General features: G+C 39.0%; 1 protein-coding gene across 2 annotated transcripts; it reads right to left on the bottom strand.

Annotated features, from left to right (window-relative positions):
* Positions 1-35,166: 35,166 nt before the first annotated feature.
* Positions 35,167-142,449, bottom strand: RERG (RAS like estrogen regulated growth inhibitor). Of its 2 annotated transcripts, none has more exons than XM_084877925.1 (5): positions 142,202-142,449; positions 137,764-137,919; positions 50,581-50,637; positions 40,049-40,122; positions 35,167-38,485 (listed from the first exon to the last, which is right to left on the bottom strand). In XM_084877925.1, the coding sequence occupies exons 2-5, from the start codon at positions 137,822-137,824 to the stop codon at positions 38,078-38,080; spliced, it is 600 nt and encodes a 199-aa protein (XP_084734051.1). In that variant the 5' UTR covers positions 137,825-137,919; positions 142,202-142,449; the 3' UTR covers positions 35,167-38,077. The 2 variants fall into 2 exon arrangements, with proteins under 2 accessions (XP_084734051.1, XP_084734050.1); XM_084877924.1 differs by having other exon boundaries at positions 137,764-137,927; positions 142,202-142,448.
* Between the last annotated feature and the right edge of the window lie 1,730 nt (positions 142,450-144,179).

Raw genomic sequence — 144,179 nt, 5'->3', positions numbered from 1 at the left:
ACATATCTACTTTGTTGATTTTTTTTTTGAGAGAATCAAATCATCCATAGCTTTAAAAAAAAGTGCTAGGCCCAAAGTAAGAACATAAATTGTTATATAATCACAGGGCTTTATTTTCTCATATATTTCCTACCACTGAAAATTTACTACTATGCAGGATAAACGTAATTGCCAAAAATTCTAAATGAACCTTGAAATCTTTAACATGTTTGCTTATTTTTAAAACTTTGCCCTATTATATCACCCCTTCATGGAATCGTGGTAGTTGTACCTTGCTCTGGATGGACTGTGCCCTTTTAGATGTGTGCTCTACTGGTCCCCAAGACTTGCTGTGAGGGGTCACCTTGCTTCCCCACTTGCTGAGGGAGAAGGGAAAGCAGAGAAGGATTTTCTCCTCTCTCTCACTTCCTGCATCTCCCTTCCACCTCCCCTCCCACCCCGCCACACACAGTCCGTTGGCACTGATTTATCTCCAGGAGAATATAGAAAGAAAACATGAATAAGGACTTTTAGTCTTCTACATTTGAACTTTTGGACTCAACTTTAAACACAGTTGGCATGTGTTGGCCATATGTTTAAATGTCAGCCAAGGAGTTAGATGTCTAATAGTCAATCGTAAGCTGCAAAGTTTAGAATGGCAGTAGAAAATTCTGTTTTTGTTCAGAGCTGGGCTCACCCAGTGGAATTTTATGTTGTATGATTTGAAGAGTACCCGACAACCTTTTCCTCCATCCAAAGAAGATTCCCTTTGGCCTTCTTGTTCTCAATGTCTCTTCCTTGACTAATTATTGGTGGGGGGAATGACAAAGACTTGCCTGCTAAAACGAGTTAGATCACTTTCTGTCCAGGGGGACTAGGAAGCATGAAAACAACCAGTATATTAGAACACTGCAAACACAGAGAGAGAGAGAGAGAGAGAGAGAGAGAGAGAGAGAGAGAGAGAGAGAGAGAGAGAGTTCTGAATTCATATTTGCCCATATAATTCTTTTAAAAATATATTTTATTAATTATTATTATTATTATTATTTATTTATTTATTTATTTTTTTTACAGAGAGGAAAGGAGATGAGAGTTAGAAACATTGATGAGAGAGAAACATCGATCAGCTGCCTCCTGTACACCACCTACTGGGGATGTGCTCACAACCAAGGTACATGGCCTTGACTGAAATCAAACCTGGGACCTTGCAGTCCGCAAGCTGATGCTCTATCTACCGAGCCAAACCTGTTAGGGCCCGTATGATTCTTTTGTTTAGAGTTTCTATTTTCACTTATTTCTAAAATTTGTTAAAGGCAGATTGGTTCAGTCAGGTCTCATGTTATCTAGCAAATAATGATTATCTTTTAAAAAATGAAACCATCAAGTCTAAGAACCAAACAACATTAGCTAGATCCCAGGGCAAGATGTTTCCCTTTGAGAAGTGATCTAACACCTAAAGTCCATGACACTGAAATGAAAAATGGAAAAGAAGGGTAGAGTCGCTACCCACTATTTAAGTTTAAATTATCCCTTTGTTCCTTCAAAAGGGATGCCCTTTGTTTCTCTCCTTGCTGTTGCCAAATAAGCGCAAGTGATATGCAGAATGGTGAGCTGAGGGGTTTCCCCCAGGGTCCTGTCTCCAGACACCGAAGAATGAGCTCCAAAGACCAAAAGATTTAAGCCAAAGTGTGGAAAATTTATTACAAGCAGATTCAGATTCCCCAAATGGGGAGAGGACCCAATAATGAGCTCTCCCCCCCGCCACCGCCCCCCATAAAGCCTTGTAGTCCAGGGGTATACATTTGCTACCAGCCTGTTTCTATATCTATCCGTGTTGTCATCTGATTGATTCCCTCCATTGTTCTTGCCCAGCAATGGTCCTGAACTTTCTCTGTTTCTATGTTTTCCTCCTCTGTTCCTGTGCTGAACTCTCTCTGTTTCTGTGTCAGTTCACCTCATTGTTGCAGGCCCTCCCTTGGTTGTTCATGCCTCCCACGTTGAGTCCAGAAACATTTTGTTATTTCTGCTTGGTTGGTTTCTGTGATGAGGCTGCCCAAACTGCCGTGTCTGCCCCTGCCTATGTTCCACCTGCTTTTGTTTCCCCTGGATCCCTGCCCTGTCTGCCTGCTTTTCAAGTTAACCCTCTCAGAAGGAAATTAACAAAGTATCTGCAAACACCCTGAATGCCCAACTTTTATCCAGCTGTGAGACTTGCCTGACCAAATGTCATTATTCAAAATATTTCATCTCATTTATTCTCACTTGTGCCAACAATTAACAATGGCGACAGACTAACTTTTCTTGTTTCATTTAGCCATTGGAAGTATCCATTAGGCTTATCCCTAACAAGTCTTTTGGGGTCTCAGGACTTTTTATATTTTTATTAATTTTAAGTTTAGACTGTCCTGGTTATAAATATAGGGCAATATACTTACCGTAACATTTTTAAAATTAATTTAAAAGATAGATAGATAGATAGATAGATAGATAGATAGGTAGATAGGTAGATAGATAGATAGACAGATAGATAGATATGAATTTGCTGTTCCACTTATTCACACATTTATTGGTTGCTTGTTCTATGTGCCCTGACTGAGATGGAACCTGCAACTTTGACATATCAGGGTGACCCTTTAACCAACTGAGTTACCTGGTCAGGAACTAGGGAAACTTATTTATTTATTAGAGGCCTGGTGCACAAAATTTATGCACAGGTAGGGTCCCCAGGCCTGGCCAGAGGTCAGGGCCGATCGGGGCATTCCAGCCAGGACCTTTCTTCTGGCTGCTGACTGCTGTTGGGGCCTTCCTTCATTCCGCGCCACCCCCTGGTGGTCAGTGTACATCATAGTAAGCAGTCGAACTCCCAGTCAGTTGAACTCCTGGTTAGTCAAACTCCTAAGGGGGACAATTTGCATATTAGCCTTTTATTATATAGGAATTATTTACTTTTATTTTAAATTTATCTTTATTGTTGAAAATATTTCAGATGCCTCCTTTCCCCCTCCCCCCGCCATTAACCCCCATCCACCCCTCACTCAGCCCTCACTCACCCCTCCCAGGCCTTTACTACACTATTGTCTGTGTCTATGGGCTACGCATATACTATATAATAAAAAGCTAATACGCAAATTGACGGAACGATGGAAAGACCAGCTGCTATGAGAAGAAGTGAACAAGTTTTTCAATGCAATGGATTTGACTAACAGACAAAGGTGAGTGCCGGGCTGTGTCTAATGTTCACACAGAGACACCAGCTCTGAGTCCGCCTGCCAAAGGGAGCTCAGGGCCTGTTCGCAGAGCCTTCTGGTGGTTTCTGTTTCCTGATGAGGCCATCTTCCCTGGGAAGCCTGGGGTTCATGCTCAGCTCCAGCTTAGTGGATCTTCTCCAGAACCATCTCACTGGCCAGCCCCACCTCTGATCAACACCCCTAACCTCTAGGCCCCTCCCCCCTGGCTGGCCTGGCTCAATTGGCCCCAAATTCGTGCACGGGCCTCTACTATGCATATAAGTTCCCCAATTAATCTCACTCCACCCACCCCACCCCCACCTTCCCTTTGAGATTCATCAGTCTGTTTCATGCTTCTATGTCTCTGAATCTATTTTGTTCATCAGCTTACTTCATTCATTAAATTCCACATATGAGTGAGATCATGTGATACTTGTCTTTCTCTGACTGGCTTATTTTGCTTAGCAATACACTCTCCAGGTCCCTCCATGCTGTTTTTAATCCATTCATCTACTGGTGGGTACTTGGGCTATTTCCAGATCTTAGTTGTTGTAAATTGTGCTGCTGTGAACATAGGGGTGCATATATTCTTTTTGAATTGGTGTTTTGGATTTCTTAGGATATATTCCCAGGAGTGGGATTACTAGATCAAATTTTAATTTTTTGAGGAAACTCCATACTGTTTTTCACAGTATACCAGTCTGCATGCCCCAGTATACTCTTTGAATCATTATGTTCATGTAAAGGCAGAAGGGCTTTTTAGGCCTTTGGCTACATGTGATGCTTCAGCCACAGGGAGAAATACTTCTATACATGGTGACTGACTCCATTAGGGCTGGGGAAGCCAAGGTATCATAGGAGGTTGGCTTTACTTTAGGGCTATGAATTCATTATGGAAGGAAATAGGGTAGACTGAAATGCTGTAGATTTAAAACTTAATTCAGTCATGAATGTGGTTAAACAAACAAACAAACAAACAACCAAAAACCCCACACTAAACAATCAGCAAACCATGGGTCCTGACATTTGTTTGACTTAGGTTTAAATCTTGTCTCTGCCATTAGTAGATATGTAACTTTAGGCAAGTTACATAAACTTTGATGCCAGTTTCTCTTCTTTAAATGGGGATATGAAAATGTTCCTCAAGGGCTAGTGCAAAGAGGTGAATAAAATAAATCATGAAAATGTAAGTGGGTTGTAGACCATCAGTAAACAGTAGGTACTAGCATTAAGATTACACATTTCTAAATTTTTCTTAATCCACTTATTACCATCATGATGATGATTCTCTAAGTCCTTGCTTGTTTTTTTACTCAGGCATTTGATTAATTAGATCTCATTATTTTGAAAAATGTAAAGAAAAAGCTTGACTCAAACTATTTTTGTCAGCCTTCTTTTTATGTAAGTTGTGCTATATTGCCAACATAAAGATACTTAATACTCAAATTGAATTGTCCAAAACACTTTGCTCTGTAAAATATTCATTGGAGGTATTGTATCATCAACTTTGGACATCTAACAATTTATCTTATTTTAACTTAATAAGTTGGCTAATATTTCTGTTAGAATCTTTATTAGATAGCTGCTGGTTTCCTAAATTCACAAGATGGCCCATGACATTGGAAAAAAAGGTTGAAGCATCAGTTAGATACATATAAACATAAACAGTGTACCCTTTTGAAAGGCTTGTCATTTGAATTTACTTTAGAAATATTTAGTGTAAGAAAAAAAAAACACAAAAAAACAAAGAAAGGCCAGGGAAGGAGCAGTACCTCAATAATTCCACTCTCCATTTTCAAGTAGATTCTGCCCTCAGCACTGCCTCATATCCTATAAAAATTATTCAATGTGCTTGTCAGTATTGGAATTAAAAAATAAGAGTCTTCATTAAAATAAGATAGATTGAATTGGTTCAAGTGATAAAACTATTTTACAAATTCAGTTTAGACCCTAAGGAGCCAAGTTTGGGAGGCGCTTATTAAAACATCTTTAGGATGGTGTGGGGCTTGTCTCTTGCATTTTAGGGACATAATTGGAGTCCTCGTTAAGGCTCAGAGCTAAATAGAAGTAGCCACTGAATGGACTGTCTGTCTGTTATGAACTATAGATTTAAAACACATATATTTTTTAATATATTTTGATTTTTTAAAAATATATTTTATTAATTTTGTACAGAGAGGAAGGGAGAGAGATAGAGAGAGAAACATCGATGAGAGAGAGTCATCGATCAGCTGCCTCCTGCACACCCCCTACTGGGGATATGCCCGCAACCAAGGTACATGTCCTTGACCGAAATCGAACCCGGGACCTTTCAGTCCCCAAGCCGACGCTCTATCCATTGAGCCAAACCGGTTTCGGCTAAAGCACATATTTTGTAACTTTAAATAATTAAAAATAAATTGTCATTCCTGTTTAGAGAATTTAATATTTTAATTTCTTATACATATGAAACAACTTTAAATTGAGAATAGGTCTGATCTATTGCAATCCTATTTTACCCACATTTTCTTGTTTGGATTATTTTTGTGATTCATTTGGGGTCAGCTTTTCTACTTCAAGGATTTAAATTCTTGATCTGTAGGCTTTTGATATTAGAGACTTTAAGTTTGCTATTTCCCTTGGCAACCAGCTTTAATTGCACCAATAAGAGTTCTTTCTGTGATCATAACTAAAAGGGCTGTTTGTAATTTGCTTTGAAAAATATTCCCTCTCCTCTAAGATCTCTTGTGTTCTTTCATGTTGAAAAGCAGAAATGAGTCAGTGCTATACAGGATGTCCCCCTAATTTGAATCCTGAGTATACCTTCTCTCCCCGCCCCCCTCCCCCCGGTGCAGTGAGGTAGTTTCTGTTATTTGACTCAGTAACAAATTATAACATTTTTATACTGTCTCATTATCTATAAGTCACTTTTGTATTCTCATTTGAACTTTATATATATTAAGCCTACAAAATAATAGACTTACTTGTTGAACCCCTGAACTTAAATATTGACTGAATGAAATGTAAATATTAATATCTTTTTTTAAAATGGGTATTAAAGCATTGCAAAGTTAAAATTATTTTGTGAAGTCACTGGGTAGAATTTGGACTCTTTTTTCATCTTTTCTATTGTAGATCACAGGGCAAGGTTTTTTCCTATTACCTTATATCACACTGAGCATATTTGGGACTTCAGTTTTTGTTATTATTATTGTTAAAGTAAAATTTACATAGAGTGAAATATTCTGTTATTAAGTATACATTTTGAGTTTTGAGAAATGGATTCACATGTATAAAACCAACATGCTAGACAAGGTGTTGAATATTTTTATTTTCCCCAAATTCTCTAGGGACCTTTCCTATAACTCCCACCCCAGACAATTGAAGCTCTGATTTCTTTTCCCACCATAGTTTAGTTTAGCTTGGTTGAAATATCCTTATAAGTAGGATCATATAATAGATAACTACTCACTCTGTCCTACTTCTTTCACCTAGCATAATGTCTAAATAACTTTTTATTGCTGTATGTACCACAGTTTTTTATCCATTCTCCTGTGCATGAGCAGTTAGGTTGTTTATTACTAGTATATTTAGCTACTATAAATCAAACTGCTATATGCATTTGTGTACAAGATTCTTTGTGAATAAAAATTTTCATTTTTGCCAAGAGAGTTGCTAGGTTATCCTATCTAATAAAGAGGTGATATTCAAATTGACAATCACTCCAACACACAAGATGGCCGCCCCCATGTGGACACAAGATGGCCATCAGGGGAGGGCAGTTGTGGGTGATCAGGTCAGCAAGGTAAGGCACTTGGGAGGGACCAGGCCGGCAGAGGAGGGAAGTTGGGGGTGACCAGGCCTGTAGAGGAGGACAGTTTTGGGGGGGAACCCAGGACTGATGGGGAAGGCAGTTGTGGGGCACCACGCTGATAAGGCAGGGCAGTTAGGGATGACCCGGCTGGCAGAGGAGGGCAGTTGGGGGCAATCAGGCCAGCAAAGGAGCAGTTAGGCGTTGATCAGGCTGGCAGTAGAATGGTTAGGGGCAATCAGGGAGGCAGGCAAGCGGTTAAAAGCAAGCAGTCCTTGATTGTGAGAGGGATGTTCCAGATTGGAGAGGGTGCAAGCTGGGCTGAGGGACAACCCCTCAGGCTTCTAGTCTATAATAATAAAAGAGTAATATGCTAATTAGACCAGACAGCCCAATGACTTTCCGGACGTCATTCTGGACGACTTTCTGGAATGACCAGTGGGTAGGGTGGTGGGGCCAGCGAGCCTGCTCTGCCAGGCCAGCCATGGGAGGTCCCAGTGACTCCCCTTCTGCTGAGGCAGCCACAGAGGCAGCGGTGCAGGCCCGGTCACGGTGCCATGCTTCTGCAGAGGTGAGGGGACAGGGAGTGATGCAGTCCTGGAGCCTCTGCAGAGGCTGGATGGGGTGTGATCCTAGTGCCTCAACCTCCCACAGCCCTTCCCCCAGCGGGCCTGGCCCTAGATTATACCCCCCCCACACACACACACCAGTGTGCAGAGGGTAGGGCCTGCACTAAGAAGCAGTGAGCCTGGATTATGGTTGAGCCACACTCTTCCCCCCAACCCCCTCAGCCAAAAGCCGGGCTCACACAACTAGCGAGCACAAAGGAGGTGGCATGAGCCTCTCCCACCTCTACGGCAGGTGGGCAGTAAGAAGCAAGGGGCCCTGGACTGCAAGAGCCCTGGACTGTGAGAGGGATGTTTGAGTTCCAGCTTAGGCCTGATCCCCAGGAGGTCCTGGACTGTGAAAGGGCACAGGCCAGGCTGAGGCCCCACCCCTCCTGTGCATGAATTTCATGCACTGGGCCTCTAGTAGGTTAGATAAAAAGCCAAGGCTTTTCCCAAAGTGGTTGTTCCATTTTATATTTCCATCAATAATGTGTACTTTTCATTCTACCTCCTTGTTGATATTTAGTATTGTCAGTCTTTTAAATTTTAGCCATTGTGATGGGTATGTGGCGTATCTCATTATGGTGTAATTTGCATTTCCTTGGTTAATATTTTGAGCTTTTTTTTCTTGTCATATTATGCAATTCATGTATATTTCTTAGTGTAGTGTTGAAAGCCCCCTCCTCCCCACCAGTTTTAAAATAAGATTGTCTTTTTTTGTCACTGAGTTATAGATATTCTTTATATATTATGGATACATATCTTTTGTCATTGTATTGTGAATATGTTCTCTGAGACGATGCTTGCCTATTTATTTTCTGATGCTGTCCTGATGAATAAAGATCTAACATTTTTTTTGTTATTGTCATTGGTTTCTGCATTCTAAGAAATACTTGCCTCAGCCCAGGTTTCAAAGATATATTTTCTTCTGAATGTTTTATAGATTTGGATTTTACATTTGGGTCTGTAAGTTTAATATTTACATTGTGTCCATTAGTGTGAATTTCTCTGTATGGTGTAATACAGGTGTCCAGATTAATGTTTTCCATGTGTATAGCCAGTTTCAGCAACGTTCGTTGAAAAGATATTTATTTCCTTATTGAATACTTTATCTTCTTTTTAAGTCTGTTGACTGTAAAAGCATAAATGTTCATGGACCACTTTTTTGTTTGATCCTTATGCCAACATTGCAATAGCTTCATTACTGTAGGTTAAGAGCAAGTCTTGAAATGATAATGTTTTCCAATGATTTTGTCCAAATACTTTTGACCTGTGGAGACTCTTTGCATTTCCACTTAAAGTTTAGAAATAGCCTGTTAATTTCAGTGAAATCCTGCTGACATTATAATTAGATTGTATTCCAATTCATAGGCCAAGTTGGGGAGAATTAATAGTTTAACAATACTGAGTGTTTTAATCCATGAACTTACCACATCCCTTCATTTATGTAGGTCCTTGATTTCTCTATGCAGTGCTGTGCAGTTTTCAGTATAAAGACCTTTAGATATCCTGTTAAGTTTATTCCTCAGTATTTTGTTTTGATAGTATTGTGCATAGAATTTTAAAGTTTATTTTTAATAGTGTAGCACAGAATATGAAAATAAATTAATCTTGCATTTTGACTTTGCATAGAGAGCTTCATAACTTCACATAGTTGTTTCATGGATTACTTAGATAGATATCTATACATATAAAAGGTTAAGTGACTGGCTGACTGACCAACTGGCCAGTAGCTATGATGCGCACTGACCACCAGGGGGCAGACACTCCACACAGGAACTGCTGGGTGACAGCAACTTTGCAGTGCCCCCTTGCACTCCAGGTCCCCTCAGGAGATGTTGGACTGCTGGTTTCAGTTGATCCTGCAGGTCGGGCTGAGGGGCCCCACCTGCCAGAGGTATCACTTCCTCTACAGACACCCTTCAAGCCCCAGCACTGTCCAGGTATGGCTGGCTGTGAAGAGACCAAGGGAGTTTGGCTCCAGGGCATGTCCAGCCCTTCTTGCCTAGTCCTAGCCCCACCCTGCCGGCTACTTTCTATCAATAATTAATGTACTTTCAATGTGCGTGAATTCATGCCCTAGGCCTCTAGTTTTTACATAAAAATCATGTTACCTGCAAATAGATAATTTTTCTAATTTTTATATAGTTTACATATTTCTTGACTTTTTGCACTGTATCGCATAATTTAAATAAGCTTAAACTTTTAGGATAATTTTCTTAGTTCTCTGGAGCAATGGTTTTCAAAGTCTTAGATAAACAGCTTCAGTATCATCTAAGGAACTGTTAGAAATAAAAATTGACTGGCCTTCCCCAGCCAGTGTGACTCAGTGGTTGTGTATCACCCTGTGAATCAGGAAGTCACTGTTCCATTTCCTGCCCTGGTTTCAGGCTCCATCCCCACTGAGGGGCATGCAGGAGACAGGTGATCAATGATTCTCTCTCATTGTGGCACCCATCGCCTGGTGGTGAATCAGGAACCAGGGTCGGGTGGTAGGGGATGCTGGTGGTGCTAGGCCAAAGTCCCTACCCTGCTGGTTGCCCCACACACAGAGGGCAACCCTCAGTGGGACTGGGACCTGAAAGCAGGTGGGAATGGCCAATCTCTCAGTTCTAGGCCGTCAGGCTCTGATTGCCTGGTGGCGAATGGGAAACTGGAGATGGGTGGTGGCATGGTGTGGGACCGGCTGCCAGCAGCCAGCATCCGGCAGCCAGAGAAGATGGGCCTGATCACAGACCAGGCCTAGGAACCATACCTGTGCACAAATTTCATGCACTGGGCCTCTAGTATTTAATAAAATGTTCACCATTGCTACAGACATCCTAAGCACCTTTATCGTAACAGCAAACACTGAAAATGTTAGCAGTAAATGCTTGTTTATACTTCAACTTTTAAAATATGAAATCTAACCCATATGAATAAAATGAGAACTTTTACTTTCTCAGGCAAATCGGTTTTCACTATGGCCACAGAAATCGGTCACCATAATGGGCAAGATTATTTGTCTATTCATTCACTTATTAAATTACTGTATAACAATACTCATTTCTATTTCCTGGCCCAGGAACACAATTTGACCTTTCAGTATGAATTGCTAAATAAAATTGAAAATTTGTGTATTCATTGTCCAATTTGAAAAGGATGGTATTTATGTTTCCTTGGTTGTCAAAGTTAATCTTGGGGAAATTGATTGTAGTCAGTCTTGTTAAATGAGCTTTCAAGAGTGGAGTCATAGGTTTGTTGGTGTCAGAAAGTCTCATAAAGATGCCTACAATGGAAACTGAAGTTTCTTTCCTAGGAAAATTATGGAATGTTGATGAGTGTCTGATGCTGGCCTTACTGCCACTCACATATAGGATTTTGTACATTGAAATGAATTTCATCAAGTCAGCTAGAAATAACCACATACATTCTAAATTATTGCAAAAGGAAACCCTCACAAATTAGTCTGAGGTAGGGTTATATCAAATATTTATTTTTGCTCTGATGTTAAAAAAATCTTTATATTAATAATAAAGCTTTTAGAAATGAGATATGTGCAATATTTTCCACATTGTTTAGATTGCTTATAGCTTATACTCTCCTTAAGACTCGATGGAGTTCTGTGAGATTCCTAAAGAAGGGTATTGGAAACCTTTGAGCTTCAGGGGAGGATGCAAAATTAATTCACTAAAATTAGATATACTATAATGTATGGTAATTCTAATAAACACCAAAAGAAGAATTGATTGAAATGATTAAAGCATTCGATTTAGGTGATATTGGCACTGAAAGAAGGGAGGAATACTTGGCCTGATTGCTTTAATTCGTAAGACATTTCTGTGTATGTTAATCTCCCCTTTTGTAAAATGGCTGTATATGTCACTGGAATCTTCTGAACTGAAAATAAAAGGATGAATGAGCAAATGCAGTGCTAAATATTACTGCAAACCACCAATATTTGTAGAACAGTGTTAGTCTAGTGTGTATACGCTGGCTCAAAGATTAGGTTATGGAATGACTCTTAATCAGCATTCCAATGACTGGGACCTGTAGGAATGTCACATGTTCTTTCTGGTCTCAGTTTCCTTCCTTCTAAACTAAGGTTGTTGAACTAGATAATCTGTGTTTCTTTCTGGTATTTAATCTTACATGTTGAATTTCACAGATTAAACTTTTATCTTTCTGGTTACAACTGTGATCATTTGAATTTATATAGGTCTTCATGACAATGGCATCAGAAATTTCAAGAAATTTGAAAAATACCAAGTGGAATTTTCTGTCAGATGTAGTTATTTATAGATATAAATGTAACTAGCCAGCTCCTATTTGTAGTTGGTGATTTTTGCAGTGAAACTTATAAAGGAAATAAAATATCTTAAACTCCAGCAGTGATGTCCAGCCCTTAACTAGAAGTGAAGTGCTTCATCATTCTAAAGTATAAAATGCCTCTCAGTGCTGCCCTTATCCAGTGCCCTTCTGCTATTTATCCATTCTGGCATGTTAACTTTTTTACATGACTAATGAGTAAATTGAGATTGAAATAGGAATGGAAAGGGACTTGTGTTTAAGTCATTGTGAATAAAAATGGCTGGTAGGTTATACCGCTTTTTACTATTTTGAGAAAGTAGTGTTTATCTTCTCCACATTGTTTAGCAATAAAACAACATTCCATCAAATACAGATATACATATGTGATCCTAAAATAAGGTGGTTTGGGACATGAGAAGAGTCTGTGGTTGGTGTGTAGTCCTCTGTTATTGGCCAAGCCCAAATGCAGCAATGTCTAGGTCACGCAGGAAAACTACTCTAACGAAATAAGAGTGCTCTTCCTTTCTTCCATACACTTACAATGTTCAATATTTGTAATAGTTTACTACAATGAGTAGGAATCTTGCATTCTCTTACTTTATGAAAAAGTATAGTTGACAATGTATAACTAGATGAAAGGAATAGTTAGCATAATTTGAGGACAAAAATCTTTATCATGGGTTTTTAAAAGAAGATGGAGTACAGCAAATTTCCAAAGTATCTTGAAGGTATTCTGTTGTAATCATATTATGCTAGTTATGGTTTTCTTAACCAGTATAGACATACATATCTATATCATTTCATGAATAACTATAGTAAGTCTTCACTTCATGTTGTTGATAGGTTTTGTGACTTTAAGTGAGATTATGTATAATGAAACCAATTTTCCCATAGGCTAATTGATATAAGCAAGAGTTAAGTTCTGCTGGCATCTCATCAATGTTATAATGAAATGATGTTATTCAAGGCCTGCTGCATTTATGTTTGACAATGACAAAATTCTATGCCAAAGCAGCTTTGCCTATATGTACCTATTATTTGCTCCCAACTTGTTCAATATGATAGATGGCTTGCCATTCTCATTCTGCATGTTTTTTACATAATCCTTTTTGAAACATTTGCTCTCCTTTTATCTGCATCGCTCTCACACCCATCCTGCTGTGTGGTCTGGTCCTCTATCAACAATGACCTCTATCCCAACACAACATTAAATCAATATCAATTAACTTAAAATTTGTCTTTCTCTGAGGGCAGACATTTGTCTCATTTGTCTTTGTACTGTGGATAGCATTGTGGCCAACAGAACACATAGGAAGAGGTCTAGACTTGTGGTTCTAAACTTTTTCTTAGGATTGTGCCTCAAAAAATCATCTTCTTGGAAGCTATGGAATTATTGAAATAGACTGAGCTGAGCATTTCTGTTATTATTTTGTAGAAAGTTGAGAGCAGTTTGCCCGACCTCTGTGGCATTTTCTCTCTTTCTCCCAACTTCTCCTCCCAGGAGGATTTACTAGTTTATAAGGTCCATAAAGGCAAAGGCAGAGTCTTCTTTATCTGTGTGGACTTTGTGGAGCTCTGGACATGGCAGATAAATATTTTCCTGAGTAAATGCTCACCAGTCATGTCTGATTGAGAGTCCTATTACTACCACAAGCACAGTGTTTTGTTAGCCACCAACTAGACTATGAGGATGCCATTTTTATGGTTATAAGAGGTGAATATGTTAGTATAAACATCAGCACAAATGTGTCCCTTAGAGAAGATTTATCTGTTTACAGGGAAAACAAACAAACACCTTATTCAGGTTTAGAAACTGAAACTCCTGGGCATGGTGGCAAGCAGGAGGATGAGCAACAATTGAGATTGTGGGCTCTGCAAAAGAAGGATAAGAGTGAGGTGATTTGAGTCAGGAGCCGAGAGGGCTGTGGGCTGTGGGGCATAAAGGCAGAGGGAAACCATAAAGACTTGTTAGGTACAGAAAATCCTTTCTATGACTGGAATCTGTTTGCCTTGCTTCAGGATATAACCCTTTTTTCATCACCTTCAAATCTCTAGTTGAGACTGACTGCATTCATGAATAATTTGGGTGAGTGTTTTGTATTTTGTTTTACTTTGATCTTTAGAATTCCAAAAATATTGCTTCACATTGAGACTAAAAGATCAAGGACAAGAGAGATCAGGTGTTGGGAGACAGATGTGGTCACAGGAACAATGCACAAGAATCTTGGGAAGAACAATAGATTTCCACAGGCTATGGGAATTCTGAAATATCTTACCTGGCTGTGATGGCAGGGAGGGTCTCAGTTAATCAATAAGCAATCATAGCATTTACTAAATACCACTTTAAAAATATGTATATTTAAGTATAGTTTTTTTATTTGAGCTTCTCAAGAATAGAATTATATCTCATACCTATTTTGTTTCCTCTTCTCCCATCTCAAAAACACAGACAAGTGACTTACAGAATAAAGTTTACAGTTGGTCAGTTTGAATGAAGAAAATGAATACATTAATGAATTCAGGCCATTTCCTCATCATCTAGAGCCAGTAAATGATCAGACACACACCAATGTCAAAGTACTTTTAATAAAATTGTGAGCAGAGGAGAAATCTTCTAAGTGTTGTTGCCAATAATACAGATTCCAAGAAACAATGAGCTCAGTACCTCTCAGATGTTACTAAGCTTAAGAATTAGCTGGAGGGGTTATGCAAACATATTTGGGGGGTTCTGCACAGAGTTTCTGATTCAGCAGATCTGGGGTGGGGCCCAAGACCTTGGCATTTCCAACAAGTTCCCAGGAGACACTGATGCTGCCAACATAGAAACCACACTTTGTGAACCACTTGATCAAGGTGATACACTGAAACACAGTGTTCTTCACAAGAAAGACAGCAGGAACATTTTGTTCTTGAAATGCCTAAAACATCCTTCACTGTCCTGCAGCACAACAAAGCAGAAGGAACTCATATCATGCTTCCTTAACTCTGCCACCCACCTGGTGTGACCTCAAATTAACCACGAGATCTATTTGTACTTAAGCTTCTTTTCCCAGGGGGTGCATGATAACATTCATATTCTGCAGGCTCTTTCCAGTTTTCCTAGAATGAAAACCCTCTTTCTACAGAATTGAAAGTGCTCTTACGAAGAACGTTAACTAAGCTCTAGTGATTCAGCAATATTTCCCCCCAGAAGCTTTTGTTACAGGATTCTCTCATCAGCCAGACCCTGGAAAAGTAACACACTCATAAAAACAAACACACCAGAAATTGACCTTGATCAGTCTTTTATGCCTTGTCTAGTACAAAGATATTGAATGTGCCTGATTTAGACTGGGGTCTAGTCTCTCCATCAGCATGCACAGGCTACATAGGATAATGGAGCAGTTACCCTCTCTGTCTGTATCCAAGGAGCACCTTAGCTCTCGGGGCCTGTGCTCATTAGTTTGGTTGAATAGTCTTCCAAAATGAAGGAAATAACTTTTCTCTTTCCCAAGGTCTCAAAGCAGAAGCATTTCAAACTCATCTTTTTTTTCTTTTCCCTTTCCTGTGGTAAGACAAGATTTGTGTTTTAAATTCAGCCATATGAGATAAAAATATTACTATTTAAATTGTATTTCTTTCTCAAAAAAGATTCAAATTCCCTAGAACCAGAATGCCTTTTGAGGGCTCTGTCTATGCAGAGGTTTGTTCGTGAATTTACAACAGTCACATAATTTGAAGGCAGAAGCAAAGCCTAAACATTAATTTTGAGCTACTCCGTTTGGTAATATGCATGCAATTTAGTTAATTGTGAGCATTTCAAGTTTATTTTCTCATTAGTCTTGATGTTTGTTCATTTTTGACATTCATTGACGCTATCTAGACAAAATTGATTCTATTTCTTTATTGTTTAGTGTGGGATAGAGCTTTAAAAGGGGATGAGCTCCAAGTTTGGTGCCCAGTGTCTGTGAACTACCGCATGCATTGCTGAAGGAACCAGTGCAGCATTAGGGAGTCACATCTGGCATGGACGGCTCTAATTTTGAATTTTCTGCTCAGCCTCCCTGTAAGTTCTATGCATTGGACTGACATTTGGATTCTGGAAGGCAGGGGAAAATGATGCAAACAGCAACATTTTAATAAAATTTTTCAAAATTTTAATAAAAATCATGATTATGGTACTCTTATAGCAATGATGGACTTTTAAACACAAATTCCCTTGCCTTGATTCTATGACAAAAGTATATTCATGAGTAGGAAGAACACAGGTACCATATTGGTTTATGGTAACTTTCTTGGCAAACATTGATAACTCTGTCTTTTTCTCTGAAGTGTTTCTGTTTGGATGGTATACATGGTCACTTTATTAGCAAGTGCCACCATATTAAAAACAAACAAACCTATATATATATATATATATATATTAAAGGAGTTGTAAACATTTTCTGATTTCTTGTATGCTTGCAATTTCTAAAATGTCTGGGACAGCAACAGGTATTTACTTCTGTACTCAATTGGCCTCTGATTCAAAGAGGGTCCCCATAGACACATCCTATATAATAAAGAACTAATATGCTAATGGTAGTCACACCATCACACCACAATGACTGATCAGCAGGAGGCTGCTTGAGTGGCAGGTGTGAGTGGGTGGGCGGGTGGGGCTGTGTACTGGGCAGGGCGCATGTGGGTGGGTGGAAACTTGATGCTGCGTCTTTCCAGGCAAAGCTGAAGCTGCTGCCTGAGGCTTAGGCAAGCTCTGGATGGCAACTGCCACTGCCCAGGGCTGGCACAAGGCTCAGACAAGCTGACAATGGCAGCTGCCGTTGCCCAGGGTGACCTGAAGCTCAGGCAATCCATGGATGGCAGCTGCCACTGCCCAGGACTCAGGCAAGCCACAGATGATGGCTGCTGCTGCCTATGACCTGAGGCTCAGGCAACGAGGGCCAGGCCATGGCTTAGACAAACTGCAGTGGCTGCAAGGGCCAAGGCTCAGGCAGCCATGTGGCTCCCAGTGGCAGTTACCAGGGTCACCTCCCGCAGAGGGAGGCCAGAGACAGCGGCAAGGAGGTGATGGGGGTGGTGCCTCCCCCTGTTCAGCCATGGGGACTGGGCCTAAGCTGTCAGTAAGACATCCCCTGAGGGCTCCCAAACTGTGAGAGGGGGCAGACTGGGCTGAGGGACCACTCATCCCCCAGTGCACACATTTTCATGCACCTGGCCTCTAGTTGAAGGTATAATTGCCATGAAATGTGAGATGTCGCATTTAGGTGACACCAGTCCAATCAGTAATAATTGGAAATTTATGATCCATTGTTTATATATCTGGGAAAAAAATGACTTGACATCATACTAACTACATTTTAAATTATTAATAGAGCTGTCTGTTGTGTTGAATTATTCAGGAAAAATGAAGGAATTGTAATGGGTGATGTTTACAGATAAAATAGTCTTTTATGTAAGAATGATCAGAAAGTTTCGCAGTGAAAGGGGTCTTCCCTCTGCTGTTCATTACTTATTAATGTTTATTGTTATCTAATTGTGTTCATTATCTACTTAAGTCATATATATTAAGTTATAGTATTGATAAATATTCTAAATTTTTCATAATAATTATATTCTGACCAACATTTTCTGGTTTCAGGTAAATAAAATATTGAGCACCAACTTTATTCTTAGTACTGTTGAAAGCCCTGGAGTATAAAAAGAAATAATTTAAAGTCCAGTAAAGAAACACAAGACAATTATACAAATGCAAATTCACAATAAATAGGATGTATGATTAGGGTACAGAGTGGATGACATAAAATGTTAAAGACTTTAAGAGGAGGCAACTAGAATGTGCCTGCTATCTGGGCCTTCAGAGGATGTACACTGTGCTCAGTGCTGATGTGCCAAATGTCAACCCTGTGGGAGCACTCATGCCAAGTGCCCGAACAAACTGTAGCCAAGTTGGCAGCGCCATTAAACAAATGGCCAATAAAAAGACACCTCTTTTTAACTTATGAGTCTGTAATTCAAATGCAGGGGTCATTTTGCTCTGCTTGGAATGAAGATGCTTTCTGGAAGTTCTGGGCACAGGAACAGAGAGGGGAAAAGAGATTGAGGTCACTGGTGCTCCGAGAACATTAGAGGAAATTGTGATTGATATGACTGACATTAAATAACATCATTTTGAAAAATCCAAATAGCTACCAATTTTATAATTGTCTTTCTGAAGGCTAAATATTTAATTGAGAATGAATAAGTACATTTTGAGAATGTTTAAAGCCCCTTTTCCCAGCAGGAAGACAAACACTGAAGAGCAAGGAACTATTGGAATCTTTGCCCTCCTTGTGCCAGGCGGGATGAAAGTAGGTAAACTCGACCAGGCAGAGCACTTGGCATTATGAGAGTGGCAGCCTCTAGTTTCCTTCCCTCTCTTTCTAAAAGCAGTAATTTTCTTTTTTCATTTACCCAGGCCAGAGGAGCAAGTACCACTTTTCATATGTGCAATTGTCATAAAAAGCTACTAAAATAATGTTTTCTTGATGATTTCAGGATATACTCACTGAGAAAGGGATTTATATTTATAGGATTTTAGGCAAGAAAGGGAAGTAGAAAATTTTTATTTTCTCATTGAAGGAAGCAGCTTTTCTCGTTGTGAAATTCAACATAGGAAATTTTGAGGGTGTATTTAATGTTTAGAATAGCCATATAATAGAAGTCTCTTATGAATGGCTTTTTTTGTTTGTTTGTTTTTGGTCTGAACTCCTAAGAAAAGGTGAGGATGTAACCCTGAAAGAAATGGAGTGCCAGAAAGTTTAGATAGACTAAAGCTCACACAGATGAGAGCAGAGTCGGAACTCAGACTGGGCCCTCAATGCAAACTAGCATACTTTCCTCTACATAAATACCTGCCAGAGCTCAGTCATAGACCCATTCCCAGTATAAATATTTGCATGGAAACTAGATAAAGCCGGTTTCCAGCTATCTGATATGCTAATGTTATCTTACATAACACTCAAATGAACATTTTTTTAAATTTATTTTTTATTTTTATTTTTTATTTTTTTAAACTCTTTTTTTAAAATATATTTTATTAATTTTTTTTACAAAGAGGAAGAGAGAGAGATAGAGAGTTAGAAACATCACTGAGAATCATTGATCAGCTGCCTCTTGCACACCCCCTACTGGAGATGTGCCCGCAACCAAGGAACATGCCCTTGACCAGAATCGAACCTGGCACTTTCAGTCCGCAGGCCGATGCTCTATCCACTGAGCCAAACCAGTTTCAGCTCAAATGAACATTTTGTGAATACACTTGAATTACTGGAGATGATTCTTTCCCATCTGTTAAAACCCTATTAATCTATAAAGAACCAGTCCTGTATTCTCTGAAAACAGAATACATTTACATTAAGACAAACAAACATGAACCTGGTACACAAAACCTGCCCAGACCAATTAAATCTATCTCTGGAAGATGAGGATGAGTTTGGTATAGGGCATGTATATTAGTTGTTTTTAGGACTGGGGCTTCAATAATATAAGTTCATTTTTGCACAGTTCTGGAGTCTAGAAGTCTGAGATCAAGGTGTTTTTAGGCTTGATTTCCCCGGTGGTTTCTCTCCTTGGCTTGCAGATGGCAGCCTTCTTGTATTTTCACACGGTCATCCTTCTGTCAGTCTTGTCTCTCTCCTAATCCCCTCTTCTTGTAAGGACACCCGTCATATTGGATTTGGGACCTGCCCCACCACCAACAAGCTCAGTTCATCTTCATTCCCCTTTAAAGGTCTTACCCCCAAATAGAGTCACATTCTGAGGTATTGTGGTTAATATTTCAACACGTGCATTTGTGGGGTGGAGGTGGGGGGTGGGGACATAATTTAGCTCCTAACAGTATGCACGGGGTAGAGGTTCTATTTCAGAGGATCTCTGGGCTGCTGAAAGGCACTGTACACCTGGGAATGTTTGTAACAAACTTCATGTGGTTCATAATTGTGCTAATAATAGGATGAGTCTTTTTTATGGTGAGTGATTATTTTTTAATTTTGATTTTATTTTCCCCCAATTATAGTTGAAATTCAATTTTATATTAACTTCAGGTATACAGCTATATAATTTTTTAGACATTAATTAATTCACATAATTAATTAATTATATATAATTATAGACATTTATGTAACTTATGAACTGATCCCCCCAGAAGCCTAGTACTCACCTGACACCATACATAGATATTACAATATTATTGACTGTATTCCCTGTGCAGTACTCTACATTCCTGTGATGATTCTGTAACTGCTAATTTGTACTCCTCAAGCCCTTCACCTTTTTCACCCAGCACCCCTCCCCCAACCACCCTCTCATATGGCAACTATCAGCCTGTTCTCTGTATCTATGAGTCTGTTTCATGTGTTTTTTGTTGTTTATTTATTTTGTTCTTTAGATTTCACATATAAGTGAGGTCATATTGTGTTTGTCTTTCTCTGCCTGACTTATTTCACTTAGCATAGGCCCATCCATGTAGTAAGGGGCTGAGTTTTAAAGGCAGTCTCTATTAGAAGTTAAGAGCCCAGAGCCAGGAAGCAGTATGGAATGCTGGGAACATACAGGATTTGTCAGTAGCAAAGGCAGCTCTTTTGACTGGTAGTTACATGAACTTAGGCAAATAATTTAACCATCTCAAGTCTTGCTTTTTTAAATCTGAAAACTAGGGATAATATCTACCTCATAGGTTATTCTGATAGACTAACTATAATAATATGTGAATTGATTAACATAGTAATAGACAGATTGCAAATATTAGTAAAAATATTAGTAACTATTAGTAAAAATAGGATTCTAGTCCTCCCTCTGCCACTTGTTAACTGCATACCTGTTTTCATTTTCTATGGCTGCTCAAACAAATTACTAGAAAGGTAGTGATATATAAAAAAAAAACCACATTAATTTGCCAAAACCAGTTTGGCTCATTGGATAGAGCGTTAGCCTGTGGACTGAAAGGTCCCAGGTTTGATTCTGGTCAAGGGCACGTACCTTGGTTGCAGGCACATCCCCAGTAAGGGGTATGCAACAGGCAGCTGATTGATGATTCTCTCTCATTGATGTTTCTAACTCTCTATCCCTCTCTCTTCCTCTCTGTAAAAATCAATAAAATATATATTTAAAAACAAACAAACACTAATTTATTGGTTCTGGAGATCAGGAGTTTGACATGGCTCTCATTTGGTTAATATCAAGCTTGGTTTCCTTTTTGGAGGTTCTAAGGGAGAATATATGTCCTGTCCTTTCTAGTTGCTAGAGGCTGCATGCATTTCTTGGTTTATGGTTCTTCCCTCCATCTTCAAAGCCAGCACTGGTGGGTCTAGTCAGCATCTCTCTACTCTGTTCGGGTTGTTGTCACATGTCTTTCTCTGACTTGCCAGGGAAGAGCCTCTGCTTTTAAGGGCCCATGTGATTAGATTGGACCCACCTGGACAATCCAGGATAACTTCCCCACCTCAAGGTCCTCTACTTAATTCCATCTGCCCAGTTCCTTTTGCCAAGTAAGGGGATTTTAAAAAGTATTATTATAAGTCATGTTGTATTCACTTTAAAATATTAAGAAGTATAAGTAAGGCATGATAGTTTTGAAATTAGATTTTAGTTCTGAACCTATTCATTTGCTATACAGCAAATGGTAATAAGCTAGGGAGAGAGTGAGGAAACGAAAGAGAGTGAACAAGACACTGAAAGAAAAGAATAATTTGAATAGGGAAACGGAGATGTAAGACAAACTACTTATTTCAGATTTCTGACAGGTTGAACCCTACAATATGAGTTCATTGTATTCATCCTCAACTACTCAGAGTTAGAATTTAAGGTTATATTTCAGGCAAGACAAGACCACAGGTCAATTTGCTAGCCTCAGATTTTTAAATTCTTAACAACTGGGTTATTTTGGGTCCCATGGAAAACAAATAACTGGCTTTACTAACTGGACATTTTGAAGCTGGTGGTTTTGGCTTCATATTACAACTAGAATCGAGGATCAAAACCAAGCTTGATTATAACCGAGTGGATGCAGATGTGTCAAATAAAAAATGACATTTTTATCTTGGACAAAGATCACAGATTATATGCTCTCAAATTTAAAATTTTGGCTTTGACATTGGGCTATACTTCTATTTCTGATACATTGTCCCCCACTTTCCCCCACCCCCTTTTCTGGAAACAATGGTAATTTTCCTTCAGAGATTGAATTTGTCCAGGTAGCTGAAGTCAGATTTCTCTTATTTATGGATTGTTACTGGTTTAATTTTTTAAAAGTTCCTAGCTGCATCCTCAGAACCTAATATAGAAGGTAGAAGTTGTAGTAGCTAAAAATATCAAGAGAACTGAAATTCTTACACTTTCAATTTAATATAATTACTGCAAATGATAGAAAGGTTTTAGAAGACCATGTCTTCTGGGCTATTGAAACCAAAACCAAAACAAGGCATGACACTTACAATCAAATGAAGGATGATGATCTGGTTCATGAGATTTACAAAAACATAAATCACCACAATGCAAGTTAATAAGTGATCTGGGGAGAGATTAAAGGGGAATTTATATGCACATATGCATAACCCATGGATAAAGGCAATAGAGTGCTGAAAGCCTGGGAGGGGTTGGGAAGGGGTGGAGAGGGCCAATGGGGAAAAAAAAATAGACAAAAAAAGGGGACTTCTATAATACTTTCAACAATAAAGATAAATTTAAAAAAAGATTTGAATAAAATAAAGTGATCATTATAAACCAAGTAATCTGTGAAAACAAGGAAGGATAAAAAGAAGTCAGCAAAAATTTCACTGAAAAGGTGATATTTAAGCTGAATCTTTAAGACTAGGTAGTATTTATTTTTAATATTGGTTATAGTGTATTTTCTTACCTTAAAAGTTACACATGTGCAGGTTATTTGCCAGACCTAAACTAGTCCTCCATAATCCAGTAAAAGACAGCAATGTCTTTTGTCTTTTTTCTCTTTATGAACAGTTCTTACATATTTTATATATCTCATGGTTGAGATTTGTATAATTTATATTACACAATTTATAATTTTTAAAAGGTCCTATGCACTTTCCCACCGTTTTAAAAATTTTGTCAATAATATTGCAATGTGTTTGCCTATCCTGTAATTTTAAACAAATCCCTTATAATTGGATATGTAAGTGGATTCCTTTTTTTTTTTTTTTTTCATTTGCTTGCTTTTTTATTTTTTGGATGATCCTTAACCGTACAATTGATATCTTTAGCATTTCCTTTGTTTCATTTTTCTTAAATTTCCTTAAAGTAGTATTGTAGGACTGGACTTTTAAGTGTAAACACTTGAAGGTGTAAAAGGGCACATAGAGAAATAGTGTTCTTGGCTCAGGTAGCAACATAGTCACAGGCAGGCTGTTTCCCCAGATGTGAAAATAACGGCAGAAAATAAGCACCTAGAAAGAGGACTGTGGATGTAGAGATGATTTTCCACATAGGTCCTATGCAACATCTACTTTAATTCCCTGGATCCATCGTGCCTGAAGCCCTGATCCCCGACCTTCCCACTCATGCTTAAGCCAGATTGCATAGTTTCTGTCAGCTATGAATGAAGATATACTGACTAATACAGGCCATGTAGTTCTTATGTGATACCGGAATGTGTTTGTTAAAGATGAGGCAATATTTATGTGGAAGACTCTATATAGTGAAAAGAGAAAGTAAAATGCGGCCTACTCCCCCTTGAGCCAGAGTTCCTGAGAATCCCCAGGATGGAAGAACTTGCTCTGGACAAGTTCAGGGACCTTGAGTAACAAAAACAAGGCTAGACGGTCAACTACACTGATGAGTATTAAGTTCATAAACATCGAGCAAATTAAACATTAAGTAAACAAAATGTTGCTGATTTTTAAAGTAAGCTTTAGTGAGTGTGACCAAGGGGCCCAAGGGAAGTGGGAGCAGCAGGAGAACCTGCAAAATTTTAAAGAGAACAGGGAGGAAGCCAGGCTCCAAGTCGACAGTATGAAGAGAAGTCATTGCGGGAGAAAAGAACAATTTCATGGAGGGTGAAGAGGAAAATGGGCTGACCTCAATGAGAAGAATCTCTTCCCAGAGTACATGGTGACTGGTGGGAGGAAAAGCCAGAAGAATCTCTTCCCAGAGTACATGGTGACTGGTGGGAGGAAAAGCCAGAAGAATCTCTTCCCAGAGTACATGGTGACTGGTGGGAGGAAAAGCCCTTTGAGGAGGATGTGAATTGGAGATATGAAAAGAGAAACCTGGTTTTCAGACTGGATCTGAAAAGTCAGTATGACTGGCTGGCTGAGCTGGATCAGCTCCTCCAGTTCAGGAAAAAGTCAGCCAAGTTTCCGACTTCTATGACTCTGAGGAGCCGATGAGCCCATGCCATGCAGGAGAAAGGGAAAAGAACAGGGTTGGCCAGGGAGTTCTGACAGAGGAAGAGGAAAAGGGTCTTGACAGCTTGGCTGTGATGGATTTGTAACCGCAGAGAACCACTGAGATGCTCAGTGGTAACTGAAGGGGCTGATAGCGGTTGGAGTGAAAGGCACTGTTAAAAAGCATCCCTCAGACCACATCACCTTGAGACACCATTTATTTACCCAAAGGCAGAAAGAAAAATGAATTTACTGGTTATTGAATGTGTGACGCAAGTGGAAATGTCTTAATTTTTGGAAGCCTGCTATTGAAAAGAAGAGTAACAGGATTTGTGGCATACTCTTTCCAGAAAAATGGACATCATGCTTGTGACAATGACTGTCCTATTACCATCCTCGAAAAAAGGTGTTTGTCTCAGTTTGAAATAATAAAAGTTCCACCTGAGGGGAGAAAATAAAAGTAAGCTTTAGTATAGCAAATATCTTTCAATCAATTTCTATATACTATTCTTTGCTTGCTGGAAATATTTAGGCTTATCTCTCCTCTACACTTCCAATAAAGTGGTGATAAATTTGTTTTGCTTTATTGCATACTGAGGAGTATTAAGTCTAAGCCTCCTCCCAAATGATCAACACTTTCTAGATTTTAGGATTTTGAGGCGTTGATGCCTATCTAGACCATGATCCCTTCAGTGATGAAGAATAATCAGATGCTTGAGATAGAAAAAAACTTCAGGTTCTGTTGTAATCATTTCCCATGGCTTTCCCAGCACTCATGTTAAACAATTTTCTCTCATTCCCTTGAGAACTTTAGGCTAGAGCCCAAATCACCATTCTCTCTATACAGGGTTCAGTCTCCACACCTCCTCACAGCTTTTTCTCTTTACAGCACAAATTATCCTGGGTCTTACATCATTGAAGAGGTTTAGCAGTTTATCCACAGGCTATTTGGGATGCTGCCTTAAGGCACCAAAAATTAACATATCTAACTCCTTGCCCCACATCTTAGATGCATTTCTGCTCAAATTAAGCAAGGGTGGTCCATTAAAGGAGCCTGGTAAATTGATGCCAAGGCTTTTTCAAGACATCTGTAATAATAAAAGCATAATATACTAATTAGACCTGATGTCCTTCCAGACATCCTTCCAGATGGCCTTCTGGACAAAGCCAGGGCTCTGAGGGTCCCGGGTTCCAGAGGGAAGCCAGTGTCGGCAGCTAGGGGAAGGAAAGCCTACCCTTGCACAAATTTCATGCATCAGGCCTCTATATATAAAACAGCAAGATGATTACAGAGACACTGGCATTCAGGTACACAATGTTGGCTTAAGTTCTTTATGCCATTTTGGCTAAACAAGTATTATAAAGTTGGACATGAAACACTTCATTAGAAATCCAGTTTCTTCCCTTCTCCAGAAGCAATACGAATGAGCCAGGGGCTTCAGTCAAAGTTCTTATTAAACTCTTAGAAAAACAGAGAACTCAGGCTCCTGCACAGTCATGTGAAGATCTGGCAGATCCATGCATACGGTAGCAGAAACTAACAATTTAGAGATACTTCCCAGCCTACAAAAGATTCATAGATTATTCAGAAAATGTAAACTTGAGATATCTGATATAGTTTTCTTGTTCTGTCTTTTTGACCCAAAAAAGAGGTAGTCATGCTTTGATATATTCAATCATTGCTTAGGGAGCTTGTTAAAATGCATATTTCAGGGCTCTGTTCCCATATATTCTAGTTTCATAAGTCTGGAGTGGGTCCAGGATTTAAATTTTAAATAATTATCCCAGATGACTCCAGTAAGTGTTCCAATGGCCATATTTTGAGAAACATTTCCATAGGGAATAGAGTGCTCAGCTGTGTCAGAGTAGCCTGGGGATTCCTATAGTCCCCAAAGCTGTGGAGAGATTTTGACCAAGATATCCCAAGAGAAAGGGCTATTTATTATGAGTCAGATCCCCACCCCCACCCCCTCTCATGATTTGTCCTTGACTCTTTAGAAAGGACATGATTTGCAACATGGAAGTAACATCCGGGGGGTGGCAGTCCAGAGTGTGTAGCTAACTTTAGGCTCAACAGAATTCAGGTATAGCAGTATGGTTTATCGGCTGGTGCCCAATATTTATAGTTGGTGAGAAGAGTTTCAATCTGTTAATCTGCTTTAATTGCTCATGATGTTTGATGGTCATAATCAGATCATTTATCAGCATCCTACATTTGTCCAGTATAATTTCTGTTCCCTTCTCTGAGTGGTGATTTTAATGGATTTTTTTTCTAGCCAAGATGGTCACTGGAGACAGGATGTTGACTCACTGTTAATTTCAGATGGGAAGGCAACCACAGCTGCATGCCTCTTGCTTGTTTGTTTCTGTCATTGTTCCTGAGAAGCTTGGATGGATAGTGCTTTGCCTGCTTGTACTTACCTATCTTTTTTGCTTTTAAATCTTTATTGTTCAGATTATTACAGATGCTCCTCCCCGCCCCCCATAAGTCCCCTCCAACTGGTTCCCTCCCACATCCAATCCCATACCCTTACCCCCCCACACACACTGTCCTCATCCATAGGTGTATAATTTTTGTCCAGTCTCTTCCCACACACCCCACATCCCTTTCCCCCTGAGGATTGTCAGTCTCTTTCTATGCCCCTGATTTTATTATATTCACTCGATTATTCTGTTTATTTGATTTTTATTCACTTGATTTTTAGATTCACTTGTTGATAGGTGTGTATTTGTTGTTCATAATTTTTATCTTTATCTTCTTCCTCTTCTTCTTCTTCTTCTTCTTCTTCTTCTTCTTCTTCTTCTTCTTCTTCTTCTTCTTCTTCAAGAGTAGCTTTCAGCATTTCATATAATACTGATTTGGTGGTGATGAACTCTAGCTTTTTCTTATGTGTGAAGCTCTTTATCTGACCCTCAATTCTGAATGATAGCTTTGCTGGGTAGAGTAATCTTGGTTGTAAGTTCTTGCTATTCATCACTTTGAATATTTCTTGCCACTTCCATCTGGTCTGCATAGTTTCTGTTGAGAAATCAGTTGACAGTATGAGTGCTCCCTTCTAGGTAATAAACTGTTTTTCTCTTGCTGCTTTTAATATTCTCTCTTTTGCTCTTGGCATTTTAGTTATGATGTGTCTTGGTGTGGTCCTCTTTGGATTCCTTTTGTTTGGGGTTCTGTGTGCTTCCTGGACTTGTCTATTTATTTCACCAGGTGTGGAAAGTTTTGGGGCATTATTTTTTTAAAATAGATTTTCAGTATCTTGTTCTCTCTCTTCTTCTGATACCCCAATAATTTGGGTATTCATATGCTTGAAGTTGTCCCAGAGGCTCCTTACACTATCTTCATATTTTTGGATTCTTTTTTCTTTTTTCTTTTCTGGTTGTGTGATTTTGCTTCTTTGTATTTCAAATTTTTTACTTGATTCTTGCGATCCTCTACTCTGCTGTTGGATCTTTGTATATTATTTTTTTCTTTCAGTCAGTGTATGCTTAATTTCTAGTTGGTCCTTTTTCATATCCTCAAGGGTCTCATTAAATTTATCGACCTTTTCTAGAAAATTCTTGAAAAATCTTATAACCATGATTTTGAACTCTATATCCAGTCTTTTGTTTTTCTCCATTTCTTTCATTTGTGACCTTTTTCTTTGTCTCTGCATTTTGGCTGCTTCCTTGAGTTGATAGAGTGGCTTTGTGTGCTAGGTGTCCTATAGGGCCCAGTGGCTCAGCTTCCCCAGTTACCTGAGGTGGACATTCTTGGTGCACCCATTTGTGGGCTGTATGCATAGTCTTGTTGTAGTTAAACTCTCATTGTTGTTGATGTCACTGACAGGAATTGACCTCCAGGCCAATTGGCTGTGAGGATTAGCTGTGTCTACGATGGGAGAACTGTGCTTGAGACACCCTTATGAGGCAAGACTTGCTTCAGTGAAGCTTTGGTGCTCACTGAGTCTGCCCCCTGAGTGTGTCCCTTATGAATCTGAGAAATTGTAATCTGGAGGATCCTATTCTGATACTGGCTCTTGGATCTCCAAGGAGGTGCAAATTTAGCCTCTGCCTGAGGCCACCCAGCAGGAGCTACAGAGAGATCTGCAGATTTCTCTTCTTTGTTTGGGTTTTGGATGTGCCAGATGAGGCCCATCTGTGAGGCAATGCAGGCTGCTTCCTTTGGATGCTCTGGGTCTCTCTGACTCAGCTATAGTTTGTTAGGTAAGTTTAGAATTTAAGGGACCAGGCCATTCATATGCAAAAGCCTATGCTCACAGCTTGGGTGGGATGGAGTCTCAGGGCAGAGCTAACAGCAATGGTCTCCCATCAGCCCTGTCCTAAGTGGCCCCTGGATCTCAATATCTTGTGGTAATCGCTGCAAGCACCTCTGAAAGAAAGCCACCCTCAAGTTCCACACACTTCTAGACAGTCCATTTTCTCCCTGTATGAGTCTGGGCCCCCAGAGTCTCACCCAGAACTGGAGTTTAGAGCAGTCGGGAGCTTGTGTCTCGCTCTGGCTTGAAAAAGCCAGCCATGTACTCAGTTGCCAGCTCTCTTCACACACATATGTCTCCGTACCTCTGCCTTCCTCACCTCCTCTGAGTCTCAGTGTGCTTTTCTCTTCTCTTATAGTTATAGAATTTCCACTCAGCCAGTATTCCTGTGGTTCTGGATGATGCCCGTTTTGTCTTTTAGTTGTAGTTTTGAAGTTGTTGTGTGAGGTGACAGGTTCAGGTGTTTACCTATGCCGCCATCTTGGTTTCTCCCTGTGCTCACCTATCTTTTGATTGTATTGTATTTCTTTACTCCCAGAAAAGCATTCATTTGGTGTTCTAGTTGACTTGTGCATAATATTTACTATTAACTAGGAATTAGAGTAATAATTAGAGTAATTTTTTTTTTTTTTACAATAAGTCAATATGGATGTGAAATGTATCAATTTTCTATAGAAAAATAGCTTGGAAAAGGTTGTTAGATCATTAAATCTGTTTGCCTATTTCTATTTTCCCTCCAAGGCCCAATAGAATATGCTGGTGAGAAAAATTGGCAAAGTGAATTTTAAAATTCAAGTTGTAATTTATCTGACTTAGGGACAAAAACTAAACAGATAAATGGAACCTGGATGCCCCTTCTCCTGAGAGAATGGAGGACTAGCACTTCACTAATTTGGCTGTGATAGCTAAGTTTATTATATGTTTACACTGCTGACTTAAGTACTTCATACAGAGAATGTGTAGCAAAAGACAAGTGCTGCTCTTTAGCTTGGCACTAAAAGTGGGCAGGTGGCATCACTTTATGTACTAGGTGCAGTCTGGAAAATGTGTTTGCAAAATGAATTTTTATTAAAAAAAACTAGATGCCTGGTGCATGAAATTCATGTACAGGGGTGTGAGTCCCTCAGCCCAGCCTTCACCCTCTCCAATCTAAGACCCCTTGAGGGATGTCCGACTGCCCATGGGATCGGGACTAAATGGGCAGTCAGATCTCCCTCTCACAATCCAGGACTGCTGGCTTGCAACCACTTGCCTGCCTGCCACGCTGATCACTCTAACCATTCCTCTGCCAGCCTAATCAATACCTAACTGCTCCCCTACTGGCCCAATTGCCCCAACAGCCCTCCCCTTCTGGCCTGGTCACCCCCAACTGCCTTCCCCTGCTGGCTATCTTGTGGTGGCCATCTTTGACTACATGAGGGTAGCCATATTGTGTTGGAGTGATGGTCAATTTGCATATCACCTCTTTATTATATAGGATAACACATTAAATTTTCTGTAGGTGACAATTTAAAATAAATGTTCAATTATAGTTTATTTTCAATATTATTTTGTTTTGTTTCAGGTGTATAGCTCAGTGGTTAGACAATCATATACTTTGCATAGTGTTCCCCTCAATATTTACAGTGCACATCTGGCACCATATATAATTATCACAATATGATGGACTATATTCCTTATGCTTTACTTTACATGCCATGCTTATTTTGTAACTACCAATTTGTACTTCTCAATCGCTTCACCTCTTTAACCTACTTCTGTAACTTCTCTCCTCTCTGGCAACTACCAGTTCACTCTGTCTGAGTCTGTTTCAATTTTATTTGTTCATTTATTTTGTTCTCTAGATCTCACATATAAGTGAAATCATACGGTATTTGTCTTTCTCTGATTCACTTATTTCATTTACCACAATACCCTCTAGGTCTATCCATATTGTTGCAAATGGCAAGGTTTTATTCTTTTTTATGGCTAAGTAATATTCCATTGTATATATGTACCACAGCCTTTTTATTTACTTGTCTACTTATGGGAACTTGGGTTGCTTTCATATCTTCGCAATTGTAAATAATGCTATAATAAACATTACAGGTTTTTATATTTATTGTTTATATGTTCTTTCAAATTAGTGTATTGGGTTTCTTTGGATAAATAGGAGGTAGACAAATCTAAACATAAATTCTATAATGATTGTTTTTAAAGGTAAAGCTAGCAATTCATTTTATAAATTCAATCCTAATGTTTTAATTTTAAAGCAAGGTAATACATCACCCTGTATTCCAATCCCATTGACTTTTAATTACTTGGCTACAAATTGAGAGGATTGTATTAAGTGGTGCTTCCTACGAGCACATTCACATCTAAAATTCAGGTCTCTAATTTCAATGTTTTAGTGACTAGTTTTGTTCAAAATAAAGGAGGATTTAGACTCAGATGTTAAAAGATTCTAAATCTGCGTTTTAATAAAGAAGTCACTAGTCGTACATGGTTATTGAGCTCTTGATATATGTTTGCTCTGAATTGAGATGCACTGTAAATTGAAAATACTCATTAAATTACAAAGACTTAGCAAAAAAAGAGAAATATCTCATGAATAAATTATTTTTATATTGACTACATATTGCATTGATAATATCTTAGATATATTGGGCTAAATAAAACATTTTGAAATGAACTGCATGTCTTTTGTTTTTACTATAAATGTATTTTTTTAAATTTCAATAATTTAAATTTGGGCAATTAATAGTCTAATAAATTTAAAATAGAACATTTTAACTTTCACTTATGGCTCATAGGATGTTTTTATTGGGCAGTTCTACTGTAAAAAGATAGCATGTCCTACAAAGGAACCCTCCTGAAGAGGAAAAGTCTCCATCACTGGTGTTAGTCAAGGCAAGCCCTGATGATGTAGAAGAAATTCTTCAAAGATAAGATGAGCACATTATTTTCTAAAATATAGTTCACTGAACACTGGTCTTGCAAGGTGCCTCACCAGGGCCCAGGGAGTTTTTAGGCAACCCTGTGCTACTAAATCCTTATTATTGATGCACAACTTTAATTGCATAATGAAGTCAGTAATGAAACCTGCTTTTTTTTTTTTTTTTGCATTAATCCACTGTTTCCTAAATTCATTTGAAACAGAATCCTTTTTATTTCTTAAACTAGAGGCCTGATGTGCAAAAGTAGGCCTTTTCAGCCCCGGTGGCTGCCTTGATCCCTTGCAACTGTGGAGGCTGCCTCAATACCATGGCTGCAGCCCTGGCTTCATCTGGAAGGCCATCAGGAGGGACGTCCAGATGGCTGTTTGGTCCTTTTGCATATTATGCTTTTACTATTATAGATGGTAAATAGTAGTACTCTCTGGACTCAAAAAAGTTACTCTGGGAAATGCTGGAGTATTAGATAATCACCAGCTCCCTTTTGTCTGTTGTATATTTATGGGAAGTTTATAGGAACTCATCTCCTGTAAATTGTATTTCTGTTGATGCATGTTTCTTTTGTAAAAAAAAAAAATCCTTTCACCAGTCTACATAAAATATTTGTAAAATATATTTTATTGGTTTTTTACAGAGAGGAAGAAGGAGGGATAGAGAGTTAGAAACATTAATGAAAGAGAATCATCGATCAGCTGCCTCTTGCACACCCCCTACTGGCTGACGCTCAACCCACAGGCTGACGCTCTATCCACTGAGCCAAACTGGTTTCGGCTACATAAAATATTTTATTTCACTTTCTAAGCTACTTGAAACACCACTGGTTACACCTGTGTGTGTTGGCAATCATCCTCTTTAAAAATTCAATTTTTCCTGCTCCCTAGAGAAGGTATAGAGTCAAGGGTTTAAGGAACCAGGAGACTGGGGCACCAGCAAGTGTTGAGAGATACAGAAGGAGAGGTGAGAGGATGCTGAAAATAATTTTTAAAAATTTTATGTTTAATGTATTTCTCATGAAGAAAAGTGTTGTTATGGGTTACACAGGTTTTTCTGAACCTGCTAGAGAAACAAAATACTATGATTTATAACTTTGTTTTCCAGTAAAATTTCATTCAGCACTCCCAAAAGCCTATTTACAAGAAACATTAGGAACGTAAATTATAGTTGGACACTACCAATATATAAATAGACTCAGAAGCTCAGGAAATAAAAAGTAATCAATATCTTTATTTGTTTCAATGTATTACCTTGCTTTTCCCAATAAGCCCTTTGTTTTCCCAAGGAGTGAGAAGATGAAGAGGATGACAAAGTAAAATTTTTTACGACAATGTTTATAGAATCCTATGAATCATAAAGGAACATCAAGAAGGCATCATCAACTACTTCCCTAGGTTACTGAACAGTGAGGTTTTTATTCTTAAAAATATTCTTTCATAGGACAAACCAAATTTTCTTCTCATAAAACATGTAAGGAGTACATTGACACATACACACACACACACAAACACACACAAACACACACACAAACACACACACACACACACACACACACACACACTAAAAAAGCCCAAACACTTGTTTATAGTTCCTAAGGAAAAATAAGATGGTTTGGATACAAGGGAACAGAATGATAATTTCACTTGCAATGGGTCTGCATTGACTGGAGGTACTTGAGCAACCAGGGAGCCTGAAATGGTTGTAGGAGCATGAAGAATTTAAGTGGCACTAAGATATTATCATTTTATTAAAAAATAGAAATAATGCAAATTAAAAACCTATTCAGAGATGTTGGACATTGTTTTAAATAGATTTCAGGATGGCTTTCTTGCACTTGCCCTTCCTGTTGAATTACCAAATGATGATGTTTCTTTTACTAATCAGCATTTTTTGAAGTATAATTTACATACAATAAATAAACCAATTTTAATTTTACAAATGGATGAGTTTTAAGAAATGCCTGTAGTCATATCATTACTATAACCATCATGATATATGATATTTTCATTATCCTAGAAGGTTCCCTTGAGCCACTCTGTGGTCTATTCTCATTTGTTATCTTCAGACTCTGGTGACCACTAATCTGCTTTTACTATTGTTTTCCTTTTCTAGAATTCTGTGTGGATGGAAGATTATCATATACAACATCTTCAGTCTGGCTCACTTTAATTAGCATAATGCTTTGAGAATAATCCAATAGTTTGCCTTTTTCTTGTTTAGCAACATTTCGTGGTGGAAATACACCATAATTTGTTTATTTATTCACCTATTGATGGAGACTTGAGTTCTTGACAATTTTGTTTTATAATTATGAATAAAGCTACTATAAATGTTAGTAGACAGGTCTTTATGTGAACATAGATTTTCATTTGTTTGACTTGGGACATAGTTAGGAACAGGATTGCTGAGTGTATGTTAAATATATATTTAACTTTATAATTATCTCCCAGACTGTTTTACAAAATGACTGTACCATTTTGCATTCCCACTGGCAATGTATGAGAGTTCCAGAATGTAGACATCCTCACTGACCTCTATTGTCAATCTTTTTGAGTTGTAGCCATTATATTGGTTGTGTGCTGGTAATACATTGTGGTTTTAACTTGCATTTATCTAATATCTAATGAGTATCTTTTCATGTAATTATTTGTAAATTATATATCATTTCTGGTTGTATTATCTACTCAAAACTTTAACCCTATATTTTAACCACATTATTTATCTTATTGTTGAGTTCTTTATGCATTTTGTATATACATTCTTGGTGAGATATGTATTTTCCACATCATTTTCTCCCAGTCTGGCTTGATGTTGTGTTTTCTTGGTCTTTTAAAAAGACAAATTTTTAACTTTGCTTTTATTTGTGCTTATTGTTTTCTAAGAGATCCTTGCCTAACTCAAGGTCACAAAGATTTTCTCCTGTTGTCTAGTTTGGAAATTTTATAGTTTTGGCTCTCATGTGTAAGTTGATGATCCATTTAGACTTAATTTTGGTATATGATGTAAATTAGGGGTTGCTATTTATTTGGCCGATGGATATGAAATTGTTCCAGAATTATTTGTTGAAAATAATATTCTTTTCCCATTGAATTTTCTTGGTGCTTTTGTAAAAAATCAATCAATCATATGAATGTAGTTCTGTTTCTGGTCTTTCTATTCTCTCTTTTTTTAAAAAAAAATATATTCCATTGACCTCCCACAGAGAGGAAGGGAGAGAAATAGAGAGCCAGAAACATTGATGAGAGAGAAACATCGACCAGCTGCCTCCCGCACACCCCCCACCAGGGATGTGCCCACAACCAATGTACATGCCCTTGACCGGAATCGAACCCGGGACCCTTCAGTCCACAGACCGACGCTCTACCACTGAGCCAAACTGGCTTCAGCTGGTCTTTCTATTCTCTTTCGTGGATCTAAATGTCTACTCTTATACTAATAACATGCTATCTTTTTAGTGTAACTTTATAATAAGCTCTTAAAAGCAGGTAGTTTAATTTAAAAATAGAGCCCTATTTAGGGGAATACAGAACTTGCTAAATGTAGCATTTCAACCTATGGGGGAAAAGATTTATGCCATTTTTTTCCCCTCAGAATCTCCCAATAAGTTATTAGCTCAGGACAACCAAATTCATCTTGACCCTGATTAAATCTGACCCATTGAACTGGCTACTTTTTTATTTTAGTACTCTCAAGGTGGGCATAGGCTGTTTTAATAAGAAAACTTGGTTGGTTTTATACTTAGAATCCAAAATGTTGTTTTTTATTTACAAACTTGTAGGTATAACAGTTTACTGAAAAGGAAGATGCTGAATTATGCTCTTGTTCCCTCAGTGCTGTGAGGCACAATATTTATGAATAAAGCCTTTTGAATCTTAAAAGAAAAGGAAAGCAACTCCAAACAGCAAACATTGGTAGCGGTAATGTGGTGATAACAACCCATCATTATTATTCAAGAACACACAGGTTTCCATCATTAAAATACTATTTTAAAAACCACAACTGTTTATAACCATCATTTGTGGATAAGCCTGCGGCATGAGAGGAATAAGTAATTTATATTTGTGCAATCTCATGCTCTTGTGTTATTACCAGTTGGGACTTAAGCCAGCGGTTCCATGCCTTTTTAACAGGTCTGGATTTGTATGCATGTGTTGAGGGAAGTTGCTGATGTTAGTGACTATAAATTTCACCTCCTTAGTTTTGGCCTAAGATGGCACCGGGATACTTCATTATGTTTCCTTAATAGGAACTGGCTGAACTTCATCTCCAAGTAGAGGCAGGAGAGAATGAAATAGGCTATAATTCTAGAAGATGGCAACATTAAAAAGAGCAATTTTACTCTGCTTTCATTTTTCCTGCCCTATCTAAATGGATATTATTGAGAACTAATCACAGCTAAGTAAGCTACTTGGTCCATTAATATATAGTTATGTAAACTTGCAGTTATGTGAATTTTTGCCTTTTTTTTTTTTTACTTCCAAATCCCTTATTTTTTTTTCTTTCTTTTAAATTTTTCTCTTGTTATCCTTCTCCCTTTATCTGAAATATGATATATGTAGGTCTCACCAACTGCTTTTAATTACACTTACCATCACCTTTCATATTTTAGTTTTAGTTTCCTGTTATTCCTTTTGCCTAGAATATTTTCACACCCCGCTCCCAAATAACTTGTATTTATTCTTCAAGGTTCTGCTCAGACACATCCAATGAACTAACTTGTGTCAAGCTACATGTCCAACTTATATGTCAATATTTGTTCCATGAATGAAAGCATAACTGCAGCAAGTCTTACCATTTTTTCTTCTTTCCATGTCTTCAACTTTACAGCTCAAGAACAAGAGTCATATATCGGTCTATTAATATTTTACAAATGTCAGCATGGGCTCCAGGGTTTGACTTTGCCTCTCTGGATTAAATCCTGCCTCTACCCTCTAAATATGCAAACTTGAGGTTCAGTATCTTCTTCCCTGCAATTGTAATCATAGTACCGTCTCTTGCATAAGATTATTGGGATAATTTGATGAAATATGCACCTGAGCATTTAAAAAATCATATCTATTATTGTGAACTGAAGCTTATTTTTTATATCACATTCACTGATTCATCAACTCTACGATTTGAATGTCCCCTCAAGTGTCTATTAAAAGTTACAACATTTCATGTTATCACAAGAAAGACTGTCCTAATGGGAGAGAATGTGAAAATTATGCTTTTTATTATAGTCACACAAAATAGTTACACCAAGTTGTCCAAATGCATTTGGTGAATTAAAGCCTCCAATTCTTACACATTTTTATACATATATCTATGCATTATAAATACACATATGTAAAAGATACATATTTTCTTCTAAAATAAAGTGCCCAAGTTTTGATATACGGGGGCAAAATAAGGAAAAAAGAATCATAAGGTTTTATCAGTTACAGACTGTGCATTTTCACAATATAAGAACCTGTTTTATACACATTTATTTGGATACAGTGAACATTAATCAGCTGTTCTTTTCTAAATTCTCCTAAGTGAATTAATTTTTCCCAAATATAGGGTGGGGCAAAAGTAGGTTTATAGTTGTGAGTACACAAAACACAGATTATTCTTGTATTATTATTTATTATTTTCCACATGAACAGCAGTAAACCTACTTTTGTCCCAACCTGAATTAGAAGAAGTCATGTAGCCAACATAATTAATCAGAGGCCAATTTTTCTTACTGTGTCTGGCACAGAGCTTGGCTCCCCAACACAAGGGTAGTTCAGCTTCATTCTTAATTTTTCTGCTTTTGGACTGTTGTCTTTCTGCTAAGGTGATAAGCAGAGAGAGAAATCAATCAGACATCTCTAATTCTAAACCCTCTGTTACCATTCAATAAAGTTAGGGTTTGGTGAAAAGATTCCTAGTGTCTTTACTTCACCCCAGGCTTGGTGAGAAAAGGGTCTGAACGGAGGGGTCCTACTGCCTCTGTTATAATGAACTCTTGGAGTTACAGAAGAAGAATTAGGGTGTGATGACCAATAAATGGACCATTGAGAGAACCAATTGAAATGGAATTCTCTATTATACAATGGAAAACCTTGTGAGAACATGTCTGAATTTAAGAACAAAATAAGGGTTCAAGAAAAACAAGATAATATAACATAATTCACAAAAATCTTTGCTTCAAATAGGAACCAGGACACCATTCCATGCCCCAATCTTTCAGCTACTCTTCCTGTGTTTTTACTGTTATTTTCTATTATCTTGAACTTCTAAGGTGATCATTTGTAGACTTTGACGAGAAAAGGAATTTAAAAATGCCTTTGAAAAGATTTCAGCCTACTGAAGCAAAGTGATGATGCCTAAAAATAGCTTAACACGAACCCAGCCATTTCAGAATCTCTGGTGATTACATGTTCAAATTGCAAGGAAGTGTACCTTATTCAAGCAGGGAAGGGAGTAATTGTCAGCACTGAAATTGCATAAAACACTATAACTTCTCAACATACAGGACGCTGGGAACAAGGGGAAGCTCAGATAGTTCCCAGAGTTAGAGTACGGACTGGAGCATTTTCTTTTATGTGGGGGGATAAAAGAGGGAAAAGGACAAGAAAGTGTTTCCAATGACCCGACCCACCTCCATAGGGCCTTCGCAAGAACAGAGCTGCCTAGCTACTGATCTTGGTGAGCATCTTGTTAATGGCTTGCTTGACATGCGTGGTGGAGCTGCGTCTCCTTGTCTTGCCCTGCACCATCCTCCGGCGACGCACCTCTCGACACAGCTCGTAGAATATCTCCGTGATGTTCCCTTCTCCGGTGCAGGCAGAACACTCATAGAAAGCACATGCCAGCTCTGTGGCCAGCTTCTCCCCTTCTTCAGTGCTGACCTGCCTGGAGTGGTCCAAGTCAGCTTTGTTTCCAACCAAGATGAGAGTCACATTCTTGGGCTTTTTGATCTCATCCAGAATATTCTTCAGGGGCAGCATTTCCTCAAAACTTCCTCGGTCAGTGATGTCATAGACCAGCACAAAGCCTTCCCCCCACCGCATGTGTCCTTCCCTCTGGATGGTGTCTTCCTGATGGCAAAAAGAACACAGCAGTGAGGAGACCTGAAGTAATCCCAGTATAGAGATTCTGTTGATGTTAACAGTGATTACTATTAATTACTATTAATTACTTAATTATTATTCATTCTAGTCAGCGTCATTAAAAGTTCTTGACAAGCTTACCCTCTCAAATTGGTTGAGAACAGAAGCATTACTTACGCATAGCAAGGTATGTTAGGAAACTAGAACTTTTCTATCTGCTTAGACCTTAATTTTCTGCTTCTAATTTTTCTTGCTTCATCATTAAGTCTTTAATCACAAGAACTATAAAGAAAGTACCACCTTCGTTAAGCACACTGCCTCTGAGACTTCTCATAACAATTAAGGAATTAGCAAACAGGCAACAAAGTAGACCATACCTCACTCACCCCTTAGAGATCAGAATTAGAGGCATGGCTTAGTGAAATAGTTTTGCTTTTTTTTTTTTGTTTGTTTGTTTATTTCTTTTATCTCCATCCTTCAGATTATGGACAATTAGCCACCAAGGGCAGAAAAACAGTATAATCATATAGAAGAGTCAAACTCAGAGTCTGGGGCTTTTGGCTTTTTTTTTCTCTCCTATTTCAATTCTCCCCAAAATTATATAGTTCCAATAATGATAGAAACTCATTTGAAGTGATTTTCAAAGGGTGTGATCACTCCTTCCTAGGAAGTCAGCATGTGTGATTTGAAAATGCATTGCCTTCATGGGCTCAGTGACTTCTGCAGGCATGTACTTCCCTGCTGCCTCTTTCTAGAATCAGTTCTGGGTGGAAGGTGAGAACATGTATAGGAAACAGATGCTGATGAGAAATCAAAGTATATAGTTACTTGCAAGAACATTTCTTGGATTAAATACTCTCATGCCAGTCTTCTTGGGGTCATAGGTCACTGATAAGCACCATGAAGTCCTTCAGCTTCCTAATTCTCGTCCCTAGTGATCATTCCTAACTTTGGGAACTAAACCTATCGGTGAACTAGTTGGTAATCTCAGAACTGAATGACCTCAAAGCGAATTTATATTAAATAAATTGTTATTGTTTAATGATATGTTTCATATTTTCAATGGGATGTGGTGAGGTCTAGAAAGAATATTAAAGGAGAGATTCCTAAGATAAAAGATTCTGAAAAGAGATTCTGAGGTCAGATAAATTTAGAATATAATATGTACTAAAGTCCTTAATGATTTACTTTACACATAAGCATAATAAATGCTCTGAGAACTTCTGTAAAGAAAGATTTCCATTTAACTTTATCAGATCATTTCAAAACACTTTTAACCATGAAAATCTATTAATATCTTGCAATTTGCTCCTCAAAATATGGGTGGGCAATGTGAATGTTATGGTGTTTTCCAAACCCCTTGAAGTACTTAGTAATTTACGTAAGGATGCATACACAGGCTGTTGCAAATACATTGATATAGAAATATTTAGATAACTAAATTAAAATGTCTTTCTGAATCACTGATTAATTATAGGAAAGTATCTTTTGTTCATATGCACATCTCATTTGAACCAAAAAAAAAATATTTTAACTGAACTGCTTATTCACCTGACCAGCAGTATCTAGTATCTCCATGGTGACAACTTCATCATCGATGGTTGCTTGGTGTCGGTAGGTTGATTCTGAGGGAATGAGGGGAAAAAAAAAAAGAATAAAAAAGTAAATAAGATCATGGTTTGATTTGATTCTTAAAATTACAAATTTGTCACAGGAGTATGCCTGTTTTATGGTGTAAGTGAATGTGCACAGAAGGAAGGAAAAAATGTGCAAGAATGTGTCATCTTCGTAGAGTTCCTGGAAGTAACAGGTAATAGTCTTTCAGGATATAGCACGTTAGAGTCTCTTTGTCTCTTGCTCATTTTAATCTCCTATAAGATCAGCTTGCTGATGCTCTCTGCCTTCTTCCATGAGACCTCCACATCCTAAAATGAGAAAGTTATCCCTACAGAATGTATTCTACCTTGATTCTAAAAGTCCAGTTTTTGGAAATCACTGTTTGTTACTGTTCCAGACAAGATGACATATAAGCAGGAGCTGCTAATTTCTTTCTAGACCTCAACCCTAGAAATGTAATAGGCATTAGAAGAAGGTGATGGTTATCCATGTAAAAATGATCATGTAAAACTATGAGAAGTCCTTGTGGCAGTAGAAGGTGAATGGGCCCTGATGTTTGGGGAATTGGCGAGAAAAGTAGAGGAGGGCTAGACAGTATGGAGGGGAGATGGAACAAAGCAGAGTTTTCTTGCTCTTGTTGCCTCTTCAGGGTAGAAAAACAATGGCAGCTCAGCACCATTGGCAGAGGTGGGGGACATGCAGCATGTGTGCTGTGTAAGGCCTGAAAGCATTTGCTCTGGTCCTGCCAATGCATTAGGGGTGAGTTAATTAAATGTTTGACCAAATATAGCAGGCCAATTTTTAAGCTGATAATTTTGTATGGCCCACAAGTGGCCCTTGGCAGAAAAAGGAGTTTTGGGTGGCTCTGAAGGTGCCCCTTAGCACATGAAATGGAAACCAAAGGTTAAAATAAATATCAATAGTGCTGCTCCATATGAAAATCCAAGAAGATATGAGAAAAGAAGAGAAAAAAGCAGGAAAAAAAGTTAGATAAAGATAGCAAAAACCAAAGCACAGTGCATGAAAAAATGTTTTTAAAAAGAGATAGGCTGAGAGATAAAAATCTGGCAATGCTGTTTAGTAAATTAAGGGAGAAGGTGCAACCATACAAAATTTAACACAAAAAGAGGAAATAGCTACATAGTTCGATGAAATAAAATAAAATAAAATAATATTAGGAACTATCTAACAACTGATTTCAAACCCTAATAAATTCTGGGAGAATACAATGCATAGATTGGAACAATAAGAAATAGAACACTTAGCTAGATTATAGCCAGTAACTACACTTACATGCTAATAGATTTCTCCTAATCATAAAAATCAATTGCGTACAATTGGCTTTACTGGAGATTTCCATTAAACATTAAACAGGTTGTTCTAGAAAATATAAAAAGGTCAGCTAGCCAATTCCTTTTATGGGGCATTATGTTGATTCTCATAAGTATTACAAGACAAACAAGAGAAAAAAAGAAATTGTAGGCTCATAGATTAAAAAATTCTAAATCAAATATTATTCAATTAAATCCAACAGTTGTAATAAGAAAAGTATGTCATGATCAGGTAGAGTTTATTTCAGGACTGAAAAGACTTTAAAATCTATCAATGCAATTTAAAACATTAAGGTACAAAAGGGGGAAAAAATCACATGATTACCTCTATAGGTAGATCTATAGCAAGATAAAATTTACATAAATTTAAAATGTATGCATATATAAAAATATATTTTTCAAAACTATCCTATCTAATAAAAGAACAATATGCAAATTAACCATCATTCTATTATAACCACATGCCTCGCCCACCAGCCAATCAGGAACAAGTATGCAAATTAACTTTGGCCACTGAGCAAGCAGGAGGCTTGGTTTCCTTGTCAATGGAGGAAGCCAAGCTTTCCCCACACCCTGGTGGGCCTAGGCCTCCACTCAAGGCTACAAAGTTTCAATTATAAAAGATAAATAAATCATAGAATACAGGGCTTCTGCTTGGGTTGCTGGAGGGTGTGGCCAGCCTGCAAACTACCACAGGCTCCTCGTCCAGGCTGCCGCATGCCCCAAGGGAACCCCCACCCTGATCTGGAAAACCCTTGGGGCAAACCATCTAGCTCCCATCCATGCACTAGGCCTCTATCCTATCTAATAAAAGAGTAATATGCAAATTGACTATCCCTCCAACACACAAGATGCTGCTCCCATTGGTCAAAGATCCTGCCCCCATGTGGACACAAGATGGCCGCCACGAGGGAGGGCAGTTAGGGATGACCAGGCTGGTAGGGGAGGACAGTTAGGGGTGACTAGGCCTGCAGGGGAGGGCAGTTAGGGGCAAACAGGCTGGCAGGGGAGCAGTTAGGCATAAATCAGGCTGGCAGGGGAGTGGTTAGAGGGTGATCAGGCTGACAGGCAGAAGCAGTTAGGGGTAATCAGAAAGGCAGGCAGGCGAGCAGTTTGGAGCCAGCAGTCCTGCATTATGAGAGGGATGTCTGACTGCTCTTTTAGGCCCGATCCTACCATCAAAGGGGTCCCAGATTGAGATGGTGCAGCCTGGGCTGAGGGCCTCTAGTGTATATATATTAGCTAGCATATACTGTTTACCATTTGACCAAGAATTGTTTTAAATGCTTTACTCATATTAACTCATTTAATTCTCACAAATATCTCATGAAGTATGTGTTACCGTTAGCTCCATTTTACACGAGGAAACTGAGGCACAACAGCACTAACTAACTTGCTATAGGTCACATAGTGGCAAGTGGTAAGTGGATTGGAACCCAGGAAGCTGGCTTTGGAAATTTCAGCTTTTAATCACTATGCTAAGTTTCAACCATGTTGGATTATATACCCGTGGGAAAGAGGAGAGCATTGGGGATGTGGGAAAAGTTAAATAAAGGCTTCACATATATCTGACATGGTACCAGGACCAGAAGGGAATGACTAACTTAAATATTAATTTAATTGCTCAATTATTTGCATCTAACCTACTCAAATCACTAACCAATCAGCAAAGCATACAAACCTAGAAGTTTCTTTCCCACCAGGGTAGCCAGTCAGCCAGTGCTTTTAGTTTTTTCCCTGTTTACCTCATGTTCCTGACTCACTTCTTCATCTCATCAACTATTTTATAGTTCTTTTTTGACCACAGTTTTATGTTACTTTGCTGTAAATCTACTCAAAATGCAAACTACAAGAAGGAGACTTAACCCAGTAGCGTAACTGCCACCAGCCCTGGACAATGATTACTGTCCCGGGTATGGCACATTGCTGACATCTTTTCTGAGAATTAAAATTAAAAAATGAGATTATACTCAATATATTTAAATAAACATTGTTCTCATTTTCCTGGAATATGCAATCCATATGTGGTAAGTCTGATTCTCAATTCTAGACTACTCTACTCCCTTACTCTTTTTAAAATATATATATATATATATATATTTTAATGATTTTTTACAGAGAGGAAGGGAGAGGGATAGAGAGTTAGAAATATTGATCAGCTGCCTTCTGCATACCCCCTACTGGGGATGTACCCACGACCAAGGTACATGCCCTTGACCGGAATCGAACCTGGGACCTTTCAGTCCACTGAGCCAAACTGATTAGGGCCACCCCCTTACTCTTTTAAGTTAAATGGGAGATTATTGTTTTGTGGGATTTAATGCTCTAAAATACCATTTATAGTGACTCATCTCCAAGTGTTCTGTCCTTCATTTCCTCCTTCATCCCCAGAGTCCCAGCTTGGGGCGCAGAGGCCCAGAGAGCAGCGCAGGCGCTGGAACCACTGGGCCTTGTGTCTCCTCCGAGGTCCTGGGTGACCTCCCAGCTGCCCCCCTCTCTAAGGGGCTAGCATCAGCCCATCCCGGAGCCTGGAAAACAGAGTCTGGGCTCTCTTCCATCCCTTTGCACCAAAAGTCTGACAGACAGGGACATTTTTCTCCGCTGCTTCCATGATAAATAGGATATGAATTTCAACCACAGAAGACCGCGGTAGGGGGAAATAGAACATAATGGAAATTGTATGAAGTTGCGTGACTCTTTGGCTGCTAGTGAACCGAAACGAAAACGATGAAATACAGGAAATGAGGGAATGTCTGCCACCGTCATAGGTTAGCTGCGGGTGGCAGCAGTCATTTCATCTAAGCCCAGTGCTGGTTTCATGCCATTTTGAGCAATTTTTTTCGTTGAGTTTCTTTCCTTCAGCACCCCTGACTACATGTAAAACAGTGGAAGTATTGCCCAGAGAGGCAAAAGGCTGTACTATGTGCTAGTTTTTATAAAGATAATTCTTAAAAAAAATGTATTAGGTACTTTTTGAAACCAATTTCTGCTACTCATTTTATTAAAATATTATTCTTGATTTTAGAGAGGAAAGTTAGAAGCATCAATGAGAGAGAAACATTGGTCAGCTGCCTCCTGCACGCCCCCTACTGGGGATTGAGCCCATAATCCAGGCATGTGCCTTGACAGGAATCCAACCTGACCTCCTGGCTCATGGATTAATGCTCAAACACTGAGACACACCAGCTGAGCTCTACTATTCATTTGAGAATATTAAAGAAAATGTGTATGCGTTTGAAGGGTAGAAACACTTTTCATTTTTCTCATACTGACAGAAAATGACATTTTGAGTGTTTTTTAGGAAGTGGAGGGGGATGGTTATTTAAGAGATATTTCTAAAGGAACCAAAATGTTGTATACTTATAAAACCAATATTAGTACAAATATGGAATTAAGAATATTAAAAATTAATATCTGGATTGCACTGCATATAAGACATTCATTCAGTAAATAGTATATTTTTATAAATAGAAGTATATTTTATATACTCGAAGAGAAACTGATGCTCAAAGAGGAACTGTATGGTTGATCCTTTCACTAATTTAGCTCTTGTAGTAAATTTCAACATATTAATATGGACAACTGGCTAAAACAGTAAAACACCAGTTAGTAACATTGATTTGTGCTAGAGTGGAAATTGTACTGACTTGAGTTCTATTGCTGGTCTAACCACAAACTAGTCACATAATTGTGGATACATTTACTTGGTTGGACTCTCATTCTTATTTGTCAAATGCTGATCTCAAAGTTCCTTTCTGTGCCAATATAAAGAACTATTGAGTAGTTCTGTGAGTTGGTTAAGTACTTCTGCTTTAATCTTCGATGGAGAGACTTGTTCTCGGTGTGTCCCTCTCTGTGTATGAGCCTTTCTAAGCAGAAATGCAGGCAAGCAGAACCAACCACAAAATAACATCATCACTGAGTTCATTATGTCTCCCAATTCCTACCTTCATTCTTGTCTGAGTTTTTACTAACCAGATAGACACCATGATCCATTCAAACACAGAGCAGGGTGTCTCTATGGGGCAGAAGTAGTGATCAATACTGAAAGGCAATCTCTCTCAATGCTCCCAACACACCACACACACACACACACACACACACACACACACACACACAATTGCACACCATCTATATGTTTGTCTGTGTTCTCTGACATGTTCAGTATTTTCTGAGGGTAATCTGACTCTCAGAGAGATTCAATTCTCTCCTGGGATCTAATCAGAACATGGATCCTATTGTTTTGCAACCAGAACATTGCTGCTACCATCATCAAGAAGTGTTCCTGATTGACGGTCTAAGTTCCAAATATCACAGACTGCAGTGGTGATTATCAAATGCTGTGCTTGATCAGTGCTGGCCTCTGACAAAGATTTCACTGACCCACAGTGAAATGAGAAAAATTTAGGGGGATTGATAATTGTTCAATGTGAGTAAATGATTGAACATTTTTCTTAGATTATTATATCCTTCAAAACTCCTGAATGCTAAAAAATATTTCTTTTTAATGAAATGTACGTGTCTATTGAGAGAACAAGTTTAGTTCTTCCTTACCCTCTGCCCCTTGCTTACATCCCTCATTGTAATTCCTACAACATCCCCTCTCCATTAAAAAACAAACAGGGGGGAGGAGGAGAAGGAAAAAATGAACCAAAGAACTTATATGCATTTATGTATAACTCATGGACATAGACAATAAGATGGTGAAGGCCTGGGGGAGGGTGGGAACCAGGTGGTGGGGGAAAGGGAGAAAAAGAAGGGGGGACATCTGTAGTACTCTCAACAATAAAAATATTTAAAAACACACATAAACAAATACCAAAACCAAAACACTGTGTCCTGACATCTAAAGAGTTGGGAATCACTTGCTATTATAGTAGCAAACATTTCCTTCATAGAATTATTTCAGAGTAGTAAATATTCCATTTTTTATTAGTAGGTTGAATGGTGTTATTGCCCTTCAGCTTCTCATGGAACAATAATTCTGTTACAGATTGAAAAAAAAAAACAAACAACCTGCTCCATATTTTTAAGGAAGGCACTGAATTCAGAATTCAAGACTATTGTTTTTTGCAAATATCCTACTTTGTTCTTTAAATTTTTATTATTTAATTACAGTTTATATTCAATTTTATTTTATATTAGTTTCCAGGGTACAGCATAGTGGTTAGAAAATTACTTAATTTACAAAGTGATCCCCCTGATAATTCAAGTACCCACATTTGCTTTTTTTTCCATTATTTTTTTTATTAACGTATTATATGTGTACATATCTTTGCTTTTTAACGTAGCCTTCTCTATTGGTGGTGGATTTGAAAAATGCTATGAGAGTAAGAAGTTTAGTTCCAGAAATGCGGATGGCTCTTGGATCAAATGGATTGGGAACTCCTCTAGGCTAGAACTAGAACGTCCGTGACTTCTCACAGGTGCACACTCACAGACACACACCACTTTCCAGCATGAGTCAATGAAAGCCTCACCTGGGAGTGAGTCATACAACAGATATTCCTGAAGTCTGATCAACGCTCTTGTTGCTTAGCAGCTGCAGCCCTTTCAGAACAGTACAGTACAAGGTCACTCGAAACAGTTTCATTATTCTAGTGAGGAAGCCTGCACTACAGATAACTGATGCCGGCAGAATTCTATTTACAACGATTGTTTCTCAGAATCAATAAAACAAAAACAAAAGGAAAATTAGTTCACCTACGGTATTAACAATAGTAATTACTGGAACATATTCAGAGAGAGTTCAATATTTTTATGAGATCATTTTTATAAGCTTCATCTTTTGTTGAGATGTACTGGTATAACTAAATGAAATTAGTATTTTTCTACTGGACTTTTATAAATCATGAAGAGTCTCGGGAACTTTGTAAAGCTTATATAAGTAATAAAAATATAAGAAGAGAGTAAGTACTTACTTAGGTGGAACAAATAATAGAAATGAATGATTTTTTTAAAAACCAAATGTGCCTCAATCGGTTTGGCTCAGTGGATAGAGCTTCAGCCTGTGGACTCAAGGGTCCCAGGTTCAATTATGGTCAAGGGCATGTATACCTTGGTTGTGGGCACATCCCCAGTGGGGAGTGTACAGGAGGCAGCTGATAGATGTTTCTCTCTCATCGGCGTTACTCTCTCTCTTCCTCTCTGTAAAAAGATCAATAAAATATATTAAACAAAAAACCAAAAACCAAATGCATTTTAAAATCCAACTACATCATTTTAAAATTAGGTTGTGATTATATTAAAAACATATTAAAATGATTGATGTTGAAAAACAATTTACCTAAAAAGAAAAACAGAGAAGTAAAGATCTCTTAGATTAAAACATTGACTAACATAAAGATGTGAACCTTCTCAAAGTAATTTATAGTTTTAATGCCCTTCCAATAAAAATTATGTCATATTATGACAGAGTTTTAAAAATTGACCTGGAAGAATAAAGTGGAAATAGCAGCCAAGATAATATTCTAAAATAGTAAAGAAGGAAGACTTTCTGTACTTGGGTATTGTCTTTTAAAGAACACACAATGATCTAGAGTGTGGTACTGGTATAGAATGTGAAAAGCAAATTTAGAACTAATTTCTGGTGTAAATGACCTCATTATACCGGTAAATGATCCAGTATACCTCGGTTTGATGCACAACTGTGCATCAAAAATACTTGGGGGAAAAAAGTTATGTGTTGCTAACATGTACTATATAGCTAGGTCTATTACGGTTGGGTCTGTACTGAACATGTACTAATATTTTTCTTGTAATTATTCCCTAAATCAGTGGTTCTCAACCTTTCTAATGCTGCGACCCATTAATACAGTTCATCATGTTGTGGTGACCCCCCCAACCATAAAATTAGGCTCTATAGCAGTGTCTTTCAACCCACAGGTTGAGAACCGCTATCAGGGTCGCCTAAGACCATCATAAAACACAGATATTTACATTATGATTCATTAACAGTAGCAAAATTACAGTTAATGAGTAGCAACAAAAATAATTTTATGGTTGGGCGTCACCACAACATGAGGAACTGTATTAAAGGGTCAAGGCATTAGAAAGGTTGAGAACCACTGCCCTAAACAATACAGTGTAACAACTGTCCTAGTATTATAAGTAATCTAAAGATAAAGCTTATGGGAGGATGTGTGTAGTTTATATGCTAATCCTATGTAACTTTACATAAGAGATTCCAAAGACAACTGACTGTATAAAAAGCAGCATTAGAAGTAGAGGGGAAATGTGGAGTATTTAATAAATAATAGGGTGATAATTGATAAACTATTTGGAAAAAAATTTTAGGCTTTCACTTATACTTCTCACTAAAATAAGTTCCAAATAGGTTAAAACCTTAAAATGAAATAAACAATAAAGTCTTTCTATCCCCTTACCTGTTCACTTTTCCTTCAGAGTACTTATCACAAGTGACACATTTAGTTGGCTATTGACTCTTCTTTCTTTACTAGTCAATGAGCTCAAAAGAGCAAAGCTTTCTCTTTCTGCCTACTGATTTGTCCTCAGCACCTAGAATAATCTGACACATAGGAGCATTTAACAAATACTTGTGATTGGGTGAGTAAAGCAATGAAAGGAGACCCAGGGGAGAAAAAGTGCCCTTTAAAACTGAACACAGGTGATAGCTACAACAACAGCGATAACAAAACCAGCCCCAGAACAAAAACACCCAGGAATCATCTCTGCCCATTCCACCATCTGAGCCAGGCCAGCGCAGCCTGGGACATGGGCTTGGGAGTGAAATAGTGTATGCCTTTTCTTCTTCCTCTGGGTTTCAATGTTGGTGCCCTTTAGGAAACCAACTAGGGAATGATAAACAAAAGCTCAAAGGCTTCATTCAGAGTAAAATCTGAAATTTAGAGCCTCTGGATTTTTAGCATTATTTATAAGATAACTAAATATCTATATATATAAAACCCTAATGTGCAAATAGAACAGCAGAACAACTGAACAACTGGTCACTATGATGTGCGTTGACCACAAAGAGATGTGCATGGAACATGGTGGGTGTCAGCAGCTGGCAGCACAGCATGGAACATGGCAAGCATCGGCCATGGCTGGATGGTGGAGCAGGTGAGCAGGGGTGCCAGTCACTGTCATGGTTACTGAAAAATCATTTGCTCCCATGTGCCACAGTCCCACCTGGCACTTGCACCTGCTGCTGACACTGGCCCTGATCTCTTAGTGCTCTCAGCAGGTGTAGCAGTGGCTGCTGGCCCCAATTGCCCCTGAGGGCTTCTCTATCCCCTCCACCCTGCTCCTGAGGGGTTATTGGGGCAGCAGCTGTTGCTGGTACCCACTGACAGGGCCAGCCCCGCTTGCACTTGCTGCTGATGCTGGCCCCAATCATTCCGTACTGTCAGGGGGTGCAAGCGGGGCCGGTGCCATCTGTGCATGGGAGCAGTGGCAACAGGAGCGGAGCTGCTAGCAGACAGGGGACCAGGGACCACAGCAGGAGGGGCTGGGCAGGGACCCGGAGGATGGGTCAAGACCTGCCCCGGTGCCCACTGCAGCCTTGCGGCCCACAGTTTCTTTCAAGGTGCACGAATTCATGCACTGGGCTCCTAGTATTTCTAATAAATATACCCTGTTTTGAATGATGAAAAATACATGTGATAAATACTTAATGCATCAACATTATTGCCATTTTCAAGATACATATATCAATTTTTGCATCTTCTTTTGTATTTTTAAAATAGGCTCAAAGCAGTTTCTCTGGGGATAAGAGAGGAAGGAACACAATTTATTTGTACATTTTCCCATTATTGTTACACTCTCCTTAACATGCCATTCTATCTCACATCAAAGTAGCCATGCCCACTGTATCCTCCGTGTGCCATTGCAATGATGCTACATTTCCTAATGGAAGGGCATCATTTGTAACTACTTCCTTCTGTCCCTGATTTGACCTGGTTTTTTCCTCTGGGCATTAAAATCCTGCAGGGTTCTAAGCACAGACAGCATGCAACACCCATCTAACTTCTTAGAGGAAGTCTCTGCATGATTCAATAAAGCACTTCCAAGATATCTGCAAGGTGCTTAAAAATGTTGCAACAGAAAATGTCATTCTCTCCTTAGGGTCATAAACTTTGATTGGAGAGCAGGAGGAAAGAAAACTTGACCTACCGAGGGTGGGATCGTATTCCCAGATGAACCGCTTGGTCAGGAATCGCACTACCAGAGCTGTGGGGAAAAAGAGCAATATTTCAAACACATTTGCTAATTTTCTTATAGTTTTTATCCTTATAAGGAAAGAGAAATAGTCCATCTAATTATATGTGTATTATATTTCCTTGGAATATAAGCCCAATATATTTATTTATGTTAATTCAAGTTCTTTTTAATTTTATACTGTGGCTTAAAAACTGGTGTGCCGTTTTACTGGGATTATTATGCATTGATCAACAGCTTAGATTTGTTCCTTTAGCCACAAGATTAAAAACAAACAAATAAAAAAATCATAATGTGAAAATGCTCACATGTAAAATTTTTAGCCAGACAATGAATTCAGACATGAGCATCACGATACAGGTGTCTAAGCTTTCACTATTGATAATGATTGATACAGGTGTGTTTTAAATGTGATATAATTGTTCCTGCAATGAGAAGGCCACTAGCTGGTTATTTGTGTTATAAAAATATTCCAAATTAAGTATGTTATTAGCAAATCATTAAAGCTCATCAAAAGCAATGCTGCTGAAATACTAGAGACAGGGCAAGGATCTGGAACTGTGCTAGGCACTTCAAGTTCATGATCTCCTCAACCCTCACTTCATCCCTAGGAAGCAGGAACTGGGATTGGTCCCATTTTTCAGATAAGAAAACTGGGATCCTGAGAGTAAACTGGTTTAATTGAGCTCACTTAGCTAGTTAGTAGCTGAGTCTGGTTTTTCACCCAAAGAGTCTCTTTCCAAGCCTGTAATTTGTCCATTATGCGAAAGGGAATTTTAGGCCTAGCCCTAGGCCATCTGGATAATATTTAATTAGAAGATGGGTCAGAGAAAGAGAATTGCTGAGCTATGTGGACTCTATTGTCCTTAAAAGTGTATGAAAAACATGCTGAATTTTTTATACTTGCATTTTAGTTGAAAACAGTGTTTTTTAAGAAAAAATTTAAGAGGGGAGTGTCATAGACCCTATAAAATATAATAAAAGCTTTGGATCCTTTCTCTGGAAAAATATATATACAATTTGGTATATAATGTTAGCAGCTCATGAGCCTTCTGAAGATGGTGGGTCTTCCTGAGATCCTATTGATCACAACTAAAGAATCAATGTCTGTCATATTTTATACTTTAAAATATATTTATTATTTGGGTATTTTTATTTTGAAATGCCCTGTATATAGTAGTTTAAAGATACTCCATAAAGAAATATAACTAGTTCATTGAAAGTTATTGTCAATCTTTTCTTTATCTACTAGAGGCCCAATGCATGGAATTTGTGCACTCAGAGGGGTCCTTCAGCTCAGCCAGTGCCCTCTTACAGTTTGGGAGCCCTCAGGGGATGTCTGACTGCTGGCTTAGGCCTGCTCCACTCGGAAGAGGAGGAGGCTCCCACCACCATTGCTTCACTCACCAGCCGTGAGCCCGGCTTCTGCCTGAGTGGCACTCCCCCTGTGGAAGTGCAATGACCACCAGGGGACAGCTCCTGCATTGAGTGTCTGCTCCCTGTTGGTCAGTGTGCATAATAGTGACTGGTCATTCCTCTGTCATTCCAAAACCAGCTCTCTGACATCTCCTGAGGGGTCCCAGATTGCGAGAGGGCACAGACCAGACTGAGGAACACCATTGGTGCATGATCAGGGCAAGGGAGAGACATGAGAGGTTGGCCAGCTGGGGGAGGGGGGCATGGGAGGGCTCCAACGCATGTCTGGCCCATCTAGCTCAGTCCCAATCGGCCAGACCCCAGCAGCAAGCTAACCTACCGGTTGAAGCATCTGCCCCCTGGTAGTCAGTGCATGTCATAGCGAATGGTTGACCAGTTGACTGTCTGCCCCCTGGTGGTCAGGGTACATCACAGCGAGCAGTTGAGCGGCCTTAGCTTATCATTAGCATATTATACTTTGATTGGTTGAATGGCCGACCGTACGACTGGACACTTAGCACATCAGGCTTTTATTATATAGGATTGCTTATGCTAAAATCAACAGAGAGATCTATACCCACTATCATTGTGTTTTATATGAGAGATCACAGTGCCCATCGCAATGAGAACCTCATAAAACAGACCACAAGCATATGTGGCTTGGCTGGAGACTAAAAGTAGCTATTTGTTTCTAATTACTGAGTGTAAGGCTGGATGTGAGCCAACATTTTTTGCAGTGCCTGAAGTAGCAGGCCACTGACCCTGCAGTACTTCCCACAGGGAGTGACTGTGGTTTTATCTTTAGTTTTCAGTCTGTCGCTCCTCACTCTCTTGAGACTAACAGTCTTTTTATTGGCATGTAAGAAGTTGTAAGCACCAGACAGATATTTTTCTGTTTTTATTTCTTTTCCAACTGGTGAAGAAGAGTTTATTCACATGTTGTTGCTGTTTTAAAGGATGGTGTTGAATATCAAAGAGATATGTCCTTAAGAGTCTGTTGGATACATTTAAAAGAGTAAAATAAACGTCCTTATTTTAAAATGCCAATATTTAGGAGACATCAGAATCTTTACTCTCTTTGTAGTTATTTAAATTCATGGGGGGGAGGGGGAATTGGATATAAAGTAAAAATTGGGCAAGAGGTCACATAGTTTTCCAAAATTGTTTTTAGGGACATGCAAGAAAAAAAAAATTAAAGACTGATTAACTAGTCCGTCCTATTGCTAATTTTTTAAAAAAATTCAATTTACTGGAATGACAAAATCATACAGGCTTCAAGTGTTCAACTCAACAAAACCTCATCTGCATTCCGCATTGTGTGCTCATCGCCCCAAGCACAATCTCCATCCCCATTTTCCTCCCCTTTGCCTACCTCCACCAAGGCCCTGCCCCCTTGCCCTCTGGATATCACCACACTGTTATCTGTGTCTATGTGTTATCCTATATAATAAAAGGCTAATATGCAAATTGTCCCCTTGGGAATTGGACTGACCAGAAGCTCGACCACCCGCTATGATGTGCACTGACCTCCAGGGGGCAGCAAGAAACAAATAAAGACACTGGCTGGCAGCCAGCAGTCGGGGGAAGGAAGGCCCCAATTGGCCCTGATCACGGGTCAGGCCTAGGGACCCTACCCATGCATGAATTTTATGCACTGGGCCTCTAGTGTGTGTATGTGTGTGTGTGTGTGTGTGTGTGCGTGTGTATGTATGTTTATGTAGCTCAGTGGTAGAGTGCTTGCTTCCCATGTATGAAGCCTGGGTTCATTCCCCAGCATCTCCATGAGGGTCCTTTTTAAATCATCAGCAGCAATAAACATAACTGCATGCAGAAGCCAAAGAGTTTCATCTTTTGTTAGAATATGCAGTTTTAACTCTAAAGGTTACAACCTATAAAAAGGCATTTATCTGGCATCTTTAAGCAATGCACTATTAAAATTAATAAGATTTTTTTACATAACATTGGAAGTACCCCAGTTTCAAGACCATTAAAAGTAACCATTTGTCAAAGAAATGCTTCTAAAATGTATTAGACACTCCATCATCTCTCAGCACTGAGAATACTGAACATAATTGAATCATTTTTAAATGTCTGGAACCTTGATTAGTGCCCTGTGCAGCTATGTGGCAATACTTTGAGAAGCTGTAGAGTGGTTGAGGCAAAGCGACTCCAGAGTCCGAGGGCTTTGAGTATTTTTAGTTTTTTAATACATGTATTTTTAATATACACATAAATATAATTTTTTCCTTCCTCAAATACCATGGCTTTCTGCCAGTCACGGAGACTATGTGTAATAGCCTATCTATTCATCTGCTTTGCTACTTTTATTATTCCAGAGTCTGATAAGCCATATTAACAAGCTTGTTAGGATTTTGTCTAATATTAGAGTAAATTAGGGTTTCATTCTGAGGAACTTGTTCTGTTGAACTGGATTCTGGAACACCTTTGGGAAAGGATGTTTGCTGTTGATAAGTGGCTCCTGCTGATGTTGGATTATTGGCTCCGTTTAGACAGCCCCCTTCCAGCAGGGCAGTGCTGCTAGGCTCAACCAACAAAATCAATGGAAACATTTTTTATATTCTTTTTAAAGAGACACACATCATTATCTGATGGTTGCTTTAACAACAGAATCATACATTTGTTTAAAAATCCAATCTACTATTTCGAGTGCATTAAAAAACACAGAAAGCACTTTGAAAAACACTGATGTCTTATGTTTCTTATTTGATGATGTGCAATTGTCTCTCACACAGATTATTCATGGGAAAGACAAACACGTTTTCTATTGTTAGTTTTTCAATAACCTATTAATTTAAATTACTTGTCTAAAGAATGAGGATAATTTTATCTCTGTGGACATGATATCTGTTAAAGGCTCTGCTGTTACTGAAATTGTGATTGAGGTGTGTGGGTGACATTCACGATTTACTGATGTAATTATAAAACAGTATTTTTTAGCTCCTGATTTTATTATAATTTTATTATGGCATACAGTTTCATTGCTTTATTTTAAAAGAGAGTGGAAGGGAGGATGGGAGGGGAGAGAGAGAAATATCGTATTAATCGGTTGCCTCCCCCATATGCCCCAATTGGGCTGGCATCGAACCTACACCCAGGTACCTGTGCCTTTGATTGGGAATCGAACCTGTGACCCTTCAGTGCATAGGCCAATGCTCTAACCTCTCAGCCACACCAGCCAGGGCTATATCACACAATTTTCATTTGTGATATATTCTATCACTTCTCACCCCCTCCACCACTACCACTCTCATCACATGGTTTTACACGTTAACAATAATACTGTTGCTTCCTCAGTGGTTTCCCTACTTCATCTGCACCCCAGAACCCCCTTAAACTACTTTCTATACAGCAGTCAATGATTCAATTAAAACTTATACCAGCTCATGTCACATCTTTTCCCCAAATTCTCCCTGAACTCACCTCATTGGATTAATATTTATTGAAAATGTACTCTGTTCTGTTCTAGGTTTTTGGATTAATCCAACAAGCAAGTCAGATTAAGAACGCTGACTTTATAGAGTTTATATTCTAAGAGGATGATACTACATAAAAAGTAAAAGTGATAGATTACATAGTAGATTAGAGGTGATACATACTGTGGGATAAAAATATAGAACAGGGTAAAGGGGATTCAGCATTGAGAGATGAAGATGGGAGTTGTTATTTAAAATAGAGTGACCAGGCGATCCATGAAAGAGATGAGGGAAGATATCTTGGAAAATAGTGTTCCAGGAAGAGGGACCAGTCAGTGCAAAGGCCTGAAGGCAGAACAGTAAGGAACATTAAGCAGAATGAGCAATGGCCAGTGTAGTAGGATAGGCAGTCATTTCCTGCCAGTCAGGTCTTCCATAAACACACAACCATTACTACTACCACCAACAACGATAATGATACTAATAATCTCTATATATAAAAAACCAGTGACCGGTCGCTATGATGCCCACTGTGGACAGCAAACTGTCAGATCAAGGGATGGAGCCAGCGCCAATCTCCCGTAGCCCCTCTCTCTGGCAAGCCCCACTCCTGATTGGGCCCTGAACAAGGTGGGCCAATGTCCCACCATCTCCATCTCCTCACAAGCCTGGCTGGACCCCACCCATGTCTGAATTCCTGTACTGGACCTCTAGTAGTAATAATAATAAACTGGGATGATTATTTAGTATTATTATTTTACTTGAGTTCTTCTTTATAATGTATATTCCATGAAGGTATTTTATTTGTCACTGTTTTCAACTTTATAGAAGACTATCTGTCTGGCACACAGTAGACTAAAAAATACTTGATAAATAGATAAAAAAGTATATCAATCTAAGTCACAGTTTATTTTCCTTAACATTAAAAATAACCAGACATTGAGAAAATCTGCAGAAAAATTAGCACAATTGAACTCACAGCAGAACTATGCCATCATTTTATAACTTTGTCTTAAAAGGTTACAAAAATATATCATCTGAAATGCCTTGGCTGTTTTATTCTTCTTCTACAAATTATCCTTCTATAGTTTATTAAAATAGTTACTATAAACTTGATCTAATTTTCTTTTGAATACCCTGTCCTCTCCATCCCCACTATTTTGAGCAAGGTTTTCTTATGAAATAAAAACAGTGGTATTGATAACCTCTACTCCCCTGGAAGTCTGATATAAGGTCTTGTCTTTCTAAAAGTTTTAAGGTTTGACATGTTTGATGGGTTACAGTTAAGCATTTGCATTCTGAAAAATCTGACTTTCTTTCCATTGCCTTGAAAACCCATACTTTTTCACTAAAGAAGCCAAACATGTCTAATCTAGAGAAGACCATTTTCTTCATTTTACCTAATTTATAACCTACTTGGATCACTCTTCCTCATATGTGGTTTATTTTTGGTGTTTCTGGCATTGAACTTCATTGGTAACAAAAAGAGCCAATTTCTAAAAAACAGAAAATTCATTAAGTAGAATTTAATCCATGAACCCACCATATTTCTTGTCTTGGTTCCCAGAGGGGAACCACTGCTATTGACCTCTACTATCAGCCCTGAATTTAACTCTGACCCTTCAGTGGATAAAAGGCTTCAGAGAAGTACAAATAATCACACTTGTAAATATAGGGTGGGGCAAAATTAGGTTTACAGCTGTTCATGGAAAATAACACAATAATGAACAAATAATGATACAAAAATAAACTGTTTGCATGCTCACAACTGTAAACCTACTTTAGCCCCACCTTGTATAAAGAGAATTCTACCCAAGATTTTTGGTGATAGTTTGTTGGTTAAATTAATTTTGTGTAATTAAGTATTCATTTCTTAATCACATTAGCTGTTGAATTCAAGTAAATATATTCTTAGGAAATACCATTCGGTATTTTTAAATTCATATAAAAAATACATACATGGAACACTAACTATCAAAAGGGGAGTTGCATTGAATGCTGACTACAAGCTTATTTATTTCTTATAAATACTCTCAAAGTAAGAATTAATATTCCTATTTTATCCATTAAAAACTGAAATTAAAAATAAATAAACTTGTCTATTTTACAGAGCAGTTAAAGACAGACTGGCTGAAACCAGTTTGGCTCAATGGATGGAGTTTTGGTCTTCGGACTGAAAGGTCCCGGGTTCGATTCCAGTCAGGGGCATGTACATTGGTTGAGGGCACATCCCCAGTAGGGGGTGTGCAGGAGGCAGCTGGTTGATGTTTCTCTCTCATCGATGTTTCTAGCTCTCTCTCCCTCTCCCTTCCTCTTATAAAAAAATCAATAAAATATATTTTAAAAAATAAGTAAATAAAGACAGACAGATTGAACCCAGGTTTGTTTACTTTATTTACCATTATATTTTAATATTTCTATGAATATGATTCAATTCTCAATGGCCGAAATTATTTTCCATATGAACATTGATGATCTTACAGAGAGGCAAGTTTTCAAAAGTGCAGTTTTGTTCATGACTAGATTTCTTCATCCTTAATGGGGGGACTATCCATGACCAGAAACCATGGCAACACAGAAAGAGAATACGAATTTCAAGAGCAGGAAGGAAATGTTTATATAAGTAAGATTTTTGCTTTTCTGTTGAAAAGGTCTTCAAAGATGCAACAAATGAGGAAAATAAGAATCTAATGATGCAAACATTATATGATACAGATAAGTAGTATGTAATGAGCAACTGTTTTCTTATTCATCTCCTCGGTCGTAAACAAGTTCATTCTTTCAATAATAAAAAACAGGATGCCAGGAACCATTTTAGGCAACCAGGAAGACAGCAAAGAAAATAAGATACAGTTCCTATGCTTGAACAGTTGAGAGTCTGCATCTTTGCATGTTCGGGGAAAGATAAAAAGATACCTGGGTAATTTAGAATATTATCCTATTCAAGTCCTGTTATGGTGCCTAGCTAAAAGAAGGAAGGCCAGACTGAGGTGAGTCTAACTAACTTTAGTGCCTCAGGGGGGGGGGGGGAAACATGTGTTTTCTGAAAGAGAAAATGTAACAGACAAAATCAGAGTAGTATGTAGTATAAAGTACTTCTGTTGCATCTTAAAGGCAACAAACCAGAGGGTTTACCTAAAACCTAAGAGGAAGGTCAGTTTCACCTTGTTCCCTCCTTTACCTGGACTGCTGTCATTTTCCGCCCAAATCAAGCCTCCAAATGCAATTTCCTTCTTCCCTGACTCCTGTTCCTTCATACCTTATTCCTGGGTCTTCCTTCAAACGTCAATTACTAAGTTCATATTCCTTTTAGCAGTACTCTTTTTCTATGACTAGCCTCCTTCAAGAAACATTGGCCATTGTGTCTCAAACCAAAGAGTGAAGCACGGAGATCTGATCTAGGCCATGTGGGAGCCAGGACAGCTTTTTGAAATTTTGGCTTAACAGCGGTCGATGATTGAGACCAAGAATGTGCCAGTTTGGAATTTCAGGATCCCTAGGAGAAGCCCTTTTTGAATTGAGGAGCTGGACTAAAAGGGGATGGACACAGGCTGGACTGGGAACGAGAGGTCAAAGAACCCAGCAAATTATGTGACTTGAAGTAACAGGTCTCAAGGAGAGGGTCTCAGAGCAAAGATGTGTGTACAGAAATCAGATTTCAGGCAGATAAACTGTTATCTAAATTTAATAATTTTCCAAATGCTTATCCATTTGGCTTTCCCATTAAAGCTTTCTCTCCTCCCTACATTTGTGAGTTTCACACACATTCATTTAATCAATAACTATTCATACAACACTGTGCTAGGCACCAGAAAAAAAGCAAGACACAAAATTTCCTAAATAAGGTATCAGAAATGACTGCAGATTACAGCTACGTTGTGAGCTTAGTCTTCATAAGTGACAGCTCACTCATTAAGGAAAAGTATCTCAAGCAAATAGCATTATGTTCCAAGGCCTAGACATGGGAGAGCTGGGATCAGTGAGGAATCACATGTTGTTCAGGGCAGGTTGAGTGAGGTGGGGGAGCGTTTGTGAGGTTCTTCAGAGCCCAGGCTGTGAAGGAGCTTATCTGTCACACTAAAGAGCTTGGGTTTTACCCTGAAGTCGATAGGCACAGGAAGTTCTGTTTTGGGAGGTGACTCAATTTGATCCGGTCACCTATAAAAATTATTCATTGATTGGATATACAGAGAGTAAGGAAGACAGATTAGCCCATATGGAATAAAGTTGGGGGTGTTATCATTCTCTGAGGTAGAATATAATGAGTTAAAGTCAAACAAGTTTGGACGTGAACCTGTTGAATGAGACATTAATGAAAACATCCAGGTAGAGAAATATCATCAGCCCATCCATCCATCTATTTACCCATGTATCCTCTACCCTTCCCTTCATACATTCATTGCCAGAGTGACACTTTCTAGCAATTGGTAAATGCATTGGGTATGTATAGGATGTTCCATGTGGATAGTTTAAAGCAGTGGTTCTCAACCTTCCTAATGCCAAGACCCTTTAATACAGTTTCTCATGTTGTGGTGACCCCCAACCATAAAATTATTTTCGTTGCTACTTCATAACTGTAATTTTGTTACTGCTATGAATTGTAATGTAAATATCTGATATGCAGGATATCTTAGACGACCCCTGTGAAAGGGTCATTCGACCCCCAAAGGGGTTACGTCCCACAGGTTGAGAACTGCTGGTTTATAATAAGGAAAGTGGAGTTAGCACAGAACTCTAGTTTCAGGCTCATCTCATGGTGTCCTCCTTTGCTTCCCATGTCCTCCCCACCTCAACTCCTCAAAATTTCTAACTGAAGTAAAAAAAAATAATAATAAAAAAAATAAAATCAACACATCAGCTAGGGGACAAAAATTTGTTCTTCTACCTGTAGTTTCTGAAGTAGCTCCATCCCCCACCGCCTACTTCATCTCACCCTTGCTCTATTCTTGTGCTGGTCAAAATAAATTTGCATTAAAAATCCTTAAGCCCTGTAAAAGACAGTGAACAACTTAATGGAAATTTAAAATTAATGTAATATAAAAGTGGATGCTTTATAATGCCAGAAGTTAAAATGAAAGTAAATCAACTCCAGATGGAGGTTTAAGGATTGCCTTTAAATTATTGTGTTTGTTTAAGCCAGAAAATTTTGACTTACCCTGCTTCTGACAAAAATACCACTCTGAGAAAGAGTTACAGAATAAATGTCACCGTTCCTTTGCAAAGAATTTCCTAAAGGGAAATGGTGTAACCTCCAATAATCATTATGAAGTACTCTTGACTCTGAAAACTTAGCCTGATAGTCTAGCTTCAGGGCATTCCAAATTCTGAAAATTGACTTTTTTTTCCCCTATAGAATGGTAAGGTAAAGGTTAATTTTTATATATATGGTGTTTGTGTTGTTTTTCTTTCCTTTTTTTTTTTTTTTCTTTCTGTAAAGGTTAATTTGATAGTGGTAACTGGTCAGGATGACTAATGAAAATGGGAAAACTGCCAGGACCATGACTTGCAATTTCCAACATGTTTGATAGGAAGCAGAAGTATGGGGAATGCTTATAAAGAATGTAAAATTAAAAAAAATAACTTCATTTTTAAATAAAAGAAATCAACTTGTGTGATTGAATGAAAATAAATTCTTGGATTTAAATTTGAAACAGCAGAAATTAAACTTGGAATTTGGTAAACAACTGGCTTGGTTTTGTCTTTTCATTTATATCTTAAAGGTTAATAAATCAAAAGTTATGGATTCTGTGCCCAGTAATTCAAACCAGTTTTGTATAAATTAAAATTTATTATTTTTTTAATTATGAGTGGTGCTTAAGAAATACATCACTAAATTTCCCAAATGAGAGTTTTAAATTTAATAATTTATAATTTAAATTATAAATAATATTTCATACCAAGTGATATTACTTGTATTACATTAACTATTTTTTTAAAACTTTAAGAGATTTGGATATAAAATTTGAACTTTTAATTTTTATTTTGTTATGGAAGAAGAAACAAATATGTTAATATCTTAATTTTTTTCTGTGCTTATATTACCAGAGCACATAACACATTGGAGATTGGGAATATTTGGACTTTGTTGAGGCATAAAAGTGATCCAAAGGAACTACAGTGAGTATCCCAGAGAAGCAGAGAAATATCTTGTATAACTCCACTGGATGCCTTATTTGATAAAGAATCATGGATTTTACAAGTTACTCTGCTTATACATACTCTCTGCTCCACACTCATTTTGCTTCCTGTCTATATAGACATATAGATTTACAGTCTGTGCCAATGACTCTAGACTAGGGATGTGGGGGGTGATCACTAGCAATAGGGTACCTTCATCTGCAGCCGCATCACCACTCCTACTGCTATCTTCAAACAAAAAAACTCTTTAAAAAAATGGAGACTTAAAATGTCATATTGTATATGGAAAACTTGAGCCTGGTAAAATAAGGGAGTGAGAGGCATTGGGGGAGACTGGGCTGGAAAATTCCCACATTCTGAAGAGCTTATAAACCAAGCTATGAAATGTATTATTATGCTTAAAATGACGAGAAGGCATTATAGTATTATGAACACAAGGATGAGATGATCATCGCTTTGTTTAATAAAGGTCATGCTGTTTCTGTGTCAAGATGAATTGGGCAGATGCAGGTAAGGCTGGAGACAGTAAGGGGGCTATTAAAGAGCTATTCCAAAACTACAAAAGAAAAAACAATAAAGTAAGACAGAATGGTTCTTCCTTCACTCCTATCTGTTATTATATGTGGGTGTCGAGTTGTGATTGGAATTATGCAGCATGAGGTCAATTCAGTCTGATGTCTTTCACTTAGCAATGTGCATTTAAGGTGCCTCTGTGTCATGGCCTGCCTTGAGAGCCTATTTCTATTTACTGCTGAATATTTCTGTGAATGGATATACGGTTTGTTTATCCACTTATCCATTGAAGAACATCTCGATTGCTCCCCATTTTTGGCAATTATGTTTTGGCTGTAAACATTCGCATGGAGGTATTTATGTAGACATAAGTTATCACACTGCTTGGGTAAATATTTAGAAACACATTTGCTGGATTATGGTAAGATTGCGTTTAGCTTTATAAGAAACTGCCAAACTGTTTCCCAAAGTGGCTATACCATTTTGCACTCCCACCAGAAATGCGTAAGTTTGTTGTTTCAAACCCTTCTAGCATTCCATATTGTCAGTTTTGTTTTAATTTTGGGGAGATTTTTGACATTTTAATGGGTTGTATTGTTATCTTATTGATTCCTTGTAATACTCTAATGACAAGTGATGCTGGGAATATTTCATATGGTTATTTGCCATCCATATATTCTTTGGTGAGGTGTCTTTCAGATTTTTTGCTTATCATATAAAAACTAGAGGTCCAGTGCATGAAATTTGTGCATGGAGGGGTTGTCCCTCAGCCTGGCCTGCACCCTCTCCAATCTGGGAACCCTTGAGGGATGTCAAACTACTGGTTTAGGCCTGATCCCTGGACCTCTGCCTGCCTGCCTGATCACCCCTAACTGCCCTCCTCTGCCAGTCTGATCGCCCTTAACTGCCTCTGCTCAGCCCCTGCCACTGTGGCTTTTTCCGGAAAAAGGACGTGACCAGATGACCAAAAGATGTCCGGTCTAATTAGTATATTACCCTTTTATTAGTAATAGATATGCTGTTGTTAGAGCAATTTTAGGTTCACAGCAAAATGAAGCAAAAAATAGAGTTCTGCCCCTGGCTGGTTAGAGTGTTGGCTTGTGGACTGAAGGGTCCCAGGTTTGATTTCAGTCAAGGGCATATGCCTAGGTTGCAGGCTTGATCCCCAGTAGGGGGGCGTGCAGGAGGCAACTGATCAATGATATACTCTATCATCATTGATGTTTCTATCTCTCCCCTCCTCTCTGAAATAACAAAAAATTTATATTGAAAATATAAAGTTCCCTGTATCCCCTACCCCTATACATGTACAGCCTCCCACACTATTGACATCCTACAACAAAGCAGTACATTTGTGACAATTGATGAATCTACAACGAGACATCAATATCACCCAGTTGACAGTTGACATTAAGGTTCACACTCTTGGGGTTGTACATTCTATGGATTTTATAAATTTATAATCCTATATAATAAAGAGATAATATGCAAATTGACCATCGCTCCAACACACAAGATGCTGCCCCCATGTGGTAAAAGATGGCCACCCTATGTGGGCACAAGATGGCCATATGGGAGGGCAGTTGTGGGCAATCAGTCCAGCAGGGAGGGGCAGCTGGGAGGCACCAGGCCTAGAGGGGAGGGTAGTTAGAGGTGACTGGGCTGACAGGGGAGGGCAGTTGGAGGGGGACCAGGCCAACAGAGGAGGGAAGTTAGGGGCAATCAGGCCGGAAGGGGAGCAGTTAGGCATCGATCAGGCTGGCAGGGGAGTGGTTAGGGGGTGATCAGGCTGGCAAGCAGAAGCAGTTAGGGGCAATCAGGCAAAGGCAGGCAAGCAGTTGGGAGCCAGCAGACCTGGATTGTAAAAGAGATGTCCCAGATTGGAAAGGGTGCAGGCTGGACTGAGGGACCCCCCCACCCCATGCACAAATTTTGTGCACCGGGCCTCTAGTGACATATAATCACCATTATAATATCATACAGTGTAGTTTCACTGCTTTTAAACTGTGCCTATTTATCCCTCCCTTTATCATAACTACCGGCAATCAGTGACATTTTTTTTTAAATATATTTTTATTGATTTTGTACAGAGAGCTAGAAACATCGATGAGATAGAGTCATCGATCAGCTGCCTCTTGCACACCCCCCACCGGGGATATGCCTGCAACCAAGGCACATGCCCCTGACCGGAATCGAACCCGGAACCTCTCAGTTCCCAAGCCGACGCTCTATCCATTGAGCCAAACCGGTTTTGGCTGACATTTTAATTGTCTCCATGGTTTTGCCTTTTTCTAAAATGTCATATATTAGGAATCACATAGTATATAGTCTTCCAAGATGGCATTTATTTACTTAGTAATACACATTTAAGGTTCTTTCATGTCCTTTCATGGCTTGACTGATCATTTCTTTTTAGTACTTAATAATATCCCATGGCCTGGATATTCCACTGTTTATTTATCCATTCACCTACTGAAGAACAAGTTGGTTGATTCCAAGTTTTGGCAAATATGAATAAAGCTGCTATGAACATCCAGGTACAGGTTTTTGTGTGGACATAGGTATTCAACTCCTTTGGGTAAATAGCGAGGAGCACAATTGTTGGATTGTATGGTCAGAGTATGTTTAGTTTTGGAAGAAAATGCCAGTTTTCCAAAGTGGCTTATAATTTTACATTCCCACCAACAATAAATGGAAGTTCCTGTTGCTCCACATCCTTGCTAGCATTTGGTGTCAGTGTTTTGATTTTGGCGATTCTCATAGGTGTATTGTAGTATCTCATTGTTTTCGTTTTCAATTATATAATGACATATGACATGGAGCATATTTGACATAGTTCATTGGCATCTGTCTCTATTCTTTGGTAAGGTGTCTGTTCAGATCTTTTTCTCATTTTAAAAATCAGATTGTTTTCTTATTTTTGAGTTTTAAGAGCTCTTTGTATATTCTTGATAATAGTATTTTATTAAAATATCTTTTTTTGCAAATATTTTCTCCTAGTCTGTAGCTTGTCTTCTCATTCTCTTGACAGAGTTTTTCACAAAAAAATTTTTAATTTTAAAGAGGTTCAGTTTATGTCTTTTGAGAAGTTTTCAGTGGTTGTTCTATAGTTTACAATATACATATAGAATTAAATATACTTTAAAACAATACTGTACTGCTTCACAAATAGTGCAAGTTATTTTATAACATGATAGTTTCAATTTTACTTCCTATCCCATAGCATTCATCATTCATTTCGCTTATCTAGATGTTCTAATTACCCAATACATCATTACTATGATTACTTTGAGCTATAGTTATCTATTAGATCAGTTAAGAAACAAAAGTTTAGTTTACCTTCATTTATTCCTGTTCTTGTTTTCATGTAAATCTGAATTTCTGACCTATATCATTTTTCTACTCCATGAAGAACTCTTTTTAACCTTTCTTGCAGAACAGCTCTGCTAATGATGAATTCTGTTAGTTTCTATTTGTCTAAAAAAATCGTTATTTCTCCTTTACTTTTAAAGAATAATTTCACTGGTTATAAAATTTTAGATTGGTGTTTTATTTCTCTATGAACGCTTTAAATAATTCTTATACTTGCTCCTCAATAGGTTAGATAATCCCACCCCAGTCCCAGCTTTTTCTAAGATATTATCTTTATATTTGTTTTTTTTTTTCCCCTCGGGAGTTGGAATATAATATGCTTTGGTGTTCTCTGGACTTTATGGATCTATGGCTTTGGTGTCTATCATTAATTCTGCAATATTCTCAGTCATTAGTTCAGATATTTCTTCTCTCCATTCCCTTTCTTTTTCTTGTGGTATTCCAACTATTCCATTTTACACCATTTGAAATTATCCTACATTTATTTGATATTCTATGTTTCCCTCCCCCCATTATTTTGTCCCTTCTCATTTCAGTTTAGAAAGTTTCTATTGACATATGTTGATGCTTACTTATTCTTTCCTCAGCTGTGTCTGGCCTATTGATTTATATATATATAAAAAAAGCATTCTTTATTTCTGTTACAATACTTTTTATTTATAGGAAATCCCATTAACTTTTTATGAAGTTCCCATTTCTCTGTTTTCATTATCCATGTATTCTTACATTTTGTCTTTTTAAATTAGAGACCCATTCATAGTTCCATCAGCTTTTGTCTATGTCAGCTGATCTTGGCTATGATTTTCTGTATTTGCCTGTTTTTCTCAAGTCCAGCAACTTCCAATTTTTAATGGTCTAAGAAAAGTAATAATTTTGTTTGGCATTTTTCTTATTGTAAGTAGGTTCCAGAGCTCATTTACCATATTGTTATTGATGCATCTTCAATATTTTTTCCATTTTATTTCAGCTCTTACATGCATTATATGTATTTTAGTATATTTTAAGTGTGTAACAATACTAAGACAAATTGCACTGACCTTTAGTGGCACCATAGGGCTTGAAATAGAATTCACTGATAAGTTTTTAACATTTCAAAATTAGTTTTATTTAGTTCATTTCTAATTTTTTCAAGTTACTCATATTCACCTAACTTTACAGATTTTATAAGAATGTGTAGTATATGCCTATGTGACCAGCCAACTGGCCGGTAGCTATGATGCACACTGACTACTAGGGGGCAGATGCTCAACACAGAAGTGGAAATCACAGGCCCAAAAACATGGAACAAACTAATGAATCTCAGAGGGAATGGGGGAGAAAGAAGGGTGGAAAGAGATTAACCAAAGATCTTATATGCATACTAGAGGCCCAGTGCATGAATTCATGCACTGGTGGAGATCCCTCAGATTGGCCTGTGACAATGTGGCCAAAACCAGCTCTCTAACATTCTCTGAAGGGTCCCAGATTGTGAGAGGGCACGGGCAAGGCCAAGGTATCTCATTGTGCACCGAGCCTCTAATATAGATATAAAATCACATACTTTGTATATCCTCTATTAATAATAATAATGTGTTAATTTTTTATATACTCATAAACTTATATCTTATCTTTAGCCTTAATAATTCCAGATTCATTACTTTATTCAAATTAAAAGGTTGCATTTCAGATTAACTTTGTTGATTTTCTTTTCTTTTTACCAAAAAATGACAAAAGCATATTCTCTTGCTGGCAATTTATTTAAGAGTAAATTGTCAGCCAAAACCAAAATCTAAGAGCTAGAAATTATGGACAGAGAGCAATGTTTCCACACAACTCACTAGGGTAGTTTATAGGAAGATCTTTTTATTCACTTTGTTCTGATATAAATTAACTTTGAAAGTTCACCAAATCACTGTCATATTCATTTATTCATTACTGGTTATATACATGCTTCTTAATGGACGTGTGGTTGATAAGGCTCATGTGGTGTGATTGGAATGTCAATTATAAATTATTGATAGTGATTTATCAATTAGCCTCTCTTTCTGTTTTGCTTTTTCTAGCATTTTTTTTTCTTAATAATAACATTTTGGGTCAGAGGGGAGAGAAGAAAGAAAGTGTGGGAGAGAAAGAAGTAAATGTAATACCAGTCTCATTAAATCACCTAAAAACATCACTAGCATATCTTTATACACACTTTCTGAAGCCATATTGTCATTGGTATGTTCTGCTTTTGAAGTAATTGGCACAGATTTTGATGCATATGTTGGCAAAATCACACAACTTAACCAGCTCTCTTCTAGCTGTCCAAACTCATTCGTTCTTCACAGTGTGGGATATAAAAAACATTCTGCACCATAGCAGGGAGTACTTTTGGATAAAGAAAGAATAGAGTGTCCTCACAAAACCCTTATGTCAAATCCAAGGTATTTGGTTCAATGATCTTCTTTGGTACATGCTCTTCTGGGCGGGGGGAGGGGGGGTGAGAGGAGGTGGGGGGGGTATTTAAAGTGGTAGGTCATGTTGGTAGCTATTACCAAATGCATTTATTATATATCAGGGTTGTATTTAAGCCCATTAAGAATGAATTCAACAGTGATTAATAATTCCTTCCGTAGAACAACTAGAGAAAAGTAAGATATATATTTTTTCTATGAGTTTTAGAGTTTGAGACAAATGTTCACAGGTTTAACCCATTTCATTCATTCATGAAACAAGTCTTTACTAACCACTATTATGTGCATGGCATTGAGCTGGTTGCTGAGTAACAGTATTAGCCCTGAGGCTTTATTTTGTTGTTAATTCACTCAATATTCATTGAGAAACTACAATGCACCAGCCTCCTTTAGGATGTAGAGAGGTAACCAAATAGATCAAAGATTTGTCCCTGAAGCTTTATGGTCTTTAGAAATACAAATATTAAATCCAAAAATAAGTCAATAGTGTGATATAGGGTAATAAGTCCTATGGAGAAAAATAAAGCAGAGAAATGGAAAAGGAGTGGAGGGGTTGGAATGGGGTATATTTTTAGAAGGGTGAGCAAGGAAAACTTCACTGATAAGTTGTTATCTTGGCAGAGACTTAAAGTGGGTAATGAAGTAGGCCATCTACATATCTGGGGAGAGAATGTTCCAGGCAGAACACAGATCAAATGCGAAGGCCCTGGGACATATATACACCTGGCAAGTTCAAGTAAACGGAGGCAACCGTTGTGGCTGGAGTAGAGTGAATGGAAAGAGTGGAAGAAGTGAAGCAGATGAGTGTAAGGATGTCAATTGGAGGCAGAGAAACATCAGATCATCATGAGAAAAGTGATATAATCTTATTGCTGTGTGGTTAGGGCAAGGGAAGTAATGAGGGCAATGAGGAGCTTGCAGTGATAGCTGAGATCCTGGCAGCTTGGACCAGTGGAGGTGATGGGAAATAGATTTGCTTCTGGATTGGCTGTGGAGTATGAGAGACAAAGAGGAAATTGGAAGGATGAAGTGCCATTTCCTGGGATGAGAAAAGGCTGTGGGTATAGAAGAGAAGATTTTAGAGGAAAAGTCAGGAGTTAGTTTTGAACAAGTACAGTTTCTGACATCATTTCGACATGCTATGGAGATGTTAAAAGGCAGTGGGATGTAAGAGCCTGGAGTGGAGGGCAGAGATCCAGGCTAGAGATGTAAATTTGCAAATATCTCTCAGTATAAAGGTGGTATTTGAAGACACAAGATAGATGAGGTCACCTGGAGACAGCATGGATGAAGGAGCAGCCTGAACACTGAGGCACCACTAACTTTTAACAACTGGGTTGATGAGGGGGAAATCAGTAAAGGTGACACAAAATATAGTAGGAGGAAAGCTAAGAGAGTTTAGAATCCCAGAAGCTATAAAGAGAAAGTTTTTCATGAACAAAGTGTTGACCAACTGTTGTGAATACTACAAATAAGTAAGAGGAGGACTTATAATTGGATTTAACTATGTGAAATCATTGGCAATGGGCTGGTGTGGATAACAGCTTAATTGGAGTGGGCTCAAGAGAATATAGAGAAGAGGAACGAAGAAGTAAACATAGGCTTTTAAGCTATTATCCGATGGGTCTAAATAACATAACAGTTCTTGGCAATGTACCCACCTTAAACATTTATTAGCTATAATTTTGTTTGATGGCACCATGGTGAATCACACAAATTTAGTGAGATGTATATTCAGTGACTATTTAGTAGTGCAGCAAATTTAGTTTTAATGTGCAATGCTATAGAACCAAGACCAGAATGGAATGAAAGTAGGGGATAATGTGGTGAAGCAGTCCTTAGAAGTGGTGTTTTTTATTTTGTTTTTGTTTTTTTTGCAGGAAATCTCTTGGATCTTTCCCTCATTTTCTTTTCCCTTTTAAACTAGACCTTGACCTCTGCTCCCCTAAAGGAAGGGAAGCCAGAGCACAAACACAAAGAGAAACCAGGTATTTGTCCCTGGACTTCAGCATTCCAAAGGCCAAGATTTTGTCTTTTAAGATTAGATTATAGTCAGAACCCCCTTCTTACTCTCTGCCCTTAAACACCCCCATCCTCAGATGCCTAGGAAGAGAAAGGACATCAGAGAGAAAAGCAAGTGATAGAAATTTTGTTGTGGGCCTATGTCCCTTCACTAGGTTGAGCCAGTGATATAAGATTAGAGAATAATAAAGGGGCAGAGATACCCCTAGGTAGGTTTAGGGCATTTAAAACAGGGGAGGAGAGCTCCTCCATAACCTCTTTTGGCCCCCAAAGCCCTCATCAAATGCCTCAGGACTAAGGAGGGACAGGAAGGGCAGCTCATGAGATGACCAGGCAGATAAATCTCAAACAGGACAGAGAACTACTGTCCAGATGCTTGGTACACCCAAATGCTGGCCACAGCTGTGCTGCCAAGAGCCAGTGGGCCTGCGCATGTCCTATACTCTGCCAGGGGATTTCAACAGCAGATGTGCTCAGGTTCATCAGTGGATGGTACACAGGGGAAAGACCACCTAATTTACCCACGCCAGCAGACACCTGGAGAGACACATGGAGAAGGACCTCCAGTGCTTGATGTAAGCCCTCCTATGTTTTATCTCACAACAGGGAGAAAAGAGTTGGTATTAAAACCTTACAGTGGCTGAATCAACCATTATTCCACTAAAAAAAAACAAACAAACACAGAAATTACAGGCTACACTCACATAAAAATGGATTACTTTAACTTTCATGTCAGAACACAAAATAAGACTTAGCATTAATATTAGGTTGTTTTAGAGAAGTTTACCAACCACAACTGCATAGAAAGTGTGCTTACAAGCTCTTTGGGAGAAGCGGTGATACAGGGACATGTAACACTGTACTTGGAAGAACTGAATTTGAATCCCAGCCCTGTTCCTTTCCCTGGAATCCCAAACAAGGTAATGATGCTCCCTGCACTCTAGTGCCCATATATATATATACATATATATATATATATATATATATATATGTATATTAATTTATTATTATTTTTTAATTCTATTGTTTATGGTATCACATAATTATCCTCATCCCCTCATTCCCATCCCAAATCCAAACCCACATATGCCCCCACCCTCCTGTTGTCCATGGCCACTGGCTAGGCCCATATGCATGCACACAAGTCCTTCGGTTGATCTCTCCCCCTTTCCCCCACCCTCCCCTACTTTTCCTCTGAGATTTGAGAGTCTGATCGCTGCTTCTCTTTCTCTGGGTCTGTTTTTGTTCATTATTTCCTCTAGATGTGTGAGATCATGTGATCCAAGAAATACCCTTGTAAGAACCGAAACTGAGACAAGCCAAAATGGTTATGCTGAGAGGTAAATGAGTCTGTAATGAGTTCTAAAAGGAGGATAAGTAAGTGTACCTCACAAGACTACTGTGATGATCAAATTTCATGTATATGTATTTTGTAAACTCTAATTGTTCCAAACTAAAGGGTAAAAAAACTGGTGCCAGGGGCTGCAATGTACCAGGCTCCTTTTCTATGGTAAAATTCCTTGCCTTTTTCTAGAGGCCCGCTGCACAGGATTTATGCATTGGTGGGGGGCATGGCCTGCGGGGATTGGCCTGCTGTGGCAGCGCTGCTCATCTCAGTCAGCCAAGCAGCGCTCCCACTGTACTGTGGGAGTGCACTGACCACCAGGGGGCAGCTCCTGCATTGAGCATCTTCTTCCTGGTGGTCAGTGCACATCATAGCAACTGGTCGACCTGTTGTTCTAGTCATTCCGCCATTTAGTTGCTGGGCTTTTATTATATAGAATATTTCATATACAGGATGGGGCAAAAGGCTTACAGTTATTAATATGTAAAATAATACAATAATTAATAATACAAGAATAAACTCTGTGTTTTTTGTACTCACAACTACAAACCTACTTTTGCCCACCACTGTGTAATATATTACATTTCATTACATTATATTACATTCTGAGCTTTTCTGGGGTAGCCTTATTGTATTCTGGGATACTTTTTGATAATGCCCCTTTCACTCTCAAAAGTATTTTGGTTTGGATGATAAATTACATGGTCACCCGTTATTTACTTTTTATACAATCTCCTTGCAGGATAAAGAAGGTATTTTTATCTTTTCCATGGGTGAGGCACCTGAAGCTTAAGTGGCTTTAGTAATATATCTATGCTCTCACAGCTGTTCTCTCTGCATTACCGAAAATCAAACCTAAGTCCATCAGCTTGAGAGGTCTGTTCTGGCTGCTGTCCAATCGTGCCAGGTATCACATTACCCTGCTGATGATGCGTGTGTAGATTGGAGCACTTCCTCCAAGTGCAGAGCATGGGTCCATGTGGATTGACAGCAGCAAGTCAAGAGCAGAGTGCAGGCTGAGCTTTGAATTCCTTAGCCGGCAGCCTCCCAAATCCTGTTTACCTTCAGTGATCTGGCCTTCGCCTTGGCTTGGCAGGCAGTACAAAAGCATGCAGATTAGCTGTAAGCAAAGCAGCTCAGAAGCATTACAGGAACAACCCATTTCTTCAGTTTTCTTTTTATTGGGGCTTTATTTAAAAAATTCTTAAAAGAAAAATCGACATCTCCCTCAAATCTGCCTTTTCCTTGGCATTCCAAAGCTTTTAATTGTGTCCAGTTTATAAATATAATTTGTGAACCCTCAAGAAAAAAGAGGCCATGTTTGCTTCTGTTAAGCCTGGAGTAAAGGTTTATGCCAGATCTCATTTTAACAGAATGAATTCACTATTTTCTGGTAAACTCTGGATACGAGTTGTAAATATACTGGTGACCAAAAAGACTCTCTGGCTCTGGTTTATGAAATTATGTGATCTTGATATTATAAATCAAAAAGATTAAAATCTTGGCCTGAAAATGAATATTATTCCTACTGTAAAATTTGCTTAAGGCAAAAAAAAAAAAAAAAAAAAAGCAGCATTTTGCAACATTGTTTGGCTAAAACTGGTTCTTTACAAGTCAAAGGAGATGGATATGCGAGGGAATGGTCTTTAGTTAATTCAAGCTGATATAATCTGAACAAAGAAGGAAGAATCATTTGATAATTGTAATTATGCAGATAATATTTATTACCAGGATAGTGAGGGCATAAATTACCATCCTCTTATACTGTAAAAGATGAGGAAATGGCAACTTTGTTTTGAAATAAATGTGCATGTAGACCTTGTATGGAAATTGTGCCCACTGACCCAGACACTGCTATCAAAATGGCATTAACATTCAACATCAAACAAAATATTACCCCAGAATGGTGAACTGGAGGCAATATTTTAATTCATTAGAAGGTAGGCTGTGAGCAATGCATGTATTAAGATGCTGAATGAGAAAAGAGAGACACTTTCTATTTGGGAAAATGTGTGTTTTCTATTTGGGAAAATGTATGTTTATAAAATTGGAACGAATCCTTCTACAGTTTCTACAGGATAAAAAAGGCATTTCAGGGATCGAAGAGCACATCTAGAATCCTGATGGATAACAGAAATGACACATATCCAACAGGATATACACGACTCCCTCAGAGGAGCAGGGAGCAGCCTCTGGATCTGGGATGCACTTCACAGAGAGAGTGGTCAGGAAGATCCCAGGAGGTGCTACAAAAGTTGCAAGCAGACTTGCAGCCCAGGGCGTGAGTGCAACACATCCTAAGATCATGTGGACTGAGGGCGGGGTAGGGGGGGAAAGCTAGAGGGAGATGTTTCCAGAAGATAAGGTTATAGGTACATTCAAAGCAAATTACAAGTGAAGCACCCAGAAGTCCTGGCAGAATGGCCATCATGGGGGTTCTGGAAATCCCAAAAGGACCCCTGGAAATGCTAACTGCAGTAAGACAAGAAGGGGTAAAGAAAGAATGCAGAGCTGCAAACAATAATGACCTAAAAAACAGCAGAGGAAGGAGATGCCAGCAATGGTCTGCTCTGGTGAGCCTCCTGCTTCTGAAAGGATGTGGAGCTGAGTGCTGCAAGAATCAAATTTAAAGACGCTGAAACAAGTTTCCATCCATTGTGGGCACAAGACACCTGGTCAGGAGTAATCTTAGGGTATTCGTGATCGGGGAAGGGCATTATGTGTGATGACTTGGTACATCAGCCCCTGATGCCCAAGGCAGAGGCACTGGGGGGACAGGAAGTGAATTAGAGAAGGTCACTTTCATTCAATGACTTACTCCATAGGCATTCAGAGATTTGAAAAATACTCAATATGAATGTGTCTATTTAGCACTGAAATTTTGGTCTTTACATGAGCATCCACCTTTTGGACAATGATCCCATTAAATTCACTAACCTTTAATGTTGTGTCTAACAGGGACTCAGAAAAAAGAGGGCTATGCTTATTTATTCTTTCTTAAAACCAAGAACATTTTCACGTTTTTTTTCCTTATAACTTCCTCTCTGGCTTCCCTTCTATAAGCTGAATTTTTTAAAAAAATATATTTTATTGATTTTTTTACAGAGAGAAAGGGAAAGAGATAGAGAGCTAGGAACGTGACGAGAAAGAGACATCAACCAGCTGCCTTTTGCACACCCCCTCCTGGGGATGTGCCAGCAACCGATGTACATGCCCTTGACCGGAATCGAACTTGGGACCTTTCAGTCCTCAGACTGATGCTCTACCACTGAGCCAAACGGGTTTCGGCTATAAGCTGAATTCTGACACCTAACTCTAAACACTTAAGAAAATATTAAAATGTATCATTAGACTTAAAACAAACAAACAAAAAAAACATGTATCCACATCCACTATGTCAAAGGGAAACACCATACTAGGCACTGTTGGCCAGGGAGGGGGATGAACTCTAGAAGCACAAGAACTCGGTCTTTGCAGTGCATATGGGGAGAGAGTTGTTCACAAATATCAGTTCGCAGCAGAGCGTGACCTGTGTTATGCATTGAAGTGACAGAGGCCACTGTTCAGGAGAGTGTAAGACATTTAATTCTAACAGAGGGGATTCTATTTTTAGTAATTAATCAAAAATATCTACTGGACAAATATAGAAAACATATGGACCCAATGATTCCTGTGTCAGTATTTAGCCTACCCTGGATTGTGCCAGCATGTCAATTACTCTGATACTATTGTAGATTTGGAGTAATAGAAAAATATTTAAAATAAAGTGCATGCATATATAAAAATGATCTTTAGGACCAATCTACAGACTCTCACTATCCTCCTTTTGTGCCTGTAGCTGACATTACTAATTGATGATGGCATTTTCCTCTGTGCCCATAGCAGGGCCTTAGAATCCTTCCTGCCTTCTTCTTCTTTTAAATGTTTTTATTGATTTCAGAGAGAAAGGGAGAAGGAGAGAGAGAAACATCAGTGATGAGAGAGAACCATTGGTCTGTTGCTGTCTGCCTGCCCCCTACTGGGGATCAAGCCCACAACCCACGCATGTGCCCAATGTGAATTGAACCAGTGACCTTCTGGTTCATAGGTCGAGGCTCAACTACTGAGCAACACTGGCCGGGCAGAATCCTCCTTTCTTGACATATGGCTGCTGAGAGATGCTACCAGCTGACTGAGGTGACCAAGATGCCTGCCTTGTACTATCCAGGACACAGACACTCCTCCTCATGCCACGCTATCTTCGATCTGTGGGCGTCCTTGGTCTGCTGGGAACAAGGAAGGTGGAGCAGGGGGGAACTGAGGTTTCTCACTTCTGCTCTGGTTAACATTTTGCATTTCAGAATAAGGCTTCTTTGGGCAATGAATTTACTACTGAGAATGGGAAAACTATGAAGACTTCCTAAAGTGGGCCCTTTATGCCTTTTTGTAATCTCCTGAATTGATAAGGACAACCTATCAATTATAATTATAAAATAATGACTATATAATACACAACAAGCAAACTATTCTGTTCATGAACAACTTTGCCATAAATACACCCTGGCTCACTCCTGATTTTAATCCTTTCAAATTTAAATTTCATGATATTTCATTCATGTTATAGTATTTAACTATGTTAGAAATGATGAATTATTTTGATTGTGTAAGTAAATTTAAACTCAAGTGGTTAGCAGTATACTTCTCTTATGCAGGTGAAAAGTTAACCTGCTACAGAAGTGTAATAATATAACCATTTTGGAAAATTATATGGCAATATCTACTACAGCTAAAAATATGCTTACCCTCTGACCCAGCAATTTCACTCTTAGATTTATTCAAAAAGCATACATATGTTCACCAAAAGTCATGTACAAACATATTCATAGCAGTAATATTCATAAGAATCCCAAACTGGAAATTTCACAAATGCCCAAGAGCAGAATGGCTACACTGTCATATGACAATCAAAATATTTTATAGCTGTGGTTGGCAAACTGCGACTCACGAGCCACATGCTGCTCTTTGGCCCTTTGAGTGCAGCTCTTCCACAAAATACCATGGCCTGGGCGAGTTCATTTTGAAGAAGTGGCTTTAGGAGAAGTTTAAGTTTAAAAAATTTGGCTCTCAAAAGAAATTTCAATCATTGTACTGTTGGTATTTGGCTCTATTGACTAATGAGTTTGCCGACCACTGCTTTACAGTAACACAAATAGGCAACTTAGATCAATCTTCTGAATGTAAAATTTAGTGAAAGTACTCAGACATAAAAAGAGGTTATACTGTGTACTTCCAGGTATGTGTAGTTCAAAAACAGGCAAACCAGTCTATGTGTTGGAAGTTAATCTGCAGGGCTGATTTCTCAGATGCTTTTTGTTTGTGAAAATTTGCACAGCTTTAAACTTACAATTTGTGTATTCTTCTATATGTCCGATGCTTCAATAAAATTTAAATAAAGAAACCACAAACTAATAGTCAACCCAATACATTGAGCAGTAGGTGGTGAACTTCAAGCTTTATAGACAGTCAGATCTGGGCTAGGTTGTAGGCTCCACGGCTAATTTGCCACATGACCTGCACAAGTTATTGAGAATCACTGTTTCATTGTCCTTATTTGAAACAGGGATAAGAATATCTAACTCACAGGCTTGTTATGACAATTAAATGGCATAATATTTTTTTAATATATTTTATTGACTTTTTACAGAGAGGAAGAGAGAGGGATAGAGAGTTAGAAACATTGATGAGAGAGAATCATCGATTAGCTGCCTCTTGCACACCCCCTACTGGGGATGTGCCCGCAACCAAAGTACTTGCCCTTGACTGGAATTGAACCCGGGACCTTTCAGTCCACAGGCCGATGCTCTATCCACTGAGCCAAGCCGGTTTTGACTAAATGGCATAATAAATATCAAGAACTTAGTATAATGTCTAACATGTCACCATAATATATAATAATAACAGCTAACATTTATACAACGTGTCCTGTGTACCCAGTTCTGTTCTAGGGACTTAATTTTTCTTCTTAAAACCCTGTAGGTGGGGCCTTTATTTGACAAAAGAGGAAACTATAGCATAAACTTTAAATTATGCATCCAAGATAACACTGCTATGAGGGGAGGGAAGCCAGAATTAAAATCCAATCAGGTTACATATTCAACCGCTGTATTACCTTGTGTAATAAGGACCTAATAAATGGTAGGTATTACTATTACGAGCACAAACACTGGCAGAGATGTAGGAGGTTATAGGGAAGAATTGAGTGTGGGCTAAATTGCTGTTCTGCAGGAGGCAAATGGTAACTCTAGGGGTTAGGCTTTGAAATTCTGTGCTGAATGGCTGCTCCTATTATTATGCAATCACCGTACTTAATTGGGACAGGAAAGAGAAGTACATAAATGCGGTATTATCACTGCACTTTATAAGTAGAGATAACAGCTGCATGGAAGGTAAGTGACAAGCTCAGCCTCGGTCCAATTAGAGCCCGCGCCAGTAGAATATACTTGAGGAAAACAGTCTACCTTGTTTGATTGTATCCAAAATCGGTCTTGGCTTTGGTGGAACGTTGGGTGATTATTTTCCCCCCAGTATTTCCAACATTTTCTATAATGAACATGCTTTATTTCACAGTGGAAAAATGACTTGAAAAAGAAAATCAAGTGAAAACAAAAATCAATCTCTGTACAGCAATAAGAACCACATGTCTTTTAAATGGAAAACATGCTTATTTCTCCTTTGTTTCTTAGAAGTAGCTTGCCAGACACAGTCCACAGCTTTGAATCATTTACATAAACACACCCAAGCCAAGTGTTTGCAGGCAACAGTTAAATTGCACCCACATTGGCAACCGAATGACTTCAAAGGGCAATGGTAAAAACTGATATTCACTTAGGTTGAACTTACATTAGATATTTCTGGCAAGCCATCCATCACTGATTTCGGTAGACTTTAGCATCCTAAGTAACTTTGAAGGAAAACTTTATTAATCCTGAGTGGGGGAAAAAAGTACTAAGTGGTAGCAAAAGGTACAAATCCTTAATTGTGACCATCCACTAGAGGGCGCTACCAGAACTACTATGTACAAAACTCTCAGGAGAAGTTCAACATCCCTTTTACCTTTACTTCCCTTTGCCCCAAGCAGAGAAGGCTAATGTGATGAGGTCACTATAATTCCAATTTCATAGTTTTTCCTGCATAAATCCAGTCAGTTTCTCTTCCTTATGAAGGGATCAATGTGTTATATTTGCTGTTAAGACTGCCTCGCCCTGGCTGGTTTGGCTCAGTGGATAGAGAGTTGGACTGCGGATTGAAGGGTCACAGGTTCGATTCTGGTCAAGGGCACATGCTTGGGTTTTGGGCTCGATACCCAGTAGGGGGCGTGCAGGAGGCAACCAACCAATGATTGTCTCTCATCATTGATGTTTCTATCTCTCTCACTTTCCCTTCCTCACTGAAATCAATAAAAAAAAATTTAAAAAAGACTGCCTCAAATTCCTATAACCATTTGATTGTAAAAGTGTTATTATACAATGTTGCATGTTTCCCATGTGCTAAGAACTGTCCTTGTCACCATGATGGTATACATCAGCGTTTTTCAACCGCTGTTCCGCGGCACACTAGTGTGCCGCAAGATGTTGCCTGGTGTGCCATAGGTGCAGACAAGACAAGAATTTTATAATTTTTCACTATTTTGTTTACTTAATATTTCATAATAAAGTAATTATAAAATACTTTCTTTGTGTTTATTTGATTCCTATTCAAGAGAATTACTTTATATATAGTCAATATAGGCACAGAGTTAAATTTTTTAACATTTTCTAATGGTGGTGTGCCTCATGATTTTTTTCATGAAACAAGTGTGCCTTTGCCCAAAAAAGGTTGAAAAACACTGGTATACATGAATGACAAGACCACCTTCTTGCCTGTAGGCTGGCGATAAATAAGTAGCTCTGAGATAACGATGAGGCAGATGAAATGATCCAGGACTGAAATAATGATGAGTTATATGAAATGACCCAGAAACTATAAGACATAGCAGGTTGATGCTATTTTGTTTTTCACTTCTAAATACTATTATTCAGAGTGACAATATCGGCCATAGTCATTGTGGAAAGCCATCTGAGGAAGGCACAGGACAGCAGAAGCTGGCATGAGCAAAGTCACAGAAATAGAAATATCATTACTATGGAGAAGGAATGCTTTTCATTTAATACTGGAGGCCCAGTGCACAAAGTCATGTACATTGAAAGGGAATTAATTAGAAGAAATATCTTAATATCACTATTTGCCCTTTCTCTATAATAGGAGTGTCAACCAAATTCACAATCAACAATGATGGATGGAAACACACTTGTACAATTGGCACCAGTGAGAGCTTTATATATATAGATAAACTTGCTTAATTAGACCTGCCTTCTGATTTAGCTAAACTTTTTCCAGCCCAGTGAAGCACCCCAATTTCTCTTTCAGGTAATTGTCAGCAACACAGCAGTAAATATCAACACGAAGCAGATTATTATTATAGATCACGCAGGGAGAACAAAGGGTAAAATATTTAACTGCAGCAGCGTTTGACTATATTCTATGCAGTGAGAAAACCTGGAGTCATTTTGAAGGTTCACCATTTCTTTTCAGTTGGGTCAAGTTTCTAAACTTTCTAAATCTCTGTTTTCTGGCTAATGAAAAGAAAATAGGATTCTACTGAGTCTCCTATCTACCTACTCCAGAGTTACTATGAGGATCAAATGAGATGAGGCATGGGAAAATGCTTCACAGACATTTGGTTTAAGTGTAAAAATATTAGCACCTGGCTGTAAAGCAAGTCATGTTCTTGGGCATTGCTACATGACATCATTGTCCAGTGCCCACAGCCAGTTTCCAGGCTGGGCTAGGCTTTGGGCTGCATTTTATGCCATGGGGTCTCGGCAGCATCGGTTGCGATTTGGTGGGCTGTTGCTCTGGGGTGGTGGTGAGGCTTGTGTCCCACTGTGGAGAAGCAGAGTGTTGCTTTGTTGGCCAGAATGGCCAGTGCACGTCATGGCAGCTCCTGCACTGAATGTCTGCCCCCCTGGTGGTCAGTGCACATCATAGTGACCAGTCGGATGGTTGGAGGGACACTTAAACATATTAGCCATATATATATATATATATATATATATATATATATATATATATATATATTTCTAGTTGTCCCACACTGGTTTGGAAAACTTTTGAGATCAAGTAATATTCTGTCCCAAATATTGGAATAAGTGGGTTTTTATAATTTCCAAAGCTGTTAGTAGACTGAAGCAAGCCACTTCTTGGAGACTGAGGCCCTCACCTTGTCCCACCTGATCCTGGACTTTGGGGGTTTGTTCTAAGAACAGAGAATGCATGGCACCACCCATCTCTGTCCTGAGACTTTGAGTCTCGTAGCAGTGCCCAGGAGTGAAGTGGAACAGTGGTAACTTGAAGGGAGGAACCCAGTCCAGCTGGAAGGCCTCCTTGTGGCTTTCCATGTACTAGGAATAGAAATTTGCTATGAACAAATATATATTTTAAAGTTAATTTTCACATAGTATTTGCAATTTAATAGAACTTCTTTTTATTGAAACCAGACCTACTGCACATGTTCTTAGGTATTAAAGCCTAGTACAATTACATTATTATTTGACAAAACAGTGATTTTTTTGTTATAATAACTTTTCTTTAAAAAATGGCACTGCTTTTTACTTATATTGAATTCTCTGCTTTTTAATGTTATGCTTCTGAGGAAAATGGTATTTTCTTGTTAAATTAGTGTGTGCAGACAAGCATTTACTCTCCACACATCACCATGACCTCCTTGTAAGTCATCACTCCTAATATTTATGGTCTAAGAATGAGCTAGTTTGGGTGAGTCACATATTTACACTTAGCCCAAAGATTAAGATAAAAATTAACACCACAATTTTCCTTAAGTAATGGAAAAATTTGACTTGTTATACTTTTTTCCCCCCCTGGGTCAATGTTTTTCCAGCCATTTCACAAAGCCCTCTTGTCACCCAAGCTTCTTTGAGGTTTTCTTGAAAGAAAGGATGAAGGGAGTTGTGACGGGTGTTTAATTTTATATTTGATAACAATCGTCTGCTACTCTAAGAGAACACAACTAATCACCATGAAGGTTACTGTTCTAGACAGTGAAAAATATGAACCAGTGGTATAGACTTTGAATGTCTGGAACGAATGAAATTGAATTGAATTTACCAAATAACAGGCCCCAGACAAATACGCTGTTTATAAAAGAGATCCTTGACCCCAACCTAGAGATATTTGCTTATCCAACATAAAAGACGAAAAGTCTGGTGTTTATAAATGAAGGAGAAACAATGAAAATTGGGAAAATGCCAACAAGTTCTACGAGAAAAGAATAAAGAGCCGTGGTCTCTGGAAAATATAGGACCACTTGTAAAGCCTTCATAATTCACAGAAAAGGAATATTCACAGTACATTACTTATGCCATCCCATCATCTAAATAAGACATCTACAAGAAATACATTCACTGAAGGCATGTTATGTGAGTTGTATACATTTCACTAATACAAATGATCCTCTCTGGCGATTTTTTCAAGATAGATATTATTATTATTATGGATTAAATTGGTATTAATAGTGGAATCCGAACCCTCAGTCACTATGAATGTCGCCTTATTTGGAAATGGGGTCTCTGCAGATGAGGTCATTAGGTGGGCCCTAATCCAATATGACTGTGTCCTTATAAAAAGGGGAAATTTGGACACAGAGCAAAAACAGACATGCACAGAGGGAAAATGATTCAAATACACAGGGGGAACATATCACCCAGCCAAGAAGTGCCTGGGGCCACCAGAGGCTGGGAGAAAGGTCTGGAACAGACCCTGCCTCTCAGCTCCCAGAAGGAACAGACTGTGCTGCAGATGCTCTGACTTCAGACTTCTAGTCCCCAGAACTGTCAGAAAATAAATTTCTGTTGTTTATGGCATTTTGTTATGGCAGCCGGAAGGAACAAAGACAGATCTATATTCCTAATTCCAGTCTTCTGGCCTCCCATTTAGCCACGGAAGCTCCCTGGCAATCAATGCACCACAGAAGTTGTATCCAGACGGCTCTTCGAGTCCACAACCTGATCTGGTTCTGGACCATTTCACACAGCCATCCACACAGAGCAAGTTCCTTTTAAAATTTGCCAGACCAAAGCAATTAGGAGGGCAAATCTGTTCTAAACACTCACACATTGCATGATGAGGCCAAACAAGTTCTATTTTGGTTATTGCTCCTCATGAAAGAAGCTGTGACCCTGATCATCAGAAAAGAATCAAGGGATGATTTTATTTCATTTCCTTCCAGGAAAATTTGGCCTAATAGCTGGAGTCATCTGATTAATGAGGATTTTGCAGAATGTGAAAAACACTGGAATTACAAGAAGTGACCATGGACTTTTTCTGAGAGCCAAAGAACATAGCTAGTCTTATGTGTTTCCATCATCTGGCAGCTCATTGGTCCTCGGCCCAGCAGGGCAATCAATGTCAAAGCTTGCCTGTCACACTCAGCAACCATGTTCATAAACACGGCCTCTATGTTTTACCTAGGTAAAAGGAAGACTAGGTAAACACTCTCATGCGAACAGAATTGTCACAATTTAAGTATTTCCAATATATTAAACTTCAGGATGGACCTGTCCCAATATTTGATGAAGGAGCATTACAGAAGCTAATTTACATGAGATTATAGTATCATAGGTTTTCATATTTTTTTTGCAATGTAGGTCACACATGCTGAGGCCTTTACCCTGGTGATTCTTATTCCACAGAGAAGAATCCAAAAAGTATATATATATTTATTGGGATAACAAACTCAAGTAATAGATATTCAGACTGAAAAAAAAAAAAAAAGACCAAACAAGAGAAAGAAAACCTAGATGAAGCAATGAAATGCAAGCAATTAAAAATAGAGGAGAAAAAAGCAGGCATGGTATCTATAATAATAAAAGGGTAATATGCTAATTAACTGGACATCTTCCAGACATCATTATGGAAATCCTTCCTGACTAAGTCAGAGCCAGAGGGAAGCCAGCCCAGGTCCCAGGTGCCTGCAGGTGGCTGGAAGAAAGTAGCCCGGGTCCCAGGTGCCTAATGGCGGCCAGAGGAGGGAAGCCTGAATCCCAGGTGCCAGAAGGAAGCCAGTGCCAGCAGTTAGGGGAAGGAAGGCCTACTCTTACATGAATTTCCATGCATTGGGCCTCTAGTTAGAACATATAAAATAATCCAACACCACTAAGTTTTCTTTTCATCTTTCACTTTTCAGAAAGGATCTATGATGCATTGTAACTATCAGAAAAATATGCACACACCTGGTGCCACCTGTATAGGTGTGACTAGAATCTGCCTGCTGGAAAAGAAAGGATTAAAAAAAAAAAGTAGAGAAAATGACACATAAAAGGACAACTTAAGTTTCCGGCAAAGCAAACATATAGCTAAGTTGTTCAACCCTGCAGCATAGTCGTCCTGGGCTGTGTTTTCACAAGAAAATGAGGGTGGAGAGAATCACAAAAGTCTTGGCGCCAATCCACCCCTGTGGCCTGCTAACACAGGCCCAACTCCCCAGAGCACTGGGGTCGCCCTGGAGTCACTGCCAGAAGAGATGCTTTCATTAAAATTGAGGAGGGAGGAAAATTAGGCAGGAGGGTTGGGCAGTTATTATGGGACCTGGAAGAGGTTGGGGCTGGGCGGGGGAGGGTAGCTCCCTCTTCTGATTGAGAGGCGCAGGGTTAGACGTGCTTGAAGTATCTAACGATTATCTTGTTCTAGCACTGAGAGCCTTCTCCATTCCTGGGGTCACTGCAATCCTCCACGGGACACTGAAAGCAGCCAGTTGTTAAGCCGGGGTATTCCCCATTACAGCTGCGCTGGGTTTATGCTACTGAGCAGAATTCTTTTTCTTTTTTAAATATTAGCATACCGTTAGAAAAAGGTTAAAAACCAAATCTGTGGTAAAGCAGTTGCATTATTCTCTGTTAACATATTAAATAAGTTTAATATGTTACAATTTTAATAATGACCTAATAACTATCATAATCTTTAATTATGAAATATGAGCAACAACTGGTATGATAGAAAAATCCGTGACTTCTATCGGTGAGGCAATTCCAGGTGTGACTTTCAATACTGTGATCTGTATCTACATTCATCATTTCAGAGAGGAAAAGAGAGGGAAAGAGAGATAGAAGCATCAATGATGAGACAGAATCCTTGGCTGCCTCCTGCACACCCCACATTAGGGATCAAGCCCAAAACCCAGGCATATGCCCTGACCTGGAATCGAACTGTGACCTCATGGTTCATAGGTCAATGCTCAATCACAGAGCCACACTAGCTCAGCCAGAGCAGAATTCTTAACCATTTTCATGCCCTGGCCATTTTGGTATAACTTATAAACTAATTCTCAGAAACTATATATATATATATATATATATATATATATATATATATATATATGTCTAAGCGATTATTATGACATCATAACAACTGGAATGACTAGAACAACCAAAACGACCAGTTGCAGGGGGCAGATGCTCAATGCAGGAGCTGCATCCTGGTGGTCAGTGTGCTCCCACATCCAACCTCACCCAGCCAGCCAACTTCCCGCAGTTCCTCCCCCCCCGCTGGCAGGCTCCGATTGCCTGATCAGGGCCAAGCCCTGGGCTGGGATGGGGAACTGGGTGGTGGGTGGCAGTGGAGATGGCCCCTTTTGCAGGGGGCTGAGGGTCAGCTCCCTCCTTGGAACCAGTAGCCAACCTCCTACACCCTGTCCCTCTCCCCTCCGTGGGTAGTCCCCAATCAGCCTGACCCTGATAGGCTCTGATTGCCAGCCAGGCCGAATTTCGTGCACTGGGCCTCTAGTACTTAATATATATATAAAAAACATAAGTCATATGATCACGTAAGTTTAAATAGCACTATTAAAATTTTTTAAATATTAGCATACTATTAGGAAAATGTTAAAAACCAAATTTGTGGCAAAGAAATTGCATTATTCTCTGTTAATGTATTAAATAAGTTTAATATGTTACAATTTTAATAATGACCTAATAACTATCATAATCTTTAATTATGAGTTTTAACAACATTTTGAAATATGAGCAATAACTGGTATGATTGAAAAATCTGTGACTTCTATCAGTGAGTCAATTCAAGGAGTGACTTTCAATACTGTGATCTGTACCTACATTCAGCATGGAAAGCAGAGCTCAATTTCACTTAAACAGCATTTAAAGGTTAGAAAAATGAAGGTAATATGCTTTCCTAACCAATTTCTAGTCCCCTGAAATTGATTTGTAAGCTCCTTGGTGGGCTTAGAGCTGAGGTTAAGAACTCTGCTACAAAAGTTTATCAATCAAATATCACATCAGTTTTTAGCAATTGTACTATGATTACCAACTTCTAAAAAGTTAACTTAATCTCTATCTCTTTGATGATTCAGAAGTCACTTTCAAATCTTACAATAAGAGGTAATATTGTAAGTATTAAATAATTGTTCTGTATATTAGAGAAATGCTTGTTAATGAAACTGCTTGGTTCAAAAAACCTGCAATAGCTGTTGAGATTTTCTTTGCAACACATTATACAAGAGTCTGGAATGGCATTACCATTGCACTGTAAGTCCTCAGGAGAAGGAAGCAGAGTGGAGCTGATTAATATCCTATATAATAAAAGCCTAGGTGGCATCATGCATCACATCACCACAAGATGGCCACCACAAGATGGCCAGCAGGGGAAGGCAGTTGGGGGCAACCAGGCCTGCAGGAGAAGGCAGTTGGAGATGACCAGGTTGGCAGGGGAAAAAAGTTGGGGGCAATCAGGCCAGCAGAGGAGGGTAGTTGGGGGTGATCAGGTTGGCAGGGGTGCAGTTAGTCATCAATCAGGCAGGCAGGTGAGCGGTTAGGAGCCAGCAGTCTTGGATTGTGAGAAGGATGTCTGACTGCTGGTTTAGACAGATTGAAGATAGTGCATGCTGAGCTGAGGGTACACCCCCCCCCCCCCGCCCCCATGCATGGCCTCTAGTCTATAATAATAAAACTGTAATATGCTAATTAGACCAGACGTCCTTCTGGACAACCTTCCAGATGAAGCCGGGGCTTGCAAAGGCTGAGGCAAGCCACTTTGGCTGTGAGGGAATCCTGGGTCCCAGGTGCCTGTCAGGGGCCAGAGGGAAGCTGGTGCTGGCAGCTTGGGGAAGGAAGGCCTACTCTTGCATGAATTTCATGAATCGGGCTTCTAGAAGTTAATAAAACAGGAGTCGAAGCTTCATGGAACTCTGATGTTGGGCAGAGTTTTGTTCAAATCTCAACCCTGCCACTCACATTTGGCAAGCCATCTTATAATACTTCTCTAAACTTTAGTTAGCTGAGCTTTCAGATGGGGATAAAAGTAATGCTCATCTCAGAAATATTAAGGGACTAAAAGAGATCATGTGTATGATAAAATGCTAAACCAGTGCCTTTCATATAATGAAAAAAGGAGAACAGATCTGTCAGTCATCTCTCAGCCTGTCTGCTCTTTCAGCTCCTCTTCATCAACCTGCTATAAACTTTCCCTATTAGTGAATAGGCTGGTTTTCATCCTAAACTCTAGATCTGTTCTTTCTAGAAGGTAGGAGAATGGAGGAGAGCCATAGGTTGCATATAAAGCAGATGCTCAGGCATACCAGAATAGCTTAAAACTATTCGTAGTCAGCAGATAACCGTGCAGGTCTGGTATCAGCTCTAAAATATTTTGTAATTTTGGGAAATATTTTACAATCCAGCCACCCCTGGTTTTGTTTGGCCAAAATGTCATGAGGGACTGTGCAGGAAGCTTGAGAACTATAAAGTAATTTTTCATATGAATTCCCACCAGTTGGTGCTGACTTGGAGGATGTGATTTATAGGCCATTCTTGGGAAACAACCGTGTTCCTGTTTCATGAAAATATGGTACTAAAACTGATCAACTGCTTCCTGTCCTTGAATGGTATGGCTAAGTTTATCATTTTTACTCTTCTTAGTTCCTCACTTATACTTAAGAATGCATAAAAACAAACAAACAAATTAAAAAAACACACAAAAAAAGCATTCCTCCCCCACCAAATGAAAACAACTCCCAAATACACAAAGACACAAAGACAACTGATGACAAGGAAATGAGAGCTCTTACCGCTTATTTAAAAAAGCTAGCTTTAATTTCTTACCCCAGTGAATTGCAAATGACTCAGGAAATTGTGCTTTCAATACTTGTTGGTCATTTTTGGGGAAAGTATTGTTAAACACAGAAAAAGCTATGAAAATAGAATAACTTTCATACACCCTTTATTCAGATCCACCCATTATTTACATTTTTTCCTCTTTTTCTTATCATTTTTTCTCTATAAATGGATATATTTTTAACACTTTTATGCACCAGTAGAGAATAAGTTGAATATATACATCTCTAAATATTTCAATATGTATTCTTAGTAATAAAGATATCTACACTAATAAAAGAGAAACATGAAAATTGACCATCACTTCAATGCACCCACCAGCCAATCAGGAGTGAGTATGCAAATTAACCTGACAACGAGGGTGGTGGCCCTGCCCCCCAGCTGCTCCTGGCCTCTGGGCAGTATGTTCATAGGCATGGAGTGGCTGGGCAGGGCTGGACGCCTGCTATGAGGGGGAGGGTGGCTGGTGGAGGGAGCTAAAGGAGCAGTGCTCTGCCCAGATTGAAGATTGAAGATGGTGCAGAGCTAAGGTCTAGGTCCCAGGTGCCGGAGAAAAAGCCAAGAAGTACCAGAAGCCAAGGGAAGGAATGCCTGTTGTACAAATCTTTTCAAGCAACTGGCCTCTAGTTTTATAATATATAATAATAACAGTAGAGTTATTAATATCAGAAAACTTAACATTGATATAATATTATCTAATCCACGGTTCATATTTAAACATCTTCAATCGTCCTATGCCTTTTTTTCATCTTTACTGAGGATATGTTTGTTGATTTGAGAGAGAGAGAGAAAGACTGATATGAAAGAGAAAAAATTACTAGCTCCCAGACTGGCCTTGATTGGGGATTGAACCTACAACCTAGGTATGCGCCCTGACAGGGAATTGAACCCACAACCTTTTGATCTATGGGACAAATCTCCAACCAACTGAGCCACCAGCCAGGGCAGTCCCATATCTTTTATAGTTATCCTCCCTCCGCCCGGTCTGAGATCTAGAAGCCAACATTGTACCAGTATTTAATTGTCATATCTCTTTTAAATTGAAATATTTCCTCAGTTTTTAAAAGAAAATATTTCATGCCTATGACGTTTTTGAAAACTACAAGGCATCTTGAAGAGTATGCAGTTTTTGAAGAGGAACAGACTAAAATGTCGCTCAGTGAGATTTGTCTAATATTTTCTCATGATTGGATTCAGTTTCTGCATCTGTGGACAGATTGCCACAGAAATGATATCGTCCTTCTCAATAAATCATACTACAAGGCATAGGTTGTTGGTTTGTTCCATCATTGCTGAAGTTCACTTTATTCACTTGATTAAGGTGGCATTTTTTCCCCCAGGTTTCTCCACTGCGAAGTTGCTATTTTTCCATTTGTAGTTAATAAGTAATTTTTTAGGACATACTCTGAAGCTATGTAAATATCCTGCCCTCATTCAGCAGCCACTCATGAACCAATTAGTACTATGATGGTTCCCCCAAGTGGTAATTCCCTACGTATGTCAAACTTTCCACATTTAACAGCGGGTATTGTTCTGCAACTTATTGTTGACCTAGACATGGACTCATATATTATTATTTTATCAAATGAGTTGTAATTCATTACTCTCAACATTAATTTTGTCTCAGAATTGTCCGGTGAGAGCCCTGGCAGGCTGGCTTCTGTGTCCTTTGGACAGGCCCTCATAATTTATCGAACACAACATGACAATATTTCATTCCCTTTTACTTTTACAGAAAGGAGAATAATGGTTGATTTAACTATATATGTATTTTTAAACTTGTATTTGGTTTTTCAGGACTTTTAGTTTTTTCTTTATGTTACTTATAAGTTGCAGACATTTCTTTATATGTATTGATAACAGAATAAATCAGACCCAAAACAAAACAACAAAGTCTAACCACATTTGTCTTCCTGAGAATGGAAAAGGAGAGACTTAGTGAATGCTTGCTCAAGACAATGGAGGAAAATTCTGATATTGCACTGTCATATAAGGAGGAAGAGAGCAATAGAAATCATCTTGCATTTTGGAAAATGGACAGGGAGAAAAATGGTCATAGTTACTTAGCATCTATGACAATTTTTTTAAAATTGCAGTATTTTTCATTATCATGGCTAATATACTTTATAGGTAGTTAAGCAGTTTTAATTTGTGAAATTCTATATATAATGTAGCATATTTATATTGTTTTTGCTTCCAATCTTTTTCTTGTTGGTCAGCATAGTAACCCTGGGTGGCCCTGGCCACTTCATGAGCTAAAATAAACCACACGGGGCCTAAAGATGCAAGAGATGTATAAGTGCCACTGAAATGTGTGTGTGTGTGTGTGTGTGTGTGTGTGTGTGTGTTTAAGCTCACATATTTGGAATTTTTTAAGGGTTCCATCTATAAATGAAGCTCAAATGAAATACACAATAGAATATATGTAGAACGTGAAGTGTGACCATAGGTAAGGTATTAAACATTTTCACTGCAATTTCACTACCTCTAGAAAGGTTTGGCATTACTTACCTTACCTATTCTACAGGGTAATATAATAATTAAATGATATACTGCACAGTCAAATACTCTTCATGTAACCAAGAATCACACTTTGCCCAAAGACATGGCATCAGTGTTGGGAATTAAGAATGCATTTTATCCAATCACATGGGTAGTAGTATAATAGAGATAGGAATTTAAGAACTGAGTTGTAAAAATATATCTTAGTATACTCCACATGCACAGCTTTTGGGGGTAATGTTTCTTACAAGCTGAGCATAGTCGAACGTTCAGTTCTACCTGGTATAAATAAACTATCACACAACTAAACTTCCATGTGAGGAAAACTTCAGAGTTGGTGAAAGTGTGTTCGTTGGAGCTGGTTCATCTTCCTTTAAGCACTCTCCTTTCTCAGGATATGCTGGTTACTAAAGCCTTTTGCACAGTACACAGACATGCTCTCCATATGCTCTGGACCTCCTTTCTATCTTCTTCCCATTTATATTTTCTCTGTTTAGGAGCTATTCAGATTTGTTTCATTCAGTGTCAATGGCCTAATTACTTCTACTAGTAGTACATGCATTTTAGGAAGAGATTTTAGATATTCCTTCGTTCCTTCGTTCATTCACTCAAACGGTGTTTATGAAGCAACTGTTCTGCATTAAGCCCTGTGTGAGCAGTTTGGACTCTGGCCATGCATAAGAGACACACAGTCTCTATGTGCATGTAGTTAGAGTTTGATGACACAGACAAATAACTAAACAATCAGTAATGTTAATAACAATGATAACAAATCACATTGTTGGAGACTCACAAATTGCCAGGCACTGTTCTAAACATTTTATATTAAATTCTCCCTATGTATGTAAATACATACTCTCATCATTCCCACTTCAGAATTTAAAAAATAAGTCTTGGGAAGCTTAAGCAACTTGTACATAGTTGCTACATGGCAGAGGCAGAATTTAAACCTGGTATGGCTCTTATATCAGTATTCTCTGGTAAGGAAAGTAGAGGGAGGAAACTATAGAAACATATTCTAACCATATTCAGGGTAGAAATGACTAGCTTTCCTCAGTCTAAGCTGAGATGTGAAAAATTAGAAACTGCCTTGCACCTGAAATCTATATAATCTTATTAACCAACTAGAGGCCCAATGCACAAAATTTGTGCAAGGGGCTCAGTCCTTGTACCCCAGGCTTTGTCCTGAAGGTTGTCTGGAAGGTCATTTGGCTGTCCACTCTAATTAACATATTATGCTTTTATTACTATAGATCACCCCAATCCTAATATATAAAAATCCAGGGTCTATAATGTCCAAAACGACCAAAGGTTTGACCGACTGGAAGTCAGTCCTGCAGTCAGTGCTGGGTTGCAGTGGTAATCCAGCACTGACTGCCGAGGGGGCTGTGGATCAGGCCCAGAGAGAGGTACAAAGAGAGAGGCAGGGTCTGATCTGCAGCCTCTGTGGCAGCTGTTGATCAGCCATTGCCTCTCTCTTTACCTCTGGGCTTCGCCAGCAGCCACACCTCTGTTTCTCTCTGGGCCTCTGTGGAGGCTGCTGATCAGTCCAGCCTCTCTGATCAGTCCTGGAGATAGGTCCAGAGATGCTGACTGGTATAGGAACTGACCAACCAAAACCAGATCTGGGTGAACTGTGAAGAGCCAATGGCTGCCTAGAAGACAGAGCTTTTGATGCTGACTGGCATAGAAACTGACCAATCAGCACCAAATTGGCTGGCAGGGGAGGGCAGTTGGGGGCAAGATCAGGTTGGCAGGGGAGGGAAGTTAGGGGTGATCAGGCAGGCAGGCAAAGAGGTTAGTAGTGATCAGACAGGCAGGCAGAGGCAGTTAAGGGAGATCAGGCAGGCAGGCAAGTGAATGGTTAAAAGCCAGTGGTCCCAGATTGTGAGAGGGATGTTCGACTGCCGGTTTAGGCCCAATCCCACAGACAGTCAGACATCCCCCCAGCAGATCTAAACTGGCAGTTGGACATCCCCCAAGGGGTCCCCAATTGGAGAGGGTGCAGGCTGGGCTGAGGGAACTCCCCCTCCATGCATGAATTTTATACACCAGGCCACTAGTACATTTAATAATAAGAAAAACATTGATTCTATTAGGAAGTTTCTAGGGTTCTTACACAGAACAATGGAAGGGGAATGAGCAGAGAAACGTGTGAAGTCAGAACCCAAATCTAATTGTTTAAATGGCTGCCTATGTTGGTTATGCACACAGTGGACCAACGCCCATACGGAGCCCTCCCAGGGCACTACCACCAGGAGAAAGCATTGGGTGAATAAGTTAGAATAAAGAAAAAAAATCAGAAAATTAAGTTTTTCTAATCATCAAATCCATCTTCCAGCTAAGAGAGGTGGAGAGCTTGGGTATATGAATATTAAGTATACAAATGAAAATCCGAAACCTAATACCCCATGAGTCTTTTCTCTCATTCCTAGAACCAACTCCCAGCACACTACTTTTAGAACAAAGGAATAATTAGGCATCCAATTAGTTCTAAAGTGGAAAAGAGAGCAGAGAAAGGTTTTTCTTTCTATGCTCATGAGAATCTCTTTTGTTATCAAGTAGAGAAAATATAGCATGAAGAATGAAAATAATCACAACCAAATTTACTGTACAGTTATAACTTTCTATTTTTCTCTATAAATATAACTATATGCTTCTGGGCTCTTAGAGATTATCTAGCCCAACTCCCTTGTTTTGCAAATGTGAAAATGGACTCAGAAAGAAAAGTCTTATTTGTGGTCACGCAAGTCATTACAGTGAGGAGTGGAACCCAGGCCTCCTTACAATGTAGTGCCAGACTTTGGAATCCTATAATATACATTTGTATTGTGAATAGTTTAAATTGTTACCAGTTGCAATAGCTGTATAGAAAGTTATTCACATTAAGCCAAAAATTTTTGCTAAGAATTTTGACAAACTTTGCTGAAGCAATACAAGCTCTTGAGCCCCTAGCTGTGTTAATGAGGATCCTTAGCTTCATGGGGACATGACATTTCTGCCTTTTGTTGAAATATGAACAGATGTAGGTGGGGATCATTAGTACTTTCCTTTGTTGTGAGCCAACAGTGCTAGTAGCACCACGCAGACCTAAGCAGACCCTACTCCTGCTAGGTGGCCTGACATTCAAGAATGAGAAAGGAATGACATGCTAGGAACAATGGATGACTCAGTCTGGAGGGAAGAAAGGGGTGATAATTAACATTTATGGAAATTTTGTGACTCACAGAGCCATTTTTCCTAGATTGTATCTCAAATAGCACCAGTGACTTTTAAAGATGAATCCACGAATTTAAGAAAGAAGGGACGATGACCCAAAAGAACTGAAGTTCAACATGGATGTGAAGAACTGGGCTAGAAGAAGGAAATGTTTCAGGCAGATGAGAGGACACAAATCTGGGACAGGGGAAAGGAAGTCATTTGATGGTCAGATGGTCTCAGATGCAATTCTAGATCTGTTCCATGGACATGTATCCTAGGATCTAGCCGGGAAATGGAAACCACTTTAAGTCTTTGAAACAGAAGCATTTAATAGAGGAAAATTGTTTTCTAAAACGATGGAAGTAGTGAGAAGCCAGTTAGAAGATGGGGAAGACATGACAGAAAGCTATAAGTACAACTAGAGTTGAAGGAACAACAGGAGGTGGCAGGTAATTAGAATGTAGCATATGGAGATTCCAGAAGGAGTGGAAAGCAGTGGAGACTTCCTTGTGGGAGAGGGGAATCACAGAGGGAAAGTCTTTTTTGAGGTAATTAGAACTCCAGAGGGTGGGAGTTATTACAGGAGAAACCACAGGAAACAAAGAGAGAAATGCTGTGGTTTTCCCCTCTTTCCTGTGCTTTCATCTTCAGCCTCACATTGGCTAAACATACTGGGAAGACAAAGGACCAGGGAGCCTAGGAAATATAGTGCCATTTGAAACAGAGAAAAGCAAGACAAGGGCTACAATAAATCATAAATCACTCAGGGTGACCATCACACTTCTCAGTTAATGCTGTCGGACACCAGCAAATCCTGCTCCATTGATCTCTGAGCCAATTCTGACTGAAGCAAGTTTTACACTAGCACTTCCAGTACCAGGGAATCTAGATTTGTCCATACCCCTCTCTAATGATTCTGAAGTAAGTTCCAAACTCATTGTTTATTTGCTAAACTTTGGATTCACCCTAGACAGTCAAAATATTCAGGCCAACATAAAGTTAACCTTCAGCTCACCACAAAAGCCTACTCTGGACCTGAATTTTTCTGAGACCCAAAAGCCCAAGTAGCTCTGTTTAATTCTTTCTTCCAAGGAGGAAAAAACCTTAACCCTGAACTTTGCATCAGTGTGTTGACCCCAAATGGGTTAATCACCAGGCACCTTGGTTTAGCCATCTATGAAATGTGCATCACCACCACTGAGTGTCCCTACTCAATAGATTGGACTGCCTTGATATGGTCAACAGGAAATTCCCAGGAGGCACCATGTCTTCATCCTTAGACTATCAGCCTTGGGGGTAATAGAACCACTGGTTTGAGCCCTGCTGCACTTGGATCACCCCAAGTCCACTAAACAATCACATTAGGTTTTCTTTCTCTATCTTTCCCTCAGCAATTTTCCAACCATGAGAGATGTTAATTAGCACAAAATAGTGAACGGTGCATGAGAATAAGTTAGAAATAAAACCAAATTTCCTTTGCAAACTTAACCTTTTGTCCTCAGAGAGAATCCAAAAAAGGGTGTTACTGAAGTTTTCTAGCGAAGGGCTCTCTTCATTAAGCCAGAGTGCCACTCTGAAAATTTAAATGGAAGGGCAAGCTGAAAATAATCCTCTTGGCACCGAGGACTGAGCTCTCTCTTCAGGGCTTCAAACTTCTCCTCTAGAGCATTCCAAGCCAAATGAAAAGGGGCATGAAGTGTGACCAAAACCCAAAAGGATTCTGGAGACACAGCTCGGCTACTTTCCTTCTGCCTATCCCCCTGCTGAGTCCTGGTGGCATTAGTCATCACAGGGTGGCAGCCACTCCAGGACTGCAAATTATGGAAGTCTGTCTCTACACATAAACTGTCACAGTGCAGCTAAGGGGACTAGATTGGAAGCCCACATACCAGCCACTTCTCCTAGCCAACAATCTTTTAACTTCTGCCAAGTCTTTTTTCACTAAAATAAAGTTGCTTGGGCTCCAAAAATAACATCTGTTGCTCAGAGTAACATTCTCAAACAACATAATAAACTATACTTACTGAAAATATACAGTCTGTGCTTCCCTACAGGATGGACGACGTGGGATTCTGGGCTTCCCCCTCTCATGCACTGCCAGCCCCTGGGCCAATAATTTCACTCACAGGTGGTGGTAAGAATGACCATCCACTTGCAGCAAGTAGTGACTGGGGTGGCTTTAAATAACAGCCCAACCCAGATGAACTGGGGAGGTTTTCAGGAGCAGAATGCTTTTTTTTTTTTTTTTTAAACTGGGGTCATGGTGCCCTGGGGTTGCTACCAGGGAGATCCAAGAAGGTTAAAAAATAATAACAATAACTGTAAGAATCCCAGCATTGTATATTTTTAGGATTCCCTGAAAGTGAACTCTGCTTAGGGATTACCTATCCCCTTATTCAATCCCCTCACCCCCCACCCCCCATCTAGGATGACTCTGTAATTGCTCATCTTAGAACCTTATCCTCTCCACCATCCACCTCAATCTTTTAGAGACAGAAGAAAGACAAAGGTAAGGAGGTGCTTGGATAGCAGTCTGCTCCATGACTATAGTTAGCTCCCCTGATCACCTCCTGAGTGTGGGTCACTAGTTACAAAACCAGTGGGAGAGGATGTGTAGGTGGTGTGTAATCATTATCACTACTAGAGACAATTCCAAGCACTCATTTCGGCATGCAGAGTAAAGGACTCGGCTCCACTAGCAGCCATCATTTCTAACTTGGACAAGAATTCCAAAGACATTTCTATGGTTCTCAACCTCTGAAAAGTATGAGATATTGCCTCACAGTCTTCCTGGGCAAAGGTGTGTGGTTGAGGCAACAAAAGAAAGTGGCTTCCAAGGGCAGGGGAGCAAGGAAACATAGCTAGTGATCCCAGGGATTCTTACAGTCCAGAAAATATTGAAAAGAGATATCCATTACTATAGGCTTGCAAGAATTTTTAGAAATAGAACATCATATTCAACCATTCCATCCAATTTGATCCCTTGATTCTATGGAGATTTGATGCAAAGAGGATGGGAGAATGTGAATTTCAGTCTCAACTCTCCCATTTAACTTAGGAATTCTGGGAAAATCACTGAGCCTCTCCAAGCCTCAGTTTCCTTATCATGATGAGAATAATGATGCCCAGATTCCCTAATATACAGGTTACTGGACCATCAAATTAAGTTATGAAATTATAAAAGATATAAAAGAAATGATAAAAGATACAGTACTATAAAAGATAATAATATTATTAATATTAATGTTGTTATTATTCAGATTGTTGTAATTAACTACTAAACTGCTTGAAAAATGGTTGCACTAGATGGCTTTTAAGAACCTTGTGACCCTAAGATTCTATTATCCTACATGCTCATGTGTTTCTCATCATCTAAGGTCAAAACACCAGTGAGAATATAATATAATTTATTACAAGTAAGACAAGTCATATTAAGGAGACAGGGCACAAGCAAGCCTTGGCTATCCCCTCTGCCAAATGCCGAGGAGAATTTTCTTACCAATTGTAGGGCATGTGTAAAGACTCCAAGTGGTAACCTGACTTGGCTTTTCCAACTGGGCCCACCTGGAGGTCCAAGCCAAGCAGAATTTCTTAGAGAATAGACCCACTCTAGAGGGTATGTGACTGTCTGCCGGGTCACCTTAGATCAAGACTGGTCCTTCCTGTTGGTTCCAATGAAATTAGAGGAGATTTAGGATCTGCATTCAAAGAACCTCATTCACTCCAACAATGCCTGGCTCTTCTAGGTTAGTGGTCTAAAAAGTTCAGAATCACTCCGAACAGAAAGATTGCTGAACCCCAACTTCAGAATTTCTGATTAGGTAGGGTTGGAGTGGGGCCTGAGAATTTGCATTGCCACCATGATGCTGAGGCTGATGCTGGTGGTCTGAGGACCACATGTTGAGAATAATTGTTTTGGCGGAGACCTTACATGCCCTGCTATCTAAAATAAGCCTGTAAACATGCCTCCAAAACAAGCAGCCTCATGAGCTGGTTCTGATGGAAGCTAGATTAGAAAAAGGTGCTTTCCCAAGTTGGATGATGCTCATAAGCTTTAAAAATAATGTAGTTGTGTAAATTACATTTAAAGAAATATTCTTTTCTATGTGAGGTTTATCTTTTACACATGTTTATAAAGACACAAAATCATTTGGTATCTGTTTTGTTTGTTCAATCTCCCCCACCCCTCCAGGCTATAAAAGTAAATAAAATTGTAATTGGTTCTTTGCCCAAATCAAGGCAAAAAGCCTTCAGGTTGGCAGCAGGAATTTACAATTTGTCCTTTGAAAGTTGAAAAATAATTAGAAATTATGCCCTGGGAGAAGGTAAGGTCAATTTTAGAACTTGGGTTTTCCCTTCATTATACCTGCAATTCTGGTTTATGATTGCTTCTCATCTAATTAACCAATTAAGCTCTGAGTCTTTTTGTTGTCATTCTCAGAGCTCTGAGTCTCCACTTCAATAAGAAAACATGTGCCATTCCCCACTTTCCTAAGAAGATTACATGAGATTTATGTGTTGTTTTCGTGTTTAATATTAATGTTGTGGCTGCATCCTCATGGTAGCTTCAGTCATCCACCATAAACCGTCAGTGAAGGGTCAGCATCGTCATTCCATCCTCAGCCCTTATCACTCTGCTTGTCTTGTCAGCAACTGAGCAACCCAGCAGTGAGAGTGCCCTGCCCTAAGTCTGAAGATTAGGCCTCTATCTAGCTTTAAAGTTCATTGATTCTGGAACCTCCAGGAATCCTTGGACGCCCCAGTCTTTTTTATTTGTAAAATAGGGACAATAATCTGTGCCTGGACTCCTTCCAAGGGTTGTTTGGATGATCAAAATAAGAATGCACTATGATTGAGAGGACTTTGGAAACTGTTAAGCTTTAAGAACAGCAAGGTCTCCTTCTTCCTGGTGTCACGTGGTGGGTGCAGTGTATTCTGGGTGATGGATTGCTAGTTGGCCCTGGTCTGTGCTCAAAGGCTGCACTCCTGCTCCAGGGAGCAAAGCAGTTGCTCAAATGCGTGCTGCCCGTTCCCACTTGGAGACGGAGGAGAGATGATGGTGGCTCCACACCCATTTGCTACCACAATAATACTAACATTTCTCTGCTGTGGTCTGGGTAATAAAGGCAGTTCCAAATACGCGATCTCTCTTAACCTTTAAAACCCTGCACACTTAATATTATCCCTCTTCACCTTCCAATTTATAAATGAGAAAACAAAGATACAGCTTTTGCCGTCTTTCCAAGTACAGAGTAAGGGGCAGAACCCAGCCCTCTCCCTGATCTTTCCATCCTTAAGATGCTTCTCTTTGAGGAAACCAAATTTAACTGAACAGACAGGTAGGTGGGTGGGTGGGTGAACAGATGAATGGATGAATGAATGGACAGCCAGCCAGATAAAAAGGTGTGTTCGGCGGATACACTAAAGCTGTCTTTTTCACAAGAGAATATTATTTTAACAACTTTTGGGGATACAAGGTTTGAATTGATTTAAAAATCAAAGGAATTCCAAAGCAGGAAAGTAAAACAAGAGAATAGGAGTTCCCTCTGGTTTGCCAGTGAAATGAGCCATAAACCTAAATAAACCTATAAGGTTTGAAGTGGTGAGGTCTAAATGGTTTCAGCTCATGACAGGTTCTAAAAGAGACAACCTATAAAGACAGATCTGTAGTATTCCTTCCAGCTATTAAAGAGCTCCCTCTCAAATGTGTCTAGTATTTGTATGCATTCCTAGCCAGACATTCATGTGACACCAATTTCTGGCTCCTACTAAACTTCCCCTTTTAATGATTAACCCACATTTCTATAGAGAGCAGGAGATGAGACCATTAATAGAAGCCAGACACTACATAAGCAATGAAACAAGCAGGGCATACATCAACACATCATCAACTTAAAAGTGTGTGTATGAGTGTGTGTGTATATGTGTATAACATACAATGCAGGAATTCTGGGGAGACCAGATGTTAAGACCCAGCTTACAAAGTATTTTGTATTTTTAATTGTTGTTAACCCCACCAAATTGAAAGGAAGTTTACTGTCCCCTCTTAGACTTTGTTTTCTGCTTGCACAGATTCAGGGTCATCCAGAGGTGAAAGACTGGCCATCTCTCGTGTCTTTCCTAGGCATGCATACAGCTTTGTACATGAGTACAGCCTTTTAGGTCCCCAGGAATGTTTGAGCTTTTCAAAACACCCCATGGGCATCATATTTTCCTTATCTTCCTTTTAAGTTTCTGACCAGGTTCTTGTTTATCAGAGATATTAAACAATTATGACTAAAATATATATATAATGGGCTTTTTCTCCATCAGATGTTTTGAGTCAGATCAAATAGCAACTGCACCACCAGTGGGCTTTTCCAGAGGCTGCGAGATTAAGTCAAATAATGGCAATATTCTGAAGACAGAACTTTCTGTGGAGGTCCAAATCGGATCTGCCTGTCACTCCAGTAACTGCAGGGCTACCATCTCTCACAGCTACCCTGGTTGTGAGGCTGCTGGTTTTCCAGGCTATTGCAGAGCTCTGAAAAGAGTGATAATAATAGATCAAGTTAAAGTGCCAGAAATACTATAGTTCTTAATGTGGTTCACCAGTTTTCCCTGAATAAATGCTTTTCAGGTTGTTATGAGACTTTGATTAATTTCCAGAGGTCTAAAAAGTTGATTTTGATAACTTTCCAGTGTTTTCATTGCTTTTATGGAGGGGTAAATTTACAAAGGTCCTTGTTCTGCCATTCCAGAGCTCTCCTACCATTATTTATTCTTAAAGGAAAATGGAATTTGGATGAAACTTATCACAAGTGATGCTTCACTTTTATTTTCATCTATTTCATTTAGGCGATTGCATATTTCAGTTTAAAATTCATGAATTATGACATGGCAAAAACCTAAATTTTCCTAGTTCATATCACATAACTCCTCATATTAGATTAAATATTCCATTTCCAGTGACCCTCCTTTCTATTTCCCCTATTTTGGTTGTGCCTTTCTACCATTGATGCTCAGAACAGAACACAGACCTTCACAGAACATAAGAAGAGCTTTTCATTTCCCCTGTTAAAGGTATTATGTTTATACTAGAGGCCCGATGCATGGGTTTATGCACCAGTGTGGTCCCTCAGTCTGGCCTGTGCCCTCCCACAATCCAGGACCCCTCAGGGAATGTCAGATAACTGGTTTAGATCCAATCCCTGCAGGCCCCATCCAGACAGGAGGGAGCCTAATCCCTGCAGGCCTGATCCAGACAGGAGGGAGCCTGATCCTATGTGTTGAGCATCTGTCCCCTGGTGGTCTGTGCACGTCATAGTGACCGGTTGACTGGTCATTCAGTCATTCAGTCGCTTAGACTTATATATACTAGTATATAGAGTGCTATGGTTTATCAGCATACACACCTGCTTGAGTATGTCAACCTACACAGATTATCAGCTTAAAGTAGGACCCTGGATAATTAAAATTGTAAAACAGATGTAGAATAGGTTAGTTTTTTGCTATTGGAGATAAAGTACTTTGGAATACTGGAATTTGAAAATGGCTAGAAGGCTACTCTCCTGAAACACATCTTTACAACTGCTTTCAATGCCTGTAAATACTTTAAAAAACAATAAAAAGAAAAAAATCCACCTATCTTTCATGATTATAAGGATTTAATTTAAAATACCAGAGTACACAAAATTTTAGTTTTATTTTGCTTTCCCTGAAAAATACTTTAACATTTTTAAGGTAAGATTTCTTCTGCCACTGGATAATGCATTACATTACAGTAGCTTTCTAATATTTGATATTTTAATAAAAGAACTCTCATTAACTAACCACACACATATACACACCTTAAAAATCAAAATCAAAAGGGTAAACAAATCTATTGACTATTAAACCTTCCTGATATTTTATTAAAATGTTATCATAATATATGAAAGCCACTGATTTTATTGAAAATTCCCTCACCCAGTTTTTCTATATCTAAATGACATATAGGTATTCATAATCTTGTGTTTACTTCCCAATGAATCTAAGAACAAATTTTGACATGATGAATTCTAATTTCTTAAAAACTTTATAACTCATAAAAAATTCTCGTATAATTTAGCTGACTAATTTATGAGTTTCATTGAAATTCATACCATTGCTTAATGGAACACTTCAAAGTATTATTTCTTTCTAATAAATTCAATTGTTCCATGTTTGAACATGAAAAGCAGTAAAAATAATCACAGTATATTTTAACATTGAAGACACCTAAGCTGTCTTAAAATTTATAACCTTCTATTTCATAAAGACAAAAGACAAGCAATATTTTAAACATAGAGCCAGTGAAAGATGTGAGGAATAAAGAAGTGAGAGACAAAATGAGAAATGAAAATTGTGATCTCTCTGATTCCATCTTTTTCTTTTCAACTTACATCACCCATTAAATTATTTTTGCTACTTATAATCATGATATTACACTTTAGTATTTGTGGCATTAACCAGAAGCACAGAGCACATGGAACAAAGGCAGTTGGAAACCCACATTTAGATATTTAAATGCTATAATCTCCAGATCTCTCCTCTTTGGCTTTTTTCCCCAAGTAGGTTGAAACTTCCATGTAAGGCTGAAGAAACACATTTCACATTTTTATTGCAAATGTCGGGTAGGAAAGGGGAAAGATAATTGCTACAATAGAGGGATACTTTATAATTTTCTCACTTTGTCTATGTATTAAGAATATGATTCTATAATGAAATAACTTCAAGAGTAGCTCTAAGCACTCTAAAAATGGCTAATGATATTGTTTTTATTCCTTTCAACCATTCTTCTTACTGAAACATGCTACCTTCCTATGCCACTTAAAATGACATCACTGTATTTTCTGCAATGTTTACTATTATGTATTTCTCTGGGTCTCTAGTAAAAATATAAATACTGGGACTTTGGCATTACTGAATGGACTTCATCCATACTCTACAAAATTCAAGTATCAGAATGACTAATAGCTAAGGACATATCTGCATTGTTTTTCTCATTAATTTCATAGATCACTTTTTTAAATGGGGAGAGATTATGCTTTGAATTAATGGTATCTTAGATATGCATTCCAGGTTCATCTATTACATGATCTTATGCAAGTTATTACCATATTTGAGCCTCAATATCTTTATCTATAAAAGATGGATAATTAAATCTGTTGTGAGGACCAAATCATAACATGAATTAAATGACTACATTAAAAGGAAAATTTGACTCCTATAATACTCCAAGACATTCATCTAGGACTCATACACAGCAGCATTCTTTAAGCATCTCAATTTACATGGAGATTCATAAAGGGACCATCACATTAGAGATGTGAAAAAATCTGATCTTTTGGACAGGTTTCCCCTAGCAGAATATCACTCTTTTCTGGAGTTATACCTGTGTTAAAAATCAGCTATAAGTCTTTTATCTCAGTTACAAGAAGTGAGTGCCTACTGTAAACATTTTTAATGTATTGCTAAGAGTTTGCATCAAAGTTATAACTTACTACTTTCTGTAGCTGACATGTTGCCTAAAACACATTTTGCCGGGCCCCCAGGTAAACAAATATTTTGGACATCAGAAATCTATACAGATAAAAGCCTAAGCAATCATTAGAACTGGATGACCAAATGACTGGCCAGTAGCTATGACACCCACTGACCACCAGGGGGCAGAAGCTCAATGCAGGAAGCTCACAGCCAACTTCCCAGGGTCCCTCCCCTGGGCTGGCGGGCCAGTCCCAATTAGCCCTGATCGCCAGCCAGGCCGAGGGACTCCACCCATGTACAAAATCGTGCACCAGGTCTCTAGTGTAGAAATAAAAGAAAAAAAGGGAAGGGACGTGGGGGAGACAGAGACAATGTGTGTTTATGTGGGGGAGGGGAGAGTGGGTGGTAAGAATGAGTGTGTATGTGTGTCAGGTCAGGAGTGAAAGTGTCTATATTCTTAGCTACCCTGGGGCCAAGTTAAATCTCTCTGTTGTCCTGTAATTACTACGATTGCTTCTAAAGACAGCAGTGATTTTCTCCATACATGATAGGGCCATAACTTCTCAAAGGTAGTTTGGAACAAAAGCATATCAAAAGCCAATGCACATCCAAATAACTCATATGCATATATGCATAACCCATGGGCACAGACAATAGTGGGGTGAAGGCCTGGGGAGGGGATGGGAATAGGAAGTAGGGGGGATCAATGGGGAATTAAAAAGAAGACATCTGCCATACATTCAACAATGAAGATACAAACAAACAAACTATTGTGGAAATAAAAGCCAATGCCACCCCTACCCACTGGCACATGCCTTCACCCCTTCACCTCCAGTTGTAATAATTGCAATAATAAAAGCATGAACAAAATTAAAAAAAATTTTAAAAAGCCAATGCAGTTTGACAACAGCCTGAAACCCAGGGCTCTGTACTGCCTTCATCCATCTAAACTGACCTGCAGAGCTGCAGGAGGATCTTCGCTCTCAGTCACTGCTCCAAGTCTAGGATGAAAGTTCCCTACCGGCTCTAGGGCAGCAATTAAATGTACAGATTTTCCGAATTTCTACCACCATCTTTGAAGTACCTGGCTTATTCCCCTGAATGTATTATCTTCCATATTTAGGCTGCGTCTTTCTCCAAAAAGTTGTTGGGAAACATTTGCTTGCTGCTATGTAACATCCAAAATTATCGAGGCATTAAGAGATGTGTGAGAGAATGCCTGTGGGTTTTCTTATTCCATTTGCCATCCCCGAAAGCCACAACAGAGTGAATCACCGCTTTTCACAGAGAAAATTACCAATCGGAGGAGGAAGCAAAATGAGGCACTGAGGGATCTGGCGTGGGCAGCTGCAGCGATGGCCATGCCTTATCGAGGCTTGTTCCCCGGCTGCGGGGGCTTCAAAAAAATCCCATCGGACCTTGCAGGAGTGCGTGGAACAGCCCTTCATAAGCCTGGACACACATCATCAGCGTCAGTGGCCGGTCCAGAATTGTAATGAAAAGCAGGTGGGTTGAGCTTAGTTGTTTTGAGAAGAAAGAGGAGGAAGAAGAGATATGAAATTCACACATAGGGACTTATTTTGGGAGGATTCCAATGGAGGAAACCAAAAGAAAAGAAAAAAAAAAGATAGGATAACAATATTCCGTAGCTAGGAATTTACCTTTTTTTTTTTTTTTTTTTTTTCTAAACTGGAAAGTCAAGAAATATAAGGTAAGACTGTCTTTTCAAACAGACTAATATTATTCTACAAGCAATTGAGATGTTGGAATTTTACAGCAAAGGGCTGACATAGGAAGTGGACAAGGGTTGAGGTATAAAAACAAACAAACAAAGATGTGGTCCTATTTCCAGTGTGAAATGGACTCTCGAGGCACATCCACTGTGGGTACGGGGATTCCCTACCCTGGGCCATTCAGTCTGCCAGAAGCCTTCTCTAAAACTGGTCCTTGGGATAAGAGGTGAGAGAGCTGGGGCCCTTATGCCTGAGCTAAAGGCCAGGCTCTGGCATAAGAAGGTCTGCCTCTCTGCACAGGCCTGACAGCCAAGCTTCCTGCAAGCAGTAGCTCTGAAGACTGTGGCCAAGAATGTTCAAATGCAAAACCCCAGGCCCTGTTGGCAAATCCCATTAATCATCCGCAGCACCCTACCCCTGGAGGCACAGCCTTTAAGACCACAATCACACTGGTGAAGTCAGCAGGGGTGATGTGCAGTCCTCCCTGCTAGGAACTAGGCGGTTCTGAGCTCCTCTATGCCCCCTCCCCACCTCTCCCCTGTACCTATCCTCTGCACTATTGATAAAGAAATCTCCGAGGTGGGTCTGCCTGACTCAATCATCAGATAGAAAGCTCACTGCTACTCCACGGGGATCGATCTTCCCCTTTTGATGTGGTGAGAGATGTAAGGAGGGGCTCCTAGCCCTGGGAGAGGAAAGCAGAATTTTCCAGTCTTCTTTGTCCAAACTGGGGAATAAGACCACACAGCCAGATTGCTTCTGGTTGTCAGGCAGACTGTGAGATATAAAGATATTTCATACATTCTCAGCCTCCATTCTTCCAACATGTACTAATGATTAATAGTGACAATTTTATTGCATCCAGGCATTCATTTTTTCCACTGATTTCTTTTTCCTGGGGAAACATCCTTTAGCCAGAAAGAAAGCGAATGAAAACATCAATGGCTTTAAAAAAAATCTGGTTTGGGTTCACCTTTGCATCTGAGACTCTGGTTTCATTTAGAAGACTTTATAGCGGTCTTTATTTGGACCCGATAGCAGTTCAAATAAAGCCCTCAATCCTCCCAGGACTGCAGAGGCCCTAAGTGAGTCCCAAAATGACTGAGTCATGTGGATTTAACCCAGGAACCCAAAAGCCAGCAAGCTAGTCTTCTTCATCCTGAAAAATCTTAATCCAAACAATATGTGAAATATGAAATTCCACATTTAATTCAAAGGCTGGCATGGGATTTGTTTCCTTGTTTGTGTTCTCAGATACCCCATTCATCACGGCAGCTAATAGCTGGACCTCGTAGACTTAGAGAGTGAGCAGTGAGTTATTGCCAGGAGGCAGTGCAGGGTGTGGGCAGCCAGGATTGCTAGGTTTCAAATCCTGGCTGTGTCATTTATTTAACCTCTTCTCCTCAGTTTTTTTTATCTGCAAGGAGGGGTGATGTTAACTATTTCATAGGATTTGTTAAGAAATTAATTAGTATATGTAAAATGTTTAGAACAAGTCCTGAAACCTCAGAAAAGCTCAATAAATGTTAGATTTTGTTATTACTAGAGGCCCATTGCACAAAGATTCATGCAATAGACCTTCCTTCACCTGGTTGCCAGAACCAGTTTTCCTCTGGCACCCGGGACCCAGGCGCTTGCTCTGGCCAGAGTCTCGCTGACTCCAGCCTGAGTCTTAGCTTCGCTCCGCTGGAGTGCCACTCCTATAGCCCCCTCTGCCCCCCACCCTTCCCCTTATAGCAGGCGTTCTGCCCCACCTGAATGCTCCATGCCTGAAATGGCTGGGGGGGGGGGGGGTGGCGAGGGGCGCCACTGCCATCTTTGTCCTGCTAATTTGCATATTCCTTCCTGATTGGCTGGTGGGTATTGGGAGGTATGGTCAACTTACATATTTCTCTTTTATTAGTGTATGGTAAATGTCTGGGAGAGCCTACTCTCTATCCCACATAGGAAGAGGGGAAATGACTAAAGCCTACTGAGGTTGCCCTTCTAAGTTTATGTCAATGTGGAGAGAGTGGAAAATGGAGAAACTGTGATAAATGATGTCTCATATACAGGCAGGTGGAAAATGCTCTGTGAGATCATTACAAAGGTGTGGCCTGTTATTTGTGGAGTAAATCTCTGGAAGAATGTCATTTTTCCTGTCCACTGGCAGGAGCCATCTGGAAATAGTAATTTTCTCTTTCATACTTTGTGGAATTAAATTATAGTTCATGAGACAATTTTATCTCAGAAGAAAAAAACAACTGACAAGTTAAGCTTATAAGGGGTCTGCTGGCTTCTTGCTAAAAGAATTATCGATCCACACCAGTTAATTCCATCCCCAAATCTTAAACATAACAGGACCAAAGGACAACTTGGCTAATAAGTGTCAGAGGTAAAAAATAAACAAATATTGACTCATAGATACAAGATCCCATCATTGATTCATATCTTCTTTTTTCTCTCCTCATCTAAAGCCATTAAATATTCTAGGAAAGATGAGCCAGTTTCTAAATTGCAAAACATGTGAATTCTACATATACATGTTAATTCCAGAATTATATAAAAACAAGTTATATAAGCTATTCATCTTTATATTCTGATTTACCAACAATGTTCTTTAACTTCCTGATGACTTTGAAATATTTCACAGACATTATCTCATAAAGAAGGTATTAAAGGGAGATTCCTGTCCAAACATTATTAAAAAGGGGGCTGGAAGATAAGTGGGATGGAAAATCTAAATTGCAATGAGTGTAAAACTAGTAAATTTGTATGTAATAATAACAATGTATTAACTCATTATCTATTACCTTTAATGGTTTAGAAAATATCATTTCAGTCATGATGTGATGTCTGTTTTATCATAAACCTGTGAGCAGGAAGGAGAATATATAATTGTGGCCAAGAGAGCACTAGAGTATTAAAAGTGAATAATCAATCTAGTTTAGAATTGTAAAAAGTAAATGGCAAATAAAAATGATTTTGTTTATAAATTTAAATGTGTAATGGTATGCTCAGTCTATACCATTTTTGCAACTTAAAATTTTGTGTGTTCTTCCTGAAACATATACGTACTTATAAAGCCTTTCATTTTGGCAGCCAAAAAATATAGGCATCTATCTCAACTTGTAGTGAAAGAAAACCAGTGAAGGCATGAAATATGGTATTTGAATTAAACTTCTAGTTCAGGTATATAATTTCTAACTCAGGAAGAATATTTCTCTGATGTTAACTAAAGTTTTATGCCTACAGCATGTTTATTTTAACAATCTATCATTCTGGATGTCAAAGAATTAGAAAGCTATTAGAATATTTTCTTATCTTTAAATAACTGCCCTCATATGTCATTTTAGAAATATTACTTTATTGCAGTTTATCTTAAATCCATAAAAAGCACAGCTCTCACACAGGCCTGTGAATAGTGTGGAAGGTGATGACTCATCCTGACTAACCCTAAACTCTCACATTTCAGGTTTGCCTGCCGTGAATCCAGCTTGGAGTAATGACCAACTTTATCAGAACTATGTATCTCTTCATCTCCTATGAAGAGAATAATGAGGAGCCTGTAACCAAACACCGAGTATCTCTGATTTCCTGTCAAATTTCTGTAGGAGGCCACCTAACTTTTCTAAAAGTAAAATGTGCGATGTGAATTCATGGAAACCCACTCTACACAGCTGTTACTCCCTAGCATCTGCAACCAACGGACACACATGTCAAACCCACTGATACTCATGATTTGGAGGCAACGGTGAGCACACTGGGGACAGGAAGAACTGCGGAATCACTTAATGCCGTTTAGTCTGTTTCCTCATCCATCATCAGTCATCTCCAACAGGGTACTAGAAGTAAATGTACCCGTAGGTCTCTCTTGATTTTAATCTCATTTTTAAAATGTCTATCTTTTGTGTTTTTTAAATAAATAATACAGAAATGACAGGAAGTTGATCCAAATGGGCCTCATCCAAATAAAAGAGAAAGAGTTGTTCCTTTGAATATAGGACTTGTTTTGGGGGAAGAAGACCTTATTTACCCTCAAGTGGAGGTCATTTGCTTTCCTAAACTTCTGACTTGCTTCTTAAAAAAGAAAGAAATGTGACCTACAAAAAAGTTTTCTAGATAAGATACAAGGAACCAGAATGTCTGACATTTTTGAATCCAGTAAACTTTCTTCCCCACATGTGCTACGTGATCATGCGGGCTTAATTTGTCAGGAATGCACCGAGATCCAAATCGGGAACCCAGGCTGTAAACCTGGGAACAGAGTGTGTTTGAATGGATGCATTTAATAGCAAGCAGCAGCAGCAGACCATAAAGACAGAGAGCGTGTCCAAAAGCAGTCAGAGGCGAACTGGGAACGTGCATATTATCAAGTCAACTTTGGGGTGACTAGTATGTGCTTTTCCTGTACTCTTACTTCTGAAGAGGGCCAGCCCTCAGGAGTTCTTTCCGAATATGAACTGAGCTACTTCCAAAGTCTCAGATGGCATGGTTTCACATATCACAAGAAAGAGTGAGGACAGGCATAAAGAAAGACATTCTGTTTTAGATATAACTTTACTTCCTCTGAACCTAAAATACTACCCTGATAGAAAGTGACCGAGAAGCAGCTCCAGGAATTTGTCTGAGACTATGCACTCACTACACAAGTAGCCTCGTATTATTTCCTAAACATTGAGGCAGATGCTCAATGCAGGAGCTGCCCCTAGTGGGTGGGTGTGCTCCTGCAGAGGGAGCACACTCAGCTAGAAGCCCAGAGCTGGGCTCATGGCTGGCGAGTGCAGCAGTGGTGGCAGGAGCCTCTCCCACCTCCGTGGCAGTCGGACATCCCCTGAGGGTTCCTGAACTACGAGAGGGCACAGGCCGGGCTGAGAGAACCCCTGGGTGCACGAATTTTGTGCACCGGAACAAAACAGTATAAAAATAAACTGTGTTTCACATACTCATTCTGTAAGCCTACATTTGCCCATCCCCATATGCCCACCCTTTTTCTTATGGTTATCTACCGGTTTAATAATAAAAGTATAATATGCTAATTAGACCAGGCAGTCAAATGACCTTCCGAACTTCTTTCCAGATGGCCTTCCAGACAAAGTTGGGGCTGCAAGGGCCAAGTCCCTTGCACCAATTTTGTGCATCAGGCCTCTAGTTTTTATTTAATAATCATTCCTCCCAAACTGGTAGATCTTATATTGATCGCCTTAATTGCCAGAAAACACTTAAGTTGAACCCAAATTCTGCAATGTTTCAACAACTAGAATACAGAGCACAAAATACTTAGTTTATTTGCTCCTGAGATATAGTCTATATTCCTAGACAGTTTGGTGGGCATAGCATGAAATTCTTTCACCTACAGCTTGATATTCTAAGACCTTCATTTTCTCTCCATATTAAAAAAAAAAAATGCCTCTTTCATCTTTTTCGTTGGAAGGAGAAAAATCTGATTATTTTCCCCTGTGTATAATCTAGTCCTGGAGGCTCTCTAGAAGTTGACCTAGCATAACAGGAATTCATACTTGTTCAAGAAACTAAGTTATAAAGTACTGTTTCTAAATAAGTTGCTAAAATTTCAGAAATGGAGTTAAATAAAGAAGGATTTAACCTTGGTGGCTTGATTTTGGGTTTAAAGGACAGAGACATACTATAATAATCTCTGTTGATCATTTTCTTAAATGGAAACTAAGGTATGTTGCAGGAACTTACAAACACAATATGTGCAATTTTATACTCACAACTTTACATGGTAGAAGGTTGTTATTCCCATTTTACTGGAAATAAAACTGAGTCTCAACTTTAAGTAACAAGCTAGTCTAAGGCCATGGAATGACACAATGACAGAGCATACTAATCCTAAGTGAGCTTGGAAGCAGACTTTTTCCCTAGTCAAGTCTCTAAATGAGAACATCCCCCAGCCAGCACCTTGACTGAGACCCTTAGTGAAGAACTTACCTATGATGATCCTGGGCTCCTTGCCCATGAAAATGGTGAGATAATAAATGGCTGATGTATTACATTGATAAATGTGTAACAATTTGTTATGCAGCAATAGAAAACTAATATAAATATCATCTATCTTTATAATATACTAGAGGCCTGTTGCACAAAGATTCATGCAATAGGCCTTCCTTTCCCTGGCTGTTAGCACTGGTTTTCCTCCAGTACCTGGGACCCAGGCCTTCACTCTGGCCACAGCAGAGAAGCCTAGCTGAAAGTCTTCAGTCTTTAGTCTTTGCTCATACCTGCATATGCAAATTAATCTACCATCTTTGTTGGGTTAATTTGAATACTTACTTCTGATTGGCTGGTGGGTGTTGTGGAGGTACAGTACATTTGCATATTTCTCTTTTATTAGTGTAGAGGGGTCTTAAACACCCAAGATACAAGGTACTACATTAAACATCTGTGAAGAATAAATAGTTAAAACAGCTTCTTCTATGATACTGCACTCCTGAACAATGAGAAGTCAATTGTATTCATTATGCCAACCTATAAGGAACATCCTGTCCATCCCCTGAAGGAACGCTAATGAAAGACAAACCTTAAAAAGTTTCTCTGTATAGCATGCAAATGTTCCAGAAGCAATCAACAGCCTATTGGCACTACACGTTTCAACATGAATCCATAGGCTCTGGAGTCTGGTTGGAAATCAGCATTTTTTTTTTTATTTCCAAAATGGTAAGGCAAATCAGAGTTTAAAATTATATTCTTCTAGTGTTCTCTCTTCCTTCTGGCCTCAAATGTGCAATAAACATCCTCTCGGTTCTAGGAATGAAGGTTATCTTGGTCCTCATGGATTCTTCCCTTTACCATTTGTGCTGTGCAATTCTACACTGACACCAACAACCAAATTTAGAATGACAGTTTTGGGGAATGCCTACTAGCTTTTCCATGCTGAACAGGCCAACGTCTACCTAGGAGAATCATCTGTTTGCTTGGATGACAAACTACGTGGATGGCCCATTGACAGAAACGGAAGCCGCACCCCTCTTTCCCTCCCTGAAACAGCACGTTCTGCCACAGTAGTTTTAGACTTGTCTTACCACTCTAAGAACCTAATATATTAGTTTGACAGAAAAAAAAAACATACAAAAATACCCAATAATGACAAAGACTCATTCCCTAAAGCTACAAATTAGTTGCTGCTGTCTGTTTTGAAGACTTATAGGGCTGATGGATTCAATATTTGGAAAACACGGCTATTTGCTCTCATTCTCAGCTGTGATGAGGGAGTCAGGTACTTGGCAAAAGGTTGAGGTATGCACTTAGAGAACAGATTTTTGAGCCTCTATTGTGGGCAAGGAACTACGCTAGAATCTATAGTGGGCAATGGCTCTCAACCTTGGCTTTCCCTGAAATCACGAGGAGAACTTTTAAAAATGCTGAAGCCTGGTTTAGGATATTACTTAGATTTTTTTTTTTTAAAGCCTTCAAGTAATTCTAGTGTGCACCCCCAGGTTGCATAATGGAAAAAACCTGGGAAAGATAGCTCCTCAGGGAAGCTTGCAATTCAATTCAGTTGAATGGATTAAATTTGAACCCTCAACAATAACTACCGCACTTTTCCTTGAGAGGCTAATCTAATGGCATTTGACCACTCTCTCTTCATCTTCCAAGCTTCTTTTCTCTGACTACCAGCTCATTTCCACCACTAGTTCTCAGTGTCTTCCTCTCCTTTCTGACTCCCAAAAGTGTTCTGGACAACTCCAACCTTTTTGTGAAAGAGATATTGAAAGAACTCATTTGTTCATTCATTCAAAAATATTTATTAAATACTGACTCTGTTTCTAGAAATTGTGCTAAGCACTGGGATACATACCAAAGGGATTAAGTCCCTGGCCCTAATAGCTAGAATCTAATGAGAAAATAGATAGGACTTCACACTATTGGCATGCTTTGTGCCTTTTCACAGTAGGTACAGAGTGCAGAGAACATTACCAAAGGAGTACTGAGTCTGATTAGGTGAGTTGAAGAATGCTGTAGGTAGAAACTGAGCTAAGCCTTGAAACTGTCAAAGGGGATAGCTTCTGTGGTTAGAATGAAAAACGTGTACAAAACCATGGATGCATGACAGAGAATTGTGAATAATGGGCCATGGACTGCGGATTTGTGGGAGCAGAGGAAGTGTGGAACAGAAATGAGGTGTGGAGCCATCATCATGCCAAACACCTAAATGATTTGTTGGATTCTTAGAAGTGCCCACATTGTCTGTATGCTTTAAAAGTGTTTTCTTGTCTAAACTTCATGGCAAACACATGGGCTAGGCATACTTTTTCCCACTCATAAAATGAGAGAACGGAGGCTCAGAGAGGTCAAGAGTGTCGCTCCAGATTTGTAGGCAGTGGTACTTGTTCTTACCTAGATCTGACCCCAGAGCTCAAGAATTTCCTGTTCCACCATACTGACCCCTTTAAAGAAGAAATGAGGTATCCAGGCAGGTGCCAAATTTATAACTTAACTGTGCAATAACTGGGCCTCCAGTGGAAACCTTTAGCCACTTCTCATTATTTTTTTCTTTGGAATTACTAAATTAACGCTCTCTCCCCACATCAACCCCTCTCATACTGGTCTTGGGTATAGCTACAGGAGTCCTCAAACTTTTTAAAGTGGGGGCCAGATCACGGTCCCTCAGAGAGCTGGAGGGCCGGACTATATGAACTACTAATTCCTACTGTAACACCTCGGCTGCGTTCACTGCCCAAAAAACCTGGCGGGCCGGATCAGACTCCTCTGCGGGCCGCATGTGGCCCGCGGGCCGTAGTTTGAAGACCCCTGATAGAGCTTTAAAAGCTTCCCCATCTAATTCTAATGTGCACCCAAAGGCTGAGAATCAATTGACAGGGGATGTAAAAATGGGTAGGAAACTTCCTTATGAAGCTTGGGATTCAATTCACTGATCATCTGCTCCTAGAACTCCTCCCTCTCCTAGATCTGGGATGACACTACTGTCTGGTAGGAAAAGATGCCTCATTTAGTGTCAGGAAGCATTTTTTTTTCTCTTAGCAATAACAGGATATCTTAAGGGAAAATGCTGAAGTCTGACTCTCTGGGGGAAAATAATGATTTTTAAATATCCTCCTGCCTTATTAGTGAGTGGTAATTATAAAATCACCAGCATAGTAACAACATCAAGAAGTGAATTTAATTTTTTTTTTTTCCCTGTCCAGTTTCTATAGCAATTCACATTGCCTGGATGCTTGCTGGACTAAGCCAAAGATCAACCTTTACGGGGGAAACGGGACTTCAAAAGCAATGCACATTTTATTCTAAAATTTTAAACCGTCTTCTGAGCAGGAAGAGGTTAGAATGAATATAAAAATAGTTGCGATCCCTCTGATATATGACTTAGAAAATCTGGCTTCAGGGCAAAGAGATGAGAAAGTAGGAGAGAGGAATGGGGAGGAGGAAACGGCTTGATTCAGAAGGAGAAGAAGAAATAAAAAAGAGGAAGGATTTGAAGGCTACTTCTTCGCAGCCATATGGGATAAGTGACAAAGAACAGGCCCTGCTATTAGTGAAAATAAGCTGCCAAAGTACAGGCCATGCAGAGAATAACAGCGCATTTAATTACACAGTGACAGTTGCAGCGCTGGGGATTTCCCAGAGATTAATGGAGCATCTGGGAAGAGTCGAGGGCCCCGGGGACAGCCAAAATGATCCCAGTCAATGAATAATACCCAGGAAAAGCCTCTAGTTCACTTCACTATGAAGCAGAAAATGGAGGAGGACTTGGGTGCTTGGTTTGGTTTCTTATTTTTCTTCCTATTAAAAAAAAAATGACACACAGATAGATTGGTTTCAATTAAGATTCCTATAATGATAAACTGTTTAGCTTTCAAGAGATAGAACCAGCAAAGTCAACATGTAGATTAAATGCAATGATGAAATCCAAGTAAATGACACTACTCCTTTTGGAGAGCAAAGCTTACAATGTACCTGATAATAATTGCAGTATGTAGCACAACCAAATGCTAAATACTAATACAAAATTTAAATATGATTTGGCTGGTGGCCATAAAGTTCTTTAGATCTGGGGTCTTAGCACTATTAGTAATTTGTTCATACTTCAGTGACAGGCCGTAACACTGTTAGCTTTTACGTTTAAGTACAAATGTGAGTTAAGGCCATACATATGTATTGCTTCTCGGTCACTTGGTTATTTTTAAAAATATATTTTTAAATTTATTTTAGAGAAGAAGGAAGAGGGTGAGGGAGATAGAAACATTAATGATGAGAGACAACCATTGATCAGTTGCCTCCTGCATGCCTTGCACTGGGGATCGAGTCCAAAACCCAGGCATATGCCCTGACCAGGAATTGAACCATGACCTCCTGGTTCATAGATAGATGTTCAACCACTGAGTCATACTGTCCTGTATTATTTGGTTATTTTTAATACCAAAATTAAATATGTACTTTGGGACCCTTTTTGAATTATACTAGAATTACATTGAAGTAAGATTTGATTATCATTTTATATAAATAACATATAGTTTTCCTCTGCATTATCAGGAAATAAACAAATCAGATTTAAAAAATACCCCCAAAGTGAGAAAACACATTCCCACCATAATAAATAAGACGAAGGAAGACCACCAAGCTACATTGTAGAGTTCCAGAGCTAGAATGGGTTCTTAAAGAGTCAGCAGTCTTATTTTAAAGATGAGGAATCCAGAGAGTTGGATGACCTACTTGCTCAAGTTCACAAGGCTAATTAGTGGCAAAGTCAAGACCATAACTTCTGGCCCTCACCCCCACCCAACGCAATGTTCATGTATACCCCCCAGTGTTTTCTTTTACTCACATGGCCAGCTTTAATGCCTCCTCAGTGAAGAGATGTTTATCATTCATGCTTTAATAGAATAGGCTTTGACAAAGGATAAGAAAGCACACTCTGCTCAGAGTTCAAGCCAGGGTAAGCAATGTTACTTAGAGAAGGTCACAGTGTATCTGCAGACACATTAAGAAAGTTACACAAACACATGTACAAAGATTCCTAGCCCATTAGCATTCTTCTTTGATCATCATGCATCAAGAAATGCCCAGAAAGGAGGCAGTATGAAGTCCATCAATGAAAAAGGCATGGTCTTTGGATCTGTTCTTGCCCCAATACTAACACCTACCCTGGGCATGCCATTTGCCTTCTCTGACCTTTGGCTTTACCCACAAATGGAGATATATCTTACAGATGTAATGTAAAGATAAACATGAAATAATATTTAAAGTGTAGTTAGCACATATTGGGCGCACGAATGGGTGTTTCTACTGATATCATATTAAAATTATATTTAGCATACAGTGGGTGTTCCATAATAAAATTTTAAAACTTAATTTGCTATTCCTTAAAAAGGATTTCCCAGGCAAAATGATCTTGCCTTTGTCCCAGATGCCTCACACTTCATTTATTTTTCATTGTTGAGAAGTATCCAGAGATAACTATCACCCATGCAATAACTTTTTATTCTGAGCTAATTTTAGACTAAAAAAAAGATTATAAAAGTACAGATAGCTCCAGATACCCTTCACTTACATTTGCACAATGTAACTATAGTGCATTGATCAAAACTAATATGTAAATGAATTTCGGTACAATACACAATACTATTAACTAAATGACCGCTTCTATTTGGATCTTACCAGTCTTCCCAACAATGTCCTTTTATTTTCTCTTCCAGGATACAATCCAGGGCCGCATGCTGCTTTTGCTTGTCATACCTCCTAGTCTCCTCAGTCTTTCCTTGTCTTTCTCAACCTTAACACCTCTTAAGAGCATTGGCCAGCTATTCTGTAAAATGTCCTGTAATGTGGGTTTGTCCAATGTTAATGCATGATGACATTGAGGCTATGCATTATTGAAAAGAATGCCTCAGAGGTTACGTGCCCTTCATGTCACCACGTCAATATGCTTTATTCTTACCTATGTTAACCCTTGGGCCTGGTTAAGGTGATATCTGACAGGTATCTTCACAGTAAAGTTATTATTTTTCCTTTTGTCATTAATAAGTGTTTATTTTAAGGGGAGCTATTTTGACATGCAGAGATCCTGTTTCTGCTAAACTTTTACCCACTCACCTCACCAATGGTTGCTTCCAGAAATTATTACTGTGGTGTCCTGATGCTCTATTTCCCTCATTCCTTCTATAGTTGTTACTTGGAATCATTTTATAAGGAATACTTTTCATTTCTTCCTCTCATTTATTTATTCAGTATGACTCAAGGATATCTATTTTATCATTTGTGTTGTAATCAATACAATTCTTTGGATGTATGTTATTTTTTGTTGTTGTTGTTGTTCACATTGTTCCAACTCAGGCCATTGGCAGCCCTTTCAGGTGATAGCCATGCAACCATCTTGTCTTATTTGTCAGAACTTCCTCACTTTCTGGAACCTCAAGGTGTTCCATGCTCACCCCATCGCTGGAACCAACCATTTTCCCAAGGAATTCTGGTTCATTTTATTGGGAAATTATACCCGCCTCTCTGAACACTGTGAGAGTTTTAATGCGGCACCCATTCCCATGCCCCCCACACCGGTATCCTCTCTTCTATTTCCCTCAAAGAAAAATAAACTTAAAATGAGAGTTTTAGAAACCTACATGTGTCCATGACATAATAATGGACACAAGGCAACACCACATAGCAGAAAGAATGCTGAATTTAGAGCTGGGAGACATTGATCAGCTGGCGTTCTGTCTTTGAGTCTAGTTTGGATAGAAAAGGTATTGTAATATTAAGAGAAATTATAAATAGCATTGCAAGGGAGAGAATATGCCTCAGAACACGTGGCTATTATTTCCCCTGCATGCATTTTCATGTTCCCAAGTATCAGTGGCAGGCATTATGATTCAGGTTATTATGCTATAAAAAGGCGACTTGCTTCCTTTTTATTCTCTACTTTCCCACCCCACCCCAACAAGGATTTGAATCTGAGATTTCACTTTGCCAGGAGGAAAAAAAAAAAAAGTAAGCACCTTTACGAGAACAATCAACACAATGACTCACAAACTCTGAGAGGAATTAAGATGAGTGCCCTGTCTTAAGAACCTTCAGGGGATTATGCAAAATCATATGGGAGGGCTGAGAAAGAGTGTGTGCGGCCTACGACGGTGACACTTGCTGGACACCCCTTCACAGGGTCTGAGCTGGACTTGAGATAATAGTAACTTCCAGCAGCAGATCATTCCAGGCATGAGTTAAGGAGCAAAGACAAAAACATTTCAGGACGTGCATACATGATTATTTGGAAGTCTCCAAAAACTGATCTCTGGCTACACTCTTTTTCTGTTCTCTCATGCACTGTCTGCTGTCCCCGTTTCCCAAATATACATGTTCTCCCCTCAGCTCCTATGCTTTTGAAAATAGGTTTTATTAGACTGAGTTTTTTTAATTTTAAAAAAAGAGAAGAAAGGGCCTGTGCTCCTGCAAAAGGTTGGTGCTCAGTGGACTCTGTAGCAGGAATGGTTTGCTCTTTTACTAGCATTCCATGATCTCAGATTCACACACTATATACACAGGCTTGGTGTTGTTTAAAAGCCTGGGGCCCATCTCCTCCAGGAGTGCTTAGCATGATGTCCCGGGTACAGTTGCCAAGAAAGACGTTCTATTTTGCTTTATCGGTGGAAAGCAATTCTGTTAACAATGGCAGATCGCTTGCTGTTGCCGTTTCCACCTGTCAGTCGCTGGAGGATTATTGACCACTGAGAACTTCATGAAATCCACAGGGAAAAGCTTACTGGTAGTGCTAGGTTCGCCTGGTGTGATTTCCAACAGCCATCTCAATAGCCACCACCTCTGCAAGACCAAGTTCCGGGTTGCCAGATGGTGTGTGGTCACTTATGTCAAGGATTCTCCCCTTCACAACAATTAGAAGCTGAGAGCTGCTTTGTTCTGCAAACTTCTACATGCACTGTCTTTCAGCATACACTTTGTGGGAAAGTTAATGTGCTACCCAGAAAGCTTATCGAATGAATGCTTGCACAGTGACTTTAGCAAAGCTCTTCTGAACATCATTATAGTCATGGCTAATGAACAAATAATTGTTGACATGGAAAGATTCTAATTAGCCACCTAGAGAAGGAGGCAGAATTGAGGGATTCCCATATCGCCTTTGAGAGTGTTGCTGTGGGTAAGGTCCAGTGCAGCTCAGGGTGGCAGAAATGGAATGAGGCGCAAACTCTGTAGGACCCCCTCACTTTCCCTTCCTGCTGCACATACAAGTGGAAATGCTGTAATGCCTAGGGTGCTTAATTAGGAAATGAAGAGCTGGATCAACAGACAGAGGTCATTGTTAATCTCTCAGTCTTTTCTGCCCACTCATTTGCTTCCTGCAAAGTAGGTGGCCTTTACCCTGTTCCACCAATGATTGATTGTGTATCCTGGTTCTGTAACTACCCATGGAAAGTCTTCACTTACCTTGTTAATACACAGCAAGCTTGGCTGCTTTATCCTCTCCCCCCCTCCTCCCACCTCCCGTTGGTTTAGCTAATTACCTAAATCTATTAACATGTATTTGCCTCAAATTAAACTGAGGTCAACAGAAAATCAGTTCAGGAACGTGGGAGGAAAACAGTGTGGCTGCCATATGGCACCAAACTGAGGCAAGCAGATACTACCTAGAAGTTGCATCACTAATGACAAATACACTGTTAATAGCTCATCCTCCTCCCCAGACGGCTCACAGCTTCAGTTCCCATCCTACATTCCTGTCCCTGAATCGTGGTTTGAAGTGGATGTATGAAAAACGTAGGATGAAGAACCACTCAGTCAGATGGTATTGTTTTGCATATCTTGAGATTCTTTACAAGCTAATGGAGAAGCATGTGGAAGGGACATAGCCATTCACCCTAACGCTCAGTGGGCTGAATGCAGGCTTCATCCAAAGCAACATCCCCAAAGCTGAGTGTGTGATTTTGGACTGCCTGAGGAACACGATCTAATTACTTACCTCCTCCCTTTAGGACATTTAAAATATGAGAAAAAGCCCGGCCAGTGTGGTTCAGTGGTTGAGTATTGACCTGTGAACCAAGAGGTCATGCCAGCTTGATCCTCAGTACGGGGTGTGCAGGAGGCAGCCAATCAATGATTCTTTTTCATCATTGATGTTCTTCTCTCCCTATCTCTCTCTCTCTCTCTCTCTCTCTCTCTCTCTCTCTCTCTCTCTCTCTCTCTCTCTCTCTCTCCATCTCTCCCTCCCTCTCTCCCTCCCTCTGAAATCAACAAAAATATATTTTAAAATATGAGAAAGGGACAGTTATACCTTCACAAGTTTACATGAGTGAGTCCTCTCTAAGACAACAATTTACTGAGCAGGATTCATTATGAGTCAAATCAGAATGCAGCCTAGCAGTGGAGATATGTGGAAACGAGCATGTCTCCCATCCCAGTGAAATGGTGTGGAAGTAGAGATTTTATTTGTTTACAAGAAAAAAAGAACCTTTTGTTCCCCCAGGCACAGCTTTTCTGATGGAAGAGATGAACCTGGGTCCTTGGACAGAGATAATGAATGTCATCAGCTCATTATGAGGCTGGTATAAACATTCGAGAAAACAGCACCTTGTCCTAATCATTCTTTTTCCCCGAGGAAATATTTTTCAAACAGATGCAACCCCAAGTATGGCTTCATATTATCAACTGTGTTCACGTTTCAAGTCTCGGTGTAAAGGTCAAGCAGTGCTCCTCTGCTTCCAGGGCCATGGACCTTGCACCAAAAATATGCTACGAGTCAACTCAAGTAAATGCACGGATGAAGGGAAAGCTTTGGAGGAATGGTGAGCATTTAGTTTACACTGAAAACAAAACCCAGTTTTTAAAGACCTTTTGAGATAGTGATTCCCCAATGACTGTCAGTAATTCTTTCAGAGAAATGCATTTTATACATAATTATACCAGAGAGGAAAAGCTATTCTTAAGCATTCATAGTACAGTTTATATTTTACAAGTACCATTTAATCCTTCTTAATTGCTGCCACTGAAACCAAATATCCTAGGTGATAATGAGAAGAAAAACAAGAATGGCCAAAAATGAAGGGAGAAAGGTTCTGTCCTAAAATAACAAACCTCATCCTTGGCATCTCAAGGGACCACAGGCCTCTTCAATCTCATATGTAGCCACAATTGCTAACATTGACTGAGTGTTTACTAGTTACCAGGCACTGTTCTTAGTATGTTCATGGATTATCCCACTTAATACTTACAATAACAACTGAGGCATGCTCTTATTCTCCAAATATTTATTGAGCACCTCCAATGTGTCAAACACTAGTCTGGGTGATAAGACTATTGCACTGATCAAAACACAGAGAAATGCCTGCGTTGTGTAATTTACATTCTAGTGCAGCCAGAAGCAGCACAGCCAGAATTTGAATCCAAGAAGTCTGGCTACTGGGATGCAAAGGTATTATACCTATGAGCAGGTGCCATGAAACACTGCCTTTTTTAGAGACTGATGAGAACCTCATACTTAAGTGTGAAACAACCAGGGATGTTCACATTCTAATTTATATTACAGGGGTACTGAGGTTGAGCTCTTCTTGACTGGAATAGTGCCAACAGGGCCTTGAACTGAAAAGAGATACTAGCATTGCAGTTAGCACAGCTGGGGTCAAGTTCAGACTCTGCCACTGATTACACACATATATGCTTGGGCAAGTTGTTGAGCCTCTCTGAGCCTCAATTTCCTCATCTGTAAGAGAAAAGTTATAATAAGACCTAACTTATTGTGTTTTGTTGAGCTATTTAAATGAGATATTATAAATAAAATACTTTCTAAAGTGCCTGGTGTTACATAAACTATTTTTAGTATTTGCTATTCATGGGCCCTCAAATCTAGACAATAGGGTATCAAGAGCTAATTTACATTTTCTTAGGAATGTGAGTCCTGAACTGCAAACATTTTGCCTATACAGGTTGAAGCAGACAGAATAGAGGCCTACAGCCACCTGTCTTCAGTATGTGGTGCATGGGGTTAGGCAGTCCAGAGGGGGAGAAGGGCAGACTGCCTTGCATTCCCAAGGGCCACCATTTAGCCTGCCTCAGACACGCTGCTGCCTTTACCCAGGAACCTGAGTTTTTCATGTTGTGCCATCACCTTTACTTCCTTTAGGTCTCTGCTCCATGAATGTCCAGGTTACCAAGGACCCATAAAAAGCAAAGATCACAAACTGCTTTGTCCATGAGGACTTCACTTGGCCTGGCCGTTCCTTACCTGATACCTCAGTTCTTTTTCCTTCACAATGTCTAGCTCTATTTTCTTTGCTGTCAGTTTTCCTATCCTCTCTTTTAGTGAGGATGCACCTATTGGTAAATCCATATGGTTTAGCCTACTATTAGTAACCTCCTCTCTTATGTGTACAATTCTCAAAGGCACTGCCTTCTTTACTGAGAGGGATGCAGATTCAAGTCCACTCAGGCCACCTCACTCCAGTGATGGCTCAAGGTGATCAACTAGACATGGAAATTGCCTCGCTATGATCCTTCCAGATATTAGTCATCCCTGTGCACTTGGTCTTCCCCAAGTCTGGTTTGGAGTTTTCACAGGCTATTCTGAAAGTCATAAAAGGGGACAAATATATGCGCAGACTCAGAGACCTTATTCTGTGAAGAGCATATTGATTTTCAGTATTATCTTGTTTTATGAAATCAAAGCTTCTGGGAGTTATACTCAATTTGTATGCATAAGAAGACAAATTATCACAAACTTAGTGCCCCCCCCCCCCAAACAACACAAATTTATCACCATACACTTCTGTAGGTTAGAAGTCTGATGCAGGTCAGTGGGGCCTCTCTGTAGGCTCTGGGAGAGAATCCATTTCCCTGTCACCTTCAACTTCCAGAGTCCACTCACAATTCTTGGTTAATGTTCCCTTCCTCTGTCCTCAAAGCCAGCACGTTATATCTCAGCACCCATTCCATTTTAGTCAAATCTCCTCCTGACCTCAGTCTCTGATCTCACCTGGGAAGGTTTCTTCAATGTTAGGAAATCACGTGTTTAGGTTTGACTCATCTGTACAATCTAGGATAATCTCTCCATCTCAAGGTTCATAAATAACTTCAGTCACATCTGCAAAGTTTTGTTTGTTTTTCTTTTTTGTTTGTTTTTGGGTTTTTTGTTGTTTTTTTTTTTTTTTTTTTTTTTTTTTTTTTTTTTGCTATTTAAGGTAACATATTCAAAGGTTCTGGAAACAAGGACATAAACATCTTTGAAATAATTTATTCTGCTCACCACATTCCTATCTCTGGCCTCCAAAGGGAATTGCACATGCAAATACACGCATGCCATCCTAAGGTCCTCAATATTCTCAATCCATTACTGCATCTACTCCAAGTCCCAAATCTCATCTAAACCTTATTAGCTCAAAAGTCCCAAATCTCATTAACTATCTCATATAAATCAGGCATGGGTGAGGCTCTGGGTTGCAGCATAAGGTAGCCTTTTTCCAATCCAAGTGTTTTGAAATAATTCATTGTTGTTATTTGCATAGTTTACATGTTTTATCAAATGTTTCCTTATGCTAAGGGCATTGTGAGAAATGTTTTATTGAAAAGACCATGTGTGCTTTGTTTTTCTTCTCTGCATGTCCAAGTATATCTACTATGTGCAATTTCAATCTTCTCATTCTGACTGCAACTCTTTACTCATAGGGTAGAGCTTAGTCACATGTTTTTCTTATATTCCTATATTTTAGACCACTATTTGGAATAACACGCTAAACACGAGACTCAAAGAGACTAACTATTAAGCCCCTTAGTATCTCAAAAATTTTCTATGTTTAGAATGTAGAATAGTATCATTCATAGTTGGTTTAATTTTTTTCTGGAGTAACACTATTAGACAATACACACATACACACACAAACACACACTTTCATTAAATAACAGTGGAGATGTAAAAATTATCTAATTTAATCTAAATGGCAAGTCCAACATCTTTAAAATGTGGAGCTTGAGGAATTCAGTTTATTTCTAACTTTATCTTTATAGAAAAAGTGTTCTAAGATGAAAATGAACTTGATATTTCTTGGAAATTTATTTCTATTTGCTTTTGTTCCTCAATAAAGTGAAACCCTTCCACTGTAATAAAATCACTCTACAATAATTTTTGAGTCATTAAAACCAGGACATGTTAGAAACAAAACTTATTAATAGTGTGAATGATGTTGGAGCATGAGACAAGTATGCAGAACTTACAATAAACTTAACTGAACAGACAGACAGAGATATTTGATAGACAATAATGAATATTCTGTAGAAGATCAAGTAAGATAAAAGTATTTACTTACTAATTATGACAATACTACATTTCATAAATAAAAGATAACTTAAAAACTCTTGTTTTATAATACCTCATATAAAACACTCAAAATTATTTAACAAAAAAACCTCATGTTTTCTTATGATGGTTGATTTGAGGAATTTTTAATTGGTATGAACAAAACCTTCTTTTTACTGAATCTTAAAAAAATAATCTGAGAAATTCATATTGAGAGTTTCCATTTTGCCATCAAGTCTATGCCAACTACTCATCCAAAATAGCACCACCATAATATAATTTTGAATAATGAATTATGGAATCACAATCAGTCATCAACTATGATGATGGTGGTCCCTTGCATTTATAAGAAGCATCATAGTCTTTAACAATATTTATTGACCTAGAAGTTTCCAACAATAATTAATCATGAATTATTCATGGAAGACAAAAGATCTTTAGTTATCTGATGGGATCCTATCCTACCCAATCTGCCCTCATAAAATGTTTCAAACCTTTTGGCATTTTGCCTTGTGTAGAAGCCTGATTCTTTGGTTCACAAGATCATCTTGTATTTCAATGAAGGGAAAAAAAAAACAACAGTCTCCTATTGTGACAAATAATGAAGACAATTTCTGAATCTAATACTTTTAATACATATCATCATTTAATTTTTTTTTTTACTTCACTATGTATTTTCCTTAATGTTGATATACTAGGGCTTCTACATTTTTAAAAGCTTCTGAGTTTTGCTTTTGGGACACTTCCAGGTCAAATTATTAATGTATCCTCTCTTTCCACTGAGGATGTTTAACAAACTTCACATTTTTCATATATTGCATGTTAACTTCTTCGATCTTGCTTTAGAATTTCCATCCTCCTCCCTTACCATCTCCTTCACATATTGTTGGGCCTCAAAAGCCAACTAAAAGGTTTTAGCATGAAATCATAGAAAGAATTTGGAATAGAAATATCATAAACTGAGTTGAATAAAAATGTAATATAAGGCTATAAGATCTTCTTACTTTAATCACCATTTCCTCTTTTCTGATTCCTCATTTTCTCTAGTAATGGTTCAAGCGAAGTAAAGTACTTTTCATAGATACTCATTAATCTAAATGAATGTTCATAAGTAACAAGGAGGAAAAGACTAGAGAAGGGGAGGGGAAGAAAACATCTGTTGAGAATCTATAATTGTGCATGGCATTTAGTTAGAAATTTTGGGAGTATTGTAGATAAAAACACAGGCACCAGAGGCAAATTGTCTGTGTTTGAATCCTAGCTCTGCCAGAATCTTGTCACTACCTGTATGGCCCTGGGCAAGTTACTTACTTACTCCTCTGGACTTCAAGCTCCTCATCTGTAAAGGAAGGATAATAATAGGGCAAAATTTATAGGATAGTTGTGATGATTATAGATGATTATATGAGTTCATATGTGTCAAGTCCTATAACAGTGGTTGGCTTACAGTCAATGATATAAGCGTTAGCTAATTATTTTGATTGCTGGTTTTATTATATATCATTTGGGTTTAGTGCACAACAACCCTGCTATTAAGTGGTTATTATCAGCCCTAGCCCCTCAGTTAGAGCGTCCTCCTCATATACCAAGGTTATGGGTTCGGTCTCCCCTTTGGGCACATATAAGAATAAACCAATGAATGCATCAATAAGCGGAACAACAAATCAATGTTTTTTTGTTTATTAATATTTCCCTCTCTCCCTTCCTCTCTTTCTCTAAAAATCAATTTAAAAGAACATGGTTATTATCATCTGCATTTTACTGAATAGGAAGAAACTGCAGTGCACCAAAATTAAGTAAGCTCACCATGCACACAGTTAATAAATGGTGAGTCAGACTGGACTCTAAATCCACTGAAGGGAAATGAGGACTGATGTGTTAGCTCTGTGAAGCTTTAAAAGGGCCTTTCCTCCCTTGTTAACCATCCCTTAGTTCCTACCCTTTCTTTTATCACTTTGTTGTCCCCTTCTAATTCCAACATTAATAATATTTTGCAAAATTAAAAAAAAAAGAGGGAAAGTTGTTCCACTTCTCGCCATAACAATCTCACTGAATTTACAGTATTTTGTTCTTATTGCCTCCTTCAGGATCTCCTCAAGTATTTCCTACTGATTTTTCTTCCTCTCACAGATTCCTATAGCATCTATGACCTGAACTAAAGTGTTTGAAGATTGTCTCATGTGTGATCTAAAGCGCTAAATTGCACACACCTCAACATATAAATTTCAAATAATAAGTACTAGTTGGTTATCAGAGTTCAGCTTTTGAAAACTCATGATGAGCTCCATCCTTTCTTGAAGGTTCTCCCCAATTGTCTTTTCAAATTGACTCCAAGCCTGAATTGAGTCAAAGCTCAATCCATTCTAAGATGTGTAACTTACTTGTATCCATGCCATATAATTGACATTGCATCCATATCAATTTCCTGGTGCTGATAACATATTGTGATTATGTAGCAAAGATTTTATTGTTGAGGGAAGCTAGGTGAAGGGTACAAAAAAACTCTCTGTACTGTTCTTGTAACACTGACAGTTTTCTAAAAATATTTCAAGATTAAAAAAAAAAAAAAAAGGAAAAACCAAGCATTCTGCTGGAACAAAAACTATCACTGGGTAATTTCTAATTGTGAGTCATACATGACCATCAAAACACTATACAGTCCCTTAAACAAGGACAGACATATAGTTCTCTGAGCTTTTCCCACAAATATCAACATTGCGTTGGACATTTGGTGGGAGGGTGGAGAGGGTGAAAGAGTTGGGAATATAGGAGAAAGTTTGTAAATATTTATAAATTAATAAGTGGAAGACACAAAATAATGGGTTAAATTTGAGGATTCTAGGATTTAAATGTACAGTTACCATGCTCCTGATTTCACCTCTTTTGGAACACTGCTAGAAAAACAGATTCAAGATATAAAATATTTGAATGGAAATATAGTCCCCGGCATTGGAACAGAAAACCATTACTCATACTACCATGTGTGGTTGAGTCTTACTTTAAAGTTTCTAACTCAACATGTGTTGCCAAATGACCACGAAGCTGGCTCAGTTGTTAGGTTCTGCTGTAATTTATGAGGTTCTTAGTACAAAAAGAAGTCAAATACTTTTCAGACAGATAAATATTCGCAATATTTTACTCTTACTCTTGTGTTCTTGGCCTCATCTCTTAAACTGCTGCCCAATGGTAGAAAACAAAAGAAAACTATTGAAAATACTTGTTAAAAGAACAGGAAATGCATCGTCAAGAAGAAGATGTTATCTTTCTACCCCAAACAGTGGAAACTTATGAATTTTTCTTAATGCTGCAGTTCTTTCTACGAAACCATTGCATAAGTTTTATAAATGCCACTGTCAATGAGCAATTTAAAATCACTTTTTCCAAATGTTGCAGAAAGAACAACTATCTTACTTTCATTTGGCTCTGCATTAGCCTTAACTTAACTGGATGGAGCGTGGTGTTAAACTCAAGGTTATGGGTTCAATTCCTATATGGTCTACTTTAGCTTCTCTGAGCAGAAAATTTGGTACCATGGTCTTATATGTTAAACCCCAGACACTTAATACTGCAGTTTAGTCCAATTCATGCCCACTACTGCTGAACAGCTCAAAGTATGATCTTAAACCCCAAGCTCAGCATGTCACAGTCCTTGAGGCTTACACTCTTTTTTTTAAACAAAACTAACCATACTAAGATGAGAAAGAAAAATTCTAGTCTTAAGGAACCACAGAAAAGCCTCACGTTTGCTCTGCCTCCCAGAGCAATTTTTGGTTCAATTAGTCTGTTTATTCCCATTAGAATGTTAGCCTCATAGAGGCAGAGATCTTGCCTGTTTTGTTGACTGATATACCACCAGTACCCATGATAGTGCCTGGTACTTCATGCTTATTACATGCAGCTCACAAAACATTATGTGCTTTGTCAATGCTGACAACACCTATTTCAAGTAGAAATGGAGTACTTAGTAAACTTAACAATGGTTCCCAAAATATGGTCCCCAATCTAGATGCATAAGCATCATCTGCGAACTTGTTAGGAATACAAGTTCTCTGACCCTTTTTACAGGCCTCCTGAATCAGAACCTCTGGGAATGGGGTTCAAAAGCACATATTTTTAATAAGCCTTGCATGTGAGTCTGAGGCAAGCTAAAGTCTGATATCTACCCATTCCTACTCAGCTCTGATTCACAGCAGCAGTCCCAAATGACATAAATCCAGCCATTCTAGTAAAAAAAATAAACATGCATATCTTGGAATGAGTTAAAGATAACTTTATGTATAGATATTGAACCAATAAAAGTTAGTCACTCTTATGCACTTTATGTAGCAATGTACCTTGCAGTCCTAAGACAAGAATGTGAGATAGAAATAGCAAATCTCTCTTATTAAAAGCCTAATATGCTAAGTGTCTCACTGAGTGGTCAACCAACCAGTCGCTATGATGTCACTGACCACCGGGGCGTAGATCCTCTTGCTACTGTGGTCTGTCAATCCGGACTGGGTGAGATGGGGCCAGACATGCCCTGGAGCCCTTCCATGGTTCTTCCTGTGGCCCCTCCCTAGTCACCGGCCCGCATCAGCCCTGATTGGGATTAGGCAAGATGGCCCTGATGGGCCCTCATTGCTGGCCAGGCGGAAGGACCCTACCTGTGCATGAATTTTATGCACTGGTCCACTAGTGTTAAATAAAATATTAAATGTAAGGCTTCCTCCCAGATCACCCTTTTTATGGCACATCTAAACAGAATTTATTTAATGAATAGGGAAGTAATGTGATATGATGTTAATGCCCCCACACCAAGAGCCAAAGACCATTGTTTTTCTTTACCAGCTTTATTATCCAAAAGCCTCACTGGGATTCATCATCATTCCAATGAGCTAAATAATACCAAAGTGGAAAATTCTATGATTCAATAAGAGGATCAAGGGCCTATAATGTTCCAAAACTAACATATTTCTAGATGACAGAAAGTGGGAAAGAATGATACTTATGTTGGACCCAAAAGACTCCTGTCAGGCAAGAGGATAGATTAAATCTAACAAAACAGTAGTTAAAAGGATGAAAGTAAACTTCTACGCCTGGGTTAAAATACACATCCTCAGATATAGGTTTGAGAAAATGTAATTCAGCAACAGCATATAAATATTTTTTAAGACCCTTTTGCAGTAAACACCCCACTGTGTTTTTAATATTGCCTCCACTGTGACCCTGAAAGCAAGGGTGGCTTTAGGATGTCTTCACAGAAGCAAAGTATCTACTAGCAAAACCACAGCCGTGCTCTGATCTGGTCTGGGGCATCCCACATCTGAAATATCTGCATTCATTTCCAGGCTCCACACTTTATGGATGCGGGTAGAGGGGGGCAGCAAGGATGGTCCTGTGAGTAGAAACCATGATCTCTGTAGGGCAAATTCAGTGACTCTGATTAATCAGACCCTGGAAGAGAAACCTCAAGCATGGGCTGAGGCATGCTGGCTATCTTCAAATATGTTCAGGGCTGTCATAGGGAAGAGGGATTAAAAGTGCTCTAGATAACTCTAAGAGCTTAAAGGTAAAGTTAATGAGTAGAAACTAATGAACAGCCTTTAGTTCCAAGTAAGGTAAAGTAACAAACCGAAAGAGTTGTGACAGTTTTCCATGCTGATTTGGCTGGCCTATAGTACCCAGTTATTTAATCAAACATTAATGTAGGGGTTAGTGTGAAGGTGTTTTGTAGATGTGATTAACATCTACAATCGGTTGACATTAAGTAAAGGAGATTAACCTTAATAATGTGGGTGGAACTCATGCAATTACTGGGAGCCTTTAGTGCAAACCCTGAGGTTTCCACCAGTGAATGAAATTCTGCCTTAAAATTGCAACATAATTCCTACCCGAGTTTCCAGCCTGCCAGCCTCTCTACAGAGTTCAGTCTTGCCATCTCTAACAGACAGACGGAACAATAGAGAAATGGATGGATAGATGATAGATAGATGATGATAGATAGATAGATAGATAGATAGATAGATAGATAGATAGATAGATAGATAGATAGAGTATGTCATATTTGTTCTGTTACTCTGGAGGACTGACTAACACAGTTGTCTAAGGATGGAATGTTGACTTCTTGTCACTGAAGATATTCAAGTGAAGGCGAGAAAACCACTTTGATTATCATAAGGAGTCCTTTTAAAATATATGCCTCTTAATAAAGTTATAAAGCATGTATAGACTGAATAGTCTAATTCAATTTATTTGTTTTATGAGGATCCATTGTGCACCAATTCCTGTCTGAGGCTTTAGAGCTATATGATGAACAGAAATAGGTACAGCTCTGCCTTCTGTGAACATACATGAGACCTGTACAGTCGGCAAGCTATTCTATAACACAAAGTTGGTGCTCAGCTGATACTCATTGAATGAATAATTGAATACATAAATAAAAACATTTCAATTGATAGGGAAATTTACAGGTACATATATTTATATATTATGTGAGAAACATTTCTATCAAAAACATTTAAGTGTTTTAAAGTTTTAATTTTAAATAACGATAAGATTTGGTTATCAAACAAATCTATAACAAGCCATGCTTCCTTCTCCATTTTCCTAAACAGTTTAGAGTCTTACCTACTAATCCTAAAAAAAAAAACAACCCTGACTCAATATCTACTTATTTTACATATCTGAAAGGTCAAATTACAAAGCATAGAAACTACACCCCCTGGATTAGTCTGTAATGTTATGTACGCAGTGGAGGAACCTACAGCCAACTTCTGGGCTGAGCATGCTCCTCTGGCCTCCAAGGATGAACAGCCAGAGAACTCCCCATACTACTTTCCCAACAGAAATGTGAAGGAACATAATAACAAGGGCATCATAGTGTGAAGACCACATTTGTATTACAAAAATTTGTAATTTTTCAAAGTACCTTCAAAGCCCATCCTGCCTGCATCAGTGTAAATCAATCATCAATCAATCAACCAATCAGCAAACGAATGCATTATTTGATACGTGAATGAAAAGAGATATGTTTGAGATGAAACTACAGTTTTGACCCTAATTTTTTTCAGTTAGGACAGCAGGTACTTTTTAAACTTTTAAAAAGTTGTTACATCATATTGACAGGACATATGTAACATATTCTATTTTTATAACAACAAGAAACTTATTCTCAAATAGACATGATTCATCAGTTTCCTCACACTTGACCCAAAGCCCTAATACATGGAATACATTACAGGGGAACTTTTCTATGTAGATAGGATGCTGAGAATCTCAACTGTATTGACTGGCAATACAACCAGGATGCCCAAGAAGCTCTGCCATGCGTTGGCTTATTTATTGATCACTGGGAATTATTTTATAAAAACAAAACTCACAGTTTTATGAGGCTTGTATTATAAAATTCTAATGATCATCTCATTTCCTAATGTAAGGTATTTGAAAGTTTGTGGGATAAAATGGGGTGATATAAAATGAAAACATTTAGTTGCAAAGTTGCAAAAATCTTCATAGAATTATAAACAGGGATTCCAGACTTGGCTATGGCACCAGGAAACTGGGTGATATAGGTAAGCATCTCTCTCTTCATATATATATTTATTTTAGAGTACCTTCCTTTGTAATATAACTACTTTCATTTTTAATGGGATGGAAGAAATCATGGCTGTTTTTCTGAAACCACATGAATTTTCAAAGGCAGCTGTAGCAACAGAGGTGCGCTTGCACTGGAATTTTGGCTTCAAGGCCAGTACCACCTTGAACATTTGGCTCATTTCCCCAAACCCATAAGTTGGAAAAATATCAGGAATAAAAAGGGGAATTACAAGGATGATTTACAATTCTCTTCACTCCCTACCCTCAAAGGTAGTCCTTGTCAGTTGCCAAGAAAACAAGGCAAGATCAAAATGGAACCAAACGACGACTGATAATTAACTATAGGAAAATATTTCAATGAATAAATTAGTCATCAGTTAAAAATAAAAGACAAGTGAATTTTAAAAATATACTCCCATAGAAAAAAAGCAGAGATAGGGATACTTCCTTGTGGTTTTGAAAAACACATCTTGATTTGTTTTGTTTTGTTTTGTTTTCTAGTACCGTTTCCTGCATAGGTATATTTTTCTTGAGAAAAGCCTAATCAATGATCATTGCCAATCTACAAATGGTTTAACTATCCATGATTAAACAACTGATCTTGATTATTTAATTTGTCTCTCCTTTTCTTCCTTTAGTTTGCTTTTTTTTTCTAAGCCTGCATAAGCACCATTCCTTCCCTTTGCTTTTCCTGGGCATGAGAGAAAGGTCAGTGCAACTTATGCCTTGACAGAGGTCTGACTTTTACATATGTCCAGAGGGTACACCTGCAATTTGGGGTGGAAGAAACAAAGAAAATCAACTCACCTAGGCTGTTTGCCTCTTTTTTGCTTTTCTAGCTTTGCAGGTAAAGAGAGGCCTCAGATAACCATATTACTATATTTTATGACAATGGAATGGCTATTTTTCTAGCACCATCCAAACTTGTCTCAATGCCACCTTCCTCCCTTTGGTCCAATCCTTTAAAAAATAATTATTTTTCTAACCATCAACTATACAAGGAACCAATGGGCCTCATTTCTGGTAATCCTTTCATTTCAACCACCACCTAAGAAAGGCTTACACACACACACACACACACACACACACACACACCTTTCCAGGAGCTGTGGAAATTCTGCACCCACTTGAAACATAATCTCCCCTCTTCTCACCTAGACAAAAGTTTAAATAAAATGTAGCATTGGGATTAATTATATAATCTTAGAAGAAGAATGACCCAGAACTTGAAGAGCTGACGGGGACCATGAGTAGGAGAATACAGGACTATGGTCAATGCTCCCATCGATGATGTGCCAACCTGAGGCTGTTGCCTGTACCGTGGTCCTCAATCTGGACCTGAAGCCCAGGTGTTACTGAAGCTACAGACCAACCTGCCACATCTTCCCCAAGAGTCCAGTTAGTTTTTTGGGGAAATCACTTTTATATTCTAATCAACACAGATAAGTTATGTATTAACATTAAAAGTTGCATATTAATAAGGCATGCAAACTAGTTCCATGGTTGTAATGAGATACTTACATACCCCAAATACCCTAGATTTTTCTCTACTTCTTTTTTAAGTACCTTGAAAACAATGTTAAAGACGCATCATACTACGCTATTAAGTTGGTGTGAAGGGAACAAAATGGTTTATAGAGACTAAGAGAGAGAAACATTTCTAAAACGCAAAGGTTAGTTCCAAAAAATACCTATATATGTTAAATCGGTGCTTAGAAAAGTCACATTTAAAATCAAAATTGTCTCTGTTACACTTGAAAATGAGAGGGAAATACTTTTCAAAACTTTTTATAATGGGGGGGGTGGTTGGGCCGGGAGGAGAGAGAGAGAGAGAGAGAGAGAGAGAGAGAGAGAGAGAGAGAGAGAGAGGGAGAAGGGACAAGAACTAGAAAGAAAGAAAAAAAGTAAATCACTTCTCTTTTTCTCAAGGGAAAAAACTTCACAAGCTTGTTTGTTTGGCCCCAATTTCTCGCTTAGCAATCTGAATCAATGAACTAAAGCCTTCACGGATGACTGCATCAATTGGCTTTTGAATTAGCAGATAGCATTACTCAATCAACTTTGAGACTAGCCTTTTCAAGAAGCATATTTAACTGTGGCACACAATATTTCAATTCTACAATGAGAATGTCAACTGTAAACCTAAATGTAAAATTACAGTTGTTTTCCTCTCAGCCACCCCCCCCCCACACACACACACACACTTACTACAAATTTGAATAATATGAATCCAGGAGGCATTTAAATAAATATGGTGTGCATTCTAGAGTATATGGCAGGTATTATTGCTTCAATTACTTGGAGCCTGTCAAAGGATAGTTGACACATTGGTAAGAAAATCTGCATCCTATATGTCATGTTCTCAGGGCTTTACCCTTCACCAGGGGAGAGAAAATGAAATGGGCTCAGAAATGGTGGCTCCATGCTTTGCAGTATCCCCACGGTGCTCATCATGCGAGCCAGGAAGCTCCGTAAACCAAGTAAATTCACTAGAAGACTGAGCGTCAAGGTATAATAAAATTAGAAGAAAGACGACTCTCCCAATACAAAATTACCTTATGTGTACGATATTGCCATATGGGCATACACACAACCCGCACGTGTTTTATCAGTGTTTCTAAGTAATTGAGACATTAAGTTTTGCCTACAAGGACACTTCTTTGGTCAACTCACCAACCAAAGAGTTTTGATTAATTTAAAATTCAGCTTTAAACACAGAGGTCCTATATATTACCTATTAGAAATCAAATTTAAGGGTGTTAATTTATTGATGACATTAACATCTTCTGGCTTTTTCCTCAAGATTTCCAAGATATGCCACAACCGGTTTGGCTCAGTGGATAGAGCGTTGGCTTGCGGACTGAAAGGTCCCAGGTTCGATTCCAGTCAAGGGCATATACCTTGGTTGCGGGCATATCCTTAGTGGGGGGTGTGCAGGAGGCAGCTGATCGATGTTTCTAGCTCTCTATCCCTCTCCCTTCCTCTCTGTAAAAAGTCAATAAAATATATATTTTTTAAAAGATTTCCAAGATATAAGCCATGAGAAATATAGTTCTGATCATCAGTTGTCAAGCTGTAAGTGACATTAATCAGAGTTTCGATTTAAGAGAAAGTGTATGTGTGTGTATTTGGGGTGTGGTGACTAGCAATAGAGAATTTTTGTCTTATAAGTTTTCTAAATTTTGCTGGAAACCACTTGAATATAAACATATCTTAGATTGTACGATTCACTAAATAAGTTAAAATGAGCATAATTTTAAAAATTTTAATCTAATTATTGAGCATTTATTATGTGCCAGGGGCTGTTCTAATAAACTTGCATGTAAAAGCTTATTCAATCCTAACAACTCTGAGATAGGCACTATCCTACCCTTTTTAGAGTTGAGGAAATGGAAAAGTTAAGTAACTTGCCAAAGTTGCCAAGTTCACACAGCTAAGCAAGTGCAGATTTGGGAATAAAATCTAACAGCTCATGCTTTCGACTCTAGGTTATTCTACTCTCTGTTAGCAAATGGACAATATCATCTTATTTACCCCAAATTCAATTTGGTATTGAGTGTAGGGGAAGTGGCAAAGACTTGAGATCTCTGAGATAATTCACACAAACACAAGTCAAATCAGAGATGCTCAGCTTCTTTAGTCCAAGATCTCAAGCTGGCTCCACCAGGAATAGTTCCCATGCTGGGTGTTTGGAGAGAAACAGCTCATTTGAGCCCATGCAAAGATCATGTTCATTTTGGGGGAGGCATAAGAATAAGTGAGGAACTATAGTTATGTTTTTGTAGACTTAAAAAAAAATTTACTATTATAATATGACTGATACACTCTGTACAACAGGAAGATGAACACATGGTACAATGACTAAGAAAAGATATTATATACCCACATTTACAAAGATTCCTAGATAAATTTAATAGGTATGAAGTATTCTATGGTTGTTTTTTATATATTACCTATTAGAAATAAAATTTAAGGGTGTTAATTTATTGATGACATTAACATCTAAAAAGTACAGGTAAAGGTTTCAAAATTTTCTCCCATGCGTAAGTTAAACCAATAGTACTTTTCAATGTGAGGTGTGGTTACAAGGCCTCAGGAAAGCGTCCAATGTTGAAATAGCAAAACACTGTGCATAAATGACAGACAAAAGACAATTGTTTGAAGGCATGTAGTCTGTCGTTGTCATTTTTACCTGAATGAAAATAAATACAAGTGATAGAATGTATATAGTCTTCGTCTATATTGTCTAAAGAAGGCTCATTAATAAAGAACTATAGTGTTTTAGAGTGAGCAGGGCCTTTGTGAACAAGTTTAACTTAAGCATTTGACATAACTAAACCAAGGCCATCATAGTTTGTAGTCTGTGTGCAGGTGCTAACCTCAGCCGTAGGAAGATGTACGGAGTGAGAAGACAAGAGGATGGTATGTGGAGCCCGGAAGCTTTGGCTTTTGAGAAGTGGGCCCCGTGAAGAGCAGCCATGAAGGCAGCTCATTAAGGGCAATGGAGAGGGAGCAGATAAGTCGAATGTGATGACCTGGGAGCCTGGGAAGACAGGAGCAATGGAAAAAAATAAGTGATTGTATTGAATGATAACAAGAGGTCACAGAAGACCAGAACTGGAAAATGTTCATTATGTTTGTGGGCTATTGATGGGTGGTGACCTTAGCAAAAGCAGTTTCTGCAGCATGATCGCAATGGAAGATTGCCATGCTTTAAGCAATGAATGTGAGTTAAGCACATTACGACAGTCAGGGCAGAGACTACATTCAATCAACTTGGAGAAAAGAAAAAGATGGAGAAATGCACAAAGAAATGATCAAGGAAAACTATCAGTAGAGAATGAGAAAATGATCAAAACTACAAACACTTTGGGGGAAGACAAAGTAAACTGGGGTCTAAGCTCAGGCTGATAGGTTCACCTGGACAGGAGATACACAGCTTGCTCTGAGATGAACATACAGAGGTTCTCCCAACTGACTTTCTATTTTTAACTTTCAAACCATGTGGAATTTATTTTGATAAGTGATATAAGGGTAATAGGTCCCCTCCCCTTATTGCCTATGACAAATTTTGAATGAATGAATAATAAACAGTCAGCCCCAGGCCTTGACCTTTCAGTCACCAAGGACTCAGAGGAGCACAGGCCTTCCCACACCCTCCCTGCCTCCATCCCCCACTCCCTGGCATAGTTTCTTCATTCTCCAGACCCGTCCACTGGCTTCAGAAATTAGGCTCTCACGCCATCAGGAAACACCGGGGAGATTAATGGGGAGGAGTTACTCTATCTTCAATCTCATGTAGGCGGGCAGTTTCTCAGCCTTGCCAACTATTTTCTTTGCTTGGTTTCTGCCAGAGGCAAGAGCAAGTAAGGAGGAAAGGGAAAGAGTGATAGCAGAAAAGATTAAAAGAAAGAAGAAAGTCGTAGAATAGGGAAGATTCGCTGCTGAAATTAAACCAGAGAGCAGGATAGGAAAGTGAGAGATTGGTCTGCAGAATTAAAAGCTGCACATGTGTGTGTGTGTGTGTTTTTAAGATTATGTGGATTACCTTTTGTATTGGGAGATCCAAATGGGTTTCCCTCTATACACACACTCCTACCAGGTAGCTGTTCGAGTCCTCTCCTAAGAACCAAAAGCTCCATATGCAAAGTTGTTTATGGGTCTTTTCTCCAGTAAGAGACATGGAGAAAAGACCCATGAAATTTTTAACAGCACCCACTTCGCATTCTTTAATTATAAAATCTGAGGTATATTTTTCAAATTGGATTAGATACGATATGTCTTCACTTCCATCGTTTTCATCCTTAATTTTGAAGGTATGCAAGCCTTTTCTCAGTGGGGAGTCAAAAAGCCTTCAGCACTTGTGAGAATTACTCATCTGATCCAGAATTTGATCATTAAATTCAACCCAGAGGTCCTGGCAATTGTGGTCTTGCTTGGTCACTCTAAGTTCTCATCAGTCCTCCCCAATTTTAGACAATAATGCAGTTCTGTTTCTTGTAAGGACATATTTATTCAACTCACACTTATTAAGCACACAATACATGCTTGGCATTGGGCTGGTTGCTGAGACTAGTAAGATGAATGAGATATAAAATTGGCCCCTTAAGAATTCATATAGAGGAAAAAAATAGCAAATATATTTTTAATTTCCGCAATCTGATTTCTTCAGAGGTTTGTTTAATATCCTTCCTCTGAATACCAAGACCGATGATACATCCATTGCCTTGTATATTATCAACAAAGCTGCTTTATCATGAATAAGCAAAAGAGTACATAAAATTTGGCTATGCAAAAGAAAAGTTTTGGATAAAGAAAAAGAGACTTCATCTAAAAAGTACACATGGGAATATGAGAAGTGCCAACCACCCTCCTGCCCAATCCCAGGAGGCAATAACACACACACACACACACACACACACACACACACATTCACTCACGCACGCACACACGCACATGCACACACAAAAAACAATAACAACCACCACCACCACAGCAAAACTTACCTGACTTGCCCACGCCTGCTCTTCCAAATACTGCCAGTTTGACCTCTGCACTTTTAGCCATGCTGGGTGGTGGTAGACAATTCTCTGTCGTTCAAACTAAAGAGCTGACAAAATTGTTTTGGTTCCAGCCTTTAGGTTCACCATATCATTGCAAATCTGCAACTCTTAAACAAAAGATATTTGTATTAATATTTATTAGAATCTCCTCAGTGCCAGCTATTATTCAACTTTATCAATGTTTTCCATTTTGACCTTCACCACAATCCTGTAAGAGGGCTCTAGTAATTTACTGTAAATGATTCAACTATTAAATGACAGATCCAGATCCAAGACTTGAATTTCAATCTGTTTTGGTTCTAAAACATGTATTTTCACTCACAATAGCATTTTCTAAAGTACTGCCTCAAGAATATTTAATTAACATTAATATTTTCGTTGTTTTTCTGTCAGGAATTGATAGCAAATATTCGAAGTATGTAACCACATGTATTTACCATGTGTCTGTAAACATCCCAGATGCAAACATACGTGATGGGGAGAGTCACATTTGGAACTCTATCTATTGGGCCAAGTAATATACATTCATAATAGTCAACCCCAATATAAAACAATTGAATTCGCATTTTAAGGCTTAAATGTTATCTCAGCTCATACTAGATCACATGATCAAGTCATGTAATAGATACTCATGTTCCAGAAATTGATATGTAATATTTAGATTGTATTTTTCCAGGCACAATGGCCTGGTACACAAAAGATAAATGCCATGTCTGACTTCCGATTCCTTTTCTATGACAACTTCAAGTAAATTAGTTTATGATATTATCCTAACACTTGGGAAATTAGTTATATACTATAAAACATAAGCACATTTTATATGGGTGGGTGCTTTAGGGATGATACCCGGGTTCTTAGTACCACAGAAATGCAAAGTTGACAAGAGCCTTGGGGTCCAGCTGGCATAACTCAGTGGCTGAGCTTCCACCTATAAATCAGAAGGTCAAGGTTTGATTCCTGGTGAGGGCACAAGTCCAGGTTGCGGGCTTGATCCTCAGTGGGGGGCACCCAGGAGGCAGCCGACCTAGGATCCTCTCTCATCATTGGTATTTCTATCTATCTCTCTTCTACTTTCCTCTCTGAAATCAATAAAAATATTAAGAAGAAATAAAGAAAAGAGGCTTGGGGTCAACCAAAGACTCCTCCAACCATTGTAGAAACCCTATAACAGACAACCATGCAACACCCATCGTGTGTCTGAGTTACCACTCTCAGGTGAGGAGGGGAAGGAGAAGCATTGCCAGCCTTTTCTTTTCGGTCACTCAGAGCCCTGCAGGAGGCCTAGCAGCTATGAGGACCCTTTGCTCCACCCTAGGGAAGCGAGGGCCAGCATCTCCCCTTGTACGTCATGGGATGTAGTGTCTTGTTTATGCTTTTTAAAAAATATATATTTTATTGATTTTTTACAGAGAGGAAGGGAGAGGGATAGAGAGTTAGAAACATCAATGAGAGAGAAACATCCATCAGCTGTCTCCTGCACACCCCCTACTAAGGATGTGCCTGCAACCAAGGTACATGCCCTTGACTGGAATCGAACCTGGGACCCTCCAGTCTGAAGGCCGATGCTCTATCCACTGAACCAAACCAGTTTTGACTTGTTTATACTTTTTTGACTTTCACAATCCCTCATCACCATATGCAGCTCTCTCTTTTGACCTTGCCATGTTAATTACACTAAAAACGTGGCATCCACTGCACCCCCCACCAGAGATGTGACCCAGCACAAGGTCACTGAGATTTTCTCTATTCATTATCTGGGCACTGTGGTTGCATTGACCCTAGCCACTCCTCTTCCAAGGGAGCTGCACACTTCCCCACTCTGAACGTCTGCAGTCAATGTCTTAACCCTAAATACAAGACTTCATTTCATCCCAGTTAAACTTAATCACATCAGTCTTCATGTCACCCAGTGTTCCAGTCTGTACAGAGAATTTTGAAACACAAATCTGTTATCTAAATGTGTAGGCTGCTCCTGCCAGCGTTTTGCCATCTACACATTTTCACAAACAGCTTCTCCAGTGGAAGGATGAAAAGGTCAACATGGACATTGGTTATAGTTTCCTTCATCCTCAATAATGAAAAAAACAAACAAAACTTCTTAGTAATCATTAATAGTTCCGAACCCAGAAGCTTTGACATCTGTTATTTGTCCAGTCCCATATTTTGGCTAAAGATCACAGGACTTCCTTATTTTAATTTTATATGCATACATTAAGAAGAGACCTCTGGCCGAAACCGGTTTGGCTCAGTGGATAGAGCGTCAGTCTGCAGACTGAGGGGTCCCAGGTTCGATTCTGGTCAAGGGCATGTACATTGGTTGCAGGCACATCCCTAGTGGGGGTTGTGCAAGAGGCAGCTGGTAGATGTTTCTCCCTCATCGACATTTCTAGCTCTCTATCTCTCTCCCTTCCTCTCTGTAAAAAATCAATAAAATATATTTATTAAAAAAAAGAGGCCTCTTGTACAGTGCTTCATCATAGAAGTTTCACAGAAGCATAATATATAAAGATGCATTAACTATGCAAATGCTATACAAGAATGGCAAGCATTTCTTTGAAACATAGACCATGCAAGTGTCTGGAGCTTGTATAAACAACAATTTGTTATTTCATGCAAATTTGTTTATTCACATACACACAAAAACCTGTGTCATTACCTATTGTATTGATGCTTCATGAAAGTAGCCATCAAATATGATTTTTAAAAAAGAAAACCATATTTGTTATGTAAAATATTTCAGTAACCTCTCAGTAACTCCCACATGGCCTCAGAGGAATAGGAATTTCACATAAGAAAGAGAAGTTGTTTGGGCTCATTTTTTTTTTAATTTATAACCTAATAAAGATACATCTGGTTATTCTCAATCTTATGTCATGTTTAGGAAAATGACTTAAAAGAAGACACAAACTGACATACATCCTTCAATATTTTATTTCTCTCATGAAAATGTGTAAGCTGCTCCTGCTAGCGTTTTGCCATCTACACATTGCTGTAATAAGTGACCTGTTGCCAAATTTCTGATGTTCCAAACAATTCATAGCCCTAGCTGCTTTGGCTCAGTGGATAGAGCGTCAGCCTGCGGCCTGAAGGGTACCAGGTTTGATTCTGGTCAGGGGCACATGCCTGGATTACAGGCTTGATCCCCAGTGAGGGATGTGCAAGAGGCAGCCAATGATTCTCTCTCATCATTGATGTTTCTATCTCTTTTCCTCTCCCTTCCTCTCTGAAATAAAAAAAGATATATTAAAAAACACACAATTCATAAACCAAGACCTTCCATATCATGGATCTAAAAAACAAACTATTAGTTTTAATATTGTTGTGCAGAAATATTCTGGCTGAATCCAGAAGTTGCCATTCACTTTTTATGTAGACAGTTGCTTTATTAGGACAAAAACTTCTGAGTTCCTATAAATCCCAAAGCTAAACTTATACATAGATATTTAAGAGAGTAAAGGTATGGTGATTTTTTAAAAAACAATAAAGGCCCAAAAGAAAGCTTAGAAAGAAGAAAAACAGAAGCTAGCCTCCAAATCCTATGCTATTAACACATTGATGGATTCATTCCACATTTATGCGAAGCATATACAAACAGAGTGGCTTCCTCCCAGGAGCTTAGACCTATGACATTTAGGTCACTAATAACCTCATCTAAAAAGTATTTAAAGAAAGGTTTCATTCATCATAAATCATTCCCGAGACGACTTGTCAAGGCCCATGCTTCCCACTTCCTCTTGGTTAAAAAAGAAAAAAGAATAAGAAAAAAAAAATAAAGACAGAAAGAAAAAGAAAAGCGTCTTTATAAGATAATCGAGTGTGTTTTTGTTTTGTTTTTTTCTAACTAACTTCTGTATTTCTCATCAAAATAAAGTTCAGCTGTTTGGGGGAGCAAAGACTCTCTAGCCTGGGCCGTGGGAATGAGATTCCCGCTGGGCTGCCCCCTTCTCCAGCTCAGAAATCAAGTTTTTCCTCTTCTCAGAGCCTGAATTCTCCCTCATTTTACCACGCAGCACTCACAGCAGGAGAATCACTGTGCAAGCCCCGGGGCTGAGGCGCTGCTCCGACAGCAACAGGTACCCTGGACCAACCAGCGGGCCGCCGGGGACCTCAGGTCACGGGCCGGCAGCCTAGAGGGCAGAGCAGCCCCGGCCCAAAGGGCGCTCTGCGTCCCAGCTCGCAGGGCGCTGTCAAACTCTGGGCGCCTGGCTCGCAGCTCCCTCTGGGGAGCCCCAGAGCCGCCCTGGGGGCCCAGGGACCAGGAGGAGTGTGTTCCCCACCCCCATCCCCCCCCCCCCCCCCAGAAGCCGAGGGTCCAGGGACGCGGAAGGGTCTGCAGGAGGTCTTCCCCAAAGAGCCACCTGGACGCGCGCCTGACACTCACCTGTTCACAATCTCCAGGCCCGGGAGAAGCGCGGTCCCTGCAAGTTCGGAATCGCACCCTCCAGGCTGCGCAGCCCGGAGCGCAGGCTGCGTTTGGGAGTCGCTGGGCTGCGATCACGGTAGGAGCGGTGGCAGAGGGGCAGCGAGTGCGGGGGGACCAGCGCGAGTCTCCTCGCTCCGACCAGCAGCCTGGGGACTGCGGCAGGACGTGCAGCTCAACCCGCTAGAGGCCCGGGCGCTGCAGTGCGGTGCTCGGGCGCCCCCTCCTGGCCAGGGGCCTCTGCCTGGACTATCCGCCTTTTCTGGGCTACACAAGAGTCAGGCTTCCCTTTCCCCTTGCTCAGCTCCCAGCTTCTAGGTTCTCGCACAAGGATCTCTTTCCTTACTTAACATGTTGGGTGTGAAAGCATCGCTACGTGGTATTTTTCCATTCTTGATGTTCTTTTTTAAAATATACTTTTTTAAAAATATATATATTATTGGTTTTTTACAGAGAGGAAGAGAGAGGGGTAGAGCGTTAGAAACATCAATGAGAGAGACTCATCGATCAGCTGCCTCTTGCACACTCCCTACCGGGGATGTGCCCTCAACCAAGGTACATGCCCTTGACCGGAATCGAACCTGGGACCTTTCAGCCTGCAGGCCAATGCTCTATCCACTGAGCCAAACCGGTTTCAGCTAAAATATACTTTTATTGATTTCAGAGAGGAAGGGGATGGAGAGAGAGATAGAAGCATCAATGATGAGGGAGAATCATTGATCCGGCAGCCTCCTGCACGCCCCAAACTGGGGATGGAACCCACAATTCCAGGCATGTGCCTTGCTTGACCGGGAATCAAACCGTGACCCCCTGGTTCATAGGTCAGTGAGTCACACCAATTGGACCCATTTCTGACTTTAAATGATGCTCACAGCATCCCTTTGGGGTCCGTTTGATTATCCCCATGATACCCAAGAGGAAACTGAAAGAGAGGATCAGTGACTTGTCCAAGGCTAGAATCTTGTTGGAATTAAGCCCCGGAGGGCCGGAATTGCATTAAAATTTATCATTGCATATTTTGAGAAAGTCCCAAAAGCTTCACATCCTCCTTACAAGATCAGTCCTTATACTATTAGAATCAAAGTCATACTCCATCATGCCCCAAACCTAACAAAGATGAGTAATTTTATGCTGTGCTAGACCTGCTTTTACCTCTCATCTCGTTTGATATGTATACCCCACCCTGAAGTAAGCACTAGTATCCTAATTACTAGCCTTTCACAGATGAGAAGGTTAGTATCAGTCAGGGTAAGTGCTTCCCCAATGACTATCAAAGGAGCGGGAAGTATCTAGGCTATTTTTCTGATCCTGGCATGCCTCTGTCTTTCCTCTGTCTAGTCCCCTTCCCCAGTGTTTTTGCAGAATGCTGCATGGCTCATCTCCATTTGTCTTCCTTCCCTCACTTATACCCCCATCAAATGTACCTGGCTGATGTTTCAATTTCTTAGCTTCTGGCTCAGTGGCAGAACAATTTGGTAAATTAATCCCTGCTGGTGGTTAATTGGGACAATGGCATCGTGTTTAGTTGAGGAACAGCTTAGGTTGGAATCTAGGCTTGGCCATTTAATAGCTGGTTCCCTGGAGAATGAAAAAATGCAGCTTCCTGGTGAAACTGCCCAAATGACATGTCTCTAATGTCTGGCCTTCCCTTTGCTTCTTTCCTATTATTAATCACTAGCTAATTAAAATGGTATCAAACTTTTAACTAGTACTGTGGTTGGCAAACCGAGGCTCACGAGCCATATGTGGCTCTTTGGCCCCTTGAGTGTGGCTCTTCTACAAAATACCATGGCCTGGATAGTTTATTTTGAAGAAGTGGCATTAGAAGAAGTTTAAAAAATTTGGCTCTCAAAAGAAATTTCAATCGTTGTACTGTTGATATTTGGCTCTGTTGACTAATAAGTTTGCCGACCACAGAACTAGTACAAGAACGTCAAAT

This window comes from Pipistrellus hanaki, assembly GCF_964339955.1.
Source record: "Pipistrellus hanaki genome assembly, chromosome: 3".
In the NCBI taxonomy this organism is placed as follows: domain Eukaryota; kingdom Metazoa; phylum Chordata; class Mammalia; order Chiroptera; family Vespertilionidae; genus Pipistrellus; species Pipistrellus hanaki.
This window is presented reverse-complemented; position numbering and strand designations above follow the sequence as displayed.

Excerpts from the sequence above, each read along its gene's own strand:
- RERG (XM_084877925.1), bottom strand. The coding sequence starts at position 137,824 with ATGGCTAAAAGTGCAGAGGTCAAACTGGCAGTATTTGGAAGAGCAGGC. Across the intron at positions 50,638-137,763 it reads AGCAGGCGTGGGCAAGTCAG|CTCTGGTAGTGCGATTCCTG; the intron begins GTAAGTTTTGCT and ends TTTTCCCCACAG. Across the intron at positions 40,123-50,580 it reads GGAATACGATCCCACCCTCG|AATCAACCTACCGACACCAA; the intron begins GTAGGTCAAGTT and ends TCATTCCCTCAG.